This window comes from Jaculus jaculus, chromosome 2 (genome assembly GCF_020740685.1).
Source record: "Jaculus jaculus isolate mJacJac1 chromosome 2, mJacJac1.mat.Y.cur, whole genome shotgun sequence".
NCBI lineage: Eukaryota > Metazoa > Chordata > Mammalia > Rodentia > Dipodidae > Jaculus > Jaculus jaculus.
In genome coordinates this window covers 38,229,659-38,373,837 of record NC_059103.1, presented here as the reverse complement: position 1 = coordinate 38,373,837, position 144,179 = coordinate 38,229,659, and the positions used below count along the sequence as shown (strand labels likewise).

The 144,179-nt window shown below is 40.8% G+C and overlaps 1 pseudogene; it reads left to right on the top strand.

Annotated features, from left to right (window-relative positions):
- Nucleotides 1–47,522: 47,522 nt before the first annotated feature.
- Nucleotides 47,523–102,025, top strand: LOC101613193 (annotated as a pseudogene).
- The last annotated feature ends 42,154 nt before the right edge of the window (nucleotides 102,026–144,179 follow it).

Genomic DNA, 144,179 nt, shown 5'->3' with positions numbered 1-144,179 from the left:
ACAAACAAACAAACAAAAATCCCAAGTACTAGCTCTGCTGCTGGAGAGTGAACTAACTCAGCCATATCACAATGTGGAAATTATTGAGTATGGCTGTATTTCAAGAAAACTTGGCTCACAAACACAGATGGCATACCAAATTAGACCTAGTGGCTCATGTCTGATTTAGACTTCAATTATAAAAACTGTGCTCACTTTGGTGATTCAAACCCTAAAACTATAACAATCTAAAGAAGGTTAGTATGGCTTATATACAGAGACCATTCAGGAAGTGCATTGGTCTTTGATGTAGCCATGTACTGGAGCTGTACATAGGTCTCACTTGGGAAGGTGGTAGGTTTCCAGGCAAGTCCAAATCAGGAGCAGTACTTGGATGTTACCATCATGTTCAAGGCTCTGGGCTGGCTTCTTAAGCTCTGAAATTTGACTCTGAGAATAAGTCATGTAGTTGTGCTCCTGGGAATTGAATTGACTTTTCCTAAATGACACACAAGTAGCATGTAAATTACAATTCCAGTTTGCCCTTTTCTGAACAAATATAGCTGTCAGGTAGACCGTGCATTTGTACTCCTTGAAGGGGGGATTCTTTATTTGCCAGGAAGCAAGCAGTAGGACAGCTCCTAATTAGAGGTACACACTGAAGGCGTTGGAATCAGAACTAAATTGGATATTCTAATTATTATAACATCTGGTGACAGCCAGATGTATCTATTCCCACCTAATGGAAGCACCTGCCACATAGATTGCATGGTGGCTCTCCTCCCCTGGACCTCATCTCTCTGGTACTCCGTTTCTAGCCCTTATTACAATCTGTATGACAAACGTGCAGCTTGGTCACCAGCATGTCTAAGGTGATGTGCAAACCTGTGCTCTGATCTACATGTGAGCTCATTTATAGGTTCTAAGGTAATATGCATATCTGTGCTCTAGTCCTTAGGTGAGCACATGCTTAGGATTTGGCCATCTTCCCCATTTTCTTCATGGGCTACCAAGAAATTGTTCAGTGCTTTTTATCATAAAGTAAAATGTAAGAAGTCTAGACATAAAAGTAAAAAGACACAGATGAATGTATGATATTTAGAGTAAGGAGTCCTTTAAGTATAAATTTACAAACTAGTCTTCAACTCCCAGAGAAATCATAGAAAGAGAAAGACAGATCATCAGGTGCCCACTGTGACAGGGACAAGAGGGATCATCACACATTTTGTATTCTCTTGGTATATTCAAGCCTCCTTTGCAGTTACTGATGAGTTTTGTTTAGTGAACTGTGAGCAGATGTGATTGAGGTGACATCTGGACCAAGGCAATTAGCTACTCACACTGTCCACTTAAGCTTGGAGAGCACATGTTCCAAATGCTGTGGCTACAGTATGGAGGACTCAGTGAGTCAACTGTGTTAATCCCGTGAAATAGAAAGAGAGTCTGGGCCATGGGCTGAGGGAGAAAGTGCCAAAAGACTATGATACATACATATATATATATATATATATATATGTGTGTGTGTGTGTGTGTGTGTGTGTGTGTGTGTGTGTATATATATATATATATACATATATATATATATATCATATATATGATATATGAGAGAGAGAGAGAGAGAGAGAGAGAGAGAGAGAGGAAGAATTGACACACCAGGGCTTCCAGCTACTGCAATCAAACTCCAGATGTGAGCATGTGTGACCTTGCACACTTATGTCACCTCTGTGTCTGGCTTAAATGGGATCTGGAGAGTTGAACATGGGTCCTTAGGCTTTGCAGACAAGCACCTTAACAATTCAGCCAACTCTCCAGCCCCTGGACAATGTTTGTAGTCCAATGGAAAGCTGTGTATCTAGACTCTCAAGAATCTCAAGACTATTCTTGTTTTCTAATCCAGAAATAAATGAAGTCTATTCTAAATACTCTAAGAAAAGTGTAAAATATAGTCAAAGATTTATACAACATAATACTTATTCCAAAGTTATAACAGTAAGAAGTTGAAGAGGCTTAACTGTCTAAAAATATGAGGGAGGGCTACTAAAATCATAATCTATGTACTGAATGTGAAATGCCCAAAGGATAATGGCTGTGCTGTTTTGGGAAGTTATGGAACCTTTGGGAGTGGGGTCTAGCTAACAGAAGTAGGTTGCTGGTGGTGATGGGGGGGCTTGAAGGTGATGTACACTTCTGGTTTTAGTTCAGCCTCTCTGCTCTCAGGGCTGCCAAGATATAAGCCACATTGTAAGGTCTTTGGACCAAACTGTGTCAACTGTTATGCCTCCCTTGCCATGAAGGACTGGAGACCATGAGCCCAAATAAACCCTCCCTCACTTAATTCCCTCTGCTAGGTATTTTCACAGTGATGTAGAAGTGACCAGTACAGCATACTGCTGTAGTTACTAAGTAAGTTCGCCTAAAAGATTTAAAGACAGGAGGTATTTTAAAAAATATTTATTTAGGGCTCGAGAGATGGCTTAGCAGTTAAGCCACTTGCCTGCAAAGCCAAAGAACTCCTGTCTAGGTCCCATGTAAGCCAAATGTAGTGACACAAGCATGCAATGTTGCACATGTGCACAAGGGGGCGCACACATCTAGAGGAGTTCATTCATAGCAGATGAAGGCCCCGGTGCACCCATTTTCTCTCTCACTCTCTCTGCCTTTCTCATTCAAAATAAATTTTAAAAAATTAAAATATTTATTTATTTATTTAAAGAGAAAAAATGGATGTGTGAGGGCCTCCTTTCATGGCAAACAAATTCCAGACACATATACTCCTTTGTACATCTGGCTTTATGTGGATACTGGAGACCTGGGGAATCAAACTCTGGTGGTCAGCCTTTGTAAGCAAGCTCCTTTATTTGCTGAGTCTTCTCTCCAGACCATGACAGGAAGTCTTATACCCATAGCACAGCAAAACAGAAATAAATGAGAGAGAGAGAGAATGTAGGAAACTTATAGTGAAGAATGGAAAAGACGACCCAAAGAAAGGTATGCATGGATTTCATATTATGAAGAATGCACTGTTTCTTCCCCATTCAGCAGTTAATAATAATTTGAATAAAAGGTCCCAAGTAAAGTCCCTGGAAAATTTCAAGTGAATTACACAAAATTGAGCCTAAATTTCATGTAAGGGAAAAATAATATATGAGGGGAACTAAGAATAGTTTTTTTTTTTTTTAATAGTGATGTGGCTTCTCTATAGCTCTAGGCATTGGTGCATTAGAAACAGTGCAGACAGGGTCCTGGGTTCCTTACAACAAATGAAATTGGTACAGTTGAATATCCATCCACATGGCAATCCACATGACATTGCATGTGGGCTGAAGAGCTTCAACTTTTATCAAAGTGGCATTAGAAGATCTAAGTATAAAATACATCCATAAGTCACTTAAACAACTAAATGCAGAATTATCCCATGATCTAGAAATTTCACTCCAGCTGAGAACAGGAACTTGAATGGAGATTGCACATCAGTATTCACAAAATCAATATTCACAATAGCCTGAGGTGGAAACAATGTCAATGTCTGACAACAGGAACATGCAGTATTTACACACACTACAATCTTATACACCGTCAAAAAGGAAAAATATTCTGATGTGTTTCCTCATGGTTAAACCATGAAGACACTGTGCTAAGAGAAAGAAACCAGTCACAAAAGAATAACATTGTGTGATTCTACTTACATGTGGGACCTACAAATAGGCAAATTCATAGATACAAAAAGGAGAATGGTGTTTAGCAAGGTGAAATGGAGGAAAGAGTTAGGAGTTATTATTTAGTGACCACACAGAATTGCTGTTTGAGGTGATGTCTGGAAATGGATGGTAGTGACAGTCACATAACATATAAATATATCTATGCTACTGAATGGTGGGACTTAAAATAGTTAAATGATCAATTTTATGTTACAATGCTTTATATAACAATAAAACTCTATTGGCAGGGAAGATGGCATAGCATTTAGGAACTCTTTCTGCTTAAGCATGAGGGCCTGCTGGGCAGGAGACTGTTGTGTGGCTTCCCAAAACTCATGTAAAAAGGGCATTTGCAACACACATCTGTAGCCCTCATCTATGGAGGGCAGAGACTAGAGAATCATGGAGGTACACTGATAGAGACAAGTGCCAAGTTGAAGGAGAGACCTGGTATTAAGAAAGCATGCAGGTGAGTGATAAGAGAAGGACATCCGAGGCTCTCCTGTGGCCTCTGCCTGCAAGTGCATGGGGTGCACTCATCTTCACACACACATGCATGTACCACACACCATTCCTCACGCATGCTCTGCACACACACCCATCTACACACACACAAACAACAACAACAAATCCAACTCTATGGAAACCAAAGATGTACACCAGGAGGACAGAAGGCAGTTGTAAAGGTTTGGGTATTGTCAAAGATGGAAGAAGAAGCCCTCTCAGCACAGGGAGGAGGGAAAGAGGAAAGCTCCTGCACCACTAAGAATGACAGGCAAATGGAGCAGATGTTAAAGTCAGCAATAGGAAAGTGTAGCTTAGAAAAAGAAAGGCTGAAGAAACGAATGAAAGGTTTCAAGGGAGCAGCATGTAAGTCTTAACAACTGAAAACAATGAAAGGAATAGACTGTCGTTGAACATGGCACACATAACACTCAGGGCAGGGCATTTCCATTTTCTTTTAAAGTGAGGATTTGAATTTTGGATTAAAACAAAAAGCAAGAAACTTGTCTTAAACAAAATCACAGTAGCTCAGAAGAATTCTTTTTGACCTTGCAATTTCATATTCTCTTCTGGATCAAGGTTTGATTACAATCACGAAATGTCTCTTGCTCACAGAAACCTGTGCATTCTAGTAATTACTAGGATGGCACATAGGGACAAATAAGTAGCACTCCACACTGCCAGACAGGTGTTGACAAGACACTTTGGCATGAGGCTTAAGAGGGCAAAGCACAACAAAGATTTTTGTGGTACAACATTTATTTTAAAAAGAGAAAATTTTCTAAGGTCACTAGAAATACTTTGAAAATTTAATGCTGGCATGGAGTGGCCAAACATGTAAGATGGATAAAGTATAAAACAAATTATCATGATCTGGAATGGAGAATTCAATATGTAATTATTAATTTAGCAGGTAATTAAGTGGGGTACAATGCATACATGAAAATTTAAAGAGTCTATATTACTCAGTTCAATCAGATACTGACAGGCACAAAATGTGACACACTGAGCAATTATTGTACATATTGTTGAACCAGAAGGCAAAAACAAGGAGGTCAAGATGAGCACATCATTGATTTTAGAACTGTTGTAAAAAGGCTCACTTAAACAAAGACAGGCAGCACTGAAGAGTGGTCATACCGACAGGATTGGAAGAGAAAAAGGAGGGTAAGCTCAATTTTGGGCTGAAATAGCCCAAGCTCTTCTTTGTGCCAGGTACTACATGCACATAGTTTGTTACTAGGATACATGGCCATAACTCTGCCAATTGTAATCACATGCTGGGGAGGGGGGATAATTCAGTGATTATGTCTGATAATCTCTGGAGCAATGCAAATGATGTATTTTGAAGAAATTCATATCAAATTTGATCTTGCAACTTCTCTCAGATAACATGGTTGGGAAATGTTGGAAAACCAATTAGATTTAATTTAGATAGGCTGCAAGGAACACTATGAGAGGTTGGCAGAGTAGCAGCAGACTTCCAAATCAAGTGATTATGGACTTTGGTAGAAAAATAAATTAATGGTGAATCTACTACAAATACTACTTGGTATAACTGATGTTTGAAAAAGTTATAAGAAACCCAAAGAAGTGGAATTATTTTTGAAAGTGTTAAGATATTTTAAAAACCTCAAGGACATAGTTTTTCTGAGAAATATGCAATACAAATATGCAACAGTTCAGTGACTGCAGGAAGTAAGCTTCATGCATCAGTTTGAAATTAATTTCTATATAGATTCTTTTATTTATTTTTTTTTTTTTGAGGCAGTATCTTTCACTGTAGCCCAGGCTGACCTTGAGCTCACTTTTTAGCCAATATTGGCCTCAAACTCATGGTGATCCTCCTACGTCAGCCTCCCAAGTGCTGGGATTAGAGTTGTGCACCATCATATTCAACACCAGATTATTTTGTGAACATTGTAGATGAAACTCAGAAATTAAGATACAGGTGAAAATATCAAGTAATATGTTATTAGGATATAATAATAGTTTTGGTTTTCTTTATATATCTTATTATTGAAAAAATAAGCCCAGCGTGGTGGTGCATGCCTTTAAAGCCAGCACTTGGGAGGCAGAGGTAGGAGGATTGCCATGAGTTCGAGGCCACCCTGAGACTACATAGTTAATTCCAGGTCAGCCTGGAGCAGAGTGAGACCCTGCCTTGAAAAACCTAAAAAAAAAAAAAAAATTAAAATAAATAAATAAATAAGAAAAATAAAAGTAGTATTAAATATAGCATAAATGTACCGGCTTAAGTGATAGTGAAAGTTCCTAAGTGAATTTAGCACCTTTTTTCCTCATTGAAGGGGATCAAATCAGAATATGCCAACAGTCTAAAGCTATAACGTCCTAAATGTGCCTGATTGCATTAGAATATGCCAATAGAAAATGGCCATCCTACCAAAAGAAAGCCACCTACTGATCCAACACTACCCCAATCAAAATTCCACTAACATTTTTTTTCTTTTACAGAAATAGAAAAAGTCTTGAGTGTGGCTGATTAGTTCAGCTGGAAAGAAAAAGTCTTAAAATTCATATGGAAAGACAAAAGACCCAAATAGCCAAAGCAATTCTGAGTAAAATGGCTACTGCTTGAGCTCTCACCAGACCAGAGTTTAAGTTACAGAGCCAGAGCAGTTGATGCAGTACTGTAGTGGTGTTGCAAAAGCTCAGGTATCTTGGGCTGCAGAGATGGCTTAGCGGTTAAGCGCTTGCCTGTGAAGCCTAAGGACCCCGGTTCGAGGCTCAGTTCCCCAGGTCCCACGTTAGCCAGATGCACAAGGGGGCACACGCGTCTGGAGTTCGTTTGCAGAGGCTGGAAGCCCTGGTGTGCCCATTCTCTCTCCCTCTATCTGTCTTTCTCTTTGTGTCTGTCGCTCTCAAATAAATAAATAAAAAATTTAAAAAAATATTAAAAAAAAAGCTCAGGTATCTGCCATTGAGAGGAATGAAGTGCCACTTGAAGAGGGTTGGAGTTTTATTACATGTTCCTTCAGCACCTCATTCTAGTGGGTTGGGGTCATTTATAGGCCATTTAGCAGATACAACAACAAACATGTAGATCAATGAAAGAGAACAAAGGCTCCAAGTATAAGTTCATGTAAATACAACCAGCTAATTTTGACAAAGAAGCCAAAAATATAAAATAAAGAACAGACATCAGTTCCAACACATTGTGCTGGAAAAACTGGATTCCTACAAGTAGAAGAATGAAACTGGATCGTTATATCTCCCCCATTCAAAAATCAACTCCAAATTGATCAAGAGCCTCAACATAAGACCTGGAACTCTAAAACAATGAGAGGAAAAGGTAGGAAGCAGAGTGCAAGATGCAGGCACAGGGTAGAACTTCCTGAATAGAACCCCAGTCACCTAGGAAATACGGCAGTCAACAAACGAAAACCTATGAAATTACAAAGCTTCTGTAGGGCAAAGGAAAGTGTCCTTTGGGTGAGAAGAGGCAGCCTTTAGAGGGGGAGAACATCTGTGCCAGCTACATGTCTGGTACAGGAATTAGTACTTAAAATACACAAAGAATTAAAAAACTAAACACAAGAAAATAGACAATCCAATCAAACAGTGCGCTATGAGGGCTAGAGAGATGGCTTAGCCATTAAGGTACTTACCTGCAAAGCCAAAGAACCTCAGTTAAATTCATTAGGACCCACATAAGCCAGATGCACAAGGTGGTTCATGTGTCTGGAGTTCATTTGCAGTGGCTGGTGGTCCTGGTGCACCCATTCTCTCTGTCTCTCTGTCTGTCTCTTTCTTGCTTGCTTTCTTAAATAAATAAATAAAAAATTTAAAAAAGTGGACTATGAAACTGACCAGAGTTTCATACCTAAAAACTCTGAAAAAAAAGTTCAACACTCATTCCCATCAGGGAAAGCAAACTAAAACCACTTTAAGATTCCTTCTCATCTCAGTCAGAATAGCCATTATCAAGAAAACAAATGACAACAAATTCTGGAGAGATTTTGGGGAAAAGGAAATCCTTATTGACTATTGGCGGGAGTGTACACTGGTATAGCCTCTATGGAAGTCAGTATGGAGGTCTCAAGAAGCTAAAATTGGACCTGCCATGTGACCCAGCTATACCACTCTTGGGTACATACTCAAAGGAATTCTACCACAGAGATACTTGCCTATCTGTGTTTGTTACTGCTCTATTCACAATAACTAGGAGATGTTACCAGCCTAGAAGTCCATCAGGTGAATAATTGATAATGACCATGTGTTACATAGATACAGTGGAATTTTACTGAACTATAAAGAAAAATGAAATTTAAATTTCTGGAAAATATATAAAATGGAAAGTACACCAAGTAAGGTAACCCATGTTCCTAAGGAAAAGTGCTACATGTTCTCTGTCATATGCAGATCCTAGCTTTGAATCTCCAGTTATATATGTTTAACTTGGAGAACCTGTAGAGACCAAGAAGGTAGAAAAAGAAGTCAAGGAGGGGGAAAGGGCCATCAAAGGGGGTGGGGGCAGTTGACCACAAGCAATATGGAAGTAATGAAGAGGAGAATATAAGGTGTGGAAAGAGTTAAAGAGTGATGAAGGTGGGGGGTAGTTGTAAGAAGGGAGTGGGAGGAGGTTTAATCAAAATTTGGGAGATATGAAGGAGTCATGTGGAAATGTATACCTTATAATTTAAAATATAAGTTAAAAATAATAGAATGAATAGAGGAATTCTGCAGGGATGGATAATGGTGCTCCCAGAAGCCAAGGTTTATTCATTAAATGAGCATAACAGTAGGTGTGGGATACCACCCTATGAGTTGTTGGTGAGGGAAGCCCTAGAGGCCCCCAAAGCAATGCAGGTTCTTGCTTGTGTTCTTGTTTGCCCACCAGATCCTATTTCTAAAGATTATGCATCTTCTGGTTGCAAGATGTGGCAAATCAAGGCAGAATTGATCTAGAAGCATCTTCCCTACTGTTTAGGTCTCATAGTGCCAGGAGGTGGGATGTGGTGGCTGGGGAAGAAAAGCCTTCATGGACCTTATCCAGCTATGAACAATAATACTGACATTCCAGGAAAGATGTACTAAATATGCAATAGTGGCATGAATATATGGGGGTAACCAACTGCTTTCTGATTGGATGTGAGATCTGCTCTACATGAATATTCATGACTGATACCATAAGCCAGGTAGAAAGCACAAGGCTGGGGAGGCTGTAGGACCTAGAAGGGGGAGCTGCTACTGACGTTTTGCTAAACAGATATGTTGTTAAACTGTCTTCTAACTACTTTATGCTTATGCTCAAAAATCAGTACTACTCTCAGCCTTGGGCAGACAAGGCTTGCTGTTTGCAGTGGGCTGCTGTTTATACAGAGTCACATAATTTGCCAAAGTGTTGAAAATCAGTGACTGCTGAGTGCTTAGCCCTATGTGGGCATCTATATCATCATCTTCCAAGGCTCAGGGAACATTGTGGAAGTGGAAGTAGAAAGAATGTAAGAGCTGAAGGGTGGGGAGGAAGGGTATATAACCTTCTTGTCTTGACACAACATGGCCATTGCACTCATAACTCACAGAAGCTCTAATTACCTGCACAAGACCTGCACAATATGTCCAGTCACCATTCCATCATGTATAGAAGATGGGCTTTTGAATCTCTACCTCTTCCTGAGGAGCTACTGATAGTGAGTGGTTACTGGGGGAGGGGAGACATTGTTTCTAGTGATGTATCTACTAGTATGTGGGGGAGGAAGAAGGGATTCAACAGAAGTAGAAGGAAGATGAAACAGGGCAATAATCTATAAGATAAAGTTTTGAACATTAAAAAAGGAACATGCCATGCCAAATGTGACATCTTGACTTAAAGATGTTCCTTGGTGTTTTTTCCATTCGAAGAGAAAAGCTCTAATCACCAGAGATGGGAAGTTGGCACTTGGAGGCTCTAAACAAATCAAAATCGGCTCTTTCTTTCTAGCTTGGCTCATATTGGTAGTTTCTCACAACTTACCTACCCAGAAGTACAAGCTCCTTTTCCTTTTCCTTTTCACATCTCCAGAATTCATTGCCCTTTAAGATAGTACATAAGGACTGGAGAGATGGCTCAGCAGTTAAAGGTACTTGCTTACAAAACTTCATCACCCTGGTTCAATTCCCCAAAACCCATGTAAAGCCAGGTGCACAAAGTGGTATATATGCCTGGAGGTCATTTGAGGCTGCAGAAGGTCCTGGCACACCCATTCTCACTCACTCTTTTTAAGTGTACAGTTCAGTAGTGTTAGCTACAAGTACACCATTGTGCAACAATATCCAGAACTCTATTATACAAAATAAAAACCTCTATACTGGACAGGTGAGATGGCTTAGCAGTTAAGGCGCTTGCCTGTAAAGCCTGAGGACCCATGTTTGACTCTCCAGATTCCTGGTAAGCCAGATGCGCACAGGTGAGGCAAGCGCAAGGTAGCACATGCCCACTAGGTGGCGCAAGCGTCTGGCGTTCGATTGCAGTAGCTGAGGCACGACCTGCCAGTTCTCTCTCTCTGTCTCTCTCTGTCATCTCACTTTCTCTAAAAATACAATAAAGGAAAAGTTTGATAGAATCCTGAAGCGGTGAATCTGTCTGGTCCTGGGCTTTATAAAAACAGCAACAGCAGCAGCAACAACAACCAAAACCAGACCTCTGTACCTATTAAATAACTGCATTTGCTCCCCACCCAAGCCTTTGGCAAACACAATTTAAAGGGCTCTGTGAATTTGAATCTAGAAACCTCACATAAGAGGAATTACATAATGCCGTCCTTTCACGACTAACTTATTTCATTTAGCATATCTTAAAAGGGCTACCTCAGTCCATTTTCTGTTGCAATACCTGAATGACACAGAGTGTGATTTAAAGAACAAAGGCTTTTATGGCTCCTGGTTCTGAAGGCTGGGAATCTACGATTGGACAGCCACATGTGGTGAGGATGGTCATGCTGCTGGGGACTCTGCAGAGTCCAGAGGTGATGCAAGGCATCGTATGGTGAGACAGGACGTCCTAGTTCTGATCTTTCCTCTTCTTACAGAGACATTAGGTCAGGGCCCCCTCCTTATGGCCTTGTTTAAGCTAAGTTATCCCCCAAAAGTCACACCTCCAAATAGGATGGTAGATGAAGTTTCTATCCTCAGAGCAGCCTACAATAGGAATTACAATTCAACATAAGTTCTGGCAGCAACACTTAAACCATAACAAAGTTTATCCATGTGTGACATAGATCAACACTTCATTTCTGTTTAAGACCAAATGAAATTTGTTTCAGATATAGACCATATATTGTTATCCATCCATTCATCAATGGGTCAAAGTTCTTTTGCAACCTTTCAAGCCCCTGTAATTCTTTTTGTCAATTTAGCAATTTTTAAGATTAAATTATTACTTCCGATATGTGGTATGATTTATCCTCTGAGCAGCTCCTGACTGCTGTGGTGGTCACTAAACTGAAAAGAATGTCTTTCACATTTAACTGGGGTGTGCTGTGTGTGGGAAGCTGGTGCAGGTATGACCACTGCTTAGTCCTGTTGTCCTACTAAAATCAATTTGAAATTAATTGCTCCCTTGTCCCTTCTTGCTCATGGAATCTGTGGGCTGTGAATGGGCATGGCTCTGATTTCTGCAGGGGCCTTCTGTGACCTGTGGTTTTGGATGTGCATGTCTCTGCCAATCTCATTTTATGCTGATTTTGTGGAAAGTCCCTGATCTCTCAGGGGCATCCCCTTTGGCTTTCTCAAGCTACTCTTTTAAACTCATCCTAGTGATGGCGAGATGGCTCAGTGGGCAAAGTGAGGACCTGATATCAGATCCCCAGGCCCCATATAAAAAAGAAAGGGTATGTGTGGTGACACATGCCTGAAATCCTGGCGCGGAGGAAATGGAGACAGGAGAATCCCTGGAGCTTGCTTATCTAGCCAAATTGGTGAATCAACTTTGGCTTCAATGAGCAATCTTGTCTCAAGAAAATAAGGTAGTGAGTGATAGAGGAAGACATATGACGTCAACCTCTGGTCTCACGTACACCTGTGCACACCCATGCGACCGACCATACACACATGCCCCCACCCAAGTGTGAATGTGCTTACACACATGCCTGCACAATATGCATGTATACACACATGCAAAGTGTGTTTATATCATTTTAAGAGGTTTTGAGTTACAGTAAAGATGCCAGTCACTATTTTAATCTAATCTTTCACATAGTTCTTTATAATAATTTTTCTCATAAAAGTTTCTACAAGTAGATTTTATTTTTATAAAGCAAAGTGAGGGGAAAAAAGGTCAGGTTTCCCCAAAGGATGTGTTTCTTTCAATGTAAACAATTATTTCCTCAAGGACACAAGTATTTAGATATTTGAGAAGGATATATAGCTGTTATAATTTACTAACTCTCTAGTGGCAACACTGCAGTATAATTTCTTATACATGTTTCATTCATTCCATAATTACATGTGTAAATAATGTATGAAAATGAAGCAGCAATATGACCATCATATCAGTGGAAATATCCTCAGTCATTTGAATGGAGCCAAACCTGAGTATTTATTGTATATTTAAAATTTCACATACCTAGGTATTTTTAAACATTTAGGCTTCGAATTTCAAAGGAATTTCAGGGAACCAAAGCAAAAAAAAATCCTTCTGAAATTGACTGAGAGCACCTAAATTGTTTGCAAATGCATGCATCTGTTGTGTGCGTTCATGGCGAGGGCTTGTGCACACATGATGCTTTTGCCTTGGACAATACTCCTGACAATCACTGCAGGTCAGATATTGTGCCCACGCGGAGATGTGTTAAAATAACCATGGCTCCTGTTCCCCACGGAATCATACTCTACAGAGGTACAGATGCAGAGGCAGGTCATGCTCATCTGGAGAGGAACATCTAAGAAGCTCAGAAAGAGAGGCTGGACACTTCATTCTGTCCTGGGCATTAGGGAATGACATGGTCAGCTAGTTAAAAAAACACACATGAAGCATTCTGCAGAGGAACCACAGGCTTGTTCTAATTGCCCCCAATCTTGTGTATACTGCAGCCTCCTCTGCATGGATGTCTCTAACAGGTATCCTTGGTAGTGTCTACGTAGGCAGGCTTTGAGATGCCTTCTCACATGCTTTCTCTGGGACCTGCCTTTTACAATCCTGTAGGATTCCTCCTCAACTTGATCCATAGGGTAGCATGTGGAAGTATGTCTTTGGAGTATTCAGAGCAAATAATGCTCTTATCTTCATACTATCATTATAAAATTCTTCCTTATATATTAAAATTATATCATAGCATGATGCTAAAGGCAGCCATTTTCTTCAGCAGAAGCAGCAATAATACACTAATTTCTCCAAACAAATAATACTTATCCATTTAGGCACTGACACATTTAGAAGTATACAATTCTGTTCAAATTTTGTGTTCATCAATGGTTTTTTATGAGTAATATAAAATTAAAATAACTTTAGTTTAATCTTAGGGTGTAATATATGCTTTTAAGTTGTAGATTATAAGCTTTTTAATATTTTTATTTATTTATAAGAGAGAGAGAGAGAGAGAGATGAATGACGTGGCGCCAGTGCCTCTTCCTGCTGCAAATAAACTCAAGATGCATATGTCACTTTGTAGGTCTGGCTTTACCTGGGTACTAGGGAATTGAACCTGGGCTAGTAGGCTTTGCAAGCAAGTGCCTTTAACCTCTGATCCATATCCCCAGCCTGATATGTGCATTTTAATTAGATATACTCTATATTTTCTAAACTTGAAAGGAGGGAGGAGTGATTATTTTGTCATCTATAGTGAAACTGTCATATAGATCTGCTTTAAAGCTTTGAAAGTGCATTCATGGAGCAGTGGTGTAGCAGAATGTAACAAATAGTAAAAGCAAAAATCTGCCACCTGACAAATCTTCCCAAAGCTCAGGTGCTTACGATTATTCTCATGGATCTGAGGTTGGCCTAGGGTGGGCTAGCATGAGCTAGAGTGGCTCTGCTCTGCCTCTGAGCCTTCTCCTGAACTGAGCATGCTTGCACAGTCACCTTCTCCTTACGTTATACACACTACATATATTACACACACACACACACACACACACACACACACACACACACACACAGGTATGTAAAATGTCTATATATTTATATAGGGTGTGTGTGTCTGTGTGTATAGATCTGCTAGACTTACTCCCTCTTCTTCTGGTAACTCATGGTTGGACCAGATTTTATTTTATTTTTTTGTTTCTCATGTTGCAACTTCTGGCTGTCTGACAAAGTTATATATAAAAACTTATTTTACATAATACGATCATTTCTAGTTCTGTCAACTTTCCTATAAGTTAAATAATTTTGTTTTTAATGATTGAATAAAACTACATTGTGTATCCATTTATTTTGTATCCATTTATTTGTTGATGGACACCTAAACTAATTCCATAATTCCATAACTTGGCTATTGCAAATAATGCTGCAATAAGCATGGATATGTAGGTATCTCTGTAGTATGCTAGTTTAGATTCCTTTGGGTATATTTCTAATCATGTTAAATTTTTTTTAAAATTTTTTTATTTATTTATTTGAGAGCGACAGACACAGAGAGAAAGACAGACAGGTAAAGGGAGAGAGAGAGAATGGGTGCACCAGGGCTTCCAGCCTCTGCAAATGAACTCCAGACACGTGCGCCCCCTTGTGCATCTGGCTAACGTGGGACCTGGGGAACCGAGCCTCAAACTGGGGTCCTTAGGCTTCACAGGCAAGCGCTTAACCGCTAAGCCATCTCTCCAGCCCTAATCATGTTAAATTTGAAAGCTGCTTATAGACAAGAACCTTTGCTTGGCCAAACTTTAGTTAGGATACAGAAACTTCTTCTAGGTCTATCTGTTTATTTCCTTATAAAACACAGTCTTAGCAAAGAACTCTACTAAGTCATTTTCACAAAAACAAGTAAATCAAAACAAAGCATAAGGAACCAACCAACCAAACATGCCACAAACTAAACAAAACCTCACTGCCTGTATTTGGTCATATTCTTCCACTGTCCAGATGATATATGACCGTCTTAGCCTTCAAGCGAGAAACTCATTGAATTGACAAGAAGCCCTCTTATCTTTAATTTTTTTTAGTTGTGTGTGGGGGGGTAGAGAGAGAGAGGGAGAGGGAGAAAGACAGAAGGTGTGTGAGTCACTTTGCGTGCATGTGTGACCTTGCAGCTTACGTTTCTTTGTGCAGTCTGGCTTATGTGGTGACATGGAGAGTTGAACATGGGTCCTTAGGCTTCACAAGCCATCTCTGTAGCCCACCTTTGATATTTTCTTTCAGTAATTTTCCATCCACTGACTGCCCTTCCCCCACAGCTCCCACTTACTCATAAATTCCTACTCACTCATGCTGCATTTGGTGATGACCCATCTCTCTCACTGTACTGTGGTGGTTCATATACCCTTCACAGTGGTCCTAAGTAAGTTCTTAAGGTTGAACAAGGGTAATTCTTTGTGTAGCAGTGGATTATAGTCAGATGCACAGGATAAAAAGCTGCTCTGCATCCAGGCACTCACTTGCACTTCACCAGACAACCTTACTGTGTCGTGCCAGTATTTATTTTGGAGATGGTTGTAGCAGCTGCAGTAATGCTCACTGATCCATGTGGTATCTGCTGAGAAGGGCCCTAGGACACCTGCAGAATTCTATGTTAGGTTCCACTGTAATTCCTATTGGGGAAGCATCTCCAACTTGCCTGAAGCAGGAAGGAGAATTATCCTGAGCCTTTCTCTTTACAGGGAAGAACCTGAAATTTTAGTTCAGCCATAACACCCTAGTGATCAAAACAAGCATATAGATGGCAGTTATCTTTCAGGATCAATTAGGCCTTTTGTTGCCTAGTTCCCTCCTTGATTCCGCCGGAGACCTACAGTGGAGAACCGAGGAAGAAAGTCAGTCAGGAAAGAGATGGGCCTGTGCTTTTCCTCTGTTTTTTTGTGAGCCAGCTCTTGCCAGGCAGCAAGTCCTCAGCTGCCACTGTGAAGGCTGGTGTTGCATAGCAAGCTACCATGAAGTGAAATAATCCTTCCTGAAGGGAGAAAGGAGAGTCACGAGGTTAAGTCTGGGAGAACCAAAACTTACCACTCCTCAAGGTTATGGGAGCAGTGCACAACTGTTGAGGTACAGACTCAGACCGTGTTGTGTAGTGATTTCCTCAGAATTGAAACATTCTCTCCTGAAGGGTGGAGGCAGTCAGGAGGTCAGCAAGTGTGCAGGGAAGGTTGCAGCACCTCTCCCTAAGGTTATGCAACGATTAAACAACTGCTTGGGGAAAGATTGATAGGTGGGGCTGCCTACAAGTCCCGCAATACGCTCGACAGGTGCAGCTTCCCTGAGTTGTCACCCACACTGGGCAGGCTTTTTGGTGGTGCTGTTGTCTTTGAGTCATCTATGCTCCTGTAAGCAACCCCTCACCCTGCTCTGTACCCCAATAAATTTACTGGTTTGCCCAAAATGATTATGGTGTAGCTGTGCTTTGGTCTATTGTCTTCCCTCACTGGCTGAATAGATCTGTGTTTGTATCCCTTGGGAAAAAAAAAAAAAATCATATGATAGCTAGTATGTGCTTATTTAGGATTCAGAAGGACTGTTTTATTTTATGGTTTAGTTTTGGGCATAAAATCCATTATGAATTTGAAAACATCCATTTGGGCATTTCCTCTTCAGTTGTCATAAAAAAGCTTTTCATTTTTTCTGATTTGGAATGATTTTGCCGCATAAAGAAGCATCTTGAATTCATGAGAGATAACATTCTACTTCATCCATCAAGTATCTGCTCACCCCCAAGCTTCTGTCAGAAATGCTACTCACCTCTAAAATTTTTTCTTTTTCTGTTTAGAATCAAGTAATTTTTTTTTTTTTTTTTACTTCAACAAACCTGGATGTAAGCATTTGGAAGTCACTTCATGCTATGAACTAGAGAAAGTGTCTTATTGCCTACTTTTCTAGATATTCCCCCATGCCTCTTAGCCTGTGTGATAAATAGAAGACAAGGAGATTGGGATGAGGGATGAAAAGAGTTTTGTCTTGGGCAGGATGGCAATTAGAAGCTTTATTTTCAGATGAAATGGGTTATTATTATAAATCCCTCCATCCCTTATATTATGTGTCTTATAATAACAATGTCAAAATTTATTGAATACTTACTATGTCTTTGGTGTTAGGCATACATTTGCCTTTTCAGGGGAAACAGTTTTTGCCACAAAGCCCAGACTGACCTTAAACTTGAGATCCTTCTGCCTCAGCTTCTTTAGTGCTGGGATTCCATGCATATGCTGTCACACTTTCCTTACACTTGCTTATTTATTTCTCAGAAAACATCCACACGACAGATGCTGTGGTATTCACACTGTATATGAGGAAACCAAAGCACAGCTGGCAAGAGGCTGGGCTGTGGTTCACACTAGACTGTGAACCTCATTTGGCTGAGGCCTTCCCTGTTTTGCTACATGCAAAGCATTAGGCATGCAGTCCTCAAGGTCCAGTTATCTTGTGTTATACAAGGAGGATGAGTGCTATCAAGAATCTTTAATGAAGGCTGGAGAGATGGCTTAGTGGTTAAGCACTTGCCCGTGAAGCCTAAGAACCCCGGTTCGAGGCTCGATTCCCCGGGACCCACGTTAGCCAGGTGCGCGAGGGGGCACACACATCTGGAATTAGTCTTCAATGGCTGGAAGCCCTGCTACACCCATTCTCTCTCTCTCTGCCTCTTTGTCTGTCTGTCACTCTCAAATAAATAAATAAATAAATAAATAAATAAATAAATAAATAAATAAATAAACCATAAAACAAAAGAATCTTTAATGACTACAATGTCATTAGCTGATTTCATGGTGCCAGTTGGATGAGTCTAACACCTTTAAGAGCCTCTTTCTGGGCTGGAGAGATGGCTTAGCGGTTAAGGCACTTGCCTGCAAAGCCTAAGGACCCCTGTTCAACTCTCCAGATCCCACATAAGCAAGATATGCAAAAGGTGATATAAGTACAAGGTTGCGCATGCACACCAGGTGGCACAAGCGTCTGGAGTTTGATTGCAGTGGTTCAGGGTCTGCTAATTCTCTCTCTTACTCTCTCTAAAACAAACAAACAAACAAACAAACAAACAAACAAACAAACAAACAAACAAACCCCTCTTCCCTTCTCCTTGAAATGCACACTGCTGACCATAATAGTGGCTACAAACCCTTCCAACTTCCTTATATGAGTCATGCCCATGCATGAAGAGCTACAGTTTTAATATCCAACTATATATAGCCTCGAAGGTCATAATTATTAGTATTGTGCAATTTTGTTCTATATTGCTTCTATATTGATCAAATGCTTCCTTTTCTGTTAACAACATGGCATGCAATAAGTAAATAGTCATCGTCCCCCCCCTTACCCAAGACTCCTGGGATTGTCAGTTTCCTGCCATGTAGCATCTGAACAGTTAACATCTGGCACTGCAGGAGTTTCCTGGCCGAGCTTCTGACTGTGCAACAGGTAGTGTCCATTCTTGCCATCAGTAAGGGGCCTGTGCTGTGCCTTCTACGTGCTCAAAATATCAACCCCACCACCAGTGGGCATCCAGAGGCACGGCATCTAGTCTGGAGTACTGAGTATAGAGCTCATTCTCTCCAAAGGTGGTGTGATGGTTCATCTCTGGCTGTCGAATTAACAGGATTTACAATCATCATGGAAACAAATCTCTTGGCCTGTCTGTTAGGGATTTTCTAGATAAGATCAATTAAGGTGAGAAGGTACATCCTAACTGTGGATGGTACCATCCCATGGGGTGGGTTCTTGGACTGCATAAAAAAGAGAAATCTAGCTGAGAAGCAACATTCGTTACATTGCTCTGCTTCCTCTTTGCTGACTTGATGATGGGATGTTGCCTTTCTGCCCCCTCTCTCTTCCCCAGACGTGGCTGACTCTACCCTCTGGAACTGTAAGCCAAATTAAACCCATTTCCTTTTATAAACTGTTTGTGGTTAAGTATTTTGTCTCAGCAATGAGCAATGAGAGAGCAACAGATACACGTGGGAACTTGATTGCCAGTTTATTTCTCTGAGCCTCTGTTCACTCATCTATACTGTGGAAAAATCAATACTGGCTCGGGGTCTGCCCTTGTTACCAGGCTGGAGAGGACCAGGGGAAAGAACATGGGTGGACATATGCTTTACAGACAGAAACACTAACACAAGGGAACACAGGTCTGAGTGTTATTCTATCATCCTCACTCCCACAGGGAAGGAATGACCTCTGCGTCCTGCTGCTGTTCCTCGGAGTACTAGAGATGGAAGCACAACTTTCCTCACAAGTGGAGATGGGTGTTACAGACTTTTGAAAAACTACTGATAGTTTATATTTTTCAGTTCCTGTAGAATTTAACAATTTTTAAATTTTATTATTATATTTTTTTTATTGACAACTTCTATGATTGTAAACAATATCCCATGGTAATTCCCTCCCTCCCTCACTTTCCCCTTTGAAACTCCACTCTCCATCATATCCCCTCACCCTCTCAATCAGTCTTTTATTTTGAGGATGCCATGGTCTTTTTAAATTTTATTTTTTTCCTCTTTCCCCTCCAAATTCCACATATTATTGGAATTGTGCCAACAAGCTAACAACAGGAGGGGTAGAAAATAAAGTTGAAAAAGTCTGCTAATGTTGCTTGAGAAACAACATAAAGCAGCAGATTTAAAATTTAATTCAAAACCCAGGTTTTTGGGATAGGGTGGTTTCTCAGTGGTTAGAGACCCTTGCTTATAAAGCCTGATAGCCTGGGTTTGATTACCCAATGCCCATGTAAAGGCAGACATGCATGTATCTGGAGTTCTTTACAGTGGCTGGAAACCCTGGCATGCCCTTAGCTTCCACCCTCAGTCTTATAACCCTGGTATTTATTCATTTTAAAACTCACATTTTGCTCACCTTCTTTCCTAGAACAGAAATTTGGGTTATTTTATTAATATATTTTAGTTTAAAAATAATTTACTTCATTGTTGTTATTAACACCTTACTAACTTACAGTTAAGACAAAGATTCTACAACTGGATGAGGAGGCTTTTTGTAGAAGTGGTTAGCAACAAGACTGTTTTGGAGTTTGGACTTTGTGGATTTTGGAATACTTGCATATACATAATGGGATATCATGGGGATAGCATCCAGGTCTAAGAATGGAATTTATTTGATTCATATCCACCTCATAAACATAGCTGGAAGGAATTTTTAAAAATTATTTTGTGCATGAAACTATTTTATGGTATGGAATTTTCTACTTTTGCCATGCTGTTATATTGTGCTAGAGCTAAAAAATTTTCCAATGTTAGTTGTTTGGATAAGGGATGCTTAACTTGTATTTTAAGACTGAGCAGTTCTTTTGGTGATATTATTAGAAGCAGTTTTAGTGAGGTATAATTCATGTATCATTCAATTTATACCTTTAAAGAGTGTAATTCAATGGCTTTAGTCTTTTTACAAAGTTGTACAATCATCACTAGATCATTTTACATCACCCCCCCAAAGAAATCCTTACCATTTAGTGATGACTTTTAAGGCTGTCATTTGCACCCAACTCTGTTTCCCCGCCACTCTCTGGCACTAGGCAGCCACTGGTACATTGCCTATGGATTTGACTATTCTGGATATTTTTTACATATAAATACAAAAATATAACTGTAAATACATGTGCTCCTTTGTGATTGACGTCTTTCACTGGGCTCAATATTTTCAGGACTTTAATGATGCCTCTTTGGTAACGACCCCATGCTGTCTGGAAGCTCCTCTGTTTACGTGCTTGTTGGGTAGCAGATTCCTCCAAATTGCAGGGAGGAAGGAAGCTCTGATTCAGGAAATAAAATCTAGAGACCTGAGTTTGATACCCAGCATGGAGAAAAATGATTACATAGCATATGCCTATAGGTTGTACGGTTACATTTTTCTTCTATATTTTATTGATTGGAATGAGTACATGCTCTTTCATACCAGCTCAGTGTCATTAAATCAGTAACTGGAGAAAGAAAACAGGAAGAAATCTCAGACATGTAGAACATTTTTCTACTTTAAATACATGCCTTAGCATTTTGTTAATGAACTCAGTGCTTAAAAAATGGAATGGCGAGTTAATTTAGTATTACCTTGTAACATCATATCTGTCTAGCTACTGTTTAAAGAAAAAAGCTTAGGTCTTGACACCTTAGAGCTTTTGAGTCTATATATATGTTTTCCTTTATCCAGGTGCATATAAGATAAACTCAAAGAGAAAGCTCTTGACCTGCTTTTCTGTACTTTTTCTGTGTGGGTGTGTTGTAGGAAGGAAGTTTGTGCATTTAGTGGAGATTTCTGGCTATCTTTTAATGCTGTTTTCTTAGTGTCCTATTTTATCACTGCTTACAGACAAACCTTGACACCAATTGTTTTTACTAAATTATGAAATGAGTGCTTGGGTAAAGCTTTGAAGGACAAAGAAAAATAGGCCTAAGAAGATGTAGCAAAGAACATTCTAGTTCAAGATGTGATCCAGATTTCTGGACCTAAGCTGGGGGCAAGAGGAACATGGTGTTGAACAGAGGGAATAGAAGTTCTGAATGTGGATGGTGAAGCCAGGAAGCCTCCTTCATAGAAGAGTGTTGTCCAGTCTTAGTACTGTACTCTCGATGAAAGACACTGAGCCTTAACGATGTGCAAAGTTTCTCATAAAGATGAGGATCAAAAATGACTTCTCTGTGTGAGGTAAGACTAGAGCCCAAGAAGGTCCAGGGCCCAGAGCTATGAAGGAGCCATGATCAACACATGAACTAGAAATTAAATTTTTTTTTTGTTTCTTTTATTTATTTATTTAAGAGCAAAAGACAGAAAGAGAGGGAGAGAGAGAGAGAGAGAGAGAGAGAGAGAGAGAGAGAGAGAGAGAGAGAGAGGCAGGGCTTCCAGCTACTGCAAACGAACTCCAGACCCGTGTGTCCCCTTGTGCATCTGGCTAACGTAGGTCCTGGGGAATCAAGCCTTGAACCCGGGTCCTTAGGCTTCACAGGCAAGAGCTTAACCACTAAGCTATCTCTCCAGCAATGAACTAGAACATTTAAAGCCACTTTATTTTGGAGTACTATCTAGAGGTGTTAGGTAGTATTGGCTTGACTCTGAGTTTCAAACTCTATTACAGTCATAAAAAGGGTTTTGATCTTGCCTTTGTACAGTGTTCAGTTTTGCAGAAAAAGTATATTTTTAAGGCTTCAGTGATCTTTCTTTTCCTCAATTTTTATTAACATTTTTCATGATTATAAAAAATATCCCATGGTAATGTCCTCCCTCCCCCAATTTTCTGCTTTGAAATTCCATTCTCCATCATATCCCCTCCCCATCTCAATCAGTCTCTCTTTTATTTTGATGCCATGATCTTTTCGTCCTCTTATGATGGTCTTGTGTAGGTAATGTCAGGCACTATGAGGTCCTGGATATTCAGGCCATTTTATGTCTGGAGGAAGCACATTGTAAGGAGTCTTATCCTTCCATTGGCTCCTACATTCTTTCTACCACCTCTTCCGTAATTGACCCTGAGCCTTGGAAGTTGTAATTGAGATGTTATTCAGTACTCCAGTCACTTCTTTCCAGCACTATGATACCTTATGAGTAATCCCAAGGTCACAGCCATCTGAAAAGAGAAGATTTTCTACCCAAAATGAGAGTAGCATTAATATAAGGGTATGAATATTAAGAAAAGTACTTACTAGGCAGTTTGATCAGCATAGTATATACATATATCCAGACATCAGCAGATGTTACACCCCTGGGGGTCATGACTACTTCTGTTTTAAGTTTTCAGTATCAGGGATGTATTCCCTCCCATGGTGTGGGCCTCCAGTCCAACTGGAGGGCAGTTGGTTTCCACCATGACAGACATGCCACTATTGCACCCGTTGGCTCATTTGGCCTGGCTGGCCAATTATAAGGCTTGCAGTGTCCACTGTTGAGTATTTTCACTGGTGGTATCTCTTTCTCCCATTGAATTGCATGTAGAATGGCTTCTTCCAGCTTTCTGTCAGCTGGTCTACAGGAGGAGGTTATCAGCTCAGTTCCAGCAGGATTTCTTAGTGGCCTTTCAGCCCAAGTATGTGGAGTCTTCAGCAACAGGGTCTACCATGTATTCCTGGTGGGAAGCCAAGGGACTTGGCAATGGCCTATAATGTTTTGGGGGCATCAGGGACCTCCCTGGCCAACATCTCACATCCCTGGCACTGAAAATTTTCTAGCAATACTCTACAGCTCCTTTGTGGTCCATTGTCCAAAACTGGAGGATTCCATATGATTTATTTATATCCTCTTAGATTTTGATTAGCTGTCCCTACACCTTTCCTTTACTCGATATCCTCCCCAGACCTCATTTTGGACCTTTTCACCCCCATTAATCTATTCTTCTACTTACGTTTATTCAATATCAACCTATTAAGTACCCTCCTCCCTTCATTTCTCTTCTCTTTGTATTTATTTTTTAACTTACTGGCCTCTGCTACTGAGTTTTTTCTTTCTGACACAGAAACCCAATCATTTGTAGCTAGGGTCCACATATGAGAAAGAACATGTGGCACTTGGCTTTCTGGGCCTGAGTTACCTCATTTAGTATAATCTTTTCCAAATCCATCCATTTTCCTGCAAATTTGATAACTTCATTTTTCTTTACTGCTGAGTAGAACTCCATTGTATAAACGTGCCATATCTTTATTATCCAGTCATCAGTTGAGGGACATCTAGGCTGGTTCCATTTCCCAGCTATTAAGAATTGAGTGGCAATAAACATGATTGAGCACATACTTCTAAGGAAATGAGATGAATCCTTCGGATATATGCCTAGGAGTGCTATAGCTGGGTCATATGGTAGATCAATCTTTAGCTGTTTTAGGAACCTCCACACTGATTTCCACAATGGCTGGAGCAGATTGCATTCCCACCAGCAGTATAGAAGGGTTTCTCTTTTTCAACATCCCCACCAGCATTTATGATCATTTGTTTTCATGACGATAGCCAATCTGACAGGAGTGAGATGGAATCTCAATGTAGTTTTAATCCATGATTTTGTGTATGTTCTATAGCCTTTCTTGCTATTGATTTGCAGTTTGATTCCATTGTGGTCAGATAGAATTCAAGGAATTATTTCAATTTTCCTGTATTTGTTAAGATTTGCTTTGTGTCCTAATATATGGTCTATTTTAGAGAATGTTCCATGTGCTGCTGAAAAGAATGTATGTTCTGCAGCATTTGGATGAAATGTCCTGTATATATCTGTTAGGTCCATTCCTTCTATGACCTCATTTAGTCGAGATGCCTATCTGTTTATTTTTTCCTGATATGACCTGTCAATTGAGAGTGGGGTGTTAAAGTTACCTACTATAACTGTGTTTGGTGTTATCTGTGACCTTAGTTCTAATAGTGTTTGTTTGATGAATTTGGGGCTCCCAAGTTAGGTGCATATATGTTTAGGATTGTAATGCCCTCCTGTTGGAGGATGCCTTTAATCAATGTAAAGTGGCATTCCTTATCTTTCCTAACTAATGTTGGATTGAAGTCTACCTTGTCAGATATTAGGATAGAAACCCCTGCTTATTTTCTAGGCCCATTTGCTTGAAACACCATTTTCCATCCTTTCACCCTAAAATAGTGTCCATCCTTTGTAGAAAGGTGGGTTTCTTGGAGGCAACAAATTGGAGGATCCTGTTTTTTAACCCAGTCTGTAAACCTATGTCTTTTGGTTGGGGCATTGAGTCCAGAGATATTATTGAAAGGTGTGTAATCATTTTTGCCATTTTTTTTTTTTTGTGGTTCTTCCAGTTTTACCTTTGCTCTCTTGTATTAAGTAGCATTTGAGTATTGATTAGTTTTTCCTGGTTTCTTATATGTGTGCTTTTCTTTTTCTTCAGCTTGGAGGATTCTTTCAAGTATTTTCTGTAGAGCTTGTTTTGTCTTCAAATACTCCTTTAGCTTGCTTTTGTCATAAAATGTCCTTATTTCTCTGTCTATTTGAATGGATAGCTTTGCAGGATAAATTAACCTTGGTTGACAGTTGTTATCTTTCAGAACATGGAATACATCACTCCACGCCCTTCTGGCTTTTAAAGTTTGTGTTGAGTAATCTTCTGTAATCCTGATAGGCTTGCCTTTGTAGGTAACTTGATTTTTCTCTCTGACTGCTTTCAATATTTTTCTATGGTTTGTGTGTTTGGTAGTTTGCTTATAATATGGCAAGGAGAGGTTCTTTTCAGGTTTTGTCTGGCTGGTGTTTTAAAGGATTCCTGTAACTGCATTGGCACCTCTTTCCCAATTTGGGGTAAGTTTTCTTCTACGATTTTGTTGAAGACACCTAGTATGCTTTTGGCATGAAATTCTTCTCTTTCTACTATGCCCTGAATTCTTATGTTTGATCTTTTCATAGTGTCCCAAATATCATGAAATTCCCACTCATAATTTTCTATTGGTTTGTCTTTATCTTTGTTGGACTCTATTAGATCTTCCACCTGGTCTTCTAGCTTAGATATTCTGTCCTCTCCTTCACCCATTCTACTGGTGAGATTTTTTTACAGAGTTTTTTATTTCATTAACTGTGTTCTTCATTGCTAGTAATTCTAACTGGCTTTTCTTTTTTTATTTCTATTTCCTTATTTATGCATAGTATTGACCTCTTTATTTAATTAAATTGGAGTTCTGTGTCTTCTTTGCTTCCTTTGATTTCTTATTTGCGTTCTTTGAACATATTTATAATCATTCTTTTGAAACCTTTCTCAGGTATTTCCTCTAACTCATTCTCACTGGAGGTCATTTCTGATGCATTAATACTTTTTGGTTGATTTATATTGTCTTGATGTTTGGTGTTTCTTGTATTATAATGTATATATTTTTGCATCCTGGATTATTTAATGATTGGATTTTCTAGTTAGCTGGGTATTATTAGATGTATCAATCAATCTGATGTTATATATCTTCAGGGTAGGAGCTTAAGGTGCTAGGTATGGCTTTCAAGACTCTCAGAGTATCTACAATAGAGACTCTAGGTGTTGGGTTTGCCTATTCTGAAAGCACTTAAGTAGGCTGAGTGGAACCAAATACAGATAGTTTCTAAAATTTATCTAAACAATATACACTTTCAATGAAAAACAGTACAGAGTATTTATCCAAGAGCAGGTATTATGACAACTACATCCTCTGTGTGTCCCTTAGACTGTGTGGTGCCTCACTCACTCCCTTAATCCTGACAACAAGAAGGTTAAGATTTCTGGTCTGTAGAAGTTTCCAAGTCAGCTTGTGACCAGGTGAGACCCTTCCGTAATGTATAGTGGGAGAGGAAAAAAAGCCACTATAAATCAAGAAACAACAACTAACAAGCCCCAAATATAGCTTATTTAAGAATGGAAAATCTGACCATCCATCAGATTTAACATATAATTTATCCTGATATGGAAGGTGCAATTAGCACTTCTGGTTCAGGCCTATATACCAGGTTTATTAGGCAGGTACTGACCTGGTGTAATCCTGGTTACCTTTTGGGATGATTTTGGTTTCAGTTAAGCTTGGGTCCCACTGTCAATTCAAGTTGGCATGGCCGGGTCCCTGGACCGCTGCTCTGTTCACTGGAGCTGGGGACTCTCAGTGGGGGAGGGGAGGCTGCTGATGCTGCTCTAGTTCTCTCACTGTTCCACGTGTTCTTCTACCTTGTGATCTGCTCCGTTTTCACTGTTGCTCTCCCATCATGTTTCTTGGGTTTGTGGGTGCTCTGGTGTGAGTGGAAAATCCCCTCACCTGGCTTTTCCTGTGGCTCAAGCTGAGCCTGGTAGCTGGGTGGTGTGTTGCTGCCATGGTCCCATGCTTGGACCTGCCATAGCCGCTTCTGCCACCCTTTATGGGCTCTGGATGCTCTGGATCTCTCCTACTTCTCCACTGCCATTTCAATTTCCTATACACCTCACTTTTTAGTAAAAGTGTGCATTTTGCTGTTTTTTTTTTTGTTTTGTTTTGTTTTTGGCTTCCCCCCACTAGGCTGCTTTGGCGTGGTACCTACCCCACCATCTTAATTGGAAGTCCTCCTAGAAAAAGTATTCTGCTGCTGCTTAAACACAGAGAGGTTGAAAACCTTCCCTCAGAAACTCTTCCTCTAGCCTGATGGTTCAAGCAAGTTGAAACCACCTCTGGTGGGAGCTAAGCTTGTCTGTGTCCCTAAGTTTGAGTAAGGAGGACTTATCTTAAATCTCAAAGGAGCCACTTGGCTCCAACTGTCATAGTCACTGATATCACTGTGAGCCATCAAATAAGACAATGAGGTGAGAATAGTGACATAAGGAAGGGTTTCTAGGAGGGAAAGCTCTCAGGGAGAGGTCACACTTAGGTCACCTGGTCAACAGCTGAATGTCTTATGGGGAATGTGTTTAGGTACAAGGTTTGCATATCATATAACAGCTGTTTGCATGCCAGAAGTTGGTTATTTTACTTAATTTTCTGTCAGTAGGACTTGCCAAGTGACTGAGCCCCAAGGCTAGGAAAATGAATTTATTTTGACCTCAGCTAGAAACCAGACCCAAACTTAATCAGTGGCTTGATTCATGTTGTTTTCTGTTCTGACATGAATACATAGCCGTTGGGTTGCAAAGGAAGAGGATCTTTGTAAACCATTTATTCCTATTTCTTGCATGGGGTACTGAAGGCCCAACCAGCCTGGATGTTATGTCACACAGGCTAAAAGGACTTAGTACTTCTGGTGACACCATGAACTATGAAAACCATAGATTCCTAACTAGGAAGCAAGAGGACCATGTAATCAGGCTCTGGGGCCTCACCTAAAAACTGCTGAGTAATTTCTGGGGTGGGGCTCAGTACTTCACATTTACATTAAGCCCTAGAATAACTCTTAGGTGAATTAACTTTTGAAACCTATTGCTTTAAGGACTAGAATGGCTCAAATATGAAGCTTTAACTCTGAAGCAACATCTATGCACTGCTCTTAATAAGATTACTACTGACTGGTTAAGAATGCAAACCTTATTGTTACAACCCAGCTTAGCCTTGTGCACAAATCATTTAGAACTCAAGGTCTTGACACCTAATAAAAGAAGAAATAAATAAAACATACTAGTGAAACATAAAGAGCTATTTACTGAGTTTGTTGGCAATAACAGGAGAAGCAATCAGAATTGATGGGTTAGCAATGAGGCTTGGGCCTAGTTTCATGAACAAGTTACCAAGCTTAGAGACCTGTAGAGACAATTATGGCCAAAATCTGGTGGTCACAGCTTTTCCTGCTCAATAGAACCAAGATCTAGAAAACTTGAGCAACTTGTTTTTTAATTTTTTTCTTTAACATTTTATTTTTATTTATTTATGAGGGGAGGATGAGAATGAATGGGCATGCCAGGGCCTCTAGGTACTGCAGATAAACTCCAGACATGTGCATCTGACTTATATGTGTACTGGGGAATCAAACTTGGGTCTAGGCTTTGCAGGCAAGGTCCTTAACTGATAAATCATCTCTCCAGCCCCTTGAACAACTTTTTTTTTTTTTTGCATGTGTATATGGTGTACTTGTGAATATCTGCATATTTGTATGTGTGGGGCAGTAGTGTGTCAGTATCTGCTGGCTTCCTTTATTGCTCTCCATCTTATTCTTTTGAGTCTCTTACTAGACCCAGAGCTCCCTGGTTGGGCTCAATGAGCTATCCAGTGAGATCTGGGGATCTGTCTGTCTCTATCTCCTCAGAGTTGGGATTATGGATTCATGCCATCACACATGTGTGGTATCCAAACTCTGGTCCCCATGCTTTGTACCAAGAACTTGACTCATTGAGCCATCTTTCCAGCCTCTTGAAGAATGTTTTAATCTCTTTTCAATCTCAACACTAAGAGATCTTAGAAAGAAAACTAGATCTTAGTAGCTTCCGAGATATTCCTTGTTCAGCAAAGTTCTGAGACATACTTCTAAGAGCCACCCTGATATTGACCTTCTGGATCATGTTGTGTGGAGAATACCAGCAGTTCCCTTTAATTTAACGTTAATGTGGAGAAGGATGAGCCAGAGTGGGAGGATTCTACTGACATTTAGATTAAAAAAGAAAGGGGATCCAAGAATTGAAACAAACCATGATATAGTCTACCATGTGGAAGAGAGAATTAATGTGGAAATTAATTTTACATTTCCTTGTTTCAAGACTTCTATGTAGTAACTTGGCCCATTAAATGAAACACAAAAAGCCAGACTTTTACCAGATTTGCTAGCAACTAATCTTGGCCCAAGAGCTGGTCTTTGAAGACCTGTAAGGACGGAGATGGGAGACAGTGAAGGTTCTTTTGAAGAGCTTTCTCTCAGAAATTCAGATAAAACTAAAAGTATTTTTGGAGTTCACTTTCCAGGACACTTCTTTGGACCAAGTCTACACTCCACAGGGCATTTCAGAGGCATCTTTGGTTCAACTGCATTTAAGTCACTGTCTTTTTCCAACAAGGCAACCTTCCCAACAGAGTGTAAGGATGTGCTGAGGTTCCTGAAGAGTGTGAAGTGAGCAAGTCCCCTGCCTGCACCTGCAAACCCACATTAGGCACCTGACATTTCCAGTGTCATTCTGCATGATGAAAAGCTCCAGGCTACGGTTTTCCTGTGCAAGGAACAGAAGTGCAAAAACAGCTCAGATAAAAGCCTAGTTAAGTGGCAAATGCAAGGAGATCTTGGTATAAGGAGAGCTGTGTGTACATTTGTAGACAGTCTATGAATGCAGCTTTTTTTCCTTATAATGTAAGCATGTGAAAATTACAGGGCTACTATATATACCAGTCTTACCATTTTTTATGGATTTTATTGTTATTGTTTCTATGGCAACTAGAGGTATACAGAGTATATTAAATTAAAGGTCTTTTCTTAAAGATTGTTTTGGTTCATTTTTTTTTCTTACCTTTTTTTAAGAACATGAAGACCTGATACTTTTTAATCAAATGAAACATTTATGAAAAAAATTTCTTCTGATTTTGTATTCATTATGTTTCTAACAAATCATTGTGATATTTATAATATCAGCCAAAACTTAGCAATTTTCAGATACTAGGCTATCACACTGGTTGATTCCTTAGTAATTCTTGAATGCAAAATTGAAGTTCTAACAGTGACATATAAATTCTACATGGAATATGTTTCTAATACTCAAAAATTCACCCTCTAGACTGGAGAGATGGCTTAGCAGTTAAGGCGCTTGTCTGCACAGCCCGAGAACCCACGTTAGACTCTTCAGTTTCCACCCTAAGCCAAATGCACAAGGTGGCACAAGCGCACACGGAGGCTGACTGCAGTGGCGAGAGACCCTGGCACGCCAATCCTCTCTCTCTTAAAGAAAATTACCAAAAAAAAAAAAAAAAAAATCACACTCTAACACTGCTTCTTTGGAAAACAGACCCTACTACTTTTTAGATTTTTCCATTTCATCAGTATGCTTTTATTTTGCCCATTTCTCATACAAGATATTTGATTTTATCTCTGTTTTCTTTTTAAAAAATTAATTAATTTATTTATTTGAGAGCGTCAGACAGAGAGAGAAAGAGGGAGACAGAGAGAGAGAGAATGGGTGCACCAGGGCCTCCAGCCACTGCAAACGGACTCCAGATGCGTGCGCCCCCTTGTGCATCTGGCTAACATGGGTCCTAGGGAATTGAGCCTCGAACCGGGGTCCTCAGGTTTCATAGGCAAGCGCTAACCACTAAGCAATCTCTCCAGCCCATTATTTCTGTTTTCTTTGTTGTCTCCTCAAATAGTCATATTTCCAATCTACTTTTTTTTTTTCTTTTGATTGACAATATGTGTCTTGTGATTATACCAACTTTACCAAATGAAATGAAACCATAGTGTTTTGGGGCCAAAAGAAAATTGCAGGGTTCCATGTAGCATGGGTAAAGTGCTTAACTAGAGCATGTTCAAAAATCTGGCCTTAATCACCAGCACCACATGAAAAGAAAAATTCATGTTTTTTAAATTTTTATTTATTTTATTTTAGCAAAACTGAATGAGCAAGAGAGAGAGAGAGGGAGGGAGGAAGAGAATTGGTACGCCAGGGCCTCAGCCATTAGTATTGAACTCCAGATGTTTAGGCCACCTAGTGGGCATATTTGACATTGAGCTTGCCCCACCTTTGTGCATCTGGCTTATGTGGGATTGGGAGATGTAGTAGACAGATTCAGGTTTGCTGACATGAACTTCTAGACCAGGCACAGTTTTGGAGGAAGGGATATTTATTGAAGCCCACAGATCCAGGGGAAGTTCCATAAATGGCAGAAGAAGCTGGCCTGCTTTCACAGGACCAAGCAGAGAGAGAGAGAAGTACAAGCCCAAAGCCACATAGCATAGCACACTTCAAGAACTCCAGCTAGGCACACTTTGCATACCTTTAGATTGAAATCTGAAACCCACCCTCACACCTTAAGATCCACCCAGTGATACTGCCTCCAGCCAGGTGGCTAAAGATGCAAAAGACAAACTAATAAGCAACTGAATATATTGGGGACCATCTATTCTATTCAAACTACCACAGGAAAGTCCAAAATGGGTACTTAGGCTTCACAGGCAAGTGCCTTAACTGCTAAGCCATCTCTCCAGCCCTCAAGTTTTAAAATATAACATTTTTAGATGATGAACACCTATGAAATGATGTTTTGTGTTCTAATTCCAGACGATTAGAAGAAGCTGCCAGAAGGAATTGACTGGAAATTTTAGCTTTATCTTAAAGGTATATAGGATGGCAAGTTGGAGGGGAGAGAGAGAGAGAGAGAGAGGGAGATCTTAGAAGATGGAAGATGTACCAGCATGTGAAAAAAAAAAAAAGATAATGCAAGCTAAATTTGGAGGACGCTTGAAGGGAGTCAAATTTGTTTTCTTACAAACAACAAATTTGAAAAGAAGCAATGAAATCTATTGAAAATTTGACTGCATTGGGTCAAGTGTGATGGATTTATTCATAAGAAGGGGCTAGGGCTGGCGAAAGCTGCAAAAGACTGTGGGAGAAATGCAGAAAAATAGAAGTACAGCTTAGCTTTTCCTTCTGTTGTAATAACAGTGAAGTCACAATTTTCCAAGAAACACGTAGAGTGGACTAAAAGTGCTCTGCACTGGTTAGTGTGTAAAGATGACTAATCTAAGTACCAGCTGAATATTATCTAAAACATGCTGGATAAATGAAAACCAGAAAAGACTATAAATAGACTAACCCAAATGATTATATAATTGTCTAAATGAATGACACAATTAAACAACCAAAAACACTCATTTAGGAAAAAGGAAAAACCAGATTTTGTGTGTCAGTGGAAGAACCAAGGAAGGAGGAGGGAGGGAAAGCATGAGCAAGGTGAAGGGAGCCAGAGATTTCTTCCTTAGAGAATGGGGGACCCAAAGGGTAGACACATGCTGAGAGTTCTGAGGGAACAAGAATTCAGGGTCATTGTCTTCCTAAGAGGAAGGAAGGCGTCAGAGTAGAGTTATGAGCCAGGGAGATTCATGTGAGTGCAATGGATGTATGGCAGGGAGCCAAGAGAAAGCTACATGAATATGGCACATGTATTTCTCAAAAAGTGATGGAGGACATGAGAAAACATGGAGTCACTGACCCTCAGTGAGGGAGGAGTGAGTTCTGGGCTATTTATGACCTTTTAAAAGTGGTTCCACTGTCCAGTACCCACTGTAATGTCAGATGCACAAAGTGGCACATGTGTGTGGAGTTTATTTGCAGTACCTAGAGGCCTTGGTGCACGCTCTGTCTCAAATAAAAGCATAAAAACACATCGTCTCATTAAAAAAAAAAGTGCAGGCATCAGGTGGGAGCTGTCAGGGCCCCTCTGCACATCTCCCGGCACAAGCACCCTCATGTCCGCATGTGGAAATTTCAACATCCAGTAGCAGACCTGGGCTCTGACTTTATCTCCACCTGTGCCTTTCTTCTTCTTTTTTTTTTTTGGTTTTTCGAGGTAGGGTCTCACTCCGGTCCAGGCTGACCTGGAATTAACTCTGTCATCTCAGGGTGGCCTTGAACTCATGGCAATCCTCCTACCTCTGCCTCCCGAGTGCTGGGATTAAAGGCGTGCGCCACCACGCCCGGCTTGTGCCTTTCTTCTTGATGCACTTTCTTCTGTTCAAAAGCACTTTCTTGAGACATAGCTGACATGGTTTTGGCTGGATGTTCTCCCCTCTCAATGCACTTTGCGATCTTGGAAATTAAACATGGCAGAAGAAAAAAAAAAAAAGAGAGAAAAGAAAAAGCATGATAAGGAAATCTCCAAACACATATTCCTTATCAGAAGTTTCCAGTTATGACCACACATGCTCGGGGCAGCTGTCTGTTATCTGGCTTAGGCGGAGGATGAAGCTGGCTTGCAGGGAATGTGAGGAGCAGGGGAGCTCAGAGGGAAGGCTGTCTAGCTTCCAGTTTCTTCACTGTGACTTCTCAGAGAGTCAGTGTCTTTAGGCTATATTCACAGGCTTGTCCCATTTCTTTCCTCTTTGGGCTCAATGCTATACCAGCCACCTTAATTAACGTGATAGCCATTTTGTTTGGCTCTTGGTTTGATTTAAGAAAATTAGCAGAGACTTCTTTGGAGATGACTATGAATGGGAGCTGGGTCTGAGGGCTGAGAGCAATACACAGAAAAGCAAGCACCTGCATGCAACGAGCGGCAAAGCCAGGCATCATGCGGTGGACAGGGACGCTATGCAATGGCCAGAGAGATTGCTTCTGGCTGAGAGGGCCTGAGATAGAGTAGATTTAAAACTAGGTCTGCAGAACTTGGTGGCAAGCAAGACTAGACCTGATGCTAGGAAGAAAGCGGTGGGGTTTTTACCATAGGGAAAGCTAGGTAAGCAGATGTTTGTAATGTAGGAAGCTTGGCCAATGTGGTTCATGTGGAGGTAGGTGTGCAGGCTGATGGTAGGCCAGACTTACCTACAAGGATCAGGAGTTAGGATTTACTTCTGTGAGCACTTCAAAGCTGTTGCAGCTGCCGGTACTTTGTAGTAGAGACTTCTCATTTATCTGCCTGTTTGCAGTTTCCTCTGCGTCTCCCAGATTCATCTGTTAAGAAGAAAAAAAAAAAAAAAAGAGCCAGAATTTCTTTGGAACTATGATGTCATTTTGGAATCCAGTCCTTTCCACTAACCCTTTTTATCTGGGTCCCCTTATTTCTTCTGCCTTCTAGTGCTACACACACACACACACACACACACACACACACACACACTTCCACTGGCTTTGGTGTTTGAAAGTTTAGGGTCATAATTTTGGCAACTTTAAGTTTTATCACCTTTTTATGACTGTCTTTAAAAAGAAAAATATACTTACATTCAGTGAACAAGAGATGACATGCTGAATTTTGTTATGTTGTAGATAAGATGAAAAAAATAAAAAACACACTCACATCTCATTCCTTGAGATTTTTGGACTTAAAATCCACTCTAAATGAAGCTTGAAAGATGAGAAAATAAAAAGGAGGCCCATTTTCTGCGTCATTTTGCTTTGTAGACTCAACTATGGCAGTTTCAGAGTTCTCCTTTTACTTAATAGGTGTTAAATTGAATACTGGTTTGTTGTTTAGCTTCCGGAGAAAAGTTCACGGTTAAGTGGGAGATACAAGAGAATTTTCCTCTCCTGCTTGGTACAAGGTAGTTGCTATTGTCCTTTTAGCACCAAAAATCTGCTACCACCTGTCCTTCTTTCTTTTTTTGGTGTGTGTGTGTGGGGGAGCAGTGGGGGGGCGTGTGCCCATGTAAGTGCAAATGCACATGTCCCATGCGCACCTGTAAAGAGAGAGGTCAGAAGACACATCTTCTATTTTGCTCTTTCACCTTATTTCCCTGAGACAGTCTCTCACTGAACCTGGGCTCTCTCTTTATGTTTTGTTAGATTGGCTGGCCAGGGATTCCCTATTATTCTCCTGTCTCTAGCCCCTTGGGGTTGCAGGTGCATGTGGTCATACCTGGATTACAGGTTAAGTTCCCATGCTTGTGTAGCAAGAGCTCTTACCCATCGAATTATCTCTCCAGCCCTGTTATGGACTATTTTCAATATAAAAGAGCAAAAGCAGCCAGATGTGATGGTGCTATTCCCAGCACTTGGGAGGCAGAGATAGGAAGATCTTGAGTTCATTACCAGCTTTGGCAAATTCAAAGTCAGCCTGGAGCTAAATAGGTAGATTTTATTTAACAAACAAACAAACAAACAAACAAGCAAACAAACAAACAAAAAAACTGTCTGGAATTGTACTCAATGGTAGAGTGTATGCCTGGTATGAACAAACTGTGTTTTATCGCCAGCACTGAAGGGTATGTGTGGGAGGGGAGGGGTAATCTAGATATTTAATGAAGGAGAACAGCAGAGTAAATATGGCATGCCCACATGAACAAGTATGTCATTATTAAAAAGGTGATTTTGGGGGGGAGCTGAGAGATGGCTTAGCAGTTAAGGCGTTTGTCTGAAAAGCCAAAGGAACCCAGTCTGATTCTCCAGTACCCACATAAACCAGATGCACAAGGGGGCACATGCATCTGGAGTTGGTTTGCAGTGGCTGGAGGCCCTGGTACACCCATTCTCTCCCCACTCCCTCAGTCTGCCTCTTTCTCTCTCTCAAATAAATAAATAAAATACATTTTTTAAAAAGTAACTTTTGAGACCTTTATGAGCAAACATAATGACATGATTTTAAAGGGAGGAAAGAAGCATAGAAAATTACATATTTTGTGAGATCTTAAACACTTTAAAAATGACCTGAGCTTTTTGTGAAAAGATAGCCTTTTTGAGACTGGATACCAAGGTTATAACTAGCTGTGGCCCCTGTAGGAACTGAGTATGGAAATGTTGTCTACCAGTTCCCATAGCCTAAACCTTTGGTTAAGCAAGAAGGAAATACCCTTGCATGTGAATGAATATATTCTCAAGAGAAACAAATTCACTTTAGGCCAGCAGTATTGTTCACTTGCTACCCAAGTGTTAAAAGCAAATTTGCTTCTTCTTTTTGTTTTACCCAAATTTGCTCTTAACTACTCTCTTCTCCTCCACTTTGTCTCTCCCCATCAGAGGTTTTCCATGTGTGGTGTTTCCCTTAGAACCGATATACAGACTATGTTCACCATCAAAGTGTTTGGGTACCTCCAAGAAAGTCAGACTCACTGCTGCCTAATGACACATGTCTGTGGCTGGTGTTAATAAATCTACATTGCCGCACGGGGACCTGGCTGCCTCTTGCCAAGGGTCAGGGAGGTAATTAGCAATAGTAACTGCTCAGCTCTCATAGCACAGAGTCAGGGGATGGATGGTAGTAGGGGCTCTTGGCAGACTATCAGAAAGTTGCTTGTATATTTTATGGAGGCCCAGAAATAATTCTGATGCTGTAAAAAATGAAGGAAGAAAAGAAAAAAAAAAGAAATGAAAGAAGAAAGAAAGAAAAGAGAGAGAAAGAAAGAGAGCCAACTGATTAATTTCTGGGCTTTTGAGAGCCCTGCTATTAAATGGGACTGGGGGCTCTCAGCAGAGCTTTTTGCGCTTTTCCTAAGAAGATTATCTTGGGTCCTTCCCCTCCCTAACACTTCATCTTACTCTCTTCTCTCCTCATTAACCTCCTGCTTCTGGGCTGGGGCGATGGCTCAGGGGTTAAAGCCACTTCCTTGTGCAAAGTCTGTGCATCTGGGTTTGATTTCCTAGTACTCCCGTAAATCCACATGCATGCACAAAGTGGCTTATGAATCTGGAGTTCATTTACAGTGGCAATAGGCCCTGGTGTGCCCATACACACTCTCCACCCCTATTTCTCATTTTCTCTCTGTTTTCAAATAAATAAACCAAGTATATTAACAAACAATCTCCACTTGTTCCTGTGACTGTGATTTATTAAGGATGTCCCTCACCAGGGCGGAGACACAGCTTGCCCTATCTCTCTCCTTTCCAGTAACAGCCTTATCAGTTCATAGCAAGTAAGAAAAGGCAAACATGCCTCCATGTTTATTGCTGTACCATTCACAACAGCCAAGATGGGAACCCGTCCATCAATGATGAATACATAAAGAAAGTGTGGTAAATATCAATGTCATTTTACTCAGCTATAAAGAAAAATGAAATTGTCACAGTCACAAATGAATGAAACTAGAGCCATAAAATCAAGTGAATTAAGCCAGATTTAAGTGCAGGGTATAGACTTACATTCACATGTATATGTGTGTATGTACATAGGATATAAAAGTAGAAAGGGAACTATGAGAGAGAAGGAAGAGATGCCAAGTGAGGTGGGAGGATAAGAAGAAAGGATAATGGATCATATGTGACAAAAGCAGAAGATGAAACTGGATGGGAAGGGAGAGGGAACCAGTAGGAGAGGCAGAGGATGGGAACAGTATTGTGTGAAGAGAAGGACAAATAAGAGCAAACTAAAATAACATCCATGCATTAAAAGGTCCTTCTGAAAACTATTTCTTTGTATGCTACCACAAGCTTAGAATTACAAAGAAGGCAAGGCCCCAAATCCATGTCAAATATCCTTGTATCCAACTGGGTCACATATGTCCAACTGGAGCAATACTGAAATCTGCTGCAAGGAGCTGATATATTTCCTTCCTATTCCATTCCCCAGCTCACCTATGAGCCGGTACCGGCGTAGTGAACCACCGAACATGTGCACCTGTGAGGTGCTGCTCTTCCATCTGCACAGAAGCATGCGGGTGAAGGTTGGCTAACTCATTTCTTCCTGACACCTCACCTCCTAATGTGGAGACAGAATGCCAGGACTGAATGGGGCCAGTGACATGCCCTACTTCACCCTTCCATTTCTAGGTAAGAACACAGACACTCAAGGATCACATACTACCTGAGGCTAACCGTGGAAGAAGATCCCAGATTGTTGCTATCCTAGGCTGGTGCCATTTTATTATGTACTCATGTTTACTTGAGTTGCTTTCTTGACTCCAGGAATTTTATGATGTTATGAAGGAAAAGTCCACACTTCTTTCACAGGTTAGCCCAGTGCGTCTCTTTCACAAAGCTTTTAGAGCTAGGTTCAACTGTAGATGAAAATTCCTCATAGCATGTTTTATGCCCTTGCAAAGCTTTTGTAGTCCACAGTTCTGCCATCAGCTAGGGTTAGTTATGTCTATGCTGAACCCTCCCTGAGGATTTTTAAGAATCTCTTGAAAGCAGCATCTTGCCTATTCCATTTTTGTTTGTCTCACAGTGCTTGGCTTTGAAGGATGATCAATAGGGGGTAATGAACAAGTGAAGGAGATAATGAATGAACCAAAAACGAATCCATTGGAATAGTGCCTTTGCACCTGTCTGAGTGGAGCCGCTGCGAATTAGAACGTGATGGCTCTCTGAGGACCAGGAGCACTGTGAGTTATGGGGAAGTCTTCCTGACTCTGGGCTGCTCCAGCAGTGATAGCATTAAAATGGTAACCTTGGAGTAGTGAGCAATGATGTAAGGAGCATATTCAGATGGCGCTTTTTAAGTAAATCAACTAAATGCTGCCAGTAGCCAGTCAGGCAGGACTGCCCCTCCACAGAACGGCATCAGAGGTACCTGGCCAGGGTGCTGATGGTTGCTGAAGTCAAGCCAGCACCACTGACCGCTCCAAGGTTTGAGGTCTTTCTATTAAGTGTCATTTAGAAGACTTCCCCTAGCCTAGCTGGAGAAGAAAGCCCAGCCCATTGTTCCACTATTGTGGGTGTGGCAACTTCAACCTGCCCCAACTTCAGGTGTTCCTTGCAGTGTGGCTAATATGCACCTCCCCTCCAGACAGCTTTGTCTTTTGTCAGTTTTCTTATGGGAGATGCAGAATCCCAGAGTTAAAAACCGTGCCTTGGGCTGGGCATGGTGGTCACGTCTTTAATCCCAGTACTTGGGTTGGAGGATCGCCGTGAGTTCAAGGCCACCATGAGACTACATAGTGAATTCCAGGTTAACTTGGGCTAGAGTGAGACTCTATCTCAAAAAACAAAACAACAACAACAAAAAAGCCCACAACAATCCAACCAACTAACCAACCAACCAAACAACAAACAAACAACAACAACAACAAAACCCAAAATCCTTGTGCCTTGGAAAAGAACTATGGGAAGTTCTGCTGATAAGAAAGTCTCTCTTTTAAGTTCTGGTTTATCTCAAGGTATAATGGGTTATGGAGGCGGTGAAGTTGCTCTGTGCCGATTCTTACTGAAATGTCATTTTTGCATCATTTTCCTAATCCCACAGAGAAGGATCTCTGGATTTACAAGGTAGCAATTTGTGTTGAAATTCTGATTTACAAGTAACAAATGATTATCAAAGAATTTTCAAGTTCTTTCCTCAAAATTTCTTAAAACAATATATATATATAAGAATAAGATATATGTATACTGAGTCACCCACATGCATATGGAACTGCCTTGGGTGGTCTTTATATAATAGGAGTTCAAAAGTCAAATGGAGATAAAAGCTCATTGGGAGAGTGGTGGAGAGGATGAGGCTGAGAAGTAGGGAAGAGCCCTTCCTGTGAGAAAATTTGATGAAGGACTAAGGAATTTGGACCCTGCCGAGGAAGGCCTCTCGTTATGATGTCTAAATCAAAGAGCAGTCCCAAGACAAGGAGATGTAGGGTCTTTCTAATTATTTGTTTTTACAAATACTACTATAGTAAATACACATACCATTGCATGGAAGATTGCCGCGACCACCTCGACCAGCAAGAATGACGTGACCCGAGAGCTCTTCTTTAAGCAGTTTATTCAGGAACCTTGAACAATCTTCTGACCCCGGGGAGAGCCGACCCACAAGCTAAGTAGTCCTGCGCTAGCCAACCCTAGTGAGCCATGCAGATAGGTCCACGATTAAGGAAGCAGAATTAGTTAAGCAGCCTCAGCCAAATAAGGACTTGTTAATCCCAGAGAGCGCTGGCTATCGGGCTAGCGGAAGGCGGAAGCCAACGCCATCTTTAGGGCGCGGCACATCGCAGCTCTCCACAGAAGATCACTTACTTGAGTGGAGTCACTGGACCAAAGGATACACATTTATAATTTTGGACATTTATTTTTTTCATTTTTTACAGTTTATGTTGAAGTTCACTCCCTGAAGCATACCCTTGGTGAGCTGTCCTCTCTGCTCTTGACTCTGTCGAGTGTAAACACACACATGCACATACCACTCAGTGTACTAACAAAGACAGTCTTTTGTTAAGGTATGAATAGGCCTCCTCCAGGTCTCTTTGTGGAACATAGATGCAACCTGGAGCGTAAAATCTACCAGGGCTGGTGGTGGAGGGAAAAAAACCAACCTGCAAAGTAGAACAGTAGAAACAACATAGGGTTCAGTGGAAGATCAGATCAGAATACATATTATACATGTATGGAAATTGTCAATAAAAATGAGAAAACAAAATAACATTTTGTCCTGACTAGACTGAAGTACTCTACTTCAGCTTAGGTGTGTGTTCCCGAGTCTCCAGCATGAAGTGTCATGGGAAGGATGCTCAGCCTCCAGCTATTAGGCTGTGTCTGTACATGACCAGGACACCAGGCTCTTGGTGACAGTGGGTGGATCATCAATGTGTGCTTGTACACAGTCCCTGATTTCCTTTTTCCATATTCTTCTGATTGTGCTATTTTCTGAAGAAATGATTGCTCTAAGTCTCATTTGTCTGCAACTTTTGGTCTTGGATTGCATGAGCCTCTTTAATCAGTCTGCCATAATAATACTTATTTATAATTATTTATTGTTTTGATGGGATAAGAAAAAGCTAATAGCATATAATAACTGGGATGTATCATAAGAACTTCAAATTTAAATCTGCATTTCCCCCACAAACTGCTAAGTGGAAGATGAGGGCAGCAAGTTGTGTTTTTCAGGCAGGAACCTCCTGCATATGAAGTAAAAGGTGCCTGAAGTTTGGCCCAAGTGCCCACTCAGCATCTCCAGCCTCCTTCTGCCCACATGGGGATGGGGCTCCCACCACAGACTATGCCCATGAAGTATGAAAGCTCTTGACAAACGCAGAAGGAGAAACCTTGCAGCTCTGGGCAAAAATGTCAAGTGCAGGCTTCACTGTTATGTGGCAGAAAACTGAATTTGGCAGGAATTTCATAACTGACCTCTCTAACAGGCAGATGCTCATTATTCACAGAAGTTTTAAATACTCAAGCAAATAACCAGCTTGCATAAGCCAGAGCCCAGTTCTGCAAAGCCCTCTATAAGAAGAGATGGTAAGGAAAAAAACAAAAAACAAAAAACAACCAGGGTCCCTGCTCTTTATGAACTTGGGAAGGAACTGTGAAGATGAGGTAAAAATAATGGTCAATTTAATGAATGTGTGAGAGCTAACAGCAGGAGGATATAAATACATGAACTCTAGTTAATGCAAGGCAGTTGGGTCTAGGCAACTTCAGCAGACCTGAACAAATAGGATTTTAGATCTCCAACTTGAAAGAAGTTCCCACCATTCAGGACTGGCTTGCCAGGGAGCTTGCTCCCTGTGACCTGTCCATCAAGTTTCTGTCAGATGGCTCCCATATGCTACTTTGTGTGGGTCTTCTCCTTAGTCTCCTTTGGGGTTCTTCCATCTTTTTCCCACACCCTGGAATTCCACTTATGATTAGTCTTTCATGGCTCCCAGAGCTTCCTGGCTTGTCACCTCCTTTCTCACCACAGCAACCCTATCCTGTGCTCCATATTTGCCCCTGTTAAGGTTCAACAAACTCCTTCAGGTCTTCAAACAAAATTATATCAGGATGCAACAATCCCACTTGTAGGCAAACACTCCAAAGACTTGAAATATTCTCTGCGATAATCAAAAGGTAGAAGCAGCCTCAGTGTCCATCAGTAGATGAAGGCTTGGCTGAATTGTGAGTTGTCCCTACAACCAGATATCCCTTAGTCTTGAAAAGGGAAAATGTGCTGATGCTACTTGTTTTTTTTTTTTTAATTAATTTATTTATTTGAGAGCGACAGACACAGAGAGAAAGACAGATAGAGGGAGAGAGAGAGAATGGGCACGCCAGGGTTTCCAGCCTCTGCAAACGAACTCCAGACGCGTGCACCCCCTTGTGCATCAGGCTAACGTGGGACCTGGGGAACCGAGCCTCGAACCGGGGTCCTTAGGCCTCACAGGCAAGCGCTTAACCGCTAAGCCATCTCTCCAGCCCACTATTTCATACTTTAATGCTGCAGCATGTCCAAACCTCAAACTCATTGTGCTAAGCAAAAGAAGCTAGACACAAAGAGAGAAAGACAGTAGATAAATCCTTACATTTATAAAACACTGGTGGTTGTCAAAGGTTGGGAAGAAGGTAAGTGGAGAGAAATTGCTTAATGGATATGAGGTTTATTTTTGAACTGATGAAAACATTTTGGAAGTAGGCTTTTAGAACATTGTGAATATACTAATGTCACTACATTATCTACTTTAAACCATCTGATTTTATGCTATGTGAATTGTACCTCCATTAACAATAGAAAACAGCTCCTTTGAGAAGCACACCATTGGGAGCTTCTCCTGACACAACTGTTTTCCAGAGGAGTCATTGAAGAAACAACCTTAACACACAGCAGGTATCACTTAAGCAAATGACAATAATCTCTTAGGTACAGGACCTTATGGTTTACAAAATGCCTTATGTTCATCACCTTATGTATCCATATAGCTTTTTTTTCTAACTGCTTCTCACTCTACCAGTTCATACTCCTTGTCACCTGGAAAGATGTCATCCTAGCTCTGTGTTTGAGTGTGACCCACTCACTCAGTGGAAATGTCATCTGGAAATGTAAGCATGTTCTAGATGCTTGGAGCCCCTGTGTACTTTGCATGGTGCTGAGCAGCCTATCTGGGAAGCAAGAGGCAGGGGATGGTAAATATGAACCGGTCAAGTTCAGCCAGACGTCCTCAGTGCTTGCAGTCTGATTCTTCTCCTGAGGGTTAAGGTAGCCCCTGATCACAAGTTAAGGTAGCTGGTGCTGACTGGGGCACTAGTGCCACATAGCCCCAGCAAGAAACTCATGTTTAGACACTCTGTGACCAGCTCAATGATGGGATAATATTGGCATCATTTATAGTGGCAGCAAGAACAGAGAAGATAAACTACCTCTCACACTTCAGCCAAGTCAGAGCTGAAACCACGAAGGAATGGGGAGACAAGCGAGAGTGCTGCTTCCATGCTGAACCTCATAATCAGTGCCAGGGTATAGGATACAAACCCTGAGGATACTGAACAACACTTATCAAAGCAGAGATCCAGAGACTCCTAAGTACTTGTCACTGAAGTAGATTTAAATCTCACCAACCAGGGCTCAGGGAGTTTTGCAAAAAAGGGGGTGGAAAAGATTTTAAGAGCCACAGGTTGAGACATCATGCCCAGAGGCATTCCCTCCTTCCCAAAATAACTGACTGCTGCTCCCACAATGCATAAACTACAACCCCATGGGGAATACCTGTAACCCCAAAGATGAGGGTCCCTAGCAGAATGGGGGCAGAGAGAAAGGAAAAGAGGTTACCAACATATGATATATCCATACGAAATATGTTGTTAATAATAAAAAAAAATCATTAAAAATGTGATGGATGGACAGGGAGAGAGAGAAATTACACAATTCATAGAAATTAGTAGGCAAAGGGGCCTCACTAAGTGACTGATTTCTAAAGGCAGGTCACTATAGATACATTTATTGACTTAGTTTCTGTTTACAAAATAATTTATAAGCACATTGGAGAGAGAATGAGGGTGGGAGGAAGAGAGAGAGAGAGAGAGAGGGAGGGAGGGAGGGAGAAAGAAAGAATGTGTATGAGTGCACCAGGGTAACTCTCAATAAATTCTAGATGCATGGGCCACTTTGTGCATCCAGTTTTATGTGAGCCCTGGGGAATTGAATCCAGGCTGTCAGGTAAATGCCTTAAAAGCTGAACTATATCCAGGCCTAACTTAGCTATTTTGTTCATTCATTGACCAATCCTTTCTGGAAGGAGGTCCTTCGAATGCAAAGAATTTTGTCTTTTTTTTTTTTGTCCCCAAGTGCCTTGAAGTTCTGGTATATTTAGTTCTCAAGAACTCCTTGCTGAACTGGTGATGATGCTAAGAGACCACCCTGAAGAATGGCAGTTCTGTGCTTAAACCCCAACTCTGGCACACAGCAGTGATACCACCCTGTAAGTAAGGGAGCTGGACCAACCACCTTTATAGTTCAAGAATGAGAGCGCTCTTAATGAACGGTAGCTGCTCCTTATTAAGTCAATAATCAAACCCGAACAGTGTGCAAAGAACAACAAAGGCTGTTTCCTAAGCAACTGAAAAGCATCTATTCTTGTGTTTAGTTGTGTGGACTTGGCTAAGGATTCATTTATTCCTTCATCCAGCAGCTGATCATTGAGCAGTTTCTGTGTGTCAGTTACTTTCCTAGGAGCAACAGGAAGGCACTGAATGGCTGTGAAGAGAGGACTAGCAAAGTCACACACAGGTGTCATGAAGAGTCCTCTGTGTTCTATAGGAAGAATGACCTTAAGCCTGATGAAGGTGAAGAAGGCAAGTAGTGAGCATTGCAGATGGCTCACGGAGAGGAAGGGACTTTCGGAGGAGTGAAGGGGGCAGGAGCTCTAAGAGGGTAGGGTGGTTACTTGTGGGGGGGGGAGGAATGAACAAAAAGTACATGACGCAGGGTTAAAAAGAAGGCAGGTGCAAGTTTGTCCTTCAAATAATGAGGTGAGTAGGGTGGTTGTTTCATAATGAAGACCACTCGAGGAAGAAGAGGCCAACACAGGAATTTTGGCAGCCATAGGTTAGAAGTAAGCCTTTTGAAGTATCTATTGGATATCAATCTGACTCCTAGTGGAGGACTGGATGGAGTCAATGTCTTCGATACAAAAGTCATCACAGGAAGTGCATAAAGCCATGATCCCTCTAGAGGAAAAAATGTCTGGACCTGAGCTGTCAGGGGTCCCTGCTTCCTCTCCAGAATCCTCTCAGAGGATGGGTAGGGGAGGACCCAGCAAAGGGGACAGGGGAGGAATGAACATACTCAGAAAGTGTTAATTCATAGAATTTAGGGGATACGGGATTAGAGAGATGGCTCAACAGTTAAAGGCATTTCAACAATTAAAGCACTTGCTTGAAAAGCCTGGTGGCCGGGCTTCAGTTCCCCAATATCTATATAAAGCCAAATACATAAAGTGGTGCATGTGTCCAGAGTTCATTAGCAACGGCAGGAGGCCCTGGGGCACCTATACCCTTTCTTTCTCTCCCTTTCCTCTTTATGTCTGCCACTTTCTCTCTCAAATAAATAAATAAAATATTAAAAAAAGAATTTTAGGAGAGAAAAGAGTGACTATCATCAAGGGCCACAGAGAGAATAGGTGGACAGGTGAGGAAGGATGACAGGAAGGTTCCCTGATGTTGGCAGCATGTGTGAATTCAAGGGAGTGTATGGGTGAGGGGTAGGAGGTGAGACAAGGGCATGTCAGGGTGGACCACACTTCCAAGAGTGGAACTGGCCAGAGACATAGCTAATAGCTCAAGTGGATGTGAGATCCAGGGTTTTCTACTTTTTTTCAATGGGGGAAAAAATACCTGAAACATGCTTATAGGTTGGTAGGAAGAATGCAGAGGAGGGTGAAATGGATGATTTGGGAGGAGGTGTGATCACTACAGGTGTGAAGTTTCCATCCTGCATCACAGTGCTGTCTAACAGAATATCCTGGGAGAGCAGAACTAACTTAACAGCATTTTGGGAAAAATACATACATGCACACTTGCACGCACACACGCATGCAGGCACACCCGCACGTGTGCAATGTTGAAGGCCACTGTGCTCAGGTTGGCACAATCATCTGTAGCTTCTATTCTTTAAAACAGGGCTGGAGAAATGGCTGAGTGGTGAAGGCGCTTGCTTGCGAAGCCAAAGGACCCACGCAAGCTTCTTGCACAAGGGGCTCTTATATCTGGAGTTCATTTGCAGCAGCTGGAGGCCTGGTGCACCCACTCTCTCTTTTTCTGTCCATTTCTCTCTGCTTACTTATCTCCTTCTCAAATAAATAATGAAAAAAAAATAAAGATGAGATCCTGAAGAGGAGGTCAGCCACCTCTGTGCCAGGTCAAATATTAGGGGGCTGGCTGCTCCTAGGCTTGAGGACGAAAAGGTCTAGAAACAGTAAGAATGTAAGAGGAGAGAGCATGGGGTCAAGCAAAGAAAGGAGAAAGGAAGAAAAGGAGAAGCCATGAGGCCAGCGGTGGCAGAGCGAGGGTAAACAGCCCCGTCATCTGGACTCTGGGATCCTGAGGTGAGGGCTGCTGGCCCTGGGATGCTGTGCCCTTAACTAACAGAGAAATCCCAAACCACAGTAACCAGCGCAGGTGTGACATGGTAGCAGCTGTGCTTGGTGACAAGGAAGTGAAGGTGACAGGGCGTCGCTATAATTAGCAGCCCCACTGGCCTGAAAAGCTACAGCTGCCGGCCCTTGGGGCTGCCAAGCTGTGGAGCTCAGAGCCCAGGGAACTCCAGAGTGGGGCTGGGGGGAGGGCGGCTGGGCAGTGGCGCTCTGTTGGAAGGAGGGCAGCCTGGTCACCCCGGCCGCAGCCTTGGAGCTAACCAGACGCATGGGAGAGTCATCTAGAATTCCCTTATCTGTCTGGGCAAAAGTCCATGGTAGCTGGCTTTCTCCAGTGACTTGGCAGCCCCATCAGGGGAGTGGTGTGGTCTTGGCAGGCTGGCCTTGGCAGCATTCTCAGGAGGAGCTTTCCCAAGGACGAGTATCCTTGGAGAGTTTTCTTTAGGCCCACTGTGACCTCATGCAGATCCATCTTTGGATTACTGATCATTTTCCACCCTCTGGTTAACACCTTTACAGGGTGAGGGAGGAGAGAGAGAGAGAGAGAGGGAGGGAGGGAGGGAGGGAGGGAGGGACTGAGACTGTGTCCTGTAGCCACTGCAAAGGAACTCCAGAAGCATGTACACTCTGAGTGTCTGGCTTACATGGGTACTGCAGAATCAAACCTGGGGCCTTAGACTTTGCAGGCAAGCACCTTAACCAGTAAGCAATCTCTCCTTCCCTGTTTTATTATTTTAAAAATGTTTTTATTTGTTTATTTGCAAGGAGAGAGAGAGAAAGAGAAAAAGAAGAGAGACACAGAGAATGGGTGAACTAGGGCCTCCAGCCACTGCAAGTGAACTCCAGATTCATGCACACCTTTGATGTCATTTCTTGGGTATTTGTGTGACCCACTAAGTTTAACTAGGGTTGTCTGTGTGGGCACAGGTGGGGGATTATTTATCAGAGCATGTGCAGCCTACCAGTGGCTAAACCACTGCAGAAAGTGTCTTCCATTCCCTAAGCAGTGATCAGCAGCCCAAAACTCCTAGGAATGGATGAGGGCCTCATGGCCTCCTCTATCAACCATGATGGAATGCAGAAGCACTGTACTGCAGCAGGAACACAAAAACAGTCCCCTGCAGCTCTCGTCCCTTGCAAACTCCTCATGGCTCGGAGGCAGGTATCTTGCTTCCCCTTGGCGTCCTCAGAAGACAGGACTCCCCTTCCTCATGGTGGGTGCAGGTAGAGCTCCACCCTCGACAGAGGCCTGCCTGGCAAGACCACCACTTGTATCCACCTCTGAGGAAGCTCTTTCCGGATCCAGGTTAAATCCTAATTGCAATTAAATGAAACTGCAACTCTCGTCTCTAACCCTAGAGTTAGCTAAACCCTCACCCCGTCTTTTTATTCATGAAACAAATGGTTATTTACTGTCTTGTGCTCTCTTTGTAGGTGGTCATCCACAGTTACTTTGACCATTCAGTCATTCAGCACAGGTATGGTCTTCTACTGTACTAAGTGCTGTGATGGAAAATGGAGGACCACGTACTTTTGTTTAAGGAAGAACGAGTGGTAGAACCAGCGACGTGCAGATAGCGGCAGCAGGACATAGCTGAGAGGTGAGATCGGGATACAGTATCAGGTGCCTTTGGAGGGCTTATCAAGTTACAGGGCTGAATGTGATCTGCATATTTTCTCACTCAGAACTCAGAACAACCCTATGATGTCGGCAGCATAGCTCATAGCTGGTCCTGTTACCTGCCTCACAAGGCTGTTTAAGTTGGCTATAACCTTTCACTGAAGGGCAGGCTCAGTAATTCAAACCCATAAGGCTCAAATTTATGAATCAATAGCAAGGATTTGAACTCAGATCATCTGGCTGCAGAGCCCTCTGGTTAGACTGGTATGTCCATTTGTAGTCCTGGAGGACTATGGCACCATTGAGAAGGTGGGCTGTCAAAAAGCAGGACTACTTGCCCTGAAGGCTAATCTGAGCTCCCCCTGTAACAAGCTCCACGTGCTGGTTGCCTCAGGGCTGGTCTTGTCAGTGGCCCTGGGCGCAGGCAATACAGTTTCCACTTCTGACCCTGCACTTCTCTGAACACAGTCTTCCCTTCACACAGTGACAGGAGGGAGGATGTACAGGGGAAGTTGCTGTGTGTGTACTTTTGACAATGGTCCATTCTTTGGGAGGTACTTGGAAGGCAGCAATTGTCATGGAGAAGTTGAGCAGAACATTTTGTCCACTATGTTCTACCTTGTTCAAGCTGCCTGGGGAGAAGGGATGCTCTGGGAGAGATCATGATGTAGCCTGTTGACACCTGATCACAGGGTCCACTGGGAGGGAGAGAGTGTCCCAGAAAGCTGCCTGCCCACACATCTTCCTCTAATAGAGACCAGCAGCAGATGAGCAGTTGTCCTTAGAGAGCTGCTAGGGCTCTGCAGGTGTGGACAGAACCACAAGGCTCCACAGGAGGCCTGGGGAGACGGCTTCATGGGTAAGAGTGCTCACTGCTCAAACATGAGAACCTGAGTTTGATTCCCAGAACCCACGTAAAAGCCTGGACTGGTCATGCATGTACCTCTAATGCCAGTTCTTGGTGGGGGGGAGGCTGGGGTGGAGACAGGAGGAGGGCTGGGCCTTGCTCAAAAACCACCAGTCTAGATTCAGTGAGTGTCCCAATTAAAATAAGGTAAACGGGCAATAGAGGAAGATACCTGATGTCTTCCTCTGGCCTGTATATATATATATGGGAAAAGCACATCTTTCTACCACATGCATACATAACACACACGCACACACATACACACACACACAGCCATTAACTTTGATTGATTAGTGTTCTAAGAAAAATAAATTTGGACACAGAAAAAGACACAAGAAACTCAACGCTGTGTGCACACAGAGATGGAAGACCATGTGAAGACCCAAAGAGAGGTGACCATCTGCAAACTAAGGAGAGAGGGCCCTAGAAAACTAACCCCACTGACACCTGGATCTTTGGTTTCTGATGTCCAGAATTGTTGGGAAATAAGTCTGTTGGTTTAGCCAGCCAGAATGTGTTGTTTGTTGTGGCAGCCCTAGCATGGCAATCAGTTTCATGGTGGAATAATGATCACCATGATTCTCTGTCCTTGCTGTTGTCTCATGACTTCTGGTGCCCTTCCATCACTCATAAGAGAAGTAAACCTGCTCTAGCTGGACTTGGCCATGTAAGTAGTTTAGCCAGTGCTTTGAGGATGGACACAAGGTGTGTGCCATGACTAGCGGAGGGTCTGAGAGCCATAACGTGGCTGCCCTTCCTCTTTGCCCACTGCTAACAAAGCAGGCTGCCTATGTATCAGTGCTCGTGTGTCTGAGGACCTGGACTGGGAAGACACACGAAGTAGAGCCTGGAAGTGACTTGGGGAAGCTGGTGGGTTGTTTGAGTGGACGCTCACTGATGCTGTAAATTACTGGGATTGGGCCTGTTGGTTTCTGTAGCAAGCCGATCCATAGTTCTCACTGCATAATTAGGTCTTTAAAAAAGAGTTGTTAGTTCATGTGCATCATCTCTTGTGGGAAGCCTTCTGGAACTCCCAGGAACTTCTGAGTGCTCTGGTCCCTATCCCATCCCTGTCTTCACTGTGTTCATTAACACAATGAATGCCTACTCAACATCTGTCTCCCTTGTGCCAGGCACTGACCTGAGGTCTATCCATATTTTGACCTTGTGTTCACTGTGTTGACTTATACAGTAAGTGTTTATTTATTTATTTTTATTTATTTATTTGAGAGCAACAGAGAAAGAGAGAGAGAGAGAGGGAGGGAGGGAGGGAGGGAGGGAGAGAGAGAGAGAGAGAGAGAATGAATGAATGGGCACGCCAGGGCCTCAAGCCAGTGAAAAAGAACTCCAGATGCGTGCGCCCCCCCTTATGCATCTGGCTAATGTGGTTCCTGGGGAATTGAGCCTTGAACCGGGGTCCTTAGGTTTCATAGGCAAGCACTTAACCGCTAAACCATCTCTCCAGCCCAAGTCTTTATTTACTGAGCATCTTTGTGGCAGGCACTGACCTGGGTCCATCTTTATCCTGACCCTGCCTTCACTGTGTTCATTAGCAAATGAGTGCTTACTCTTCATCTCTTTTGCACTGCCCAGGCACGTTGAATTACTCTCCCAATTCTTTTGTCTCTTGTGGTCCTCTTGTTCCTTTCCCAAGAGATACTGGATATTTCAACATCACCTGGCCCAACACCTGTTATTACCTGTCTCCTATAGGCTCATGTGTTAGAACACTTTGTTCCCAGCTTATTGACCCTGTCTGGAAAGTTTGTGGAACCTTTAGGAGGTGGACCATTGCTGGAGGAAGTGGGTCACTGGGGGTGGGACTTGAGGTTCAATAGCCCAGCCTCGCTTCCTCTTAGTCCTTTGCTTCCTGACTCCAGCTGCAATGTGGCAAATTGGGCTGCTATGCCTTTTCCACAGTGAAGTTTCCATTCAAAACAGTAAACAAAAATAAATCCTTGCTTTTCTTTTTTTTCTTTTTTTAAAATTTTTTATTAATATTTTCCATGGTTATAAAAAAATCCCTTGGTAATACCCTCCTTCCGCCCACACACTTTCCCCTTTGAAATTCCATTCTCCATCATATTACCTCCACATCTCAGTCACTGTACTTACATATATACAATATCAACCTATTAAGTACTCTCCTCCCTTCCTTTCTCTTCTTCTCTTGCTTTTCTTAAGTTGCTTCTGGTCAGGTATTTGTTTACAGTAATGAGAAAAGAACACCTCAGCACTCTTGATTCTTCTCCTTTCACTCTAGGGCCTGTGGTCAACTGAATAATGCTTCCTCATCTCCACCGCTACCTCAAGATGTCTAAAGCTTATTGGCTGGCCCTCTGACTATTGTTAACTTATATGTCAAAAATGTCTTGCAGAAGTGATTACATTTGGGATCTTGAGATTAACCCAATGTCAATATAAGAAGGGGGCAGAAAAGGAGAAGTGAGGGTGGAAACAGGGCTCAGATTGGTAGGAGGAGAGGACTGTGAGCCAAGAAATGTGGGGCTTCTGGGAGCTGGAAAGCCAGGAATCTGTTCTTTCTGAGGTCTCCAAAGAGAGTGAGCCTGCTGATGCCTTGCCCGATAATGTGTGAACTGCAGAGCTGCAACACTGAGATAAATACCAAAGAGTAGTTGTGAGGAAAGTGGCAAGAAATGAAATAGGAAGAGAAATGAGCTTTTGAAAAAAAAATGTTGAAATGCTGAAAAGAAACAAATTAGCATCTAATATGCTTGTGTAGCTTGGAGAAGAATCAAGAATGGCTAGGTTTGGACCAGGTGACATTGTAATCTAGTGTTCCTTTACTGTAAAGAATGGCTGGCAGATTGTCAAGGTCAAGCGAATGATTAAAATAGAAATGAAGGGGGTCATGACTCAATGGCAGTATACTTGTCTGGTATGCCTGAAGCTCTAGATTCAAACCCAAGTTAAGCAAAACAAATAAACAAACAAAAAACTATCCTGAGGAAAGTCTGGGGCTTGCAGAATGGCTCAGAAGTTAAAGGCACTTGCTTGCAAGCCTGCTTTACCAAGTTAAGTTCATCAGCACCCATGTGAAGCCACTCACTCATAGACCAGACTGGCTTGCACAGGTAAGAGGCCCCATCTCAAAGAAGATGAATCCCAGTACTCTTCTGACCTCCAAAATGCTTCCATACACACAGAAATAGATAAGTTAAATAAATCAAAGAAATGAGACTGATGTGAAGAGGGAAAGTAAGGGGCCACTAGTAATTTTCACATGTACTCAAATCTGCAGGGACTGATGGATTATATTTTTAAGCTGTCATTTCCAAAGTGTGGTCCCCAGACCAACAGCATTAGGACTCTTGGAAAACATGGAGATTTGACAGTTTTGGGGTCTGCCCTATTCCCATTGAATTGATACTCTGGGCTATGATGAATCTGTATTTCAATTATATTCCAGATGATTCTGTTATGTGGTAAAGTTTAGGGAAATGCACTTCATGGTTGGAGTTCAACACAAATATTTCTGTCTGTGTGGACACACACATATGTATTCATGTTTATGTGTGTATTTTGAGAAGACAATGGTGCATGGCTCTCATCAGAATTTGAGACTATTTGAGACCTCCTCAACTTTTAGAGTCAATCCTTTGGGTCTTTGAAAGAACTTATTGCTATTGTAGCCAAACTGAGGAGGTACTTAGAGAAACCACACAAACTCATGATTTGGCAAATGAAATTTTTGTAATTTTTAAAAAATTTTAACTATATTACCATTAAAATCATGATTTAACTTTCAAAATGTGTGTGTGTATGTGCAGGCCAGAGGACAAACTAGGGTGTTGACCCACAAGGAACACCGTTCACCACTTTTTTTTTTTTTTTTTTTTTGAGACAGAGCTTCCCGTTGGACTGAAGCTCACCAGCAAAATTATGTGGGCTCTTCACTGAGACCCAGGCTTCTCTTGTTCTCACCTTCCCAGGGCTGGGATTATAGGTCCATACCACTATACCACTACCCTTGGTGTTTTTCTGTGAGTACTGGGGATCAAACTCAGATCCTCATGCCCGTGAGGCAAGGACTTTACTGACTGTGTCATCTCCCTAGCCAGATGTTTTTCACTTGACATGGATCTGTAGCAAGCATGCAGAGCCTTTTATTATGTGCTGGGTTGTGCCGGGACACTTAAGGGAAGCAGTGAGAGTGACAATCCAGGAGTGGTGTGCCATTATTCCAGTGCACTGATGTCACTTGTGTGTTTTTAAATTTATTTTTACTTTATTTTTATTTATTTATTTGAGAGAGAGAGAGGGGAAGAGAGAGAATGGGCATGCAAGGGCACTGCAAATGAACTCTAGATGCATGCACCCCCTTGTGCATCTGGCTTACATGGGACCTGGGGAATCGAACCAAGGTCCTTTGGCTTTGCAGGCAAATGCCTTAAGCACTAAGGTATTTCTCCAGCCCAGTCACTTGAGTTTTTTTTTTTTTTTTTTTTTTTTTTAATGCTTCTGTTATATCAAGTCCCAGACAAGTACAAGGAAGAAAACAAAGGTGTGAGCTGGGTTGGGGGCACAGGCTTATAACCAGCCGTCAGAGGAAGATGAGCAGGAAGGCTGGCAATTCATCATCAGTCTGGGTTGCACACAGAGACTCCGTCTCATAAAACCAAAACAAACACATGAACAAAGAAAGCAAAGCTAACCTATGAGCCACTGTAAGGAAAACTCTCCTTCCCCAATGATGAAGGGCTTTTTAAAGGTTTCTTATGTTTTCCTGGAAGAGAATATTTATACATAAAAGGTTTACTTTCTCTCTTGCAGGTATAAGTTTTGTCTTTTAAAATAATAAAGTCAATAGCATATCTTGGAGATCTTGCCACATTAACCTCTCTAGAGCTGGCTCATTATTTTTAATGACTACATAGATTTCCTTCATGTCTTTTACTATTCCATAAACAGTTTAGAAACACTGAAGTTATTTATGTTTGTTTTGCTACTCTTAGCAATGGTGTCATAAACCATGTTGCATACATACTTTATATCTTTTTACAAGTATATCCACAAGATAAATTTCAATATGTAGAATTAATCTAAATATATGTGCACTTTGATATTGCTAAAGTGCCCCCAGTATATTTCCTCTTCCTTATATTTACTGAATAAAACCCTTACATTTCTTCTTTTCCACATCATTGACATTTTTAGGCTTTATATTTCTATTTTTTTTGCCAACTGAATAAGGAAAATCATACTCACATTTAAAAAATATTTAATTTATTTATTTATGAGAGAGGGAGAGGGAGAATTGGCATGTCACTGCAAACAAACTCTATATGCATGTACCACCTTGTGCATCTGGTTTATGTGTGTCTTGGGGAATCAAACCGGGATCCTTTGGCTTTCAGGCAAACTCCCTATCCACTAGGCAATCTCTACATTTACATTTATTCATCAGCAATGTAAAGCATTGATTCAAAAGTTTATTCAAAATTCATATTTTTTGTGTGTGGTCTGTGTTTGTATGTGTGTAGTGTATGCACATGTGTGCAGATGGGTACACTCCATACACATGTGAGTGGAAATCTGAATAAAATGTCATGTGGCCTTATGTGTGTGTGTGACATATGTATGTGTGTGCACATTTGTGTATGTGTGTGTATGTATTTGTGTGTGCATGTGGAATCCAAAGGTTGATATTGGGTGTCTTCCTCTTTAGCTCTCCACATTATTTTATTGTTGAGATAGTCCCTCACTGAACCCAGCACTCACCATTTCAGCCTGACTAGGTGTCCAGTGAGTGTCAGGGATCCTCCTGTCTCCCCTGAGCAGGGATTTCTGGTATGCCTCAGTGTGTGTTTTATGTGGGTGATTGGGATCTGAGTGCAGGTCCTCATGCTTGCATGGAAAATACTTTATCCACTGAGTCATCTCTCCAGTGCTCTAGGTATTTTCTTCCTAAAACACTTTGTATACCCTGTTCATTTTATGTCACTTTACTGGGTTGCATGAAGTTTACAAATGAAATTGTCCATTTTTAAATCATATTGTTTTTGTTTTGGTATGATAACTTTCAAAAATATTTAGTCAGATAGGTTGTTCTTTTCTTCTGTGGTTTCTGTGTGAAGTGGCTCTTCTACATTGGTAGATCAAGAAAATGTACAAAATCTTCTGAAGATGTCATTTATGTGCTTGTAAAACTCAGTGGAATAGAGGGACTGGATGATCAGATCCACCAAAGTCCCTGTCTCAGTGGATGCCCCATGTGCTGATGAAAGGACCCTCGTCGACCTCCACCTTGGTGAAGACAGGAGATTTGATTTCAATCTTTTTAGATAGCAAAAAGGTAAAGGTGGGAGGCTTATTCCCTGAATGACAGAATCAAATTCACATTTACAACCAGGCAGACATTGAGGTTAAAACTATTCACCAAATTTAAAAGACACATAAGGATACTTAGGAAACCAGCATCTAGAGTTACCAGCTATTTATGTAAATAACAGCCACAACAAATGTTAGTAGTCTGCTGCATCATGGCTAGTGTTGAGCAATGCCAAGAAGCTAGGAGCTTCCTGTGCTACTGAAATTTTGAAATAATTATAGACTTGCAACGATTTGTAGAGGAGTACAGAGAGGTCCTGTGTACCTTTTCATGTACCTTTCCAGTGGGAACACCTACATAACTGAAGTGTAATGTTGAGCCTGGAAATATGACATGTGTGTGCTCTGTACCCTTATGTATTTACAGCTCAATAGTGGTCACATTCAGTCATGGATGAATGTCTATTTAGTTTCATCCATATATTCATTTAAAAATAGTTTGGGGGGGCTGGAGAGATGGCTTAGCAATTAAGACATTTGTGTGCAAAGACTAAGGATCTAAGTTCAATTCCCCAGGAACCATGTAAGTCAGATGCACAATGGGGCACATGCATCTGGAGTTTGTTTGCAGTGGCTAGAAGTCCTGGTACACCCATTCTCTCTATCTGCCTTTCTCTCTTTCTCAAAATAAATAAATAAATAAACTATTTTTATTTATTTGCAAGGGTGGAGAGAAAGAGAGAGAGAGAGAGAGAGAGAGAATGGGGTGCATGGCAGGGCCTTATGCTGCTGCAAACAAACTCCATATACCTGTATCACTTTGTGCATCTGGCTTTTACATGGGTACTGGGGGATAGAATCTGGGCTGGCAGGATTTGCAAATGAGTGCCTGTTAGCATATTCTTACCACTTTTAATTGGTTAAGTAAGATTAGATACATGTAGAAAAAAATGCTTATCAATGAATTCTAAGTCAGGAAAATCAAGCCTCGTAGTTCATGAAAATGCCAGGCTCAAGGCAAAAGCGTAGACATGGACAGATACATAATGGCCCTGCAGTGCCTTGTGTGCTGTGTGCATGATCTCACTTGGGTCCCAGGGCTATTGCTTAAACTGTACATTGACAAACTTGGAAAGTGAGAGGAAATGGAACTTTAGCTTTAGTTGTTCCAGTGGTCATTAAGAGAGGTTGGAGGCTGTGAGAAGGAAGCAGACTGGTACCAGGAAACCCTCAAGTCAGACGCAATGTGGATAGTGGCTTTGGCTGCCATGAAGGCAGCAGGTGACAGTGAATCAAACAGAGGCAGAGTACAACTCTCAGATTAATGCAAGTTTGGGGGAGAAGGTTGTTGAAGCTCAAAGACTAGGATTCTGTGTTGATGAGTATCACAGAGGATCTGGATATTAGAGAGGATGGGCTCTTCTCTGCATCCCTGATTGAAGAAGGAAGAAGAGAAGGATGGGATGGAGAGAAAAGAGGTGAAGGGCATAGATGTAGTAGCATGCATAAGGTAAAGAAATAACCAAAATTACCAAAAGTACTTTAAATACTTTCTCTCTAGAGCCTTGGCAATGACTTTATAAAGAGCACTGGCTACATTTATCCATGATGCCTGTTAATTATGAAAACATGGAGGTTTGGTGGTAGTCTTGTTATACTGTCACTCTCTCTTCTTGGCTGTCTTCTCCCTCCTCTCTGAGTAGACGGCACAGGTTTTACCATGAAGGATGCTGTGGCTGCTCAGCTCCTGATGCTGCTTGCTTTCTCTAGTCTCATGTGAGCATAACTAAGTCATCCTTTGCTGAGCAAGTGTGTGTGCGCAACATGTGTTTTTATGGCCAAGTTGATAAGATGTGGCTGCTGTCTTCTTCCAGGCTCTGGTGTAAAGAGAGCCCATTTAAGAGTGGACACCTCTTTCATCGAGATCTAAGGGGAGCATCTGCTGAAATAATCTTTGGGAAATAAAAATTGCCAAATATATCAGTCTGGATTTCCTCCAGTTGGATATAATAGACTCCCCAGTGTAGGTTCATAAATTGAGATGTTTACTTTTCACGTATCAAGAAGCTGAGAAACAGCGAATCCAGCTCTAAGCCTGTGGTACAGAGGTGTAAAGGCTGTGCCTCTTCTATTTTCTCAAGTTTTTCCTTGTGGTCACAGAACAGCTGCTGCTGCTCCAGCCATCCTGTCAATATTTATGCCAAGGGGAGAAAGGGCAAGGAAAGAGAGAGAGTAGATACTAACTTCTGTTAGGAAATGCCAATGTCTTCCCAATGTCTTCTCCAGAAGATCTCCCTTCAGGTCTTATTGACTAGAATTTTCCCTTCTATTGCAAATTAACAGGATATATAATCTGACTGAGACATTTGTACAACGTGTTCATATGATGAGAGAATTTAGGCAGTGGAACCAAGTTGATAATTTTTAAATGGCTTAAGAACATTGTAAGACTATACCATGGATCTCAGAGATCGAACCTGACCCTTATTTATAGAATCCTGTTATATACTCATATATTTCTGGGATTTAAAGTGGTAGAGAGATCAGAATTCTGGTAACTCCACCATATTGGAATCAGTTGCAGTATTAGATGTGAAGTCAGTTATAAAAACACTCTTTGCCATTTTGTCACAGAAAGTCTGGCAAAATCAATCTGTGAACAATTTCTTAATAGTTTTTTGTTTAAAATTGTAAACATGGTGAGGTGATATTCTGGGCCATTGCATTTTGGAGTCAAAGTGGGATTCAGGAGATCATCCATCTGTGTTTGAAAGTTGTCTTTCAGTAATTGAGAACAGAACTAGATTCCTGTGTTCACAATGCTTCTAAATTAAATTACAGATTTCACAGAAAGAACAATGAAAGCCCAAATTTTGTTATTATGCTATTTACTTAATATGTATGGGCATGTAGGTCTTTTAAGTGATAATGTAAAACAGGCTCCAAATATTGGTTTTAGGAAAATGAGATTAGTACCATAATTCTTATTGTTTAAAGAGATTCAGCAACTAGTGAAGGAGGTTTGAATTTGTCCTTTTTCTAATATGAGGGTCTGAAGAGGTAGGGAACTTGTCCAATATTTCCCAAGTAACTCAGGATTCAAACTGCATCATGTTTGTTCTGACTTCCCTTGGCCTCCATCCTCCTTAGGAAGAGTTCTAGGTAACAAACAAGTAAAACAATGTGTAGTTAGGCACAGAAATGAAGTTTGGGTTGGAGAGAAGATTCTTCATGCTAGAGGTCATGGGTTTGGTATTGGTACCCAGTCTTTGTGTCCTACTATAGGTGTTCCATGTGGTTACTTAGATAACACTCTGTGTATTGAAAAAAGTAAAGATTTACAGCCTTCTCTGCAAAGACATGGTCTGTACTACCCAAGGATGCTGCGAGGAGTGCCTGAGAATGCTGCCAGTCCCGTCTCTATAGGTCTAATGACAGGCCAGAACTGAGCTCAGGTAACCAAGGTACTTGACAACCTAGCATATGCAAAAAAGAAAAAAAGTGCCCAAGGAATACTGTTAGTCCCAGGCTATTCCCCAAATTTCCAGGAAGAAATCTAGCATTTTATTGTTCTTGGTCTGAATTGGTAGGAGAAAGACCTGGGTTCTGTGGTGGCCTTGTCCTAGCTCTATGTCTGTGACGAAAAGAGGCTATTCTCTCTCTCTCAAGAAGAGTGTAGTTGGTTTTGGGTTCCAAAAGGGCTGAACTTTTTCCAGTGGCTTGGCATCCATCCTGGGATCCACTTGATGACACCAAGAAAGACACTCCCTTTCATGTGCTGGCTTTAGGGCAGCTGGCCTTGGGAACAGATTGCTGTTTGTAGGAGAGATTTCAGGGAATGGGATACAAAGTTATTCTTCCACATGGTCCCCATGAAAAGGGGCCCTGTGCTTCACCGGATATGGGGTGGGGAGGTTTGCTGTCGGCTTCAAGTTCCTGACACTTGACTGTCTCATTTTGTCTTTCAGATCCAGCACACACATTCAGGTGCTTTGCTGTGGAACTTGTGATTTCTACCCCATCTTCTTGGCTGGGTTTCCATGCTTCCTTTTACTAAGCAACACAGACTCACACACTCTGCACTTCCCATCTCCACCTTGGGTTTATTGTTCTCTTATTTTCAATTTTGAAGTGTGCTCTTTTTCTGGGACTTCTATTGTTTGGTGTGAAAATGGTCCAGTACTAAATCTTTTTAGTGTTCTATGTAGCCTTTCTCCTCGTTAAAGCACTGCACAAAGATTAACCAGTTAATACTCTCAACACATTTGTTCTATGGAGACAACTAGCAGTTGGCTAACAAAAAGATGGGGGATGAAGGTGATCCTCAGCCTTTCCATAGGTATCTTTAAGCTACAAAACTCATTGCCCACCATCAGCTATAGTATAGAAGAAGGGAGAGGAGAAAATTTTTTGAGGGGAAATTTCTGATCACTTTGTGAAATTCTCCATTAAGGACATTGGTGCATTATCCAGAGGCCACTGCAAACGAACTCCAGACACGTGCTCCTCCTTAGGCATCTGGCTTACTCGGGAATTGAGCCTCAAACTGTGGTCCTTCGACTTCACAGACAAGCACTTAACCACTAAGCCATCTCTCCAGCCCAAGAAGCTTCTTTTTTGTAGATTGCATTGACTATTAGGGAGATGCAAAACTCATGGAAGTGTTAAAAGTGTTACTGTTGAGTGCTCAGCACTAAATGAGACATCTATATCCCTACTGCAAGGCTCAGAGAACAACACGGAAGAGGCGGCAGGAATGATGCTAAGAGCCAGAGGATGGGGGCGAATTGTTTTGGAACACTGCTTTCTGGATGTCACTCTATTCATGGCCTCTTAGCAACTGTGGCACACTAGTGGGCCCATTGAAATTTCATTATAAATGATGTGAAGAGGGGGAAAAGAAAAAAAGGGAATAATAAAAACAGAATTAAAAAGAGAACTTTGGTGCAGCAGTGTTCATAATAGCCAAGACATGGAAGTAGGCTAGGTGTCTATCAGATGACTGGACAAAGAAAACATTGTATATTCAGACACAAAGAAGGAAACTATGCCATTCACAGGAAAATAGATGAAACCGGAGATTGTTTTGCTAAATGAAATAAACGAGGCTCAGAAAAACAATAGGTTCTGGAGTTAAGTAAGTGGGACTATGTGGGGGGATGAAGACCATTGGGAAGGGTGGAAGAGTCATAGAGGAAGATAAGAGCAGAGCCAAGTGCAAGCAAAGTACAATGATTAATTTGTACAACATGTCAGAGTGTAGCCCATTATTTTGGATGCTCACTAACAACAGCAGGAGAAAACAAAGAGCAGAAAAAGAATTCTGGCGTAGGCTCTTTAGAGGATGAACTGTATGAAGTCAACTTTGTCTAGAGACTGGAGCATGAGCTTGCTGTGTTGCCTAGTTTTCCTTACTACTGGGAATCACAGAACATTAGAAGAGTCAGCTTTCAGCCACAGGACAAGTGAACCTTTTTACTAAGGCAGAAAAAGGATAGACGATCTCAGGGTCACACAGGGTTAGATGGTTTGATCCGACTGTATTAGATGAGATGTCTGCTCACTTCCAAAGTCTCGTGAGAGTGGATTAGTTATGTCATTGGCCAGTATTAAGCTCAAATAAGGGGTGATGAGCAATGGAACCTCAACATTTGCATGTGGATTCCTCAGTGAGGTAGAGACTTCTTACTGCAGCCAACCCAGAAGGTGAGCCAGGGAATGAGAGACAAACAATCATTGTACAAAAATATTCTCAGCACATTTGGGGAAAAATAGGGTCTAGACTACAGCATTTATCCTCAGAGTCAATGGATATTTGATTTAAACAAACACTCCCTGATAATGCTCACTGTAGCAAATTCTGTAATTATAAGTTTCATGGAAACTCCTATTACTGATCCATTTTCATCCCTCTCCTAGTTGCTTGAAAAACTGTAAATTAGGTGGAAGTTTTCATGGCTAGCCCCTGCCTGGCAGAGAATGGATGCTTATGGGAGCTCAGGGAAGGAAAAAAAAATCTCATTAGTGGCTTCTGAGTTATTGAATGGGAAGAAATGTAAGCATATTCTTTTCCCAGTTTGCACAAGAGTTCAATGTTTCCCCCTCTGTATTGTTAAATTGTGAAAAAGGAGGCAGAAAGACCTCGGTTTTAAAGCTATGTAGAACTGCAGAAAGAGCTGAGGGGAAAATGTTTTCCTGAGTGGGGTCACTGCTAAGCATGCCGTGGACGAGTCAGCTGGTGGTGCCAGCGCTGGACCTTCCCACATTCCCGCTTGACATTTCCTCAGTACTGCCTTGAGCGTTGTGGCCTTGGAGTTCTGTGTTCCTGGGGTTATAGAAATTTCTTGAAACCCTAGCTGGGGGAGAGAGGGCCAACATGAATTAGAGGTAGTCTTGAGGGGGTAGGGATTTGCCTTAGTTTAGCCCAAGGGTTAATTGGTTATATACATAGTTAATGCATGCCTCACCTGTGGGTACCAGAAAATGCATTTTGAGGACACATTTATGGAATAGGATTTCAGCTTCTTAAAGTCTTTTCTTATCCCACCCCTGTCTTGAAATGCAATTTTGATGGCTCAATAATAAGCAGTCTTCCTACCTTTAAGTCATTCATACAACTGTTATCTCTGCATCTTGTATTTTTCACTAGCTACTTCATGCCATCTTTCCATGGATCCTGTCATTTTTCATGGATTGCTCCAACTTCCTGGATTCTACTTCATTTTGGCAGTTATCTTAGGCCATAGGTAGGTCTTCATTCTCAAAGTTCAGACAGCGCTTTTTTGCTATACTGCTTGACTACAATACTGACTGTTTTATATGACTTGCAAATTGTTTCACTTACACTGTTTTTACCTACCTAGAGTATAGCTACTATGTAGACAAGGATTATCTTCTGTCTTTTCTGAATCTGATTTTCTCTAGTAGATTCCAGGACACATATGCTTAGTCAACAGTTGTTGACTTGTAGTATTATATGTATGGAGGTTTTAGAGGACAACTTCATAAATGTTTTGTTTTTCTAATATTTTATTTATTTATGAGAGAGAGAGAGACAAAGAGAGAGAGAAAGAGAAAATACCAGGGCTTACTGCCATTGCAAACTCTAGAAGCATGTGCCACTTTGTGCATCTGGATTTATGTAGGCAGTGGGGAATCAAACCCAGACCACTAGGCTATATGAGCAAGTGACTTTAACCACTGAACAATCTTTCCAGTCCTATAATTCATCTTTTATACCTTACACTTATTTGATGCCTAAGAAATATCTGTTAAATAAATGATTTGTATTTATCTGAGCTTTCAGCATAGCTACGTAACCCTTGCCCTTGTAGATATCATGCCTCTTCTTCAGACAGAACACTTTTGTACTTACTGCTCTTATTCACTGTGACTATAGGTGTATGGGATTGTTTTTGGTTACAATTGCTTTTCCTCTAATATCCATATATTTGAAAAATTATTTCTGTGCTAAGTGTTTATGTTTCCCCATCTTTCATAAATGCAGATGTAATTTTTTTTCTTTTTGTACTCAGTGAATACAGTCAAGTTGGTACCGTTGTTAGCCTCCTCCCAGTCCTCCCCCATCCACAGGGACCCTCCTTGTTGGGGTATATGGGTAGTGCATTGTGGGGTTAGCCTTTAGTTTTGGGTAGGAGGAAATGTCTCTGTGTTTCATGACCCAACGTGTGGCTCTGACATTCTTTCTGCCCCATCTTCTGCAAATTTCCCTGAGCCATGTTTGGCTCATTTTAGGCCTACTTCAATTTGAGATCTTGGGTGCCTTTGTGGCTCTGGATATCTGGTTTTGTAGGGGTTGATTGATCTCTGTGTCTATCTCCTTCACTGTTGTGCTGGTTCCCGGTTTGTCAAGACAACAACATTCTTCCATGTTTCCCCAGTTATTCTTGGTTTCAGCTGGGGCCCTTTTGAGGTATGATGGGATGGTTCTCTCCTTAGGATCTGCATCTATGTGAAAAAGAGAAGCAAATTCTCCAACAGAGAGTAAAGTTAGCACAAAGTAAATGTGATAACCATTATTTTTTAGGGAGAGTTTAATGGAGAGCGGGGTCAGTTTTGGATATGGTTCTGACTTGTTTCCCAGCTCCAGCTATGGGTTCTGTTCCACTGAGCAGATCAGTTAGACAAATTGAGAGCAGTTGGTTTCCCACCATGGCTGTGCACCACTATTGCACTGGTGTGAACATCACATCAGGTTGTTTGCTGCTAAGTAGGTTGGACCATGTGTTGCTGGGCAGATATTGGTATTTATCCCCCAGTTGCTCATGTAGCGTCTCCCGGCACTAGCTGTGCTGACTGTCTGGGGACTGACTCTCTTCCAGCTTCCAGATGTCACTCCATGTCATGTGCTAACAGTGTATGGTGTCTTCAGCAGTAGGGTCTTACCACTAACCTGTGGTAGGTCCTCAAGCACTCTGACATAAATATGTCTTCTTTTGGGAGACCTTGTAGGTCTCTGTGATCAAAAGCAGATGTAAAATTTAAAAACACTACTATTGTCTTATTTTATATGTAACTTCTTTATATTACTTCTAGTGTCCTTCAAACTTGTTTGGAAATAAATGGGGCTCAAAATATTGAATTAAAGTAATTTTGTTCATTTTTATTTATTTATTTGAGAGTGACACATACACACACACACACACACACACACAGAGGCAGATAGAGAGAATGGGCACCCCAGGGCCTACAGCCACTACAAACGAACTCCAGATGTATGCACCCCCTTGTGCTTCTGGCTAACGTGGGTCCTGGGGAATCAAGCCTTGAACCGGGGTCCTTAGGCTTCACAGGCAAGTGCTTAACTGCCAAGCCATCTCTCCAGCCCGAATTAAAGTATTTTGAAAGCACTGACATATCTGAAGCAAAAATTCCCCTAACTGTTTACCTGCCTTCATCCTTCCAAAATGATGTGGGCCTCTCACTGTGCGCTTGTCATGTTATCTCGATGTCCTCCTGACATGTTGATTCTCCTTTGCCATGCAGTACAATGGATGTATTGCCCAAGAGCCTCACACTCTGTCTACTCTGTTGGCCTCCTTAACCTTTCTTAAAATTTATTTTGTTTTAGGAAATATTTCATAAAAGTATTTCAGAGCTGAAGAGATGGCTCAGCGGTTAAAGGCAATTGCTTTAAAAACCTGATGGTCTGGGTTCAATTCCCCAGTATACACATAAAGCCAGATATACAATGTGGTGCATGTGTCGAGTTTGTTTGCAGTGGCAATAGGCCCTGGCTTTCCCATATGCACTCTGTCTGCCTCTTTCTCTCACTCAAAGCATTTGATAAAAAATAATATTTAATTTTTGGGTTTGAATTCCCTTATCACCCAATAACTATTCCTTTACTAATGACATTAGTAATATGGTGTAACATACTTAGTGCTAAATATTTGGGATGATCCAGTTAGAAAAGAGTATGTGTATCTCCTGATTTGCAAATAATACCAACTCTGGGATATTTAGTGAAAGACTAAAAAGAGGATGCCTCTTGACTCTGCTTTCTGAAGCTCTGCAGTCTAGAAGGGGACCAGAGAAGGATCCAAGTGAAGGATCTGAGAGCTGAAATAGCAGCAGAGACTACACATTTTATTTACTTATTTTCATGGAGAAAAGAACAATTTGTTATGATTAAGGGTAATGTGTAAAGCTTCCCACGAGTTGGCTATGTGAGTGAAGAAGGAGTGGGAGTTGGGGAGGAGCGCCACTGGCCAGGGAAAGAGCTGGAAAGCATTCATAGGTGAAAGTGGAAAGGAGATTGGGGAGAGATGGGAGGCTGGGGCCAGATGCCAGGGTCTGGTTTGTGGGTGTCTGAAAATAACAAAACATAACTATTGTCTAGATTTTTCCTTTTTTTCTTTAAATAAGAACAATATTCACTCTGTTCTACTTTTTTTAAACAGAAAATAATAACACCATAATATGATTTCCATTGTTCTAGTAGATGGATTAAAGGTGTGGATGTCATTGCCAAGGGTAAAAGGTGTTTTGCAAAGATAGCAGTGACGTGCAGTTATCTAGTCATCCTCAGCAGCTCTTGGACAGAGTGCAGGAGCCCGAGTTGTAGACACGGTTAATCATTGGAGTTTTCCTGAACAGAGAAAAGTCTCTGTGGAATTGCCAAAATAGTAAAAACTCAAAGTCAGGGGTTTTTAGGTCTAAATTTGCTGTGTGGCCCCGGGGAAATAATTTTATCTTTCTCGTACTAACATCTTCCTCTGAAAAATGAAACAGTTATACCAAAAGGTCTTTCACATTTATTTGATCTATCCTGTGGAATTCCAAGATGTCTTTTTCTAAGCTTTCTTGCATATCTGCTCCATTTGGAAGCCCCAGCCCCTGAGCACCTGTTTTAGGAAATTACCACACTTTCTCCAGAGTCTCATGCTTCCCTGGGCCCAAGAGCACCACTCAGGTAGTTTATGCTGAGAAAGTCTGCAATATTTCTGGATTGGTGTAGCCTGCACTTGTCTTGCCCTTTTCAACTTAGAGTATTGATTGGTGGGGAACAGAGCTCTATTTTTAACCTATTCTTTCTTTTCTGCCTGAGCCTCCTGCTACTGTAGACTTACTTATTTCAAGACATCCTTAATGCAACTTCCTGGCTGCCAGACACTGAGAGCGTAAAAGCAGAAAATCTCCCTTCGGGAGCCCACTCCAGTTAAAATGACAGGCATAAGCATGTTGACTGAACAGAGGCTGATTTATTTTATTTTTCAAATACAGACACCTAAATATTTGCTATTTTTCTCTACTATCCCATTTAATATACGCTTATGGAATAGAAAGAATGTGTCATTTGTTGTCTATTTATCAAGTATCCAAAGCTTAGGATGATTATTTTTTCACTCCTGTGATTAGAGAGATAATGCACATTCATTTCACTTCTTTTAGGATGCGGTGTGGATTTGTTGCAAGTTTCCCTGTACTTCACTGTCCCTCAGCTTCCCCTGGCTTCTCTGATTTTATCCATTTACCTTCTCCAGTCCCCTCCATATCATTTATTCTCTTATCCGCCCCCCACTCTCTTTAGCTCTCTCTTTCCTTTTTTTGAGGCAGGATTTCATGTAGTCTAGGCTGGTCTGGAACTTCAAATGTATCTAATAATGACCTTGAACTCCTGGTCCTTGTTCCTCCATCTCCTGAGTGCTGGGAATACAGGTATGCGCCATCACTTCTGGCTCTCAGTTATCAGCTTATAGGTAGCTTTATTCAGGATCACCTGGATGTCAGGCACCTTAATCTTTACATAATCTTCACATTACTGTTTTTATGGAGAAGGAAACTAGGACTCACTGAGGCTAAGCCATTTGGTTTAGGTCACTCACTAAGGGTCAGAACTCATAGCCTTGCTCAGTCTGATCTACCCCAAATCCAGCATCTTTATTTAGCATCTTTCTAAACCAAATTTACTTTACCTTTTGTTTGTTTGTTGTTTAGATCAATGGAGTTTTCTGAAAACTTCCAGGGAGTTAAGGTTGCTGTGTTTTAGTTCATGACATATTATCTTAAAAATAAATGGCAAAACCCTGGAAAACCTGCAAGAAAGAACTTCTAGACCCTTTGGAATATATTTGGCTGAGCACTGATATCTCTGGAAAGGCTAGCAACAGCAATTCTGATAAAAGAGATGAGAAATAAGAGGAATAAACAGTGTGCTGATTGCTCTGGAACAGCCTCAGCCCATCCTGTATTTCCATTTGGGCAATGACCTCTAATCTTCCCAGGGGATTTGAAGCATGCATGTTATCTTGAAATAGTTTTTGAACTTTGGCATTTGCATTGCCTTTACAAGGACAGTTATAATAAGGGAAGACTGTATAAGCTGCAGTGAGTTGAACAACTAATTTTATTTTCCTGCTGGAATTCCAAACCACTTTGCCCCACTTTTGTTACAATTTTATACCTGAAAACGTTTAATGTTATTTCACATATTTGACTCTAATAACCACTTGTTTATTTATTATTATTTATTTTTCTTTTCTAAAATTCCTCCCACTATACTCTTGTGTCCCCCCCTCTTCTTAGTTCCCTTCTTCCCCCCAAATAGCCCCTCCTACTTTGATGTTCACATATATTCCATTATCCTCTTTTCTCCCATCTTTGGAGTCGCCTTTCTATTTTCATGTCAAATATATGTGGTGTGTAGTTATATAAATTTATATAGATTTGACATATGAGAGAATTTATAATATTTGTCTTTCTGGGGTTACCTTATTTTGTTTATGATCTCCAGTTCCATTTATTTTCCTGAAAATGTCATAATTTCATTGTTCCTTACAGATGAATAAAATTCCATTGTGTATATGTGCAACATTTTCTATATCTACTCCTCACTTATTTGGACCTCTAGACAAGTTCCATGATCTTAGCTACTGAGAAGAAGCTACTGGTAAGCATGTCTGTGTATATATTTCTGGTATGCTGACTTAGGAAGCTTCTTTGGGCATATGCCCAAGAATGATAGAGCAGGAACATATGGTAGTTCTACTTACCTTCTTGAGGAGCCTCCATACTGATCTTCACAGAGGATAAACTGGAAGTGAATATAGGTTCTTATTTACATCCTTGGCAGAATTTAGTATTGTCTTCATGATGATAGGGAGAAAAAAATTAAAATTCATGTGGAAGAACAAACAAACCAAAGTCATCCTAAGCATAACATGTGATGCCATCATCATACTTGGCCTCAGATTTATACTGCAGAGGTAAAATTACATGAACAGCATGATCCTAGAACAAAAGCAGACATGTAGACCAATGGTATAGAACAGAGGATTGAAAAATAAAATCACACAGTTACAGCCACCTAAGTTTTGAGGTGCCAAGAACAAGTTGGGAAAAAGATAGTCACATTAGTAAACCATTCTTGGAAAAGTGGATATCTATAATTAAAAGAATGAAACTAGATCCATATCTTTCACCTTGTACAAAAGTTTATTCAAAATTAACCAAAGACCTTAATGTAAATTTTGAAACTCTGGAACTACCATAGGAAAGCATAGTGAAACCACTTCAAAAATAGGCATAGGCAAAGCCTTTCTGAAAGGGACCCCAATAGCATAAGAAATGTTTCTAAAATTTGATGAAATTGATGCATGAAATTAAAATTCTTCTGTATAGCAAAGAAAATCATCATCATAGGAAGAGACAGACCATATAATACAAGAAAATCCTCACCAACTAGTAGGGGATTAGTAAGCAGAATCTGTAGGGAATTCCATAAATTAAATATCAGAAAGTCATCCAAACAACAAATGGGACATGAATTGAATATATGGTTCTTAAGAGAAGAAATACAAATGGAAAATAAATATTTGAAAAGTGCTCAACATTCTTAGCCACCAAATAAATGCAAAATAGAACTACACTGAAATTTTATCTCACCCCAGTCAGAATAGCTTTCATCAAGGAAACTAAACCATGTCTTGATTGGAAACTCAGGGAAAAGCCAGTTCTAGTGTTGACATATAAGGAGGTTTTTTATTTGAAAATATTTGGATGGTATTTGGAGTGCTGCATTTTTAATTTCCTCTAGCTTAGCTGAAATTTATTTGAAAGTGATAATACAAATTCAAAGTGAAATATAATTCCAATTCCCATTTTAAGTTTATAATATTTACCTACCCAATAATGATTGGAAACTATCTGGAATCATACCTGAGTTAAAGTAATTCTTAACTCATGCTGAATTTGACATTATTGATATGACTGGAAGAATATAAAAATCTAATTCTTTTTCTTTTCCTTTTCCTTATATCATTATTCCCTACACCTGGAAGTAAATTTTTCCTTAAAGCAGAAGAAAGACTTGACTTGTTAACTACCTTTGGAACTTGTTCTAGGCCCCTGCTGGGAATTTAATTGGGAATTATAATTCCTAATTTTTTTTTTTTTTTTTGTAGGCCTGACAACACAATCTTAGCCCAGAGGAAGAAGAAGAAAGAAAGGCCATCTTCTTGATCTTCAGACCCTGGTTTCTTCCTAGAGCTGGAGACTGTGGCCAGCTTCAACCATAGTAAGGAATGAGGCTGTTATGAGACTCCTAGAGTTTCTCCCACAAGGAGAAGGGAAAAATAAGTCTCATAAATTGTGCTAACATTGAGACTTCAAGTAATATTATGCCCCCTGAAGGACTTAAAATCCTACATAAAATCATATGCCAACCCATAAAACTTTATTAAGTATTTACTATATGCTAGGCATTAAAGTAGATACTAAGGATATGAAAGTATTGCCCTGGTCCTCAGAGTCTCTTTTAAATCAAGGAATTGGAGATGGATGAAATTGTGAAAATAAATTAAGATCGTAAGGGAAAAGCACTGATTACATCCTTTCATAGTGAGACTATGACTTCAGATTTGACATAGTAAAAAGTCTACAATTAATAATTTTCATTATTGTCAATAAATCTGCTATGATCACATGTACAAAATTTTCATATAATTTCATGTGGACTATAATTGGCAGATCATATGATACATATATGTCTAAATTCATGAGCAACTGATACTTTCCTACAGTGACTGTCTCATTTTGCACCTGGACCTGAAACGTGTGTATATGTGTAAATATATATAAAAGTTGCTATATTTGTGTATATATATTTGCTATATTTTGTTAAGGATTTTTCTTCTAATGTTTAGATTGATACAGATCTGCAATTTCACTTTCTTTGTAAAGTCATTCTTTATGTGAGTTTAGTATCAAGTCAGCACTGGTTTGGTTTTGGTTTTGTTGATCTTCCCAGCTCAATCTATCTGCTTGGACCTGCTCTAGGCTTTCATTTTGACCTTTATTCACCTTACCCCTGAGCTGCACTTTCCCATTTTAGGCACCTATTTACTACTACCGGATCTATGGTTGAAATTCTGAAGACTTCTGAACCATTAGCCTATATGAAGAGAACCCAAGGTCTGGTTAGTTCTTATTTTTTTCCCCTCTATGCTATAGTTGGTCATTCTCTTTCTAGATCTTTCTAGGTACAGAGGAACAAAAGAACTGCTGGTCTGACAACAACACAGAACCAGATGAAACCAGTGTCCCTTGCAGAACAGAGTAGAGCAAATGGATTAGTAAGTTGTCAAGTTGTATGTTCAACTCTGTGGGGTTTGAATCAGTCTTTTTCTTTTTCAGGCAAGTCCAACCAACTGGACTTTTGTTTATTTAGAGAGAAAGAGAGAAGTGGCATGCCAAGGCCTCAGCTGCTGAAAACTTCAGATGCTTATGCCACCTAGTGGGCATGTGTGACCTTGTGCTTGCCTCACCATTGTGCATCTGGCTAACATGGGATCTGGAGAGTTGAACACGGGTCCTCAGGCACCTGGCCTTTTTTTATGGGAGAGTGCATGTGTGTGTGTGTTTGTGTGTGTGTGTGAGAGAGAGAGAGAAAGAGCGAGAGAGAGAGAGAGAGAAAGAGAGTGAGAATTGGCCCTCCAGGGCCTCCAGTCACTGCAATTGAACTCTAGATGCTTATGCCACCTGGGCTCATGCGCAACCTTGGCTTGTGTCACCTTGTGCATCTGGCTTGTGTGGGATCTGAAGAGTGAGTTGAACATGGGTCCTTAGGCTTCACAGCACTTTAACTACTAAACCATCTTTCCACCTCTCAAAGTCTTTTTCTAATTAGCCCTAAGTCTCGATGTTCCCTGAGTTCTTCTCTTCTCAGTCAGCATGCTTCTGCAATAGTCTCATCTAAAATGTTGTGGTTTTAACTGCTCACAGTACCTCATGTTGCTTTATACTGCCTCATGCTACTAGGTCTGCTTTTCTAGCCCAGAACCCTCTCTGTAGGGTAAAATCTGTCTATGTCTATTGTTATTGCCTCTTGTATGTCTCCTTGAACTTCTTCAGACTTTCACCTTGATGTTTATCATCTATCTTTACCAGATGTTCTCTAATTTCTGTATCCCATTTCACCGGATGGGAAAACTTTCATCTTTACTGAAAGTGTATCTTTAACTCTCTCCTGCCATCATCTGCTTCCAAACTCTTAATTTATTAAGAAATTCTTCATTTAATTTTTTGCTTGTAAAAATTACTAAGAAAATATAAAATATAATTTTGCTAATTTTCATAATTCCCTGTCTCCTGCAGGCTCTCCTAAATGCATTTGCCCAAGTACATTTCGCTGTTTCCTGCCATGCTACCCCAGTGCCCATCTGCTTCCCTGTAACACTACCTGCAGTTACTCCAACACACTTCTCTATCTCCTGCCATGCTACCTGCAGACACCTGTCCTTCCTCAGCACCTGCTTCTCTGTCTCCCAGTGTGCTCTGCTACCAGCAGATGCCCATCTGTCTGTGGCCCACAAGATTCCTTGTCTCCACCATGCTACTCTCAAGTGCCTGTGCATACACTGCCCACACACATATCCCTGTCTCCCACAGGTTCCCCTGACTGCATCCACCTGCTGCCTGTCTGGGCTTCTCTGCCTTGCCTCTTTGGTGGGCTGGTCTGCAGGCTGCCTCCATTCCTCTGCTTGCAGACCCTCCATGCACTTGCTGCCTTTAGGTGCCCTTTAGTGCACCCTTTGTCTAGTACCCCCATAACAGCTGATTCCCTGATCTGGCCTGGGCTATGGAACCCAGCAATGTCTACCATCATTCCAATGCCTTGCCCCATTCCAAGAGACTGCTTGGGGTATCATCACAGCCACAGAAGGGGAACACAGGAATATCCAGCAATCATCTGCCAGGAGGAACCTGTCTATCTGGGTATATTAGAAAAGCAAGGGCAAGTGCTACAGCTCCTGAGCCACAGGCAAGACACAGCTGAGACCAGGTCAGAGAGATCCCAGACCTCCAATTGCACCTTTGGGATTAGCACCATCCCACAGGTGCTGGTGCACTTATATCCTCCACAATCTGTGCAACCCAAAATACAAAGCCATCATAAGCCTAGTCTACTCAAACATAAAAGGGAATAATCACTGAAGACACTACAAGGGAAAACTCATGTTTCCTCCTTAAATAATTAAGACTTCCACACTGAGCTGGGTAGGCCCCAATGCAAAAATCAACAAAAACAACACACCAAGAGATATCCAACAAGGTTGCCTAGCCCCACAATGGAAGTATACAATGAAAATATAGAAGAGGCGCCGGGCGTGGTGGTGCACGCCTTTAATCCCAGCACTCGGGAGGCAGAGGTAGGAGGATCACCGTGAGTTCGAGGCCACCCTGAGATGACAGAGTTAATTCCAGGTCATCCTGGACCAGAGTGAGACCCTACAAAAGAAAAAAAAAAAAAAAAAAAAGAAAAGAAAAGAAAAGAAAATATAGAAGAGGCAACAGGACTCGAATCCCAAAATAAAAACAAAAGATATGTGACCCCAGCCAACCAAATTAGCAGAACTGGTAGCAAATCAACAAAACCCCAACAATTGCATAAATGAAATCCACATAGCTGGCTTCATTAGGCTTAACCTAATAGATGAAAACCAGAGAGACCTCAAAAGAGAGATAAATGAACTGAAGGTGAATCAAAAAATAGAGAATGTCAATAGCCAGCTGGTTAAGCTAAATGAAGACATAAGTAAACGCAAGAATGAATCCCAAGAAGCATTAAGAAGATCAAAACATTACCTGAAATTGGAACTTGAAAAAGGGATAGATACTATACAGGAAAAGGCAACAAAAGATACAAACCAAATTGAACTGTGAAAACCTCTCTAGAAACCTCCAGAACCAGAGTTAATTATGTGGAGGACATAACCTCAGAGCTTGAAGACAAGACAGAAGAAACAGTTTGGGAGTCTAAAAGTTTTGATTAAATTAAAAAAAAATATGTGAACAGAACATGAGGAAACTGTGGGATACCTTAAAAAGTCATAACATTTGGATCATGGGTATACCAGAAGGGTAAGAAATTCAGACCAAAGGTATGGAGAACTTATTTAATAAAATTATCAAAGAAAAATTTCCTACCCTCTCAAAAGAGAGTCCTATCCTGATACACAAAGCTAACAGAACTCCAAAGAGACTCGACCAAAGAAGAAACTGTCCAAGGCACATCATTATTAAAACTCTAAACAACTAAAACAAACAGACAGTGCTCAAAGTAGCAAGAGGAAAATAAAATATTATATACAAAGGCAATTCCATCAGAATTACCTCAGATTTCTCAGTGGAAACCATGAAAGACAGAACAGCCTGGAATGGAGCACTTCAAAATCTAAAAAAAGATGGCTTCCAACCAAAACTACTATCCCCAGTGTAAGTATCCCTCATAATAGATGGTGAAAGGAAAAACGTTTATGATAAAAGCCAGCCCTATGGTTATATGAACACAAAGCCAACCTACAGAGAATACTTCAGGGAATTCTCCACTCAGAAGAGTCAAACAACCAGTCTCAAGAGCCTGCAAGAAGAAGATCATGGGCTGGAGATACTGCTAAGCACTTAAGGCTCTTGCCTGCAAAGCCAAAGGACCCAGGTTCTATTCTCCAGGATCCACATAAGCCAGATTCACAAGGTGGCACATGCCTCTTGAGTTTGTTTGCAGTGGTTCAAGGCACTGGTGTACCCATTATCTTTCTCTGTCTGTCTCTATCTCTCAAATAACCAAAGTAAAAATTAAAATTAAAATTAAAAAGAAGATCACCATAACCAAAACTAGAGCATGCTCAAACAATTACAAAGCACAAGAAAGCACCAAACCCCATAAAACACCCCAACATAGCATGGATTAAAGCAAACCCTACAGTTGTAACCTTAAATATAAGAAGTCTTAATTCACCCATCAAAAGACACTGGTTAACAGTGTGGATTAGAAAAAAATGGACCCTTTGATATGCTATCTTCAAGAAACCCACCTCACTACCCAAGACAGACACTTCCTTAAGGTGAAAGGATAGGAAATTATAGTCCAAGCAAATGGAAATAAGGAAGAAGCTGGTGTAGCTATATTAATAGCTGATAAAATCAACTTCAAACAAAAAGTAATCAAAAAGGACAAAGGAGGCCACTTCTTGCTCATCAAAGGAATGTTACAACATAAGGACATCACAATCTTAAATCTATATGCATCCAACACAGGTGCACCTCAGTTTATAAAACAAAACAAACCTGAAAAACAAAACAGAAATAAACAACAATGCTATCATTGTTGGGGACTTCAATACTCCATTATAATCAATAGACAGATCATCCAAGCAGAAAATCAGAAGGGAAATATAATAGAGCTCAACAGCACCACAGGTCAAGTCAATCAAAGGGACATCTACAGAACATTTCACCCCAGTTCTATCAAGCCTTCATTGAAGAATTGAAACCAATTGTTCTCAAACTGTTCAACATAATTAGAAACAGGAAATGCTCTCTACCTCTTTTATGAAGCTAGCATCACCCTAATACCAAACCAGATATAAGAAAATTATAGGCCTCTATCCCTGATGAACTTAGATACAAAGTTCCTGAACAAAATCCTCACCAACCAAATCCAACAATCCATTAAAACCATTATTGATCTTGATCAAGCAGGATTCATCCCAGGAATGCATATGGAAATTGGTCAAGGTAATATACACATAAATAAACTTAACCATAAGAACCACATGATCATCTCAATTAATACAGAGAAGGTCTTTGACAAAAAACATCACTTCCTGATCAAAATGCTGGAGAGAATAGACATGGAGGTTTATACTACAACACAATAAAGGCTATATATAAAGCACCTAAAGCCCAAATAATACTTAATGGAGAAAGAATCAAGGAGTTTCCACTGAGATAGGAAAAAAAACAGGGATGTCCACTATCACCATTCCCCACCAACATAGTACTAGATACCCTAACCCAAGCAATAAGACAGGAGAAAGAAATAAAAGGGATACAAATTGGAAAGGAAGATGTCAAATTATCTCTATTTGCAGATGATATGATCCTATTCATAAGTGACCCAGAAGTTTCCACCTCAGAACAAAAAGGTGATTAATTCCTTCAGCAAAGGGGCAGGATACAAAATCAACACACAAAACAGTAGCCTTTCTATATGCAAAGGACAAATACACATGGAACTAAACCAGTGAGGCTGTCCCATTTTCAACAGCCATAAAAAAATCAAATACCTTGGAATAACACTAGCCAAGGATGTGAAAGACCTATATAATAAAAACATAAAAATACTCAAGAAAGAAACTAAGAAGGACATGAGAAGATGGAAAGAACTCCCATGCTCCTGGATAGGTAGAATTCATATTGTGAAAATGGCAATTCTACCAAAAGCAATATACAGATTTAATACAATACCAATAAAAATTCCAGCATCATTCTTCACAGGTATAGAAAAAGTTATCTCAAAATTCATATGAAATGACTTAGCTATCTAAACATAGCCTCAGCAAACAACAACAATAACAAAAACCAAAATAAAACACCTCTGGAGGTATCACCATACCTGATACGAAGCTATACTACAAATCCATAGTTGCAAAAACATCACGGTACTGGCATAAAAACAGAAAGATGGTCCGGTGGAATGGAGCTGAAGACCTGGCCATTAGGTCAGGTACCTACAGTTACTTTATTTTGACAAAGCTGCCAACAATGTGCACTAGAGAAAAGACCACAGTTTCAACAAATGGTGCTGGACAAATTGGATAACCACATGTAGGAAAATGAAACGAGGGCTGGAGTGATGGCTTAGTGGTTAAGGCACTTGCCTGCAAAGCCAATGGATCCAGGTTTGATTCCCCAGGAACCACATAAGCCAGGTGTGCAAGGTTGCACATTCATCTGGAGTTTGTTTGTAGGGACTGAAGGCCCGGGTGTGCCCAATTTCTTTCTCTCTCTCTCTCTGCCTCTTTTTGTCTCTCTCTCTCTCTTTATCAAATTAAATAAGTAAATTAATTAATTAAAAAAGAAAAATGAAACTAGACCCACTCAACATGCATAAAAATCAACTCCAAATGGATTGAAGAGCTGAAACTCTGAAACTACTGAAGTACTGGAATTAAAAATAGGAAGAACTCTCCACGAGATAGGAGTAAGGAAAGACTTCCTGAACAAAACCCCAATAGCACAAGAAATTAAACAATCACTCAACCAGTGGGATTTCATGAAGCTAAAAAGCTTTTGGACAGACAAACATACCATAATTAGAGCCATTATATTACTCACAGAATGGAAGAAAACTTTCACCTGCTATACCACTGACAGAAGCCTATTATCTCAAAAATAACTGGAAAAAACCCCCTAAATAATATAAAATCAAACAACTCACTCAAAAACTGTGGTAGAGAACTGAATAGGTAGTTCTCAAAGGAAGAAATACAAATATCTAATAAACACTTAAGAAAATGTTCAACATCCCTTACAGAACTGCAAATTGAAGCAACCATGAGATTCCACCTTATTTCAATAAGGATGGCAATCATTAAAAAATCAAATGGCTACAAATGTTGGCAAGAATGTGAGGAAAAAGGAACCCTCATTCACTGTTGGTGGGAATGCAAACTTGTACAACCATTATGGATATCAATATGGAAATTCCTGAAAAAGATGAATATAGAGCTACAAAAAGACCCGTTACTCCCTTATTGGGCATCTACCTTAAATGCTCCATGCTTCACTACAGAGATATTTGCTTAAACATTTTTATAGCTGCTCAAGTCATAATAGCTAATAACTGGGAATCAACCCAGGTGCCCATCATTGGATGAATGAACAAAGTTGTGGTACATTTTCACAATGGAATTCTACTCAGCAGCAAGGAAAAATGCTGCAATGAAATTTGTAGGAAAATGGATGGACTTGGAACAGATCACACTCAGTGAACACACAAATTCAGACACTCAAACACTGTATGTTCTCACTCATCTGTGGATCCTAACATGGATCAGCTTGAGTTTCTGGCATACCTGATAGACCCAGACAATATGGAAAGGTTGAGGGGGAGAGGAAGGGGAGATTGGGGAGAAATAAACACAAAATTAAACCTAAAATGAGCTGGTGCCATAGAAACCCTTGGAGGTAGGTTTAAAGATTTAACACAGGTGCACGGGGGAGCTCTGACAAGAAGGGAGCTGGAGAGAGTAGAATGAAGTCTAACCTTAAAAATTTTTGGCTCTAGCCTGTCACACCCCGTACCAGAAATCGGTTGCTTCCCACATTGAGCTATTGATCGGAGAGACCTACAAAGTTTCCCAAAATACAACAGGCTTCTGCCAAAGCACCTGATTACCAGCCTGAGGTTGAAGGTTAAGACCCTATTGCTAAATACTCTGTATGCTACCAACACAGAACACAGAGAGACCGGGCTGGAATCTGGAAGTGAGCCAGTCTCCACACAGCTAGCTGGTCTAGTACTAGAAAGTGCTACATGAGTTACTGGGGGAAAGTGGCCAAGGGTGTGAGCAACCAGAGGTCCAAGCTACTCAGAAGCAACCACCCTGACAGATGTACACGCCAGCGCAAAGGTGGTACACAGCCTTGGTGGGTAACCAATAGCTTTCTAATTGGCTAAGAGAGCTGCTCAGTGTAAAGGAACCCCTATCTGAAACTGGGAACCAGGTTAGAATCCTATGGAGGCAAAGATTATGCTCTCCAGTGTCAAGCTCCCACTAGTCTTTGGCTAAAAGAGGGGCCGCATCATCAAAATCTCCCTACATTATTAATGCTTATCCCATTTAACCTGTGCTGACTTTACTTTCTGTTGGAGAATCCGTTTTTCTTTTTCTGAAAGTAGCAAGACCTGCGGAGATTAACCACCCCTCGCACTTCAGCCAAAGCCCGGGTGAAACCACAGAGGAATTGGGGAGATGAGCAAGAGTGTTGCTTCCATGGTGAGCCTGACAACCAGCAGCAGAGTGAAGGAGACGGGCTCTGAGGATGCACACCACATACCAAAGCAGAAAGGCAGAGGCTCCTAAGAGCTTATCTCTGAAGTAGACTTAAAACACACCCACCAAGGCTCAGGGAATTTCCTGGAGGGGGGGCGGGGCGGAAAGATTGTAAGAGCCACAGGTTTGGATGTCATGCCCAGAGGCACTGCTTCCCCCAGTAACTGACTGCTGCTTCCACAACACATAATCCATAACCCCATGGGGAATACCAGAAACCCTGCTGATTAGGGCCCCCAGGGGAAAGGGGGCAGTGAAGAGGGAAAAGATGGTACCAACACATGATGTATCCATACAAAATGTTGTTAATTAAAAAAAAAAGAAAATCAGTGATTAGTACCATTGCTGAAATACATAAGAGTTTAATTTGATATATTCATTTACATACGTTTTTCATTCCTACCAAAAAGTGTGGTTCAAGTATAAGTATTTATGGAACCCTGAGTGTTTTGCAATGTGCTTGCAGACTTTATGCAAACAGCTCACATCTCATGGACTCCAGCCTCTCAGATTTTATTATTTACTAGAACAACCAAACTTTTAATTAATAGTTACTTATTCATAACAGAAGTCTAAGCAAAACTTGTATCTATCTATTGACTATTGGTTCTTAAGTCAGTATACATCTGCTGTAGATTTTGTTATTTTAGACTGATTGTAGGTTTATCTACCTTTCTAGAAGGCAATGCTCTTCAAAATTAATGTGCTTTCAGGGCTGGGAGGCAATTCAGCAGTTAAAGAGCTTGCCTGAAATGCCTAACGACCTATGTTCAGTTCCCCAGTCCTCACGCAAAGCCCTATGAACAAAGTGGCCCATGCATCTGGCGTTCGTTTGCAGTGGCTGGAGGGCCTAGTGTACCTATTGTCTACCTCCCTCCCCCCTCTCTCGTTGAACATATATACAATGAAATGAAATAAAAATCAACATGCTTCCTAACTACCTGGAGATCTTTTCTATTTACATATTCTGGTTCACTGAGCTTAGAGTTCTGACAGTCTTGTTAATGGCCACACTGAGAGCAGTTGGGCTGAAAAACACCTGTTTTTTAAAATTTTAAATTAGGTCATCTATGTTAAAAAGATAGGTATTCTAGTTTATCTCCTTATTTTTTCAGGGGCTGTTTATTTGTTTGTTTTAAGCTTTCATACCTGTGTGTATTGCATGCTTAGCACCTCCCCTCCTACCCCCCTGCTCTCCCTTTGCTCACCTCTACTGCCTCTTGCTGCTCTCCTTTGCCCCTAGACAGTTTTATACCTACTTTCATTTAATATGTTTATATTTAACATATTTAGCTTATTATACATGGCTATATAAAATCTAGGAAGGACAAATGAGACATTTATATCATTTATGTTTCTGAGATGGGCTTAATGAACTTTATATGATTGTCTCTAGTTGTATTCATTTTCCTGCAAACATCATAACTTCATTTTTCTTCATGGCTGGGTGGAAGTTTCTCTCTCTCTTTCTCCCTTTCTCTCTCTCTGTCTCCATGAGAACATATAATCACGTTTTCCTTATCAATTCATTTGTTATTGGACATACAGGTTGTTTCCATAACTTAGCTATCATGAATAGTGCCATAATAAACACGTATCTCCATGATGTTGTCTTGGAATCTTCCAGGTAAATACTGAGGAGTTGTATAGATGGGTCATATGATAGATCTATTTCTAGTTCTTTGAGAAAATTCTATACTGATTTCCAGAAAGGTTGTACTGGTTTGCATTCTCACCAGCAGTGTTTTAAAGCTCTTTTTTGTCCACCTTTGCAACAGAATTTGTAGTTGTTTATTTTCTTAATGATTGCCATTCTCAGTGGAGGAAGGTGCAATCTCAATGTAGCTTTTTAATATTTATTTATTTTCAAGGATTGAGAGAGGGAGAGAGAGAGAGAAGCAGATACAGAGAAAATAAGTGTGTCAGGACCTCTATCCACTGAAAACAAACTCCAGATGCCAGCACCACTTTGTGCATCTGGCTTTACATGTGTACTAAGGAATTGAACCTGGCAATTAGGCTTTGAAAGCAACTGTCTTTAACCATTTAGCAATCTCTCCAATCCTGTTTGATTTCTTTTGTTTAGTTTTTTTATCTCTTTGTATGTTCTAGACATTAATCATCTGTCAGATGTATACCTTCAATAGATTTTCATTTATTTAGTATATTGTATCTTCCTTCACCTGATTAGATATTGCTTTTGCTGTGCAGAGCTTTTTAACTTCATGATTTGCTGGTTGTTGGCCTTATTTCCTGAGCAATTGGAGTCATATTAAGAAAGCCCTTGCCTATGCCTACATCTTGAAATGTTTTTTCCTCAAAAAGTTTTAGCATTTCAGTTCTTACATTAAAGTCATTGATCATTTTGGAGTTGATTTTTGTGCAGGAGAGAAATAGAGATCTAGTTTTTTTTCTTTTTTTTTGTATGTGCCTATGGTGATAGACAGTTTTCCCAGTACCATTTGTTGAATAGACTGTTTTCTCTAGTGGCTTCTTTTTCAAAAATCAGATAGCTGTAGCTGTAGAGGTTTCTATGTGAGTCTTCTTTTCCAGTCCATTGAAATCCATGTTTGGTTTTGTGCCAGTACTATGCTGTCTTTGTTACCATGGCCTGTGGTATACTACCTTCAATATTATTTTTTTTAGCTTAGGATTGCTTTGGCTGGCAATGCAGGATCTTTTGTGAATTTTAAGGTACTTTTCTATACCTATGAATAATGACATTGACATTTTGTTTGATTATTTCATTAAATCTGTAGGTTGCCTTGTGTAAGATGGCCATTTTCACAATATTATTTCTTCTAATCTGTTGAAAATGCAAAAGGAAAGAATCAGGAGGAAAAAAGTGATATAGAACAAAAACAGAGCAGGATCAAGCTGACTTGCTAAATTGATATTGGCTCTTAACTAAAGATCTGAAGCAGGGAGGGTGCAGAGGGGATAGCTGCTGGCTCGTCCGATGGCTGGTTTCTGTCTCAAGTCTTTTGGTTTACCTCTAGGTGTCCCTTTGTGATAGGCAGTCTATTTCCCCTCAAGGATTTCCCTGGAAGATCAGGTTATAGACACTGCTTCAATCCAAGGCGGTGCTTCATTTGTGGAATCTCAGGTGTTAGTCACATCTCTGGACATTGCTTTGGAAGTTCAGTGGGCCTTGGTCCTATGTGGGTTCTTCCCACTATTCAGTGTGCTGGCTGGAGTCTGTAGATGTACCCTTGGTGAACGTGGTTCTTACCAGGTTTTTAGCTTGCTATGTGCTGAGTTGTCCTAATTAAGTTCTCTCCCTATAGTGCAGCAGAATTCTAAAATGCAGTGTGAAGATCCATGGTATCTTCTCTGACTTTCCAGGGGGTGGTTCACAGACTCTCACTTTAGCCTTGTTGACTGCCAAGCACTGGGGAGAGGGCTGTCTTTGCATCTCCTCTGTCAGTGCTGCTGCTGCCCTGCCTATGGCCTTTTGTCAGCTCTTTAGAATGTCTGTTCTCTTCTAATAGTTGTCTGTCAGCTTTCCCCAGATTAGTTCCTGGAGACTCTGGCAAACCATGCATGGTGGTTTTCTACAATATTCTAAATCTCTCTGGGACTATTTTCTTAATAAATTTTATTATTTCTTTTTCCCCTTCTCTTCTTTTTCCTTTCTGTCTTTTCTTTTTCCTTCCCTTTGCCTCCCCTTCCTTTCCTTTCACTTACCTTTCCTTTCTTCTTGAACTGCTGTAGATTGACTCTACTTTAACATGCTCAGCAAGCACTTTTCCACTGAGCTACATACCTTCTTGTTGGTGAGATGAAGAACCCAGCCAGAAAAAGCTTATGGCAGTGAAGAGTTTGTTTTGGCATATAGTCCTGGCAGGGAAAAGATGATATGAGCAGAGACTGGACATCATCATCTCTGCCACAGCAGGTGGAAAGCAGCAGCAAGAGCGAGCCAAGTTCTCTGCAAGGAGGAGCTTGTTATAATATCCCTAAGCCTGCCCTAACAACACACCTCTATTTTATTTTAATTATTTTTTTGTTGTTCTTTTCAAGGTAGGTTTTCCTCCTTTAGCAAGGGTGGAGGACATTTGATTCAAATCACCACACCTAACCCCTTAATAAATCTTCACTCTGAGATTGGCTTCCAGGCACTGAACATAAGAAATCAGCCCTTCTCCTCTTAGCGTACAATTTACTATTCAACAAAAAATGGTATTACGAACTTTTGTTTTGGTGTTATTAACCTGTATCAGATGCTGAACCTTAAATAACTGGATTTACAAATTTTTCAAATAAAACTTTTGGTGAATTCAAAATTTTAACTAGTGATTAATGTACACATTATTAAAGGTTGGCCTTCTGTTTATGAATTTAGAACTGAAGAAACAAATCTGTACTTTCTTCCTTCTCTTTTGCATCAAATTGTTTTAACTGTTTTGATAGTTGAATACTTATGGTTTGTTCAGATATTGCACCTTTTCTGTTTGGATTCTGACTTTGGTTCTTGAGTCTCAGTGACACTTATGAAAGACCAGCCCGACAGGGGCCGTGCTCTCAGAGAAGGAGACAGTGATTGTTGCTTATAGGATGTGTCCCCATGGGAAGGCTGGGTTAGTAACGGACAGCTGGCCCTGAGAAGTGCACTTACTCTTCCTGAGCACCTTCGAGGAAGAGGAGGATGCAAAGCTATTGAGCTAAGTCCTTCCTGAAACGGCTTTCTCTCCGTGGGAAGGAAAACGATCAAGTAAGTGCCTGACACTCTAGCTCAAAATTGGACAAAACTACCAGTGAATTATCTCCAGAAAGATTGTTTGCTGTGACATTTTTGGTCCTCCAAGAATCCATCCAGTTCAGGGTCAACTGAGAGCCAGTTGATTAGGGGTAATATTTTCAGAATTTGATTTTAATCCACAATGTGGCAGAAAGCTGCTTTGCGTAGATAACTTTAGATTTGGGGAAGCAGTTCTATTTTGGCTGGAGTCCTTGGATTGGAGAGATATTTGAGAGTTGTTTACATCCACTAAGTAGCCTGTGGGGTAACTGCGAAAGCAACACTGAGCACAGCAACACCAACTCTGTCCACAGCTGGGATAAAAATATGCATAGATCTTTCTTTCTAAGCAGGGTGAAGGAGAAGAATGGAGGTATGGAGTGGCGGGGCTTTGGGCAAGCAGGATGTCAGGAAGGAGAATAGCTGTCTCACAGAGAAATTTGACTGCAAAGGAAGAAATTGTTCTGGAGGATAAAGTAGATCCTACAGCTAGGCTTGTGAACGAGAGAGAAAGTGGACTGTTCTTTAAGCTCTACATACCTAGCCCTCTCTGGAAATCTGGGACCTCTGTGGTATACAAGCTGAATGTTGATAGTGTGGGGTTCCAGAAAACCCACCAGACCTTCCTCTCACCACTTCAAATGTAGCCCAAGGCAGAGGCAAAGAACACCACCATTATGGACTTTTACATGGGCTTGAGAAGACCAGTGAAAATATAATGGCTCCATGTGCGAGAAAGTCTCTGAACCTAGGTGGGATGTCTTCTAATGGGATCTTAATACTTGTAGTTCCCTGCATTAATTAAGACTGCAAAGGATGGAGGAGCTAGAAAATAAATAGGAGCAGTCCCAATAATACCTGTTGGAGATACTTTTCCCTTTTAAAATGAACTCTCACTCTTACAGTTCAGAACTTGGGGCTCAGGAGACCTCTTGCCTCATGCCCAAGCTTGGGACCTGGTTTCCCTGCCAGGTTGAAGATTTGGGATAATCCAGGGCCGACGCAAGAATATGAAGGAGCATTTAGTCACCCCATGAGCAGGTTTAAGCTGCTTATCTATGTTAGAAAATAGGAATGTTCAATAGAAACAATTGTCTCTCTTTCAAGAAACTGTCAGTGGAAAAGCTTTTAAGAATAATTTCTTTGCAAAATGTATAATGCTCTTATGCAAAACTCCTCAATACTGCTGTTTAGTGGCTTCTTTCATTTGTATGAACTTCAGAATATGAAACAGTTCTTGTGTAGACTTAGAAAATAGTGTGCTTATCCCACTGTGCCTATGAGCTGCATGGTGGGAGCCTGAGCTGGGTGGTGGGGCTCCAGGCTGAGCAGGATCTGTGTGCACATGGACACTGAGATGAGGCCTCTGAACGTCCTGGCACTTGAGGGTTGAAAAGGATAGGTGGGCTAGTGAAGGCTTCCTCCTTTCATGGCCAGTTCCCTGATGGGATCATAGCTCACCCAGAAGAGACTACCTTGGACCTTCCCCTGGATATCATAGCTCTCCCATTTGTGGTTTGTGTTAGATACCTTTTCATGACCTGGACAAAACCCACTTTAAGGGAAGAGGGTTCATTTTGGCTGACAAGTTGAAGTGACAGTCCATCACGTTAGGGAAGGCATGACAAGAGGAGCTTGCAGCAGCAGGTCACATTCTGTCCACCATGAGAAAGCAGAGGGCAACAACTGTAATAAGTGCTACTACTCAGCTTGCTTTTTCCTTTTTATTAAGTCTAATACACCAGCCATGAAGCAGTGCCTCCCCACAGTTAGGGTAGGTCTTCTCATCTTCATTAAACTAATCTAGAATATCTGTTGGAGATATGCCAAGAAACTCGTTTCCATGGTGATTGTAATCCTTGTCAAGTTGAAAACCAGAGATTGATCCTCACAAGTCCACCTCTTGTCCATTTCACAATAAAACATAATATGTTTAAGCTATAACCTTTCACCCTTACCTTCAAGTTTCAGCCTCCTCAGTGGAGTGGCATGGGTTTCAGGGCAGAGTTGATACAGCTGTGTACCCTCAGCTTGCACCTTCAGAGAGCAGCTGAAGAGCCAGGTGCACATCAGTTACAATCTCTGCTGGTGGCCCATTGGATCAGAATGCCTTTGGCTTTACTACTTCCTGTTTGCAGTGTCAAACCTGTAAATTATAGTTTGTTGGAACTGAAGTAGTTTGGGGCAGAACACATGATCCTATTTCTTTGTGACACACTTCCAGTGGCACAAGCTATAATACTTAGTGGTGGGAGAGAGAGAGGGAGAGAGGTAGTGAAGCCATTTCTATCTTGGAGCAAGTCTTAAAAGGAGAAAGAGTACAGATTTTCTGTATCTGGCCAGCAAGTAAATTCTCAACAAATACCAGTTAAATCATCTTTACTTAGGAATAGTTTTAGCAGGTCATAGTATCTATCCATTAAAGTCCATTCCAAGTAGATTGGAAATTGACAGGGGTCCTGTTATAGTCAGCTCTGAGTTGCTGGGATGAACATCCAAACCAGGCACAGCTTATAGGTGGGAAGTATTTATTTCAAGCCTACAGATCCAGGGGGGATGTTTCATCAGTGGCAGTAGAAGCTGCTTCCATACATCCAAGCAGAGAAACAACCAAAAAAAGAAAGAAAAGAAAAGAAAGAAAGAAAGAATGCATGCACACACGCACAAAACTGGCAGCAAACAGCAGAAGCCCAGACAGATCTTAAGCCATTCAGCATACCTTCAGGCTAGAAATCAGATTCACTCTGAAACATACCTTATGGCTAGACCCCAGGATCCTCCTCCCCACCCTTGAGACACTCTTCCCGCCAGGCAGCTGGAGATCCAAGTTAATAAGCTTTAATCAAACACCTGAGTCTTTGGAGGTCACACATTCAGACCACCACAGGCCCGTATCTTCCCTTCATCCCAGAGCAGTAGCCCTCATTTTATTCCTTAATATCACAGGTCTTCATGTTCATGGAGGACCCTCCTGGGAAGGGAGAGAAGGAGAGTAGAAGAGAATGGGCAACGTCATGCAGCACCAACACACTAGGTAGTGTCTTCTGGGGTTTATCGAATAACCTAACAAAATTGGAAAAACTTTTCAAATTAGCATGCTCAAAGTCAGCCAGATTTTTCTCTGGCATGTAGAAGATAGGCTGAAAAGCCACCTATAGGAAGATGGAGGAAAGAAAAAAGCTTTTAATCAAAGCTGTCTGATGTGTCTAATTTCTGCAGAACTTTTAAGTCAAGGTATTTGTCTAAATCAGGACAAAGGGTCCATAATTTATTGTGCTTCCTGGATTGGCACACATGAGTGAAAGGAAGAACACTGTAATGAGTAGTTTAAAGAGTGATGGAAAAAAATGTGGCGGCAGAGGCCTCCAGGTGGTTAGCCTGGAATTTATCCTGTAACAGACCCTGCTGTGAGTTTCCTGAGACTCTGGGTACAGTTAAACACTTCCTGAGTCCCAGGTGGAGCAGAACTTCTGGTCAAGGTATCACCTACGCAGTCATGGGCTGAGGGAAATTACTGCTGCACAGAGGCTCCTGTAAAGTAAACCTGTGGACTTCACATGACGCAGTTCCCAGCTAGGAAGCCATCCAAATAATATTCTTCACACTAGAGCAGAGGCTGCAGATGGAACTGATCCGCTCCTACCACCAGTGCAGGGGGAACATTTAACACATGTTTGGGAGCATTTCTGCTTGTCCTGGTTAAAGGAGAAGGAGATGCTGCAGCAAGGGGTGGAGGCCATGGATGCTATTAAACACCCTAGGGTGGTGCACAGGACAGTCATAAACAGCAAAAGATTAATTAATCCAAACTTCACTGGCACTGAATTGAAAAGCACTGTACCAGTAGGTGTTTCTTAGAAGAAAGACATGCATTCAATAGACCTGGGACAAATGAGTGGCCACGGTCAAAACTCTGCTTTTCAGAGGCCCCAGGAGCACTTTTGAACCCAGCTGTGCTACAAAAATGCAGTAATAGAATAAGTCCTGCTTCTCATTTACCTTGCAAGGAAGAACAAAGGGCACCGGCCCAGGCTGGCTCTCCCTTTTTCCCCAGGAAAGAGGAAGTGACCCCTGTTCTCAGGTCTGAAGGTCCAAACGCCCAGAACTCAATGCACAGAGCTAGGGAAGGTCACCTTTGTCTCCTTACTCCTCCCTGGAAGGAAGGAAAAGAATGGAGAGCAAGTCTGTTTTGATTATAATTGTGCTCAAAACTAAAAGCCCAGGACTTGATAAATTAGGGCACTGATTACATACGTGGTGATTTAGTAGATAACAGGATGCCCTGCTGAGCTTGAAGAGTTGTTAGACACTTCTTACTCCAGAATTTGAGTGGCTGGTGGCCGGGAAGGAGGGCAGTGTCTATCGAAAGGAACAGGGTCAGGTTCCTACTTCTTACCTGTTTAGATCTTGGTTGGATCAGTACTCCTCATGTCATTCAGTGTGACCCAATGATTCATCAAAATTATGTAACATTAAGGGGCTAGGAAGATGGCTTAGAGGGTAAAGTGCTTGCTGTATAAGCATAAGGGCCCAGATTTGAACCCCAGAGCCCACATAAAATACCGTTTGTGGTGGTGCATGCCTGTAGTGCCAGGGCTAGGCAAGCAGAGACAGGAAATACCTGGGTTTACTGGCCAGCTATTCTTGACTAATTGGCGAGTTTTAGGTTCAACAAGAGACCCTGTCTCCAAGTAAACGATTCTGTCTACATCCTAAGGTGGAGAGTCATTGAGGAAGCCACCTGTTGCAGTCAGTTACTTGGACAAATATCTGCCTGTACAGTTTATGGAAGGAAAGGGTTTATTTCAGGCTTTCAAAATCCAGGGAAATGTCCATCAGTGGCAGATGAAGCTGCTTACTTCCATGGATCTGAAAGGCCCAAGAATTCAGAAGCCCAGAAATACTATCACGCTCCAAAGGGAGCTTAAGCGGGCCCCTGCATACCTCAAACTCCAGGCTTTACTCTTTGTTGGAAGCAAGTAAAGAATCCTTCTTCTCATTATATCAGAGCCCGCTCCTAATATAAAACTAGGTAAAAAGGGCATGAGATAGCCCTCAAGGATGGGAAATGAGTAATGAAGTGAACCACTTATTTGGTTTCTGTAAATAGCCTGCACCATAAGCCTTAGTAGCCCGCACGATAAGCCGTAGCAGCCTGCCTCAGACCACCAAGGTCATAGGAGACTGATACCACACTCTGCTACCCCCACCCAAGGACCTGCACAAATGCTGAGCACCAAGGTCATAGGAGACTGATTGGTCCACGAGGGGCTTGAACAAATTAAACTAATTGGTTTAGAAACTATGGAGTGGCACAAGCTGACTGGCTCGCACCCCGCGGGCTCCTGATGTTAAAAAATGATTGGTCTAATGCACAAGCTTTGTTAGAAACCCTATAAAAACTGTCCCATTCCTGCATTTGGGGCTCTGCAGTCCTCTACCCCTGTGCGGTGTACGACTGTGGGCCCCAGCGCACTTGGAATAAAATTCTCTTGCAGTTTGCATCAAGACTGCTTCTCCTGAGTGATTTGGGGTGTCGCCATATGTGGGCAGAGCGTGGGGTCCCCATCTTGGGGTTCCTTCAGATCCAAACACAGAGAAATGCAGTGAGCAAACTCCAACACCAGCAAGCACCAACCATCAGAGCTCAAGTGCTCTGAATATACCTTGTAGGTCTGGATTCATCTGCCCCCAAACACACATTAGGGCTGGATCTGCCCATCAGTGACACATTCCCTAAGTAGGGATCTTCCTTCTGGGGCCTTAAGTAGGAAGTTCAATTTTAATAAAATACCTGAGTCTATAAGGGGCCTACATTCAAACTATCAAATTCAAACTACCATAACACCTGACTTCAGCTCTGGTCTGCACATGTACCTGCTGGGCTCCTTCCCACTCAGGTAGTGCCCAGGAAATAACCAGGCCTGCTGGTTCCTCCCTAAGGGTTGAGGGAGGATGATGAGCTGTCGGTGGACCCAGAAACCTCTCCTGGCCACCGGAGAAAAACCACATTGAGTAGGGAGTCTTTTCCAAGCAGGCACTCACTCTATTGTTACAGGCGGTGTTTATATAATGTTGAGAACAAGGCGGAGACTTTAGGGTGGGGTGAGATGTAAGGGCCAATAGCATACCACGACCTCTGAGATGATTGGTTCTAAGCGCCCACCAGCGGGGACTCTAACTTCCTGTGTGGAAGTGGCAGGCCAGAGGCCATTTGGCCCCCTGCTGAGTCATAGCTGGACAGAGGCAGTTAGGCTCAGGAAGTTCCACTAGGCCTCAAGTCCAGGCCTCTCAAGGCCCAACATGTACCTACCTCATGTATGTGTACCCTCACATGCATGTGCCCACACACATATGAACGTACATGTACATATGCACACGTATGTCAAACACACATATGTCCAAAACATATGCATTCTTTCAGTATGTTATAGCAATCTGTTTCAGGACCTCCTTCATCTTGATTCAAGATTGGATTTACACAGGGAACTTGCACCAGCCTCCCCAAGTTTCTTACTGCCTAAGGCAGCACTCACATCCTGCAGCTCCTTGCTTGCTACCATAAGCGTTTTGCTGACAATTATATAATGCACCTTAAACTTGCTCTCCTCATATAGGTCACTTACAAGGCACTTTTCTGGGGCACCACTATCCTACTGGGGTTTGAATACTGATAGGTCCTCTTGGCTCATCATAGAAAACTATAAAATGCACATAGTCTAAAAATTGTTATCACAAGAAACAAGGAGTGTAAAACTTTAAGAAAACCCTAATATACAACTTACTAGATGATAAGGTGGGAAGCAAAAGCCTTTTATTAAAATTGATGACCCTTCCCCATAAGACACTATATTTTTGAACAGCTTGTATAATGTTGTATTTATACAACTTTGTGGGTACATGTATACTATAAAACTAGGCCTACTAACAGTGACAGTGATCAAAACAGAGGAATGGGCAGGCAGCATGTTGGTATAAGAGTGGTTTGGATATGAACATGTCAGAGCAGGGCAGATGACTTCTTTGGGAGTTGATGCAAGAAAATTGTAATAGTGACTGGGAGGGGAATGGAGAACTGGGAGTCAGCAAGCAGAAAGAGATTTTGCCCTTTATACTATTTTTGTTAAATATGATTTTTTAAAGATTATATGTGGTTGTGAGGAGGAGAAAGAAAGGGAAGAAGGAAGAAAAGAAGGGAAAGGAGAAAAATACAGATAGCAAGACTAGAGGACAGTTAGTGAGTATGAGGTTCTTAAGAAGATAGTCTAGCATTGGACCTGGGTCGGAAGCCTGTACCTGCAGGCAGGCCTGAGCTCCAGCTCCCACCCACACGCACAGGGGCAAGTGCACATGCATGCATGCACATGCACACACGCCTACACACAATGTTCAAGTCTGCTGTGCTGCTTCATGGGGCAAAGATTGTGTTATTCCTGATGCCAACCCAAGGAGCTCAGGAGAGGTTTTTTTCTTCTTCTTCTGGCTTAAGTGTTCCATATCTGTATCCAAATTCTTCATGGGGACCTCCATCACTTGGTCAATTTGAACATGATGGGTAATTTCTTTGGCTCTCTTCCCATACAAGAGAAATTTCCTGTCTTCTTGATTCTGGTACTCTCTGACTGTGCTTTTTCTCTTATTTCATGGATTGCATATACTGGATGGTGGAGTGAGCATTTTTTAAGGTAGAGGGGAGATTGAAAGAAATGAACTTGAACCCTCAGCCATATATAACTTAAAGAAGGAAGTTACCTCAGATCAAGTGCCCTGAACAACATACAAACTAGCTGAATATCAGAGCTGGTGCTCCTAAGCCTTAGCCAGTGCTATCTCCACATTATCAAATGCTGATATCATGGGACATGTCATGCTATATCAAAATGAAGGAAGACTAGGGAATGTTGGTGAGGTAATTACCGAGGAATGGTATTTACAAATAGTAGCAGCATTGAATTATTGACAAGATTTTCTTGAGAAGGCTATTAACCTGGCATTAGATAACTCCATTTAAGGAATGGTTTCTATATATCCAATTGATTGGTACTTTGGTTTTTAATATTCTTAAGTCTGCTCCTAATTCTTTAACACATTTACTCCTAGCACAAAGCTCGATGCATGGTGGAAAATGCAGCCTCATGCTGAGTTAATGCATTTCCTGGTTGCTTGCACACAGGAGGAAGACATCCTTGCTTTGCTATACAACCCAGCTGAATTTACTTTGAAGAATCTGAATGAAAAGTAGTGTTAACAGACAGGATAAAGGCATTCACGAAGGTCATGGAACTCATTTTTGATGTGTGTGCAATGATGGGGGTTGTTGGAGGAGGGAATTAGAATTGATTTCATGCTTGCTGGCCCTCACTGGGTGATGGTCTCCCCACATGAGGTGTAACATGGCCTGTTTGGGGAAAGAGTGTAGCTTTGTGGAGGTGGGTGGATAGAGAGCAGTGCTATGTGTTCTAAAGCAGCTTGTGGGAGAAAAGACCTTCAGCTGTGTTGTGGTTTGATTCAGGTGTCCCCCATAAACCTAGGTGTTGTGAATGCTAGCTCCCCAGCTGATGGATATTTGGGAATTAATGCCTCCTGGAAGGAGTGTATTGTTGGGGGCGGGCTTAAGGGCTTTATAGCCAGTTTCCCCATGCCAGTGTTTGGCACACCCTCCTGTTGCTGTGGTCCACCTTCTGTTGGCCAGGGGGTGATGTCCACCCTCTGCTCATGCCATCGTTTTCCCCTGCCATCGTGAAGCTTCCCCTCGAGCCTATAAGCCAAAATAAATCTCTTTTTCCCAGAAGCTACTCTTGGTTGGGTGATTTCTACCAGCAATGGGACTCAGACTGCAACAAGCTGGGACCAGAAACAGTCCAGGATTCAAGAGTATTGCTGGAAGGCATGAAAATTGGCAAACAGAGCAGGCATGTGTTGCAAAAACATGGACCTAGATACAATGAGAGCCTCTCCAGAGCAGCTGAAGCAAACACACTATTCCTTGGCTGAGGGTCTGCAGCTATTATTACAGTTACAGCAGAGTATGAAGGCTGAACCTGAGTTTCTCAGCCATCAAGATACAGGTATGCCACTCACTTGACTCACTGAGAATTTTAGAAGACATTGCAGTTCCTGCTCCAGGGAAATCTAATCAGGGAACCCAGAAAACTTTCTTCCTCTTCTGTGTCCTCTTGAAGGACTCTATGAACCAAGGCCCAGTTTACCTGGTCTAGCCTTCAGTTTACAAATGAAGATACTAAGGTTCAAAGGAAGGATCATAATGTCCCAAAGGTTACAAAACTCTCAAAGGGTGGCAACTGTACTCAAAACCCAAGTCCTATTCTTTGAAACCGCATGAGCATGCCAGCATAACAATGACCCCATCATAGCCTTCACAGGGTTCAAGGTGAGCATTTAAACCATTGTACCATCAGTGTTAAGCTGCAAAGGGTGATCACCAGGGCAGAATGACCAATCAGCCATGGTTTCCTTGGGCCATTTCACTTGCTTTTTCTTCTTTCTTGGAGTTGAGTTTTCTGTTGGTTCCTCCTATGTCATGCTCTCTACTATCTGAGCACCTGGAGACAACATCCACTTGACTGTCTTACAAGCCACAATACAACATCTTCCTCTATAAGTTGGGCCATGGACTAGAAATTTCATTTCTCCCTAGCAGAGTAACTCTTCACTTCATGGTTGGGTGGATTCTGGGATGTGAGCATTTCAGCAAGTCATGGGGATAATTTGCATCATACCCCACTAGAGTTAAGCCTATCCACCCATATGTTATGCACCATATACCATATACTATATTATACGTTTACATGCTAGACAATATGCTAGCCATATGCCAGCCTCCTGTCTATACTGCTGGGGTTCCCTTTCTAATCAGCCTGATTTTGTCCATCAGAAGAGCCAGGAATGAAAAGGCAGTAACTTGACCAAAGTGATCAACTTCAGGAAGACACATCTGAGGCAGGGAAAAGAGGGTAATTGGCCCTAGATTCCTTTCATATCCATTGGCTCAATGACATCTCCCAGTTATTTCTACCTCCTTCTTATTTGCATACAACTGATATGTGAGGAGTCTTCCTTGTGAGGGCTTCTTGGGGTGCCACATATACATTGCTTCATTCATGTTTGGAGTATAGGAATGCATTATTTATTTTGGGTCTCTATGACCAAAATACCTGACAGAAACAACTGAAGGGAGGAAAGGTTTTCTTGGCTCACCATTCTGGAGAGATTTTCATCCATCAAACAGGAAAGGTGACAGGAGTGAGTGTTGGCAGCTTTTCATATTCTGGTGGCCAGAAAACAGAATAGCTGGAGCCAGAGGTGAATTTAAGCATCAATGGCCCAGTCCAGTGACTCAATACCATAAGACAAACCTCACCACTTAAAACTCCACAGGCTTCTAACATGGTACTACAATTAGGGCAACATAAACATAAGCCTATGGGAGACATTTCAGATTGAAACGATAATTGGGACCTATCCCCCATCTTGCAGGTTCAGAATGACAGACACTGTTCACAGCTGAACTTGATGTCTACTTGGCCTCATATGAAAACATTCTGACTTCCTAAGTCAACGGTTGGGCCTTCATCTCTTTTTGATTCTTTTTTTTGTTTTGTTTTTTTTTTTTCTTTATCTTCTTGATTCTTATATGATATTCTTTTTGTTTTTAATCATTAACTGGGACATTGATTTCTTTCTTGGGTGAGTTACATAACCTTTTGTATTTTGAAGGAAAACTTGGGTAAGGAAGAGACCAGCTAGTTTTAGTGTGGAACAATATTGATGGTTAGTATTAGCTGTGGAGTCATCATCATTTTGCTTGACCTCCTAGAAGTTATTAGGGTGATGGGGATGAGTGGGTTCAACAGAAAAAGTGTTCTGTAGCTGTTCATCATCATTCTCATCTATGGGGAAGAAACTGGTCTAGGGAAATATTCATGGTGGCAAGTTGCTGTGTCAGCCTGATGTAGATGGCTGGAGCTGATGACATTCAACTAGTAGAATGGCCCTGCATCTTTCTTCACATGCATGGCCCCACTACAGGGCCTGAGTCCAACAGGAGAAACTAGACCAGAACTGAAGCCTGTGCAAACAACACAGGCTGCGAATCCAGGAATTCTTCCCAATCATTGGTATGTCCCTCTGGGATACCTGTTAGAACTGTGATCTTTCCATCTCACATTCTAGGCTTTTTTTTTTTTTTTTTAATCACAGACTTAAAAAAATATTTGAGATAGTATTTACTTCTCCATTTAGTGTTCTCCATGTTAAACATTTTCTCAACATTCTAGACCCGATCTGTCTGCTCTTACTCAAGCACTAGGATCAATAATTTTGTTTCTGCTGGGGTTTGCCTTTGACTAGGGTTTGAAAAATTCCAGTTGCATGATTCTCTTGACACCAGCTTTGACAAAGATAGTCAGTGGTACAGAACACATGGTTCTCATGTTGAGACAATAGGTATTGGGAACTTAGGGGTGGCTGTCATTCTACTTGGAGACCTGTGACAAATTTGAGGGTTTCCCAAATCTCTTTAAAAGCTCTCTTTAGAAAAGTTTTTTTTTTTAAAGAATTTCCTATTTTTTAATGACTGACTAGGACCTAGGTCCATTCTAGCCTTAGTTCTTACTCAGGAGAAAGATAAAGAAAATTTACAGGGTTTGAAAGTAGGCAGTAAAAACAGTCAGCTCTCAGCATTTAAATCCCATGGAAATGAGGGACCTTCCAGTCTTTCCCTGGATACTTTTTCCCTGGAAGGATGCGAACACAACTCTATTCACCCCAGATAGGGCACAGGCCACAGACCAAAGTATAACTGGACCAAAACCAATTTTTAACCAATGAGTTTACTGGTGTTACTTACAAATCATGGTGAGGGGTTGCTTGTAGGAGCATGGGTGACTCAAAGGCATCACTGAAATTCCCACCTCAGCATAGGTGACACCTCACAAAACCGTGTTTATGGAGTACACTGCACCGGTAGGTATCTCTGCAGGTTAGAGAGTTTCTGGCATGCTACATACAACTTGTAGACAGATGAATGGGAGAGACTCCTCTAAACAGTTGTTTGGGAAGGGGTATTGCAACCTTTCCCAGACTTGTTGACTTCCTGAGTCTCCTGAACATTTTCCCCTCCCCCACTACCCTGCGCCCAGTGGATAATCTTTCAATTGCTACACAACAGTGGTCAAAGTTGGCCTCTTAACAGTTGTTGACTATACCTACAATTAAATAATAAATATACAATTACCAGGAACCTGTGCCACACACAGGTGTAGATGGACCTGTTAATTCTTAGTTATAGGGTCTTGAACATTACAGATCTTGACACCTAGATTATAGGTCCAGGAAGAAAAGTCATCAGTTGAAGAAAATTATTGTCATGTCAGAGTGACTCTTAGATTTTCTCTTCATAGTCCAGTTCTTACTTTTGCTGGTGACAGAGGAGGGGTCATCTCAGCCCTTGCTGGAGCCTCTACTTCTACCTTTTACCTGCTTACTCTAAGTCACTTTGTTCCTATCTATTTTGGGTTGTATCTCAGTCCAACCTGAGCTCTGCCAAGCAGCCATCACTCTCCATTTGTGTTTGACACAAGGCATGTGCAGCAAACATTGGAAGTTCTCAGTTGTTGATTCAAAAGGGATGGTAGCATGTGCCTGAGTTCTGTGCATGTGCAATTTGTGGATTGAAGAAAGGAGGAGGGTGCTCCTTCTGAGGGTCCTTCTTTGGGTCTACTTTAGGCACAATATCCAGTCACAAGGGCTATACCAAGGAAATCAATCTTTCTGCTCCTCAGTGGCCCTTTCCAGCCTGCTTCTGAACTCATTCCTGTCTCCCATGCCAATAACTGAGATAAAAGCATGCTGAAGAGTGTGAGGCTGTCAGGGATAGTTACATTTTAGCATCCTCTCACAGAAGGGCCCACATTTTCTTTCCCTATAATGGGTCTGGCAGTAAATATTTCAGGCTTTGTGAAACATATCATTTCTGTTATGTCTGCCAACTCTGCTACTGTTGTACAGTGCATATATAGACAATACCCAGTGAGTATGTGTGATCATGTTCCAAAAAATGTTATTTACTTGTGCAGGAATGTGGATTTCATGTCATTTCCACACATCCTAAAATGTTATTTATCTTTATTAAGCAATGATTTTTTAAGATGGAAAGACTACTACACTCTCAGAGCCTACAAAAGTAGTTGGTGAATAAATTTTGTGTGTGTTCTCTGATATTAAGAAATTCTGGTGTAATAGTTCAGTGGCAAGCTGAATCAAGTAACTCAAGAGATAATGTCCAATGTTTAGAAAAATGTGAATATTTTAAATTAATTGTTTTAAAATATTTTTCTTTATTTATTTGTGAGCAGAGAGAGAGTATGGGTGCACTAGGGCTTCTAGCCACTGCAAACAAACTCCAGATACACGTGCCACTTTGTGCATCTGCATGTGATGGCAGAATTGAACCCAGATTTTCAGGCTTTGCAAGCAAATGCTTCCAACCTCTGAGCCAGTTTCTCCAGCCCATAAGTTCTATCTGTGCCTTTTTAACTGCTCAGCCATCTCCACAGCCCATGAAAAATGCAAATATTTTTAAGCACAGCCTATTTTTATTTGATGACATTGTGTCATTTTTGCATTTGATGTATGTGAAATTTCATGTTGCTTTCATCTTGAAAAACATGCCAATCTAAAATTAAACCAACTTTTTGTAAAAACAAAACAAAACAAAACAAAACAAAACAGGAAATGACACAGGGCATATAAAAATGTTTACATCTCCCTCCCTTATAAAAGCACATGTCATCATTTGAAGCTTTTGTGAGCAATGTAGATGTTTCAGGAATGTTTAAAAGTCTTCACTTAGGTGCTGGAGAGATGGCTTAGCAGTTAAGCACTTGCCTGTGAAGCCTAAGGACCCTGGTTCGAGGCTCCATTCCCCAGAACCCACGTTAGCCAGATGCACAAGAGGGCACATGCGTCTGGAGTTTGTTTGCAGTGGCTGGAGGCCCTGGCACGCCCATCCTCTCTCTCCCCCCTCCTCTTTCTCTCTCTGTCACTCTCGAATGAATAAATAAAAATAAACAAAAATTAAAGAAAAGAAATTTGAGCGGTGGGAGAGATGGCTCAGAGGTTATCATTTGGTTTGGGAAGCCTAAGGACCCAAGTTTGATTTCCAAGTACCCACATTAAGCCAGATGTAGAATGTTAGCTCATGCATCTGGAGTTTGTTTGCCTGTACTCTCCCACTCTCATATACACATACATTCTCTCAAATAAATGAATAAAATATTACTAAAAAAAGAAATTTTATTTAGCCAACATAGAAAAAACTGACAGTGTCTGGGCACTATCCTCATCCTGATAGCTCCTGCCTTTCTGGAACTTTCTCCTTCCTGAAATGATAGGAGCTAGAGCTGTTTCTACTGATGATGGTTGGTTAGTTCTATGTAAATTTCTTCCAGTTCCTTAGAGAATGTGTGGACTTTGTGGAATTATTTTATGGGATAAAAAGAACAGTTCCACAAGTCATCCAGCAATAGACTGCAGTCATTTTTCATTCATATCATGATAAAATACAACACATTTAGCAACTTAAAATGATGTCAACTTATTCTCTTACAGTTTTGCAAGTCAGTCAGACATCTATCTTTCTCAGCTGGTTTCCTTGCTCTGCTTTTCACCAGGCTAAGATGAAGGTGAGCTCTAGCCCTCAGAGCTGAAAATGGTTCACAGTATCTTTTCCACAGACTGGCTTTGCCTTCTTCTTTGCTGTGTCTCTGTGGCCCTGCTTAGCATTCTCTGCTTCTCAGACGTTACCCAATCTTCAAGGCCACAACTTTAGTTTTCTGAGCAAACATACTCATAATATAGCCCTGGGCTCCAGGACTGAGATGTGGACACCCCTGGGGGCCATTGTACAGCCAACCACAGTACACTTTGGAAACCAAAGCCAGTGGACAGAGATGCCTCATTTGCCAAATTGCTTCTTTCCTTAATCTGCAAGACCTTGACCGTGGGATCATTGCTTTAGCGCATCATCCTAGTAGTGCCATGAAGTGCTCTTGAATACTTGTGAGGAATAAATAATTTAAAATATGCGAAGTACTCATCTCATGGAATATTAGTTATTTTATTAGTATATGCTTTCTTTTCCAAAGTGGCCAAACCTGTCAGGTTGGCCTGACTTCCTAGGAATTGAACCTAGGGCCTTGTATATGCTGGTAAGTGCTCTACCACTGAGATATGTCTAGAACATCTTGCATTTCTCCCACCTTAGCCTCTCAAGTCCCTGGGACTACAGATCTGTGCCACCAGACCTGGCTCCAAATATTTTGAAGTTGACCTAACTATACACTTCTCAATGAGGTGAAGGACAAATCTCCACTGTTGTTTATTGTGATGGACAGCCTTGGTCCATGGCCCCTGCACAAGGATGGGCCTGGTGTGTACATGTGGCTCATGTGGGATGGTCACATTGGCTCCTGAAAGATGGATCTGAAACTTAAGAAGGATTATTGATGCAGGGTTTTAAGGAAAATTATATCTATCTGAGCTTCTGAATGCTAAGAAAGAGGATCAAGGGTAATTTTCAAACTGAAAAGGAATTTTCATAATCCACTTAGGGAAAAAGTTCTATGTTCTCTTGAATATTGTAGTCATTTTAAGATGAATTACTAGCTTTTACATCTCAGGTTGATGGTACCTATTCCATTTTTATTGGCTTGATTTAATATTCCATCTTAAGCACATTTCCAATAAGAAATTACAAAAGAGTTATTACTTGGGGAGAGATTTTGAGGCTTTGAAAGGGCATGCTTGCATGCAGTATGACAATGGGTTTCTTTTTTGATGCTCTTTGAGAGGCATGTGGGATTTTGAGAGTCTTCTTTTTCCATTTTGCACTGGGTAGAAATTTGGGAAAATAGGTCTCCACAGAGTTCCTTGAGCATCTTGTTCCCCAGGGACTCTCATTTCATTGATGTACCTCAAATGCAATGCTGAGACTTCATATTTATGTACTACACCTTAGGAGGAAGCATATACTATATATTTCCAATACTTTTTGGACAGTCATGTATGTAACAGTGCTTAATAAGTGGTTAGGTCTGAATAAAAGGGAAAGTGTGATTCTACAATCCTATACAAGACTGTAGCCATGGTCTGTGGATTGGATTTCATACTTTGGGTTTTCACTTACTAGCAGAATGAACTCCATCCCAGTGTTCTGATCATTTATGTGTTCATGTTGGTCTTCTGGGGGAAGATTAAGGAAACTACACCATAGTGGAACTCATTACCTGGCATGAAACTAGCCTCAAGTTACAAAACATTTTAAAGTTCCCCTCCCCACATTTATAAAACTTGGGAAAAGTATTTTCATTTCCTTCCAATTTTTATCATTTCTAGGGGAGTAATTTTAGATTCTGTCAAGAGTTTGAAGTTTTAATTCCTCAGCTTTCAAAACAAATAACAAGTGTTCTTTATATCATGCAATGCTAGTCTTGGAAAGGCTATTTAAGATTGCTATGAGCTCTCCTATTAATGCAGAAATGCGGTCTGGCTTTACTTTGTAAGTGGAAAGATGGGCCTGAACCTTAAGAGGCTGGATAAGTAGAGAATTTGGAAATGGAAACTGAGTATATCCTGGTAGAAACAGGAAGGTGATGGTCATGAAGGTGTGCAGGAATGAGTTTATAAAGTATATTGAAAATTACTAGGCATGCTTTAGAAATGACAAGACAAATCATATCAGTGAGCCATGAAGGCAGAAAACAAAAACCTATAATATGCCAGACCCCTAGTTTGCTTGAGTTAATGATAATTACATCATACCTTTGATATAGGTCCATTTTAGAGAAAAGAAGATAGTTTACAAATGCTGTCTCACTATGGATCGCAAGGGCAGACTGCTGTCCCATCTACTGCTTTGGGAAGGCTCATGAAGGGAACAGTTCAGTGATGATAAGAAGATGAGGATGGGGCCGTTCTGTAAACACTTGAGGCTAGGATCAGGAACCTTGGTGCATCTTAGAGGCAATGGAAACACACTGCAGGCTTTCAGTCTGGAGGTGGGGTTAGGAAGTTCAGAATATTGCAAAAGGATGAGCTAGGAAGCTTTCATCTGACACTGGGGATGGCTCCACTTGTATTTGACATGCAAGGCTCCACTGTAGTTCCTGCCTCTCCTCACATGTTTGTCAGGCTGTGCACTTTCTCCTTAGTGCAGGGTAGGTGTTGTCCTCTTACTGCTGGCAGCAGGCAGAATAGAGCAGGCCATGGTGACACTTCTGAGCAACATAGAACAATTAGAACAATTGTGCCCAAAATAGCATTATAAGCATTCATTCCGACTTTTGTCCCCTCTCTTCCCATTCTAGTTTTATCCCTGCAAGTCATGTGTGAACTTCAGGGCTAGAAGTGTTTGAGCTACATTAATTTCCTCACTGGTGAGGAGTGAAGGTGAATCATTGGCATTGTAACATTGTGGCCTATAATACATTTAATATGAAATGGACTTAGGAGACAGGACCTGATGACTGTTTATTGCCTTGAAAATTAACACCTCCCTCCAACATGGTGTCTATACTTAATAAGTGCTTTACCTCATCATTTGTCTTTCAGCAGCCCCTATTACCCTCATTGTGCCATCCTCACAGCTGCCTGCCTAATTAGCATGGACATACTTGGCTTCACTCCCCCTGCCTTTTTCGCAATAGGAGTCTGTTGAGTTAGTTGCAGATCCCCTGGCCTTGGCCGCTGAACTACCAAGGTGACCCTCAGGTACATACTAAATAGGTCCAAGTTGTTGACAGTGTGCCTGTCTGTCCAGTGCCTTCCTGCTGACCCTGGGCTGCCTCGAGATGCCAAACACAGCTCCCAGAGGGAGTTACCAAATTCTGGCCTGCCTTCTCCTGTGTCAACCTCCAAGTCTTATTTTTTTCTTCCTATAGCTTTAGGGCCTTGCTTTCAGCTAGGTGACCATAAGAGGCAATAAATTAACAAAAAAATAATATCTACTAATCAGGAAGTATGTTAATGTATTGATCTTCCATGGTAACAAACACAATATAGGAACCTTCTTCCAGCTCTCATCCTTACACAGCATTCAGAGCTGTAAGGAATTAAGCAGGCCACTGGAGCTCAAACCCCAGAGGTCCTGTCTCAGTAAATCTTGAATGCTGTTAATAAATGACTACACACACACACACACACACACACACACACACACACACACAATCAGAATAAAGCTTCAGCTGATTTTCACACATCACTCTGTGTAAGAAATATTCTTGTGAGGAGACTACATAGTGAGCTCCAAGATGCTACCTCAAAAACCAAACCAACCAACCAAAAAAAAAAAAAAAAAAAAGAATTGCTTTTTTGTTTGTTTGTTTGTTTTTCATGGTAAGGTCTTTCTGTAGCCCAGGCTGACCTGGAATTGACTATGTTGTGTTAGGATGGCCTCGAATTTACAGTGATCCTCTTACCTCTGCCTCCTGAGTGCGGATATTAAAGGTGTGCCCCACCACGCCTAGCTAGGGTCGCTTTTCAATACATGGGGAGCAAATCTCATGCTGCGAATGCTTTTCTAACCCTGCTGGCAGGTGAGAAAGTACAGGAAGACTATGATAGACCTGCTGGTGCATGGCCTGTATGACCCTGTGAGTTCTGACGTCGTCCACCAGAGCATGAAGACACTGACCATCGTGCCAGGCAAGACCCAGGGCAAAGGCTTGGGCTCCTTCTTCCCTGACGTCACTCTGCAGACCCGGACTGTACTGGATGATGAGAATGAGAGTGTGAGATACTTGGCTCTCTTTCTGTTTGGAGAATTGGCCGCCTTTGCTGGGTAAAAATGGAAGAAGATTTTCACTGTTCGGGTTAAGCAGACATGGGATTCCCTCCTGACCCATTTACAGGAGAGAAACCTCCAGGTCATTGAGGCTTGCAAAACAACTGTCCTAGCCTGTTCTCTTTATGTGGAAGTGAGGAAGGGATACAGCTTCCAGAGTGAAGAAGATCAAAGGAACCCCAGACTCTCCACACAGCTGAGCTACTATCATTCAGAGCTCTTCAGTTCCTCTATACAAATAAAATTCTGTAAACACAGAGGGGTGGAAAATGGCCCCATGTGCGTTCACCTGGCCCAGCACATCACCTTCCCTCCATTCTGTCTCGGAAGCCTCTTCTACATGCCTCTGGGGATTGATTGTAATAGAAAACAGGACATCTGGAAGGCAACTGAGGACAGAAATAATACCATGGACTTGTATACCTCTACCCAAAGTGAAATTCTAAATTGCTTTTGTGTTTTCTGCCCAGCATTTGGTGAGAAGTGTGTTACTTCCGAGTCATTGAAAGCGTGTACAAATCCCGAGCTGGCTTCTCAGCTCCTTCTGGAGATTGTCTCTGTCAGTTGTCTTCATCTCTAGTATTGAACCTCTCAGGCTTAGGAGAATAATTGTTGCCTCAGCATTTTTTTTAAAAAACATATTTGCTATTGATAATGTGCTCTTTGCTATTGGTGCCTTTTCTTGGCAATTCACTTAAAGTTGGCCCAGATACCCAGAATGTGGCTTGCAGGGGTATCATTCATTTCTCACAATCTTAAAAAGTCACTGATTTCAATACTATCTGTAAGAGGAAGAAGAAATAGTGTTGACCATCCTCAGACTGATGCTAACTTGTGGAATAAAACAGTAAACAACCTTTAAAAATGAAGAAATACTCTTGTGAGAGTTATGTGGTAGCCACTGCACACGTGTGGCCACTTAAATGAAGTAAAAGAAAATCCAACTGGTAATTCAGTTCCCCACCCATTGTTTCCCTTTTCCTGTTTTACAATTTCTCTTCTTTCCCTTTCTCCCTCTTTCTACTTCCCTTTCTCTCTTTCTTTCTTTTCAACAAACACCTTGCCAATATTTTTTTGTTTGTGTTTTAAGGTAGTATCTCACTTTAGCCCAGTCTGACCTGAAATTCATTATGTAGTCTCAGGCAGGCCTCAAACTCATAGTGATCCTCTTACTTTTGCCTCCCATGTGCTAGGAATAAAGGTATGCACCACCATACTCAGCACAAATTTTTATAAAAAAGAAACTTGTAGAGATCCTTAGTTTTTTGGGGTGGTGTGGGTGAGGCATACTCTACCAGGTTATAGGCCAGGCTTCCATACTATCATTTTCACATGCTCACAAGCACACCTGTCTTGTGGCTAGCTTATCCATTAGCACAATATAGCATACTTCTGCCACCACAAAAAGTCTACTGAGCAGTCATGTTATGAAGCATAGATCTAATCTTGACTGTTGTTTATTTTAAGTGAGCAATGGCAAGTTGGAAAGCAGCATGGGATAAGTAAGGCATAGGGAAGGAGGTCTTAGGGCTGGCCTTCCTTGGTGGAAAATATATATTAGTGTATGGTTATTTCTCTGGCATTCAAAGTATCAATCCATCTTGGTTAGATTAGGACCTCTAATATGCCTGTGTTTTCATCAGAAATGAAGCAGTTGGTGTGAAGGCCATTTTACAGTGACCCTTTAGTTCTTTTTTGTTCCCATTGTTTTGAGGTAGGCTGACCATGAACTTTCAATCCTTCTACCTCAGCCTCTCGCCATGTGTGCCACCATGCCTGGCGTCTACTTGTCATGAAATTTACATTCTGAGCTGGGCAAGGTGGTGCACACCATTAATCCCAGCACTCATGAGGCAGAGGTAGGAGGATCACAGCAAGTTCAAGGCCACCCTGACACTGCTTAGTGAACACCAGATCACCCTGGGCTAGAGAGAGACTCTACCTTGAAAAACCAAAACAAACAAACAAGCAAACAAACAAACAGACAAGCAAAAAGACACCCATTCTGTTGCTCACATTTTTGGCTTATAGAGTAGCTTCAGATCCATTGGTTTATACGATGCTGATGGTGATGGTAGCAAGAGGCAGGAGAGGCAGTGTTTCCATCTGAGAGTTGAGAGCAGAGGACTCCTTGACAGCATCAGTGATGAAGCAGTCATAAGAGGAATGTTCTTGAGGTAGACCTTCTGATTTGGAGGGATCTCCCTCAAGTACGTGTGGGATGTGTGGGTGACAATGAGTGTCTTTGTGAGGGGAAAGATAGAAGAGGGGGAGGCTTTATAATAAATTACAAAGGAAACAAAAGACTAGTAGGGGATCTCTGAGGCCCATGGGAGAGACATTGCCTCAGTTTATAAAGAGGAGAATAACTAAGAATGATGCTCAATGTCAACATTTGGCCTCTACATGTAACATACATACCTGCACACACATGTGTGCTCACATGCAACAAAATACTACTAAAACACTACTAAAGTGCATGATTTGATAACATGTATTCATTCACATAAAACTGTGCACACTTATGTTTAATGATAGAGCTAATGAAACTAGTTGGAATAGTTACTATCTTCCCATAGGTGACAGAGTATGGAGCAAGAACTTGAACCTACATCTTTCTGATCCCAAACTTGGGTCAGGAGAACCCAGAAAGCATCAGTGTCCATGACCCTTTTGACTCTGACACTTAGTGGTCTATGTCCTCACTGCTAAAAAAGGGGCAAAGATAGTGAACATTTCTAAGAATTGTTGAAAGGGCCCAATGGGATAATATATTTGGAACACTGAATCCAGCAGTTGGCACAGACTAGATCTAAGGTAGGTGTGGAAGGGGTACTTTTCCTCTGTGTAACTCAGTTGTATGAAGGATATTAAAAAGATATGAATAGTGCTCCCACTGTTTTAATTTTCACCAGATCTGATAAAAGGATTTAATTCAATGAATGCCTTTGTTAAAGGACTAATAGAAAACAAAATAAATTGGAATCAGAAGCTAGAGAGATGGCTTAGTGGTTAAGGAATTTGTCTGCGGAGCCTAAGGACCCCAGGTTTGATTCCTCAGTACCCATGTAAGCTGGATGCAGAAGGTGATGCATGCATCTGGAATTTGCAGTGGCTAGAGGGTCTGGTGTGCCCATTCTCTAGCTGCCTCTATATCTCTCAAATAAAAAAATAAATAAATAAATTATTTAAAAGAAATTGGAATCAAAATGACACACTGGGGAGTCTATCTCAGTGAAATAATGATATATATGGATACTTGTTTGCAAAACCTGCTAGCCCTGGTTTGATTCTCAAGTACCCATGTAAAGCCATGCAAATGGAGTTTGTTTGCAGTGGCAAGAGGCCATGGTGTACCCATAATTCTTTCTATGCTTGCAAACAAATAAATTTTTTTTTATTGTTGAATTTTCATGGTAGCATTATATTGATGACCACCTAAATGTTTTACCATAGGTTTTTAAGATAACTGTTAAATATCTATCTGATAGGGCATCATAAACTTGGCCAATTGTATAAGAAAGCAGGGAATAACATATTAAGTATCATGCTCCAATGCTGTGTGGAAGTACATAATTTAAAATCATAATCATATTATGTTAAAATTATTGTATGGAAATGACTAGAGTGATGTAGATACTTCTGTAAGAAATGAGAAAGGTCATGACCTTGTATCAAGCAACTCAAGACTAATTAGAGATAAAGACATGCTTGTATCTAACACTGGCAATTTTGTGGCCTCTGGGTCTTCCTTGATGTCCATGTCAGTCTTACTTGGGAGTGAAAATAAAAGTTGAAAACTACATTGGACTATGTGTCTCTTTCATGAGCTGATATGTCTTTTGAGAAAGAGAGAGGGAGAGAGAAAGAGTGAGAGAGAGACCAGAGAGACATATTCATTTGCTTAAAGGAAGGTTTTCCCTAGATCTGTGGGTGGCCAGGGGAAGAATGAAAGGAGTGGAAAGATGATTGTTCATTATTTAGTATCCCTTTTTATTTCTTCCTCAAGCACTAATATAATCAGGTCACAGCCTCCTTCCTTGCAATCTGCATGACCCTGATTGAGCCCTATGTCAGAGCATCTTGGGGAGTTTGTTGATCCCTTTCCGAAACACCATATTTTGCCTTTTCATTATGTGATGCCTTCATTGTGAGTTTCTGATAGCAAGGCTGACATTATCTTCTTCCCACTTTTAAAGGAATATCCACTGAGATGTAATTCACATGGCATATAATTGATCTGGTTCATGCACAGGAGGCAGTGGTATTTCATGCCTTCCGAGTGGGGCAATATTAGTACTAATTGTGGAACGTTTCCAAAAGAAATCCCATGCCCATTAAAACTATCCACCCATTATCTTTTTCTCTTAGCCCATGATCATCATTAGTCTATTTTGTGTCTATTTTCTTTACTGTGAACACTTCAAATAAGTGGAATCAGTAAATGTGATTCAGTACCATTGTAGCAATTTTCAGTAATTCATTCTTCCTTATGGCCAGGTATCACCCCTTGCAGGTTGGAGCAGTCCTGTCTATTGCCAGCAGCTAGCCTGGCTCCTGATACGTCAAATACACACATAATACTGTTGTAAGTAACAGTTGATGTTGATGCTCTTCAAATAATTTTATTTGCAGGAAGCTGCAGTCAATTAATGTTTTTCTTTGAATAAGTGCACTGGTTTTCTGCTTAATGCCATCAAGATTCCCTAGCTCAGAGCAACCAGACTTCTAGTCTCCTCCCAATTCCAATTTATTTTCTATTCCCTGACATGATTCAGTCTCTTAAATAATGACCTTACATAGACTCTTGTACAAAATCTAGTTGCTTCCCATTACCTAGAATTCAGCTAGCTATTCATTCAACAATTGTATTGCAAATGCTGTTACATTGTAGAAACTGGGTTAGGCACTAGGACTTAACCCTGAGCAACCTAAAAGTAGTTCCCCACAAAACTTAGTAGAGCCCTAGGAAGAAATGACAATGGAGTGTTCAGCACCAAGGGAGGCATCTCTATCACACTCTCTTAAGGCCCGGAAGCTATTGCAGAAGAGATGATGGAAAGAATGTAGGAGCCAAAGGATGCGGGGTGGGTGGGGCTTTGCAATACTGTCTTTCAGACACAAAGTGGCTGTGATATGCATGACCTCACGGTGGCTGATGCTACCTATATAAGACCTGCATAATAGTAGGGAAATGATGATATTAAAATAGAAGAGAGACTACTTGGAAAGAAGGGATTCAGTGGTGGGAGGACTTGGGAGATGGGGAAAGTGAAGGGGAATTGTGGAAGGGGATTATGATCATGGTATAATGTGTAGATATGTATGGAGACTTTCAATAAAAAGTTACAAAAGTAGTTCCCACTATTGTGAGTTTTGTTATTAGGTAAGTAATCCTATAAATGCATAAATAATTATGAATTGTGGAATGTGTAAGGAAAACTCAGGATCATATTTGACTTGGGAGAGGGGAAGTCTCCTTGGGGAGAAGGCATTTGGGCCTGTTCTTGGAGGCTGCTGAGTTAGACACTCCCAGGAGAAGGATGGGAGCTTACAGGATGAGCATGTCATGATCCCGTGACAGGAATGTGATGATTCCCAGCAAAGAGAAAAGCCACTGTGGCTGGTACACCATGACTACAGACAAAAGTAAAATGAATTTTGGCTGGTGAATTAGGCAGATACTGGTCATATATCACCTCATGGGTATTTTAAAATTTAGTTTGATATTTTTTGACAATGATTTGTTAATATGTAACAAACTTCCCACTGGATGGCTTCAAGCCATCTTGACATAGATGCCCCCCAATACTGCACATCTCCTCAGCTTTTCTGAGGAATTTGGATGTCACAGAGCCAAGAAGCTTACGAAACTTCTTCCCTGGAACTCTGAAGCAGTTTAATGGTCACCATGCCAGAAACTGGAGTGGCTCCAGTCTTATTTTGGTCAGCATTTACCGGTAACTTCTCAGTGACCAGCATCCATATTTATCAAGGATAACTTGATCAGAAGCCCTGATTCCTTTTTGAGTGGTTATGCCTCCTATCAGCTCTCCCACGGTACCTGGGGAAAGTTAGGGTAGCTGATCCAGAGGGGAGACACGCTGCTGGCATGACTCCTGCATCCTGGGTGGGTGCTTCCGTGTTTATTGATGTGGCCACAGCTGTGGTTCACAAGACCCTGATTTCAGACCTTCCTCTGGGTGCCATAGTAGTAGGTGTGACGAAAGAGCCATGCGTTCAGTATTGTTAGAGTTTTATCTCAAGTGCAATAGAAAGCTGTGACTACAGGTTAAGCAGGTGCCTTTCGCGTGAGCCCCGCAGGGCCGGGGAGGCACCAGCGGCCGCGGGGGAGGAGGCCGAGGCCACAGCTCAAGGGAGGCCCGGACCCTCTATGCGCCTGGGCGCCTGTGTCTGGTCGAGACGCTGTGAGATGAAAAGACAATCCTAATCCTACCTCGTCGCCTGGATAATCCAGAGTTTGGGCCGGACTTTTGAGCGCACGTCGAGATAGTGAGGACCCAGGAGAGAAGCACAGACTATGGCTGAACTGGATTAATGAGGAACTTAGTGATTTGGCCCGGGAACATCCAGCACACTGTTCTGCAGGGCCAGTTGGGGGTAGTATGTTTCATTGGTAAGCCACAATCATGGGACCTAATGACAGCCCACATCAAGGCGGTATATTCTTTTTGACAATTATTTTCCTACAGACTACCCCTTCAGACCACCTGAGGTTGCATTTCCAACAAGAATTTATCATCCAAATACTAACAGTATTTTGTCTTGACATTCTAAGATTACAGTGGTCTCCTGCTTCATCTACTTCTAAAGTTCTTTTACCCATTTGTTCCCTGCTATGATCCAAACCCAGACGACCCCTCATGCCAGAGATCGCACGGATCCATAAAACAGACAGGTATGTAAAATGTATGGGAACGGACTCAGAAGTATGCCATGTGATGCTACCTTAAAGTCAGAATAACCTGCATTATAACTGTAATAAACTTTACATTACTGTTTCTTTTTTGATTTTCTTATCTGGCTGCTCCCCTATCGGACCTTGTCTTTTTTAATTTTATTTTTTGTTGACCTCCCTCCACTCATTCACATGCTCAGCTGAGAAGACATAAGTTTTTCAGCTTTGGATAGTAACTGCTTTTAGAAACTGTAAAGTAGTCACAAGAGAACAATTGCCCAAGTTCAGAAATTTTAGAACATTTTAGAAATTTTAGAGCATGCATGTTAGGTGGCCAATGTCTTCACTCTCAGTTGGTTATGAGACTAAACCACTCTTCCCTGTCCCAACATGCTGAAGAAGTCATCTGAGGGGCGGGAGATGGATATTCTGCTGTCACATCAAAGGAAGCATTGTAGCAGCATCCATTCTTGTTTTTAAGGCTTCCACAGTTAGAGATTTGAGGTTACATGATATACTTTATGCTCATAACTGATGTGTCTGGAGAATTGGTATGAATTTATAGCATCAACAGAATAGAAAATGTGATGTATCTTATGCATGTCAAAAAAGGAATGACCTGTTCTTGTTCTACAGAGAATGGAAATTGGAAGTCAAATACCCTTTGTATTCCAAAATAGGGTCTCAAAATATTTTGCAATTCTCATTTTAAATTGTTAGGAGGCTTGGAGCTATTAGTTAACCTATCTTCCAATACACTGAATACATAGCACTGAATACATGATGCAAGTTGTCAGTGGATGAGTGATCAACTAATATCTCTGCTAGTAATTGACTTATTTTTCTTCAATAAAGTTGCATAAACCAAAAATAAAAGATAAAATAAATAAAATTCAATATTTCAAAATGAAAAAAAAATCATTCTAAAATCTAACTCTTATAATGTATAGCTTCAAGGACCACTGATCCTATAGGAATGAAGGGTGACTGGTGTCTTCTCTGCAGAACAGGGAACCTTGCAGGGGTTACCTCAATATCAGTGTAAGACACTGACCCACAGTGAGGACTCTCAAGGAGTTCCTGGCAATCTTTTGTTCTTTAATCCCTGATGATTTGCTGAATAATGCTAATAATTCATTATGATGGCAAAAATTTGAAATGTCTATAGAAGAAACCAGGTATTAGTTTTTTGTTTTTTGTTTTTTTTTTTCCTTTTTGTGATCTAGGGAGAACTGATTGTGGTCACACTAGGAGGTGGCAGTGTGTGTGAGGGGATTGTTGGGGAATTTGTCACAAGTTGGATATAAACACTGAGGAAGGAGAAGAGCCAAGGATAATTCCTGTCTTTTGGACATGAGTCACTGAATAGATGAAAGAGCCATTTACTGGATTGGGAAAAACAGGAGGAGGACTTGACAGGGAGCTTGAGGTTGGGAGAATCAAGAGGCCAGTGGTAGGCTTGCTAAGCTGCAAGTGCTCAAGGGACATCCAAATGGAGAATTCAGATCTGCAGTTGGACAGTTTTATTTGAAACCCAGACGAGAGAACTTGGCTGAAGATTTTTTTTTTTTTTTTTTTTTTTAATGTCTTTGGCACCTGACAGCTGTGGGCTGTCTGAGATCTGAGATGGCCAAGGGAGAAAAGATGAGCGAGGAGTGAAGGGAGCCCAGGCTCCAGTGCTGATTTGGCCCAATAAACTGTTCAGACAGGAGGAGAGCTAGCCAAACTCTTGGAGCAGGACTCGCCACACAAGCTAAGGGAAACCAGGAGATGAGAAGTAGAATCATGACGCCATGAGCAGATGGTTTTCCTTTCTTATTTTGTTTCATTTATTTGCAAGCAGAAGCACACGCGTGCGCGTGCGCGTGCGTGCCCACACGCGCGTGCGCGTGCACACACACACACACACACACACACACACACGGGGGGGGGGGTTCTAACTATTGTAAATGAAGTCCAGATGCATGCATCACTTTGTGTATCTGGTTTATGTGGGTACTGGGGAATCGGACTTGGGTCATCAGGCTTTTACAGACTAGTGCCTTAACCACTGAGCAGTCTCTGCAGCCCCCAGATGGTCTTTCAAGGAAGAAGCACAGCTGTGTCTAGCAGTGCTGACAGGGCTCCAGACAGTGTACCTGCTGTGTGACTATAGATGACCCTGATGGTGGAAGGCTCATGGTGCGTGGGCTGTAGGTGCTGGACAGGAATAAGTTGAAGACTGAAGGCAAAATGAGGAATTGGAGAAACAGTGAGTAGTAAGTTCTTTTATGTAGCAGGGCTTTTCAAGGGAAGTGGAAAAATAAGGAAATTGCTGACTTGTGGAAGTTTTTCAGTTTTTTAAGGTGGGAGGGAGTGTTTAGCAGGGTAAGGATCTTTGAAGGAGTGAGAAGAAATGTTGATGTGAGCAGTTCCTAAGAAGCTGATCTGGAGATGCACTTGGATTTTGGCCAGGGGAAAAACTGTAACGGGGAAAATGAGAAGATGCATATACAGGTACAAGCAGGTTGAGGCACTTAGTGGATGCAGGTATTACCTTCTAGTGGACGTATGGCTTCCTGATCAGAGGTGCAAGTGCAAAGCTGAGGAAATCCATAGAGTTATGAGCTGTCTGTCTGGTGAGATGACTCAGTGGTTAATTGCTTACTATGCAAGCACTAGGGGGCAGAAGAGTCAGGAGTTCCATTGCAGGGTTGAGGCCCTGGTGTGCCAATTCTTTCTTGCTCTCTCTCTCACTCTCTGTCTCTGTCTGTCTGTCTGTCTGTCTCTCTCTCTCTTGTGCTCTTGCTCTCTCTCTAAAAAAACAAAGCATGACAATCTGGTTTTAATAATTACTTTATTTATTCTACTTATTATCATATTAAGATGTATGACATGTGAGAGCAAAAGTATGTTTTATTTTCTGTGCTCATTTATTTTTCTACTTTGCTATTACCAATTATAAAGAACAAGAATTATTTTTAATTTTTTCTCTTTTCTACCTGTGAGAAAACTGTATTCTCTTTATGTATTTTCTGCTAGTCTTCACCTCTTGCTAACAACCATCCATGAGCTCATTTTCCCCTATCAGTGTCTGAGGTTTATCACTAACAATGTCTTCACCCTAGACAGAATAAGAACTTTGCTGAACTTTTACCTCTTTGTTCTCATCTCCTCTCCAGAGCCCCTGCAATTATTTTTCAGTATTTTGTTTTTTGTTTTTAGGTGGTCACACACACACACACACACACACACACACACACTATAGACATATTTGTATATATGCTATTCAATATGTCCTTTCTTTAAAAAATTTTACTTATATATGCCTTTGTTTCCATTTGGATCATTTCTCTGCAATACTTTTAAGTGCTGTTATAGCCAAAAATATCTTTTCCTCTATGCAAATAACATATGATTCTTTTTTAAAAAGTTACACATAATGTTTCACTTTTAAACTTTATTAATAATTGTATATGTTTATGGAGTACAATATGTATTTTGTCATATATATTTATACTTTGTAATAAGCAAGCCGAGAAAATTAATATATGCATTCCCATATACTTGAGTGAGTAATGGGACTGTTTAACATATCCATTGCCTCACATAGTTATTTGTATGTGTTGTAGGATTATTCAAAATATGTATTCTCCTGTATACTTATTTGTGTGTGTGCATGTGTGTGAGTGTGTGAGAGAGAGAAGAAAAAGAGAGAGAGAGAGAAAGCATGTGTGGTAGAATTATTTAACATATGTATCCCATATATTTAAGTGTGTATGAGTACATAGTGAGACCATTAAAGTTGATATGAATGCAAGGCCCATATGACAATTCAAGTTAAACTCCATGCTGTTTCAATTTTCCTGTATTTGTTAAGGTTTGCTTTGTGCCCTTAAACCTCTCCATCAAGTACTCTGTGAAGAAGAGTAAATGTAATCCCACAACTGGATATATTGCTCAAAGAGATGAATTTTGCAAAAATGACAGACAAATTAAAAAAAAAAATCCGGGGCTGGAGAGATGGCTTAGTGGTTGAGCACTTGCTTGTGAAGCCTAAGGATCCTGGTTTGAGGCTCGATTCCCCAATGCACATGTAAGCCAGATGCACAAGGTGTCACATGCATCTGGAGTTCCTTTGCAGTGGCTGGAGACTCTGGTGTGCCCATTCTCTCTCTCTCTCTCTTTCCCTCTTTCTGTCTCTGTTTCTCTCAAATAAATAATTAAAAATAGACAAAGAATTAAAAAAATAAAATCCTTCAGTTCGATTTTAAAAGACATAATAGTTTTGCATTACATTTCATGCCATGATATAATAATCATAAGTTCTAGCTAAAATTTTCAACCTTTGTAAACCTCTATAAATGATGTAAACATCGTTCTTTAATAAACCTGACCCATTCAAAATGTGCACCAAGCTTATCCTGCAGCTTCTCATAACCTCTGGCCCATACTGCATATGCCAAGGGATATAGCAATCCTAAATAGTTAGAAAGAAAAATCAAGTCCCATACAAAGGCAAGTCCATCAGGATAACAGCAGATGACTCAACACAAATTTAAAGTGTTCTAAGTTCCGAAAGATAACAAATTGTCAACCAACAATATCTAACAGGGTAGACTTAAAACCAATATTAGTGTGGAAAGACAAAGAAGGTCACTTTATATTGAATAAAGGAACACTCCAACAGGAGGACATCACAATTCTAAACATATATGCACCTAACATTGGGGATCCCAATTCCATCAAACTAACAGTATTATAATTAAGGTCACAAATAACAGCAAACACAGTTGAGTTCATTAACCCCACCCTCATCAATTAACAGGTCATCCCAGCAAAATATATATAGAAAAGCATCTGGATTAAATGAAGTCATAGAACAAATGGACGTTATAGATATCCACAGAGCATTTCACTCAAATGCTACAGAATACACACTCTTTTCAGCAGCACATGGAACAGTCTCTAAAATAGACCATATATTAGGATGCAAAGCAAACCTTAACAAATACAGGAAAATTGAAATAATTCTATGCACTCTAACTGATCACAATGAGATTAAACTATAAACCAACAGCAAGAAAAACTATAGAGTATACACATAATCATGAAACTGAACAATACACTACTAAATGATGAATGGGTCAATGAAGAAATCAAGAAGGAAATGTAAAAATACATGGAATCAAATGATAATGAGACCACAACATACCCAAACCTTTGGGACACAAAGAAGGCAGTTCTAAGAAGGAAATTTATAGCTTTAAGTGCCAAACTAACAAATTATAAAGGTTGCAAGTAAACAAATTCACCTTATAGCCTTGGAAAAAGATCAAGGCAAACCAAAAAGCAGTAGACAGAAATAAATAATAAAAATTAGGACAGAAATTAATAAAATATAAACAAAATAAATACAAAGAATCAATGAAACAAAGAGTTGATTATTTGAAAGGATAAATAAGATTGATAATGCTTTAGCAAAACTGACCAAAAGAAAGAGAGGAGGAACAAAAATCAATAAAATTAAGAAGAAAAAGGCACAGATGCTAAAGAGATTCAGATAATCATAAGAATATACTCTAAGAACACATACTCTACTAAGTTTGAAATTCTGAAAGAAATGATTTCCTTAGTTTATATGGCCTACCAAAATTAAATCAAGATGAAATTAACCACATAAATAGACCTATAACAAGTATGAGATTTCAAGTAGTTATAAAAAAAATCTCCCAACTAAAAAAGATTCAGGACAAGATGCATTCACTGGTGAATTTTACCAGACCTTCACGGAGGAACGAACACCAATGCTTCTCAAACTTTTTCATAAAATAGAAAAGGAAGGAATACTACCAAACTCCTTCTATGAAGCCAGCACTACCCCGATATCAAAACCAAAGGCAGAACAAAAAAAGAAATGTACAGACTAATCCCTCTCATGAACATGGATGCAAAAATTCTCAACAAAACAGTGGCAAACAGAATACAAGGGTATGTCAAAAAGGTCATTCACCCTGACCAAGAAGGCTTTATCCCAGAACACAGGGATTGTTCAACATATGCAAATTGATAAATGTAATACAGCATATGAATGGACTGAAGGACAAAATCATATGGTCATCTCAATAGATGCAGAAAAGGCATTTGACAAAAATCCAACATCCCTCATGACAAAAGTCCCACAGAAACTAGGAGTAGAAGGAACATATCTCAACATAAAAGACTATTTATGAGGCTGGGCGTGGGGGTACACACCTTTAATCCCAGCACTCGGGAGGCAGAGGTAGGAGGATCTCCATGAGTTCAAGGCCACTCTAAGACTACATAGTGAATTCCAGGTCACCTGAGCTAGAGTGAGATCCTACCTCAAAAACAAAAAACAAAACAAAACAAAAAAAGTCTATTTGTGCAAACTTACTGCCAACATAATATTAAATGGGAAAAACTTGAAACTTTTCCATTAAAATCAGTTTATTTATAGTACAGGAAGTCTTAGCTCTAGCAATAAGGCAAGAGGCACATATAAAAGGGATACAGATTGGAAAGGACAATAATAAATTATCATTATTTGCAGATGATATGATTCTACACATAAAGGACCCTAAAGACTCTACCAGCAAACTGTTAGAGTGATAAACACTTTCGCAATGTAGCAGGATAAAAAATATACACACAGAAATCAGTAGCCTTCCTATATACTAAGAAAAAACATGCTGAGGATGAAATCAGGAAATCATTCCCATTCACCATTGCCTCAAAAAAATAAAGTACATTGGAATAAACCTAATCAAGGAAGAGAAGGATCTCTACAATGAAAACTTTAAAACACTCAAGACAGAAATTATAGAAGAAACCAGAAAATGGAAAGATATCCCTTATTCTTGGATGCAAAGAATCAATATTGTGAAAATGTAAATATTACCAAAAGCAATCTACACATTTAATGAAATCCCCATCAAAATTCCAATGGCAAAATTCTTCATGGAAATAGAAAAAACAATCTTAACATTCATTTGGAAGCCCTCCCCCTACAAAAACCTTGAATACCCAAAACAATTTTGGGCAATGGAAACAAGGCTTGTAGTGTCACCATACCCAATTTTAAGCTAAATTACAGAGCCATAGTAAAAAAAAAAAAATGTAGATCAATGGAACAGAATAGAGGACCCAGTGTGTTGTTGGTCAGGGGGGCCCCTGATGCTCCCAAAACATTACAGGCCATTGCTGAGGCTCTTGGTTTCCCACCAGGAACAGATGGCAAGACCCTATTGCTGAAGACTCTACATGCTTAGGCCACAAGGTCATTGAGAAATCTTGCTGGAGCTGAGCTAAAAACATTGTCTTTATAGAGAAACTGACATAAAGCTGGAAAAAGCTATGCTGCATGCAACTTTGGGAGAGAGAGAAGGAGAGAGAGAGAGAGAGAGGTCATCAATGGACATAAACAACAGTGGAAACTGCAAGCCTTAAGTTTGGCTAGCCAGGCCAAATGAGCCGATGGGTGCATTAGTGGCATTTCTGTTATGGGGAAAACCAACCACTCTCTAATTGAACTGGAAGCCCACTCCACAGGGGCGGATACACACCTGATACTGAAAGCCTATAAAGGAGAGAGTCATGACCACTAAGGGTGTAGCGCCTGCTGGTATCTGGATAAATGCACATATTATACTCACCAAATTGCCTGGTAAGCACTTCTCTTAATGTTTATACACATATATTAATGATTCTCTCATTTTTGGTTAGAGAAGCTTCTCTTTTCAGATGGCAGTGGACCTCTGAGATGACTCAGAAGGCACCATAGTGGTGAGAGGAAGTGACAGAGGAGTGCTTGGCACTGAAACATCTCTATCACACCTTCCAAAGCTCAGAGTCCATTGCAGAAGAGGTGGTGGTAAGAATGTAAGACCTAAAGGAGGTTAGGACTCCTTACAGTGCACTCTTCCAGACACAAAATGGCCTGGATATCCATGACCCCACAGTGCCTGGCACCACCTACACAAGACCTTAATAATAGGAGGAAAAGATGATGACTTCAAAATAAAAGAGAGACTGATTGAGAGGGGAAAGATATGATGGAGAGTGGAGTTACAAAGAGGAAACTAAGGCAGGAGGGAATTATCATGGTTTATTTTCTATCATCATGGAAGTTATCAATAAAAAAATAAAATTTAAAAAGTCCTGATTTGGCTGCTAATACTACCATCACCCTAGGTTATATGAACTTGCTGTTCCTACTAAGGATATTGGAGTTGGGAGCACTGGTTTGTTTGGGTGCATGCATAGGATACTTTATGACTGGTGACATCCCTTCTCTCTCAGCACCTTGAATTATTTACCACTGAGAGTGGCCAAGAATGGCTGACTCTGCTCAAAATGTTTTTTACATGAGCCTTCCTGCTGAGTTTTCATGTTGCTGATATAGACGCATGCAACCTCAATGTTAATGATTTAAAAAAAAACAAACATTGGGCTGGAGAGATGGCCTAGCAGTTAGCCTCTGAAGCCTAAAGGCCCATGTTCTATCTCTTTCCAGATCCCATGTAAGCCAGATGCACGAAGGTGACACAAGTGTAAGGTCGCACATGCACACTAGGTGGCGCCAGCATCTGGAGTTTGATTGCAGTGGCCGAGGCTCAGGCATAGCACCAATTGTCTCTCTCTCTCACTCACTCTTGTTCTCTCTCTCTCTCTCTCTCTCTCTCTCTCTCTATATATATATATATATATATATATATATATATATATACATGTATATATATACATATATATATACATGTATATATATATATATATATATATATATATATATATATATATATATACACACATTATAGATGAATTAATAAAAATATGTGGAGTAGAGACTGTGGGTATAATTATTATCAATTCTATAAATGAAGAAACTTGGGCTTGAATAATCCTTTTTCTAAAATATTTCATTTATTTAATTAAAATAAAAGGAGGCCATAAACTGGTGGGCAGGGTGAAAAGGGCACACCCAGGCCTCCAGCCACTGCAAATGAACCCCAGACACATGTGCCGCCTTGTGCATTTGGCTTTATGTGAGTACTGGGGTATCGAAGTTCTGTCCATTGGCTTTGATGGCAAGTACCTTAACTGCTAAGCCATCTTCCCAGCCTTCTTGAAGACTTCTTAACATTTGTATCTGGTTTCAAGGTAAACTACTGACAAAATAGAGGCCTTAATATTAAATTTTTAAACAAGTTTTTGGAAAATGTGCTGTGATGAGAGATAAACTCAGTTTTAGTAGTTTAAGAAAATTAAAGATTAGGTTTATTTCTTTTTCCTAAATTTTATTTATGAGAGAGGGGAGATAAGGGAGAGAGAGAGAGAGAGAGAGAGAGAGAGAGAGAGAGAGAGAGAGAGGGAGAGACGGAGAGGAGAGAGAGAATATATGGGCATGTCAGGGCCTGTTGTCATTGCAAATGAACTACTGACATATGTGCCACTTTGAGCATATGGCTTTATATGGGTACTGGGGAATTGAACTGGGGTTGGCAGACTTTGTAATTAAATAAGTACCTTTAACATCTGAGCTATCTCCCCAAGCCCAAGGCTTACTTTTCAATCATATAAAGCCTGCAGTCTTTGTCAATTTAAATTTTTTTTAAATTTTTATTTATTTATTTGAGAGCAACAGACAGAGAGATAAAGAGGCAGATAGAGAGAGAGAGAGAGGGAGAATGGGTGCCCCAGGGCCTCCAGCCACTGCAACAAAACTCCAGACGCGTGTGCCCCCTTGTGCATCTGGCTAACATGGGTCTTGGGGAATTGAGCTTTGAACTGGGGTCTTTAGGCTTCACAGGCAAGTGCTTAACCACTAAGCCAACTCTCCAGCCCCTTTGTCAATTTGTATTTGTCCTGCAACATAAGGCTTAATCATTCATTCAGGTTCACATCCTTATTATGAATCATACACTGCTACATGCATATACACATTTTGTTAATTATTTGACTTTTAGTCCACAATCTCTTCTTATTATTTGTGTCTAATTCCATGTTTAGTATAACTTAACTTCAAGTCATTTTCTTACAATGGCTCCTGATATTAATGCCAAATAAGTGTTGCTTTCTTATAAAGAAGCCTAATGGAGAATACCTACTGTGCCTAGAGTATTTGATCTCCTCTACTTTTGTGCTTTGAAAATTAAATGGTATGGTTGATTTATAAGGACCATTGAGTCTTTGTATATTCTGCAAGAGTGGGCTCTGTTACCCTTGCATTGTGTTCAGGCTGGCTTTGTGGCCATATTGAGCAATCAGTAGGGGCCCTGTGGGAATTCTACATCTAGTCCTATGCTTCTCAGTTCATCTCCATATGAAGAAGCCCTGGTTACCTCGTAGGATACATGGTATTTGGCTAGCAGTTTCTCCAACTTCCAGCTATGTGAACCATCCAACTATAGTTGAGTCACCATATTCCTGTAACCACATGAATGACCTAAGGAGACCAGCAGAAGAACCACCCAGCTAATCCCAGTTTAAATGGCTGACTACTAGAACCACGAGCAAACAAAAGGGCCACTGTTTTTAAGGCTCTAAGTTTTGGAACTATTTGCTAGAGACAGATCAAGTGTATAATGTGCCCACTGACATGCAAATCAATGCTTAAAACTTTAAAAGTATGTTTTCTCTTTTTGTCAGTTTTCTACTCATTGTTGAAAACCTCTAGGTTTCACATCTTAGAAATTGTAAAAACTGAGTCTCGAAGTAAAAAGAAAAATCAAACTATATTTCTCTCCAAACAGAGCTGTTTTTTTTTTTTTTTTATTAACTTGGCTGTCCCTTTGTCTACTTTTATGACATTGGAGTTACGAGAGGATGTGATTTAATTTAGGGCTTGGAACAAAATTTTCATTAGTATTGAGGGAGTTTTCCTGAGAGAGACTTTCAAGGAAACACACTATAATTCAAAGGAAAAAGCCAGCTGCCAACCAGGATAATTTCTAAAGCAAGTGCAGGCACCAAAGCCAGTATGTTAACTTATTCCCAGAAGCCTGTGATCCAAGAGCCCTATGAGACAGGGATAGTACTTGAGAACTCATTACAGAGATGGTGCAAATAGAATAGGTTGGAAAATTTTTATAATATGTAGGCTTCTTATCATCACATTTGGGTGAGATGCAATTTTCTGAAGAATTTCACCAAGGACTTCAACTTTAATGAAGCCAGCTTCCTCTTTTCCTGTACCAATCCTGAGTGTCTGACAGGGAGCACCACCATTCCCAGCCATTCTGTTCTGGAGTCTATTTGTGTTAAGAGACAAATGAATGAGAAACCTATATGTTAGAGAAAGCTTGTTATATGTCCCACAGCAGACTACAGCTACTGTAGTAAGTTCTAGAATGACACTAGTGAGTCTGAGTATCTTTAGGACTGATTTGCTCAAGTGCTATTTTTAAAGTTAAGATGTCTCCTCTGTAGAATGGATCTTGCCTAGGAGACATGCTCATAAAAAGAACCATGGATTAACAAGTTTCACTCTGGGGAGTACTTTCATTTTCCAAATGTGCACTCTATCTGAGTTTATAACACAGAATCTTTGATCCTAGGCAACAATTTTCAAAATGTATTTTGACCAAGAGTGACTATCTTTGCATCGTGGAAAAGAGGTTTATTAAATTTATTTTTAAGAGAGGTATTTCACATATTTTCTGTTAAAAAAAATTCATGCATGAGAAGAAAAGCATTTCCTGTGAGAGGAGGCAGAGCACAGAATGAAGGGATTGAACAGTGAAGATAGTAACTTCTTCAAACCTGTGAGGCTGTTGACAAAGAGGACCCCTCAAGCTGTAAAAAAGCCTTTAAAGAGAAGTCCAAAAAGGAGGCTTTGAGGCACATCTGTTCTGGGTAGGGACCTGAACTCTGGGATGCTGCTGACTTTAAAAGTAATGAAGCCTAGGACTTCCAGGTAAGATGGTGGCCAAGGAGCCATGCCAAACTGGCCTAGGGAAGGATTTAAGCAAAACCCCAGCAAAATACACTCTTCTTCTGAAAAGTGAAGGAGTATAGTTATTCTTAGACAGGCAGACCAACTGGAGAGAACAAGACCCACAAGAAAGGAGGAAAATGGCCACAGTCCCACTGAGGTGCTTATGGCTGCAATCAGAACACCACCTCCAGCCTCCCTCCAAGCATGCCGGGCGGCAGCAGAGACCAAGCAACAGATTTTTCAACTTCATCAGCCTTCTTGCAAAGTTAAGAAATATGAAGGAACGACAACTAAGATCAACTAAAGAGCTGCTGAAAGTGCAAGCAACTCCAGAAGTCTGACCTCCCATTCCCCACCATCAGAACCACGAACCTCGTGCATTCAGCCCCCGGTGGCATCTCAGTCGGGAGAGTGGATCAGTGGTACAGCTGCACAGCACATATGGAGGGATCAAGGTGGGCACTCAGCACTGGCGAGATCGGAAGCCAACCCAAAAGGTAATGAGGATGACAAAAATAAATAAATAAATAATAGGAACACAGGCCTGTATCACAAAAGATAATCTCTCTTTCCTTGTTAGGCCAAGTTATGGGTATATATTCTTGGTTGGATTTACCATTTTCAAAAAACCTGAATTGTATTTGGATGTTGAATACTATTGCCTTGGATGCTTACATATATAGGGAGCCTTTGTTTCTTACCTTGCTTCTGTCACTATTGGGGCAGGCTCTGATCCAGGTCCAGTCTGAGCTGGAACTCAACTCAAAATAGAAATCTCTACCTCCCAGACAACAAGATTAAGGGTGTAGAACAACACACACCCTTAGGGATTTTGACTTTATACAACTCTCTGTTTGCTTTAATCCCCCAAATTGCATATTTTGTGCTGGTTTTCATTGATTCTGTATGTTACTTGGTTGAAGTTTAGAATTTGCCAGAAAGTTATTCCATACAGTCCACAAGAATACATGCTTAGCAAGCAAACTCAACACCTAAGATTATTTCTGTGGCTTGATTGGAGGACAAGAGCTATACCTTGAACTCATATCCTGAGGGTATATAGAGATGGGTATATAGACATCTAGAAACACTGCAGATAAGTAGAAACCACAAGCATAGCATCAAATCAATTCAGGATGCAAAAGTTGCTACAATATAAAACAAGAAACTCAATGCATCAAGACAATACAGTTCCACAAAAAACTATAAATCCATAATAAATGATCACCAATGAGACTGTTTTAGATGAAATGCCTGAAAAAGATTTCAAAAGAAATGATGACATCTATGATGAAAGAAATCAGAGAAGAAATAAAGGGAATCAAAGAAGAAAACAAAGGAAAAAAAGAAGAAAACAAACTCTGGAAAGAGAACACAGAAAACCAGCTTAATGAAATAAAGAGGTCATTACAAAACATGAGTAAGGAAATAAAAGTATTGCAAGAAAACCAGGCTGAAATCCTGGCTGTGAAGGATACAGCCAATGAACTAAAAATCTCTGTGGAACATCTCTCCAGTAGAATGAATGAAGGAGAGAACAGAATATCTAAACTAGAAGATCAAGTGGCAGATCTAATACAGTCCAACAAAGGGAAAGAAAAGCTAATAGCAAGTTATGAATGATAATTTCAAGATATTGGGACACTATGAAAAGATCAAATATAAGAATTCAGGGTATAACAGAAGGAGAAGAATTTCAATCCAGAGGCTTAGTAGGTGTTTTCAACAACATCAGAGAAGAACATTTTCCCCAAATTGGGAAAGAAATGCCCATGAAGATACAAGAAGCTTTTAGAACACCAAAGAGACAAAACCTATAAAGAACCTCTCCTCACCATGTTATAATTAAATTACTGAACACACAAACCAAAGAAAATATATTGAAAGCAGTTAGAGAAGAAAAGCAAGTCACCTACAAAGGCAAGCCCATCAGAATAACTGCAGATTACTCAACACAAACTTTAAAAGCCAGAAGGGCATGGAGTGATGTATTCCAAGTTCTGAAAGATAAATGCTGTCAACCAAGATTACTTTATCCTGGGAATATATCCATCCAAATTGATGGAGAAATAAGAACATTCCATACACACACAAAAAAAAGGCTAAAGGAATTTATGACAACTAAACGAGCTCTACAAAAATTACTTGAAGGAATTCTTAAAGCTGAAGAGAAAGCAAAACACACATAGGAGGAAATAGGAAAAAACAAACCACACTGAAATAACAGTTAAAACAAATGAGTAAAGGGAAAATGGGAAGCAGTATAAAATAAGAAGAATGGTGAGAATAAATGAATACTCTTCAATAATAGCTCTTAATATCAATGGCCTCAATGCACCATCCAAAAATCACAGGCTTGCAGACTGGATTAAAAGGCAGGATCCTGCCACTTGTTGCCTCCAGAAAACTCATCTCTCAATAAAAGATAGACACCACCTTAGAGTAAAAGGATGGGAAATGGTATTTCAAGCAACAGGGCCTAGGAAACAAGCAGGGTTTGCTATCCTAATATCTGACAGGATAGACTGTAAACCAACATTAGTGAGGAAAGATAAAGAAGGTCATTTTATACTGATGAAAGGAACACTCCAGCAGGTGGACATTACAACCCTAAACATATATGCGCCTAACATGTGGGCTCCCAGTTTCATCAAACAAACACTATTAGACTTCAGGTCACAAATAACATCAAACATAATTGAAGTGGGAGACTTCACTACCCCACTCTCATCAATTGACAGTTCATCCTGGAAAAAAATGAAGAGAGTCATCTGAATTAAATGATGTCATGGAACAAATGGACCTAACAGATATCTATAGAGCATTCCATCCTAATGCTGCAGAATATACATTTTTCTCAGGAGCACATGGAACATTCTCTAGCATAGACCACATATTAGGACACAAAGCATATCTCCACAAATATAGGAAAATTGAAATAATCCCCTGTACTCTATCTGACCACAATGGAATGAAACTGCAAATCAACAACAAGAAAAGCTACAAGCATACAGGAATTCATGGATAGTAAACAGTACACTGTTATATGATCAATGGGTCATTGAAGAAATTGAAAAGGAAATCAATTAATTCAAAGAATCAAATGATGATTATAATACAACATACCAAAACCTTTAGGACACAATGAAGGCAGCCCTAAGAGGGAAATTTATAGCTCTAAGTGCATATATTAAGAAATTAGAGTGTTCACAAACAAATAATTTAATGCTTCACGTTAAAGTCTTAGAAAAAGAAGAGCAAAGCAAACCAAAAATCAGTAGATGAGAAGAAATCATAATGATTAGAGCAGAAATTAATGAAATAGAAACCAAAAACACAATCCAAAGAATCAACCAAACAAAGATTTGGTTCTTTCGAAGGATAAACAAGATTGATAAATCCTTAGCAAAGTTGACCAGAAGATAGAGAGAGCAAACAAAAATAAATAAAATTAGAGATGAAAAAGGCACCATTACAAAATAAAGACATTCAGACAGTTGTAATGACATACTTTAAGAATATATATTCCTCTACGTTTGAAAATCTGAAGGTAATGGTTGATTTCTTTGATTCATATGACCTAACAAAATTAAATCAAGATGAGATAAACCATTTAAATAGACCTATAACAAGTACAGAGATCCATGCAGTTATAACACGTCTCCCAACTTAATAAAGGCCAGGCCCCAATGGATTCATGGGTGAATTTTACCAGACCTTCATGGAAGAACTAACACCAATGCTTGTCAAACTTTTCCATAAAATAGAAAAGGAAGGAATTCTATACAACTCCTCCTATGAAGCCAGCATCACCCTCATAGCAAAACCAGGCAAAGACAGAACAGAAAAAGAAAAGTACAGACCAGTCTCCCTCATGAACATAGATGCAAAAATTTTGAACAAAATACTGGGAAACAGAATACAAGAATATATTAAAAGATTATTCACTCTGGCCAAGTTGGCTTTATCCCAGGGATTGTTCAACATACACAAATCAATGAATGTAATATATCATATAAATGGTCTGAAGGACAAAATCACATGATCATCTCAATAGATGCGGGATAGGCATTTGACAAAATCCAACCTCTTTTCATGTACAGGAAAGGACACTGTGAATAGAACAATGAGACAACCTGCAGAATGGGAGAAAATCTTTGCCAGCTACTCATCTGACAAAGGATTAATATCCATAATATACAAAGAACTCATAAAACACAATAAGAAATCAAACAACCCAATCAAAACATGTGCTATGGAACTAAATAGAGAGTTCTTATGAGAAGAAATATAGATGGCATATAATCATCTAAAAAATGTTCTACAACCTTAGCCATCAGGGAAATGCAAATTGAAACTACCTTGTGATTCCATTTTTTCTCCTGTCAGAATGGCTAACATCAAGAAACAAATGGCAATAAATGTTTGTGAGGATGTGGAAAAAGGGGAACCCTTATGCATTGTTGGTGGGAATGTAATCTGGGACAGCCATTGTGGAAATCAGTGTGGAGGTTCCTAAGACAGCTAAAAATAGATTTGCCATATGATTCAGCTATGGAACTCCTAGGCTTATACCCTAATGACTCTTATCTCGACATTAGAAATACTTGCACAACCATGTTTATTGCTGATCTATTCACAATAGGTAGGAAATGGAATTGGCCTAGATGTCCATCCACAGAGGAATGGATAATAAAGATGTAGTACATCTACACAATGGAGTTCTATTCAGTGGTAAAGAAAAATGAAATTATGAAATTTTTAGGGAAATGGATGGATCTGGAAAGGATTATACTAAGTGAGGTAACCCAGGCCCAGAAAACCAAATGTCACATGTTCTCTCTTTCTTTTTCTTTTTAAATTTATTTATTTATTTATTTGAGAGCGACAGACACAGAGAGAAAGACAGATAGAGGGAGAGAGAGAGAATGGGTGCGCCAGGGCTTCCAGCCTCTGCAAACAAACTCCAGACGCGTGAGCCCCCTTGTGCATCTGGCTAACGTGGGACCTGGGGAACCAAGCCTCGAACTGGGGTCCTTAGGCTTCACAGGCAAGCGCTTAACTGCTAAGCCATCTCTCCAGCCCCACATGTTCTCTCTTATATGTGGATCCTAGCTGCAAATGTATAGACTTGTGTGTGATCTGGAACAAAACTCAGTAGCAGAGGCCCATAAGCTAGAAAAAGGCTATAAGGGAGGGAGGACAGGGAAGGTCTTAAGTGGATGGTTTGTATATATGTAAGTAGAAGAACAGATTACAGAGGGTAAAGACCTAAGCAAGGTCAGGAGAAGAGATTGTATAAAAGAAAGATGGAGGGGGCTGGAGAGGTGGCTTAGCGGTTAAACGCTTGCCTGTGAAGCCTAAGGACCCCGGTTCGAGGCTCAGTTCCCCAGGTCCCACGTTAGCCAGATGCACAAGGGGGCGCACGCATCTGGAGTTCGTTTGCAGAGGCTGGAAGCCCTGGCGCGCCCATTCTCTCTCTCTCCCTCTATCTGTCCTTCTCTCTGTGTCTGTCACTCTCAAATAAATAAATAAAATTTAAAAAAATATGTTAAAAAAATTTAAAAAAAAGAAAGATGGAGAGAGGGTCAATCAAAATTCAATACATTCTGAATAAGTCATATGAAAATCTACTTTCTTAAATAATGTCACATTCAGAAGCCATAGATTGGTAGGGATAGGATACATTTCAGTGAGTTGTTGGCCAGGGAGTTCCCTGTTGCCCCCACAACATTATAGACTATTGCCAAGGCCTTTGGTTTCCTGTGAGAAAGAGATGGTAAGACCCTCTTGCTGAAGACTTCACATGCCTGAGTGGCAAAGTCACTGAGAAATCAAGCTGGTGCTGAGCAGAAAACCTTCTCCTTGCAGCCCAGCCAACTGAAAACTGGAAAAAGCTACATTGTATGTGATCTTATGGGAGACAGAGATCATCAGTGGTGAAAACGATAGACACTGGAAACCTCAAGTTTGGCCAGACATGTCAAATGACTGAATGAGTGCAATAGTGGCATGTCTGCTCTGGGGGAAACCAACTGCTCTCTAATTGGACTGAAGGCCCACTCAATGGGAGGGAATACATGCCTGGTACTGAAAACCTAATCAAAAGCCTATGGCAGGGGAGGTCATGAACCTTAGGGGTATAAAGCCCTCTCTTGTCTGGATAAATGTATATATTACTTTCACCAAATTGCCCTGAACATCCTACACTTAATGATCATACTCATATATTAATGCTACTCTCACTTCTGGTCAGAGAAGATTCTCTTTTCAGATGCCAGTGACCATTGGGAACATAGTTCTGACAAGAAAGGACAGAGGAGTGTCCAGCACTGAAACATCTCACACCCTCCAAGGCTCAAGGTGCATTGAGGAAGAGGTGACGGAAAGAATGTAAGAGCCAAAGGAAGGGTACCTCTCCTTACCTACAACTGTCTGGACAGAATATAGCCTTGATATCCAAGACCTCACAGTGCCTAGCAATACCTAAACAAGACCCTCATAATAGAAGAAAAAGATGATGACATCAAATTAAAAGAGAGACTAATGGAGAGAGGGTGAGGATACAGTGGAGAGTAAAGTTATAAAGGGGAAAGTGGGGGAAAGGTTGGGGAAGGGAGGGGTGGGAAATACCATGGTTTGTTGCCTGGAAGTATAGAAGTTCTCTCTCTCTCTCATATATGTATGTGTGTATGTATGTGTACATATATATATATATATATACATATATATATACATATATATATATATATATATATATATATATATATATATATATACACACACACATACATATATGTGTGTGTGTGTGTGTGTGTGTGTGTGTAATGAAGCCTAGCCCAGTCCTTGGGAGCTCACAGGCTCATAGGTGCAGAAGCCACATGGCTGGAAGCTTAAAAGAACAGGCATATCAGGGGAAGCAGGAGATAGATGTGGAGGGAAAGTCCCGAGGAAAGACAATAGATGATGTGCAGTTGGAAGTTTTTAAGATCCTGATGAATGAATAGCACTTAGAAAAGCTGAGAGGACTGGAGACTGTAACCCACTTGCAACATAGCAGAGAAGCTTTTGTCTGGATGATAAAGTGAAGAAATAAGAAAGCAGATGAGACAAGTGCGTGTTAGAGATGGTCGGAGTGTGTTGGCAATGGAATGGGTGATGAACTGTGTCTAAACTGACTTTGGGTGTCATTGTGGTCAAGATACTTACTTTACTTTTTTTTGGTAATTGGGAATCTTAGATAAATATTTGGGCACTTCAAGCATTTTATTAAGATGGGCAAAGGACTAAGGACAACGTGGGGTCTTTAAAAAATATTTATTTATTTGCACATGTAATTGGAGAGGAGGTAGGCACAGCAGGACCTCTTGCTGCTTCAAAGGAACACCAGATGCCTGAGTCACTTTTTGTGTACAGTTTACGCGCGTGGCTTGGGAACTGAATCCAGGTCAGCAGGTGCTGCAAGTGCCTTTCACCTCTGAGCCATCTTTCAGCTCCCTGTGTGGGGTCGATCATGGAAGTTATTCTCTTATGTTACAAGCTGAAGTAAGACGTAGTTCTCTTTCCACTTGTAAATCAAATAAATTGATCAGAATCTTATCCTCTCAAATTCACTGGGACACGTCTGAGAACAGCCCTGTACTAAAATGGGAACTCAAGTATTATCTTGATGTTCTCTTAAACAAAACTGAGCATGATGAAATGAAGCACGTCTGCTCTATATCCCCCCACACTCACATGGACATTCAGAAGTTGTGTTCCAATATTTACAGGTAAGAAAGGAATACATTATTATTGCCTGTTACCTATAATACAGATACAAATGTGCATATTAAGATTACTCATTGAGGGACTAGACAGATGTCTCAGTGGTTAAAGGCACTTTCTTGCAAAGGCTTCAATTCCTTTGTACCCATGTAAAGCTAGATGCAAAATGTGGTGCATGCATTTAGAGTTTCTAACTGCAAGAAGCCCTGACACATCCATTCACTCCCTCTGTGTGCAAATAAATAAATATTTTAAAAATCTCATATTAAATATTTCTTATTGAGGGCTGGGGAGGTGGCTCAGTGTTTGTGGTAAAAACTTGTTATGAAATGTGACTAAGTGAATTTGGATCCTCAGAGCCACCTGAAGCCAGACACAGTAGTGAAGTCAGCAATCCCATGCTGGTAGGGAGATAGATGGGAGGGAGGAAGGAAGAGACAGAAGAATCTTCTGAAGCTTGAGGGCCAGCTATCCTGGCTTGCGCAGTGACAAACAACAGGAGACCCTGCCTCAAAGCAGGTGGAGGGGGTGAGGACTGACATCCAAGCTTGTCCTCTGACCACCCCTCACACACTCACTCACTGTGGCATGTACACACACACACACACACACACACACACACACACACACACAAAACACAACACATACAGATTAAAGCCATTCTTACTGAGTGTTTTAAAATGAGGTATAAATTGTTCCAATCAAATCATTCTAATAGCTTCCAAATATTTTGTTGATAATCAGAAATGGTGGTTGGTGATTACAATTTTTCATTTGAAGTGAGTGTCATACTGAGCTTTGATTTGATAAGGCAAGATGCACTGCACCCTTAACTGAGCTGTTGAAGCATTAGGGTTTCAGGACTCAGGTTTTCTGTGGTAGCAGAGGTCTAGAGATGCTGGGTCTATGCTTTAGGGCTCACTGTGCATCTGGATGCAGAGCTTCTCAGAGGCCTTTGATTTGTGTTTTTGTTCCCACTGCAGTGAATTGAACCACATGGGCCCATGAGCGGGGGCCAGAGCTGAATATGCTGTGCTTTCTCCGGCACGGTGCATGGGCTACTGTGGGCCACATCATCACCAGGGTTTTGTTTAGCAGTGTTGTGTATACAAGGAGTACCAATAGTAATACATTTTCTGAGCACTTTCACTTCTGTTTTGGTTTCAGCAGGAAGGATCCTTACTGTAACAGTGACTTGAAAGAACCTTTCCAGTAAAGAAAAAGTGGGTGCATTACAAGCCAACTTCCAGTTGCTTAAGAATTGGCAAAAAATGTGCACAGAGATGAATGAATAAAATCCTATCAGTAGAAGGAATGTTTATCCTCCAGATGAGAATGTAGATTCAATAAGTTTCAGTCTTTACCTTTAATATAAAGACATTTGCCATGTCCTTAATTAGCAGACTGTTTAGAGCTGAGCTACCTCAAAGGATGTATCGATTCCAATAGAGTATAGTTTGCGATGGTAACCTTCATAAAATCCCAAGTCAAACAACTGGTGTTGAATATTGTTTCATATATATGCCTAGACTAGATGGAGCTTTCTTGCTATAATTTTAAACCCAAATGCCCAGGGGGATGAAACCAAGTAAGCAGCTTCCTCTAAACATTCTATAGCCATAAGGTCTACCTGGAGGCATGGGGTATTGTCAATTGTTCCCTAAAATAACCAAAGATTATGACAGGGGGTTAAGCATTTATACACATTTTGGTCCCAAAAGTGGAACTTCTTGTCTCTCTCCCAGTTAGAGTGATTCAGCTTGGAAGGACTCTGGAATTTTCCTTTAAAACAAATGCCCCGTGCACTCTGATGACCATGTGACTCAGTGAGTGCCTTAAGAAATGGAGACCCAGGGCTGGAGAGATGGCTTAGCAGTTAAGTGCTTGCCTGTGAAGCCTAAGGACCCTGGTTCGAGGCTCAATTCCCCAGGACCCATGTTAGCCAGATGCACAAGGGGGAGGACGCATCTGGAGTTCATTTGCAGTGGCTGGAAGCCCTGGCATGCCACTTCTCAATCTCTCTCTCTCTGTCTCTTTCTCTCTCTCTCTGTCACTATCAAATAAATAAATAAAAAATGAGCAAAAAAAAGAAAAAAGAAAAAAGAAATGGAGACCCAGAGTTTTACATCTCAGGAGGCCATGACTGTAAATCTTTTGCATGGAGAAAAGGTGTGACTAAGGGTACAGGGCCCAGGGAAGATGACCTTCTTGATAGCCAAGGAAAATGTCAGTGAGCAGCTCCTTTCTTTCCATGAAGTGTCAAAACATGCCACAGGGTTCCAGACACTGGAAAAACAGAAAACTGCTGCAGTTGATATCTTAGAAATGTCCAACTGGACTGAGAGTAACGCCCTGATAGCTAAGGCAGCAGGCCGGGATGGGTGGACTCAGGTGCTGTCCTGCCATTCTCTGTTTCCGAAGCTATTACCATTTGTGAGTGAAATGAATGCCATGCCAATTCCGATTCTAGTCATTCACCAAATAGGTAAATTTAATAAAAATACAGACTAATCCTGACAATTGGTAGGCAATGGAAAACTTTCTCATCAAGTTCTTTTGTTGTACTTTTAGAGTGCGCTGGAGGATTTAAAATTAAGTATCATACTACAGTCAGAAGAAATTTGGTAGATTTACATATAGCAGCATGGATAGACCTCGAAAGCAAGACTGAATTTTTAAAAAACAATAAGCTGCATAATTAGATCCTAAATACCATTTCTCTGTATATATACACACACACATTAATAATACTGAGTTTTCAAGGTTGGACGCACACCTCAATGAAATTATGAAAGCTGGAATAGAAATATATGTATTTAATAGATAAAAGTAAGTGCTTATATCAAAAGAAGAGAAATTGAGTTTGGGGTTGGAAGATGAAAGGAAAAAACAACAAAAGACAACACAAACAGCAAAGACCTTCCCTGGATGTAGCATGATTGTGGTTCTTGAGATGAGGAATGTGACAGATTCAATTCAGAACCTCTGAGGGACAAAAAGAAAAGTGAGGTCAAAATTTGTTTCTCTGTAATTGTAATTTACCTGGAGTTGTTTGCATGAAACAAATAAGAAAATACATAATTAAATAATTGATGAGAGGTATTACCATGTACTGCAACAGCTCAGAGAATGGAGAAAAAAGAAAGAGAAAATTTTAGGGCAAGGAATAAAGGCAAGCATCTTTGTGTCTGCTGGTGATTCTCAGATGCATGGCACTGGGTGGTCATCGTTAGAAGGTCCTCATTTTCATCATCTTCTCGCTGATAAATAGGAATTACTACCAACTTAGGTCTTCCTTATCTAAATTCCCAAGGACTATTTACTTTACTTCTTTGTTGTATGCACAGAATATATGATTGAATTTTGCATGTGGGGAAAATATTATTTAACTTTAATGTCACATTTCTTTTTATTCATTTGTTTTCACAGGAGTTTTACAGTGCTCTGGCTCTCTGAGGTGAGGTGGCATTGGCAAAATTTTTTCTAAAGTGAAGTGGTCTCTTTTCCCTTAATTGATTAAGACATTGTGAACTACTGAAGTAGATCTAGCCCTAATTGTCAAGGCTTCATAAGCTTACAGCAAAGAACAGAGATGGCTACTATCTCTCCTCCACACAGAGATTCAGGGTCTTCCATTTTGTATCTTTGCCAGTCTATCCATATAGCTCTCAGTTTGTGTGGAAATGTTTTCTATCCTAGCCAATTGGGAGAGGGAAGAGATGAAAGGCCATATTTGGGGAGCTTTAACAGGAACATTGATTTTCACCCTCTCCCATTGGCTAGCCTTGGTCATGTGGCTAACAGGAAGGAAATGGAAGGCATGTATCTGCATCTCCAGACACATGAAGAGATGGGTCTGCCATATAACTCCCATTTATTTATTCATTCATTACTGTTGATCTCTGAATTGTAGTATAAAATAACAAAGGAAAGATTGATTGAAAGGAATGTTGGTTTGGTAGAGAGAATGTTGAATCAAATTTCTTTTTGGGGGCAATGAATTAATTAGTAGAGGGTTAGTACAGCATAAAAGAAGATGGTGGGGGGTCACTGACGCCAGAGACAGGAGGCTTTAGCTTCCAAAGAACAAAAGTAGCTTCTTGCTTTTATAATTTTCAGGGGAGGAGGAAAAATTTTACTCCATGTGATTCAGTCTCTGTGCTAAGAGCCATGGAGAACTGGATAGGACCCAAAGCCATAATGCAGGTAGACTAAGGTTTCTCTGGAAACATAGAGTGAATTATAATTCAAGGTTCACTCAGCTCAGTTTGAGCAGGAGGAGGGCTCTTAAAGCATCTGCATGTATTCTGACAGTAGGGGACATAAATGTGGGGAATGATGAAAATGGCAAGAAATACGCTTCTGATTTAACTGGGTATGCTTGACATGTTTACCCATATGTGTGGCAAAGAGCCATTAAAAGTGTTGGTCACCAACTTTTATAGATTATAAAACAAGTAAACTGACATGAGAAGGACAACTGAACTGATTAGAAGGACTGGCAGGTCTTTACCTGCAGATACAGTGGTATGTGTCCTAAGGCAATAACCAGCTTTGCTTCTGCCCACCTTCAGTGTTTCTGGCACCTCGGAGCCATCATAGAGGTTTGAATATTCTGGCATTAGTCGAATATTTTGGACGGGACCTCTGATGTGTGTGTATATTCACTTGGATTTACTTGGACTTCACTTCTTGGGAACCTGAATTTCTCTAAGATCTTTGGTTTTAGCTGTGCCTTTATAAATTTTCCTTGTAACTTGCTTGAGTATACAGACAATCACCTCCTATGCATCTAGATTCTGGGTCATGGTACATCCTGGTATTATGCTGTGGCCATCTTCATTTCAGAGTGACTTTCGTATGATAGTCCCACAGAAGATCTGAATTCTTCATGCTATAGTCACATGTATGCATTTGCATTTGGTGATAAAGGTGCTGTGTTGTAGATACCTTCATATTGCAAAGATAAAACACCCAACAAAAAACAGCTAATAAGAGAGAAGGGTTTAGTTTGGCTTACAGGCTTGAGGGGAAGATTCAGCATGGCAGGAGAAGGATGGTAGAGCAGAGGATGGACATTACATCTTGCCACAGCAGCAGCAAGAGTGAGATGAGCTGGCAAGGGGAGCTCTCAGACTATAACACCCCAAAGTCTTTCTACCATCAACACACATCCTTCAGCAAGGCTCTACCACCCAAGTAGCCCCCAGCTGGGGACCAATCATTCAAAACACAAGGCTATGGTAGACATCTCATCAAACTACCACATGCTGAGTCATGTAGATATGTCAAGTAAAAATTCAATTTGAAGTTGGGCGTGGTGGCACATGCCTTTAATCTCAGCACTTGGGAGGCAGAGGTAGGAGGATTGCCGTGAGTTTGAGTCCACTCTGAGACTCCATAGTGAATTCTAGGTCAGCCTGGGCTAGAGTGAGACCCTACCTAAATAAATAAATAAATAATTCAATGTGAGGTACTGGAGAGATTGCTTAGTGGTTACAGTACTTGTCTGTGAATCCTAAGGACCCAAGTTTGATTCTCTGGTACTCACATAAGCTAGATGCAAAGGGTGGGGCAGACATTTGGAGTTTATTTGCAGTGGATAGAAACCGTGGTGTGCCCATTCTCTCTATATGCCTCTTTCTTTCTCTCTTTCCAATAAATAAATAAATAAAATACTTTAAAAAATTAAATTAGGGCTAGATAGATGGCTTATAGCGGTTAAGCACTTGCCTGTGAAGCCTAAGGATCCCGGTTCGAGGCTCGGTTCCCCAGGTCCACGTTAGCCAGGTGCACAAGAGGACACACGCATCTGGAGTTCGTTTGCAGAGGCTGGAAGCCCTGGCATGCCCATTCTTTCTCTCTCCCTCTATCTGTCTTTCTCTCTGTGTCTGTTGCTCTCAAATAAATAAATAAATAATTAAAAAATTAAATTAAATTTGAGTCATGAAAGGACTGTTTCATGAGGATATCCACTCCAGTGGCTCTGACACATTTAGGAATTTGCTTATTCTATTTGGTAACTGTTCAAAGTGCGCTGGAAGGAACTGATCTGAGTTTTTGACTTAGGCTAGGAAAGTTAGCATGATGGAATACAAACGGTTTCTTAAGGTAACTCAAAAAGAACTGCAGCTAGCTTGTCAAGAGATGCTGCAGAGCTGTGTCTTGGTTTTGGTTGCTGTAACAAGCATATACTGTCTGTGCTTTCTTTCTTTCTTTAATGTGGGGGGACATTTCATTTTACAGTGTTTGGATTTTTAAAAATATTTTTATATATTTTCAAAGAGAAAGAGAGGGAGAGAGACTAGGGTCTGTTGCCACTGAAAATGAATGCAAAATGCATGTGCCACTCTGTGTATCTGGCTTTATGTGAGAATTGAACCTGGGCCAATAGACTTTACCTTTAATCACTGAGCCATCTCTTCAGCTCCTGTCTGCACTTGTATATAATTTTACAGGAGGCTGATGTCCTAGGTCAGGGTGCTGGCTCCTACAGGTCACATACTGTTAACATCTCGTATGTCCCTACATGACAGAAAGAGGGAGAAAAGGTTCTCTGGGGTCTCTTGTAAGGATAGAAGCCTTACTCTGGGCGCTCCATCCTCAAGACCTAGTCACTTCTCCAGGGCCCTACCTCCTAACACCATCACATGGGGGCAGATCTCAGCACATGCATGGTGCAAGGATACAAACATTCAGTCCATAGCCCGTTGCTGGTTAATGTAGCTCCTCTGTATTTCCCAAACATTTACATGAATTGGATAATAATAAGCAGTACACCAATTCCCTTGTCTATGACGTGTGAAGGCAAGATCGGCTGTGGGTCAGATTAGTTCCCTGCTTATGAGGGCAGTGAAGCTTGCCTAAAGCATAAGCATGCACACAGCCTTGCATGTTTCCTGGGACTAGTCTCAGGCTGCAACTGCAGAGCTGCTCACAGGCCACCAAGAGCGTGCACCTACAAAGCCTGTGACACTTGCCAAGTGGCCTGCTACAGAGAGTAGCCTCGGATACAGAATTAAATGCACACACATTGAACATGCTTAGATAACTTCTGACAGAGAATGCAAGTCTGGCAAATGTGAAGTTTTTTTTTTTTTTTTTTTTTTTTTAACATTCCTTTTCCTTTCCTTCCTTTGCTCCATCTCCCCAGGGCATTTGGATGCCTCCGTCATTTATCCAACATATGGCCTTCTTGACCTTTCTACATGGCAGGCACTGCTCTTGGTGTTGGGACAGCAACCAGATGTTCAGAATCTCCATCTTCTTGGGCTCATATTCTACTGAGATTGGCAGATGAGTGGTAAGCAAGTGGAGGTATAGAACTGCATCTTGTGATTCCCCTTAAGATCAAATAGGAAGGTACAGGTGTCTCTGTTTAACTTCTGTGCATACTTTAAAAGCTTGCTTGAGCCCAACTTCATCATAAGATCCCATTGTATTTGTTTCTTCCCTGCCCTGTTAAATCTCAGAAAAAGTACAAATTTAACTTAACTTTTTTTTCTTTATCGTGCATATTTGTGCATATGTGCAGATGCATAATTGTGTGCAGGCAGAGTTGTGTGTGTGTAGGACAGAGGACCACCTCAGGTGTTTTCCTTCTATTTTGAGATAGATTATCTCACTGGCATTGAACTTGCTTAGTTAGGCTAGCCTGACAGACCAGTGAGGCTCAGGGATCCACCTGTGCAGTGCTGGATGACAATCATGTCTCCTTTTATTTTGCAACTTTAAAGAATATATGTCATTCTCCTTGAATTGGGTTTCCTTGTATTTCTGCTCCGTCATGGGTGGAGTAAATCCACTGGAAACAAGGGCAATGGTTACTTAGTTTTTCAATAGCAACACATACAGTGTCTGGAAATCATTAGGAAATTGGTAAATAGCTTGAATGAAACCAGGTCTTCATTGTAATCATGGAGGGTCTTGTGTACATTGGCCTGGTGCTCTTCCCCACAGTCTGTAATCATTGAGTTTGTGACATCACTGTGGCCCATCAGCCACAGAGGGAAAGAGGAAATTTCCCATATTCACAGAAGATTTGAATCCTTTCAGGAATTAGCTACACTTATGGGGACATCTGATTCATAAGATTTACCTTTTCTCTAGATATTGTAACTAGACAAAGTCCTTTTAATTCATTATGTCCTCAAGTTTTACCAACAATGGTGAAAAAGCTAACTAATTGAGCAAAGAGAAAGCAGAAAAGATTAGGAAGCTGACCAAATAGTTCCAAATAACAATTACTAAGAAATTCCTGGGGTTTTGTGCTGCTTTAACACAGACACACACAGACACAAATAGACACACACACACAAACACACACACACCTCTTAGAGCTCATGAGTTGACTTGTTGGGAGGAAACCAGGTTACTTTGTTGGAAAGAAATTAGTGCTGGAGGTTGCATTAATCAGCACTTAAGGGCCAGCCAATTTCTTCTATGCATAGGATGAATGGGGTTATTCATAAAGGGCACCTGGGCAGGAAGTGTGGGAGTTGTGGCTAACCCCACCAAGATTGCCCCTGAGAGTTAAATGGAATCTGTCATCAGAACAAATGAGCATAAACCATGTTGAGCATGAAGGCCAAAGGTGCTTATAGGTGAGTGAGAAGGAAATGAAGAGTTACCAATTAGCTCAGTCTCAAGAGATGTTAAAGTTGGGCTGTGGGTTATAAGTATCCTGTGTAACACTCATTACTAACCCACCACAGAAAGACCATCTCCTTGATACTAGGACAGTGCCAGGCTAATTTTGTCTTTTTTCTTCAGCATCATCACTGGCATCCCCTACTATTTCTCATCTCTGAGAGGAGTAAGCCATTATTTGACGTTCTAGAATGCCTGATTGACATAATGTTCCTAGAGTGCTGTGATGACTCATGTCTTTAATCCCAGCACTTGGGAAGATGAGGTACAGCTATCACTATAAGTTCAAGGCCAGCCTGAGATACAGAATGAGTGCCAGGTCAGCCTGGGCTAAGTGAGACCCTGTTTAAAAAGCAAAAGCTGCTAATCCCCCCCTTACTACCGTTAAAAGTAAACCCCAAACAAGAAAATACAAATAATGTTCCTAGATACCCTGAGCTTCTTTCTGAAGTAGAAAGTCACAGTATTTCTGTTGACTTAGTGCTGCTCTCACTGACATTAAAGATGAGGTGGCAGCCTGCTTGCTGTGGCCACTTCAGCACAGGTTCCCCTTGCTCATGGAGGGAGCTATCTCTGTGAACATACGAGGGCGGTATCAATGATTCAAATTTGCCTCCCACTATGTTGCAGCCACGCGCCCTTACACAAAGGAATAAAGATTTCTGGTGTCCTGGAAGCCGGGCTGTGTTCCTGAGCCCTGCTTTTGTGAGTAATCTGCAGGCACCTGGTTGATGATGTCTCTATGGGATAAACAGTACAGCAGTGACTGGGCAGTGGGATTGTTTTCCCTGTGATTTCTTTTCCATTCCTGTGCATGTAAAGTTTCCCCACGAGGACTAGATCCCCAGACAAGCACATACGTGCATAGCCACCAACACAGCCCTATTCCCTTCTTGGGATTCTTTGTCTATTTTCTAGTGTTGCCTGCAATTGTTCAGCTAGTCTAGATGAAAAGTACAACTTGTGGAAGGTGAAGACAAATCTTATTTATCGTGAGTGAAATTGTGGTTGTCTATAATGACAAACATGATAAAAATATCCATGGCGAGTCAAGATATCAGACTCATAACCACACTAAAACTTCCGAGGAGAAAGCAAGGTTTGGGGGCTCTAGTGCTAGCAGGGTCTTACCAGACCACACATTGTGTGGGCACTGTGGTGCTCATATGGAAATCTGCCAGATTCCTACATGTTGTATGTTCTGTAGCACAGCTAAGTATCCCCACTGGGTATTGACAGTCAGCGTAGGTGGGTGGTAGACCTTCCTCTACACTGCTCGCTCTTCGATGAGTGACTAGCCCACAGAGTAGGTGGCATAGCTGAAGACCATGGACTCAAGGTCTTCCAGACCACACAGGCCAGTGGCGTGAGCATGCTATGGCCACCCTACCCCCTCATGCTCTCTAATAGGCAACCTCCCCAAACTGTGCAGTTGGGCTGTGGCTGCCAGACCAGCACACACTGTCCTCTCAGACTGCACAAAGAAGCTATCTGCCTGAACCCCACACTGTGACCAGCAAGCCACAAGAACTTGCACGAGAGAGTACACAGTCTAATGCATTGTGCAAAGTGGTCCTCACCAAAGCACCAGTGCCTTCTGCATACTCTTTGAACACCACATGTTCAAGGAGAGATCACAAACAAATTCCAAGACCACATAAGGCAGACAGCTCCCCTTTACTCCTTAATGAAGGTCAGTCCTAAGAGAGGAATTTTCTGTCACCCCTGAGCTTCCCACCAGCAGCTGCAGATAATCCCACCACCAAGGTCCAGCAAGCAGACAGTATGGGGAAAACAAGACCCTTCTCAGCAGGGACTTGGCCAGGCCTCTTAAGGTCTCACCTAGAACTGTTAAGAGACAGCACATGCAAAGAAGACCCTCTTCAGACCCAAGGGCACCCGCCAAAACCTGTGGATATAATGCCAACCCAATTAAGTCTGGATCTAATCAGAACTATTTGCTGCATCCATAACAAAACATCTACCCTGAGATGGAAAAACCTCAATGCAAAAATCAAAACAAACAAACAAAAACAATGCAGGACAATAAGCCAGAGATCTCCATCAAGAATGCCTAACCCCACCATGGAAGTAGAGTACCAAAATAAAAGTACAGTAAGCTTATTAAGCAAATGTTATGAGATTATGACAAATCAGATAGTAGGATTTGAAGTAAATCACCTCAACACCAATCACATAAATGAAGTGCAATGGAACCATCAATTGCAACAAACAGCCCTCACTTGTCTCAATGTAACTGAAGGAAATCAGAAATATCTTAGGAAACAGATAAACAAATTGAAGGTGAATCAATGAATATATTATTTTAACAATCATTTGATCAAGCTTCATGAAGATATGATCAGACGCAAGAAACATCAAACTTGGATCTGAAATTGAAACAGGGATGGATATAATGCAGAAAAATGCAACAGAACCAAAGAAGACCAAAAAAGAAACTTTCCATGGCACATCATAGTTAAAACTCTAAACAATGAAAACAAAGAAAAGAGTGCTAAAATCAGCGAGAGAAAAACAGCTCATTACATGCAAAGACAATCACATTAGAATTACCTCTTATTTTTCAATGGAAATGCTAAAAGATAGAAGGGCTTGGAATGGAGCACTTTAAAGTTCTAAAAACTATGGTGCCCAACCCAAACTACTGTACCTAGTGAAAGTATCCCTCATAATAGGAGAAAGAAAAACTTTCCTTGATAAAAGCCAGGTAAATGAATGTATGAGCACAAGGCCAACCACATAGTGAATACTTCAAGGAATGTTCCATACAGAAGAGTTAAACAACCAACCTCAAGAGCTTACAAGAAGGAGAACACAATAACTAATACTAGAGCAGGCATGAAAATGTACAAAGCTTAAGAAAGTACCAAACCCCATCAGGCCACCAACATGGCAGGGATTAAATCAAACCTCACAGTTACAATTTTAAGCATCAGTGGTTTCAACTCCCTAGTCAAAAGGCATAGGTTAAGTGGGTGGATCAGAAAAATGGATCCATCCATCTTCTGTTTTCAAGCAACCTACTTCAACGTAAGATTAGACAACTCCTTAGGGCGAAAGGATGAAAATTGAATTTTCAAGCAAATGGAAATAAGAAACAAGCAGGTTTGGCTGTACAAATATCTGAAAAAATAGACTTAAATCCAGAAGTAATCAAAAAAGACAAAGAATGCCACTTTTTTTCAGCATCAAGGGAATGATCCCACAAGAGGACATCACAATCATAAATTTATATGTGCCAATCACAGGGGAAGCTAATTTTATAAAGCAAAACCTTCTAGATAACAAGCCAGAAATAAATCCTAATACCATCATAGCAAAGGACTTCAATACCCTACTATCATTAGTAGATGTATCATCAAAATGAAAATTAACAAGGGAATGGTGGAACTTAGTAACACCATAGACCAGTTAGTCCTAACAGACTTATACAGAACATTGCACCCCAGTCCCACCGAATACACATTCTTCTCAGTATCCCATGGAAACTTCTCTAAAATTGAGCATATATTAGGGTATAAAACAAACCTCCATAAATTCAGGAAAGTAGACATAACTCATGTACTATAATTGACCACAATGTATTAAAACTAGAAATCAAGAATAAGAAAAATGACAGAAAATACAATAGCTCATGGACACTGAACAATAGTGTTACAAACACTGAATAGGTTGTGGAAGAAATAAAAAAGTAAAATTGAAAAATTTATATTCATAAAATTTATATTTATATTTGTAAAACACACCAGAACTTATGGGCCAAAATGAAGGCAATGCTTAGGGGAAATTATAGTACTAAACAGAATCATAATAAAGACATAGAGATCTCAAATTAACTTTAACCAAACATCTAAAAGCATTGGAAAAACAACAACAACAACAAAAATCCAATCTTAAAAGTTCTAGACAGAAAGAAATATTTAAGAATAGAGCACAAATCAGTGAATTCGAAATTAAGAAATTTCTTTAAAACATTGATGAACCAAGGAGCTGGTTCTCCAAAAATGTAAATAAATAAATAAAGGGAATTATGGGTAAGATGGCAGCATAGGAGCCATGCCAAACCAGCCTTTGGAGGGACTTAAGCAAAACCCCAGCAAAATACACTCTTCTTTTGAAAAGTGAAGGAGTTTAGGTTATTCTTAGACAGAGCAGAGAAGCTGGAGAGACCAAGACCCACCAGGAAGGAGGAAAATGGCCAGAGTCCCACTGAGGCGCTCACTGCCCAGCACGGTCCCGCCAGGTGTGCCAGGTGGCAGCAGCAGGGACCAAACATCAGATGTTTTGTTTTGTTTTTTTTTTTGAGGTGGGGCCTCACTCTTGCCCAGGCTGACCTGGAATTCACTGTGGAGTCTCAGGGTGGCCTCGAACTCATGGCAGTCCTCTTACCTCTGCCTGCCAAGTGCTGGGATTAAAGGCGTGCACCCCCCGTCCCCCGGCCAAACAACAAATATTTGAACTTCATCAGCCTTTTTGCAAAGTTAATAAATCTGAAGGAAAGACAGCTGAGATCAACTAAAGAGCTAATGAAAGTGCGAGCAACTCCAGAAGTATGAACTCTCCCATCCCCCACCATCAGAACCTTGAACCTCCAGCTTTCAGCCCCCAGTGGCAGTGCAGCCAGCAGAGTGGATCAGAGGTGCAGCTGCACAGCACAACACGGAGGGCAGAGGGATCAAGGTGGGCACTCAGCATTGGTGGGATTGGAAGCCATAAAAGGTAATGAGGCTAACTGACAAAAACAAACAAACAAAAAACAGGCACACAGTCCTGCAAGAGCTAATCTCTCTTTCCTTGTCAGGGCATGTTATGGGGTATACATTCTTGGTTGGCTTTACCATTTTCAAATAACCTATATTTGGGAGTTGAATATTGTTGCCTTTAATATATATATATCTCCTTTGTTTTTTGCTTCTGTCATTATTGGAGGCAGGGTCTGATGCAGATCCAGATCCAGGTTGACCTGGAACCCAATTCAGAACAGAAATCTCTACCTCCCAGCTGACAAGATTAAGGGTGTAGAACAACATACACCCTTAGGAATTTTGGCTTTATATGATTATCTGTTTCTGTTAATCCCCACAATTGCATACTTTGTGCTGGTTTTCATTGATTGTGTATGTTACTCGGTTGAAGTTTAGAATTTTCCAGTAAGTTATTCCACCCAGTCTACTAGAATACTTGCTTAGCAAGCAAACTGAACACCTAGGATTACTTCTGTGGCTTGTTTGGGGGGACAGAAGCTACACCTGCCACCTTGAACTCATATCCTGAGGATATATAGACATGGATTGCCACGCCTGGGAATACTGCAGATAAGTTGAAAACCCAAGCATCAAATCAATTCAGGATGCAAAAGTTGCCACACTATAAAACAAGAACCTCCAAGAATCAAGACAAACAGTTGCACCCAAAACTATAAATCCATAAGAAATGGTCACCAATGAGACTGTTTTAGATGAAATGCCTGACAAATATTTCAAGAAAATGATGGTATCTATGACCAAAGAAACAAGAGAAGAAATGAAGGGAATCAAAGAAGAAAACAAAGGAATTAAAGAAAAAAATAAACTCCTGAAAGAGAACACAGGAAACCAGCTTAATGAAATAAAGAGGTCATTATAAGACATGAGTAAGGAAATAAAAGTACTGCAGAAAAACCAGGCTGAAATTCTGGCACTGAAGAATACAGTCAATGAAATAAAAAACTCTGTGGAAAATCTCTCCATTAGGATGGATGAAGGAGAGAACAGAATATCTAAACTAGAAGACCAGGTGGCAGATCTAGTACAGTCCAACAAGAGAAAGAAAGCTAATAGCAAGGTATGAATGGGAATTTCAAGATATATGGGACACTATGAAAAGATCAAACAAGAATTCAGGGTATAACAGAAGGAGAAGAATTTCAATCCAGAGGCTTAGTAGGTATTTCCAACAAAATAATAGAAGAAGATTTTCCCCAAATTGGGAAAGAAATGCCCATGCAGATATAAGAAGCTTTTAGAATATGAAAGAGACAAAACCTGGAAAGAACTTCTCTTCGCTATGTTATAATTAAACTACTGGGCCAGGCTTGGTGGCACATGCCTTTAATCCCAGCACTTGGCAGAGGTAGGAGGATCACCATGAGTTCAAGGCTACCCTGAGACTCTATACTGAATTCCAGGTCAGCCTGAGCTACAGTGAGACCCAACCTCAAAACAACAAGAACAACAACAGCAACAACAACAAAAAAAAAAAACTACTGAACACACAAACCAAAGAAAATATATTGAAAACAGTTATAGAGAAGAAGCAAGTCACCTACAAAGGTAAGCTCATCAGAATAACTGCAGACACAAACTTTAAAATTACTCAACACAAACTTTAAAATCCAGAAGGGTTTGGAATGATGTATTCCAAGTTCTGAAAGATAAATACTGTCAACCAAGATTACTTTATCTTGGAAAGCTATCTATACAAATTGATGGAGAAATAAGGACATTCCCCCACAAAAACAGGCTAAAAGAATTTATGACAACTAAGCCAGCTCTACAGAAAATACTTGAGGAGTTCTTAATGCTGAGAAGAAAGAAAAACACACACAGGAGGAAATAGGAAAAAATGAATTACACTCAAATAACAGTAAAACAAATGAGTAAAGGGAAAACAGGAAACACTACAAAATAAGAAGAATGGTGAGAAATATGCATACCTTTCAGTAATAACTCTTAATATCAATGGCCTCAATGCACCATCCAAAAGACACAGACTTGCAGACTGGATTAAAAAGTAGGATCTTGACATTTGTTGCCTCCAGGAAATTCATCTCTCAGCAAAAGATAGACACTGCCATAGGGTGAAAGGATAGAAAATGGTATTTCAAGCAAATGTGTCTAGGAAACAAGGTGGGGTAGTTATCCTAATATCTGACAAGATAGACTTAAAACCAACATTAGTGAGGAAAGATAAGTAAGGTCATTTTATACTGATTAAAGGAACATTCCAGTAGGTGGACATTACAATCCTAAACATACATGCACCTAAACATGTGGGCTCCCAGTTTCATCAAACAAACACTATGAGACTTCAGGTCACAGATAACATCAAACATAATTGAAATGGGAGACTTCAGT